General features: G+C 42.5%; 3 protein-coding genes across 3 annotated transcripts; 2 read left to right on the top strand and 1 right to left on the bottom strand.

Moving 5' to 3' along the window:
- Positions 1 to 578: 578 nt before the first annotated feature.
- On the top strand, positions 579 to 28100 carry LOC129821469 (uncharacterized). Its single transcript, XM_055879156.1, has 24 exons — positions 579 to 904; positions 1448 to 1528; positions 1884 to 1977; positions 2669 to 2828; positions 4425 to 4549; positions 4933 to 5006; positions 5810 to 5989; positions 6159 to 6364; positions 7655 to 7776; positions 8631 to 8734; positions 9703 to 9846; positions 10871 to 11040; positions 11338 to 11468; positions 11616 to 11746; positions 16005 to 16175; positions 16623 to 16834; positions 20933 to 21063; positions 22785 to 22905; positions 23475 to 23805; positions 24070 to 24729; positions 24832 to 26649; positions 26982 to 27361; positions 27704 to 27822; positions 28090 to 28100. Exons 2-24 carry the CDS (start codon positions 1460 to 1462, stop codon positions 28098 to 28100), a joined length of 5664 nt encoding a protein of 1887 aa, XP_055735131.1. The 5' UTR covers positions 579 to 904; positions 1448 to 1459.
- Positions 28101 to 28311: 211 nt separating this feature from the next.
- abca12 (ATP-binding cassette, sub-family A (ABC1), member 12) lies at positions 28312 to 93529 on the top strand. Its single transcript, XM_055878343.1, has 59 exons — positions 28312 to 28399; positions 29065 to 29216; positions 29727 to 29857; positions 30111 to 30253; positions 31797 to 31973; positions 32114 to 32337; positions 34237 to 34366; positions 34440 to 34595; positions 34913 to 35009; positions 35136 to 35488; positions 35615 to 37063; positions 37285 to 37579; positions 37842 to 38067; positions 38520 to 38623; positions 42402 to 42508; positions 42852 to 43060; positions 43197 to 43273; positions 46614 to 46744; positions 47065 to 47235; positions 48875 to 49039; positions 50343 to 50538; positions 51031 to 51170; positions 51400 to 51519; positions 51801 to 51891; positions 52305 to 52484; positions 52661 to 52912; positions 53665 to 53743; positions 54734 to 54848; positions 55062 to 55237; positions 55360 to 55513; positions 55661 to 55730; positions 55990 to 56124; positions 56411 to 56578; positions 56732 to 56915; positions 57169 to 57387; positions 57623 to 57819; positions 58373 to 58530; positions 58763 to 58999; positions 59170 to 59314; positions 59674 to 59920; positions 69750 to 69839; positions 72231 to 72324; positions 72427 to 72554; positions 73151 to 73238; positions 73950 to 74058; positions 75248 to 75302; positions 77437 to 77614; positions 77953 to 78068; positions 79553 to 79712; positions 80077 to 80330; positions 80715 to 80919; positions 81134 to 81243; positions 82711 to 82861; positions 86189 to 86323; positions 86890 to 86993; positions 87694 to 87786; positions 90848 to 90953; positions 91376 to 91513; positions 91968 to 93529. The coding sequence occupies exons 1-59, from the start codon at positions 28316 to 28318 to the stop codon at positions 92082 to 92084; spliced, it is 10275 nt and encodes a 3424-aa protein (XP_055734318.1). The 5' UTR covers positions 28312 to 28315; the 3' UTR covers positions 92085 to 93529.
- Positions 64910 to 66441, bottom strand: LOC129821080 (uncharacterized). Its single transcript, XM_055878344.1, has 2 exons — positions 65886 to 66441; positions 64910 to 65478 (listed from the first exon to the last, which is right to left on the bottom strand). Exons 1-2 carry the CDS (start codon positions 66116 to 66118, stop codon positions 65067 to 65069), a joined length of 645 nt encoding a protein of 214 aa, XP_055734319.1. The 5' UTR covers positions 66119 to 66441; the 3' UTR covers positions 64910 to 65066.
- Positions 93530 to 108708: the final 15179 nt, after the last annotated feature.

Here is a 108708-nt window from a genome sequence, read left to right as displayed (position 1 = left end):
TTTATGTCAACACTACTGTAGGAAGTGCAGCCCAGCCTAGTGTTACTTGTTTTGATGGTGGATATAAAGTTGAAAATCTGACATCGTTTCAAAGGCACATATTCAACATATTTTATACAAGATTTGTCTATGTTGAAAGTGGGTTACAATAATGAAATAATCCTGTGGTTAAAATGTCAATCTCAAAATAACAGTTTGTTGATTACTTTTTACAACTCCAGTGTATTTTAAACAGATCCACGTCACAATATGTTGACAAATTACGTTGACACAACTCTGATTCAACCAGTTTGTGCCGGGTGGGAAGTTGTGGTTTGCAATATGTAACGTGTTTGGTAACGTAGGCTACCTATTTCTTGCCGCTCACTAATAAGACCACAATTAGCCATTGGGGATCCGCATTTACAACACAACTCGAAGGCAAATTAACTTCATAGACAACATTTTGTAACCTGCATTAAACTAGTTATAACATTTTATAATATTAGCGTGGGAGCGAATTTTACGTACGCACGCATGCACAGACACACACAGACACACACACACAAACACACACACTCAAATAAACAGGACAGGCAAGTTACAACACCCGCCCCTTAGGCTGCATTATTAGTCCATGACTGTCTTTGAAGCACCTGCAGAAGCCAAGAATCACGGCAAACTAAATTGGATTCAGACAACCACTCTGGACTGTAACTGCTGGCTGGGCCCACAAGATATTCCGCATATTATAATAAGTCACTAAACGCTGTGGATTGAAGTAGCCTGTTTTCTTTCTTTTCTTCAAGTTGTTCCGACTGACGGAGAGCGGCTGCTAGGATTTACTTTTACGATGTCCCAGTTGGAGTCTGTCGATAATATCCGATAAGGACTTTAGGCTACCCGGGAAAAACCAAGAGAAAATGTAACCTATTTGAAATTGAAATGTTATTTTCGTGTTATATGTGTTGTGTTCATTTGAATATGTTCTAAAGATGATGATAACCATGCTAATGTGGGGAGAATCTGTAACATGATCGAATTGATATAAAAATAAATAATGTTGGCCTAGATCTGGCCAAATTATATTAGGAAATTCAGGTCATGGTCTAGTTTCTCTCTATCTTTAAAAAAAAAAATCGAAATATTTACAACCAATGTTATATTCACAGAGACACGAGGTAGATAGACCACATTAAAGCCAGTTGCTCAGATTATAATGCATTCAATAACACGATTAAACTCCACACTTTTCCAATCTTAGAATTCAGGATAAAGGAATACATAACGAAACCCTATAGGTTTTTTCCATAGTGTCTGTTAAATGCAATGATTTGATGACTTTATATAATAATACAAATAGTACTGATTATATTATAGTACTGAGCATATTATAATGATTAGTATTCAACATTGACAAATACATAATTTGACAAGTCCTTTTCCCCCCCATCGTTTTCTCCTCCAGCTTCCTTTACTGATGGCCGGATTTTTCCAACAGCTGCGACTTTTACTTTGGAAAAATGCCCTTGGTGTCATTAGACAACCGGTATGTAAAAAAACAAGCATTTCATTGGTTTATTGTGAAAGCTATTCCTTCAATAATTATATGAGGAGCATGAGTGACATCTTGAAAGAAAATAATTATGTCATACCAAACGAATTTTCTCATGTTCTAAGTCTCTGATGATCTATTACACATTAAGACACACATTTTAGATCAACATTACATGTTTTGTAATTTCAATGCACTTATACAAATGTATACAAAACTATGAACAAATGAAAGCAACATTGACTGTCTTCAGAAATTGTCTGTGTTTTTATCTAGTCTAAACAATGTAAGGTGTTGTGTGTGTTAGGGCTGGACTATCTGATCTGAAACTTTGTATTCTGTCCATCAGGGCTGGACTGTGGCCCTCCTGGTTTGGCCACTGGTCATCTTCATCATCCTGGCCATCACCCGCTCCCAGTTCCCCCCTAAGTTGAAAGACTCATGTAAGTAAAGGACCGTTTCTAGAGAGGTGCACTGATTTATGACATTGCGTAATAACTTGTTGGTGAATCTATGACACATTTAAAAAAAAAAAAATCCCCTTGAGATTAGAGAATACATCAGTCAATACTAAACTAAAGTGTTGAGTTAATCATATACCATTTTTTTTACAGGTGTATGTGGTCATTATACTACTGCGTTAAATTACAATTCCATTAGTGACAGAGTTTAACTACTGTGTTTGCTTCATCTTCAGTCACAATGTTTTGTTCTGGAGATCTTTTCCAAAGCTTGAAAACAACAGATGAAAAGATGTGTGTGTATGTTTCCCTCCCTGACGTAAAACTCTAAAGAGTTAGTTAAGACGGCCAATGTAACGTGGGAGATCTCGTGACCCTGGGGTCCTCACCTCTCACAAAGCTCCTCATCACGTGATTCAGCAAATAAAAGAAAACTAACAACACAAATAGGAGTGACCAAATTGTGTTAGAGTTGAGATGCCATCATGATTGGTCTATGGGCTTTCGTATAGCAATACCAGTAAATTGTGTTGTTTCTGCCCAGTTTTAAGTCAACAAAGCATGACCAAAATAACTCACATTCAAGATGCATAATCGGTAGGGCTGGGAATTGCCATTGAACTCACGATACAATATTGGGGTGTCTGTTTGTCTATCTATCTTTTTTTCCCAGGCTATGTGGCCCCTAGGAACCTCCCCAGTACAGGTTTCTTCCCCTTTCTCCAGACCCTCATGTGTAACACAGACAGCTCCTGCCACAACACAACTCGTCTGTTCGCCAAGAGGTCAACTAAAAACACCAGGGCATCGTGGACAGAACACGATGCAAAGAGGTACTCTGTCTTCACATAACTTTGTGGTTTTATATAGTGCTTTTCCAGATGCTCAAAGCACTTTGCGTAGTAAGGGGGGACATTCAACTCATCCATCATTGTTCTCATACAACATTCTCCTGAACCTGAACTACTGTGCTTCTGTGGTCAAGTTATCTATCAGAATTGGATGATGCTGTGGTTTTGATTTTGCAATTCCATTGCCTAGAAGGATAGAGTCAGGGAATAGTGTGAGGAAACAGGCTGTCTGATTTCAGAGCAGAAAGGCCTCATAGGTCATAATATAAGTTAAAAAAGTCAAACCTCAACATCCACCAGAACTGAACAAATGAATATAATGATAACCCAAAAGGATTTGTTTTTACATTAAGTCGTTTGTGGATGTGTCACATCAATTATTCCTTTCAGATTCATCAATATTGTGATACCACTGAGGAATAAATATATTTTTGTTTTGCGTTGAGGCTCATTTTATCATCTGGTATAGTTTTAGTGAGTAGAGAGACAAAGAGACAGGCTGGAGATCAGCAACCCCACAGCACAGAGGAGGGAGACACCTTGATGGTACTGCGTCACATCACAAGGGAGGGGATTAGTGTTTTCATGGAAAACTTCCTTGGGGGGGGGGGGGGGGGTAAGCCACAGACAATAGACACAATCTCTGGAATGCTTTCTAACTCTGTTTTTTTCTGCTGACTGATAATGGCCTGTCGTCCACAGCAATGACAATGTTGTTCATTAGACGTTTTTTGTAGTACAGTTTTGAATTTGTATTGGTCAACAATATAATTTAAAATAATATGTTTAAGGTAAGATGGATGTGAGTCCTTTTCTGAACATTTGACCATGGAAAAGTCTTGCTTTGTAGAGTTAGGTGTGTTGCATATTTCAAGTTCCTCTGTGGAATCAACTGTGACTTCATCATTATGTTTAGTCCATGCTGTCGTTGTCACTTAATTCTACTTATTGTTGTTGAGCATAAGAACATTCCATGAGGGTGCCAATGTTAGGAGAACCTGTTTGGTTTCCCCTTTCGTTGGTGTAATACGTAACTGACTGCATGGCTGACTGACAGATTGCTTTCACAATGCCTCACCCTTCATAGCTTCTATTTTCTACCTTTTTGTTTGGACACATCTTCAGCCTTTTATAAATAGTCATTATCATCGCCATTCTAGTGTAGTAAGTGTTTCTTTGTGTTAAAAACAACAGCTATTACATAAGTAACTGATGGGTGTTTGTTGTCAAAGTGTAGGGTTGTGTGAAAAGATTGTGAAGAGGCTATGTATGATGGTTGGCATTTGTAAAGGTCATTGGTTGTCATTGTACTCTACTGGGTGGTACATTTATATTTTCTCATACTGATGCCTTTTATTTTAATAGCCTAGGTGGTTGTTTGTTTCTGCTCTCTCATTATTGAATTGTCATGCTTGACAATGAACGCAATGGAGTTGGAAAGAGCACAAACAGATCTGAGACCAGTCTAAGTGGTCCCCTCTCTTACCTTACCCTCTCTCTCCACCCCTTCTCTCATTGCATAACCACTCTCACCGTACTTTCTCTCTCCTCTCCTCTCCCTCTCTCCATATATAACAGGGTATCCCTGCTGCCCCATGGCACCCCCATGCTAATGGGCATTGGGATGGGTGGTAGAGTCCGTGCTGTGCTGCACGAGACATCTGACCAGCCTCAGATCATGGAGCTCTGGGACAACTTTCTGAGTAGGTCCACTTCCTCAGTAACAGAAAACCATGGTCTGGTCCCAGATCTGTTTGTGCTCTTGCCAAATCTATTGCTGTCATTGTCAAGCCAAGCGTTTTTGTCAATGTTTGGCATGACAATAAGTAACAAGAAGTTGACATGATAGCACAAACAGACTGGCTAGAGAAACCACAGGAAAGTCTAAAAACATATAGGTGAACTGCTAATAAATACTACACTCAATATAACTATGTTGATTTGTTTCCCTTGTAGCCTATGTTAACAATCTTTGTGGCAATGTCTCTTGTTTATATTTGTTACAATTTATACAATGACATAAGGATGGTGTAATGAATGGTACCATGCTGGCCTATAATTTAATTATATCCTTCATATTTTCCAGATGCCAGCCACCAAGATAAATCAAAGTACAACTCTCCCATGGAGGGATTGAACAACACCCTACTGGGAGACAAGGTGCGTCTGATGGAAATCATCAATATGTACAGTACCAGTCAAAAGTTTGTACATTGTAGAATAATAGTGAAGACATCAAAACTATGAAAAAACACATATGGAATCATGTAGTAACCAAAAAAGTGTTAAACAAATCAAAATCGATTTTATATTTGAGAGTCTTCAAAGTAGCCACCCTTTGCCTTCATGACAGCTTTGCCCACTCTTGGCATTCTCTCAACCAGCTTCATGAGGTACTCCCCTGGAATGCTTTTCCAACAGTATTGAAGGAGTTCCCACATATGCTGAGCACTTGTTGGCTGCTTTTCCTTCACTCTGCGATCCAACTCATCCCAAACCATCTCAATTGGGTTGAGGTCGGGTGATTGTGGAGGCCAGGTCATCTGATGCAGCACTCCATCACTTTCCTTGTTTGTCAAATAGCCCTTACACAGCCTGGAGGTGTGTTGGGTCATTGTCCTGTTGAAAAACATATGATAGCCCCCTAAGCGCAAACTAGATGGGAGTGCGTATCGCTGCAGAATGTTGTGGTAGCCATGCTGGTTAAGTGTGCCTTGAATTCTAAATAAATCACTGACAGTGTCACCAGCAAAGCACGCCCAAATTATCACACATCCTCCTCCATGCTTCATGGTGGGAGCCACACATGTGGAGATCATCCGTTCACCTACTCTGCGTCACACATAAACACGGCGGTTGGAACCAGAAATCTCAGAAAGTGGTTTGTATTGAGATGATGTACTGTATATATAACTCATTACAAATACCTATGTGCCATCCTTCTACCCTGTGCGAGCGAGCAGGAAGCGCTGGATGCGATGCTGGATTCCGTGAATCTGTTGAAGAGGTCTCTGTGCTCCTTCTCCCTGACGGTCCTTAACGTGTCCTCCATGTCCTCCATCGATCCCCTCACCTACGGACTGGTCACCTTCTGCAAGTCCAACAACACCCTGCTGGAGGTTTCACTGCTCACCATCAACCAGGTGTGTGTATGTGTGTGTGCTCTCAAATTTCCTCTTCCTCACTGTTCCAACAGTGACAAACAAGACTTGGAAGGATGGCAACACAATACTAATATTATGCAAATTCAGACATAAGATAGATGGATCATGTTTGATTTTTAATGTTGAAGCATGCTGCTGGTTCCCTCAGGTCCTGACGGAGCTTTTGCTGAAAGACCCAGCGCAGGCCCTAACCACAATGGGCACGGCAGTTGTGGTGTTTGAGAGGCTGCAGAGGGAGACTTCGCTGTGGGAGGGGCTACTGGGCCTGCCACGTCTCCTCATGCCCACCACCCCCGATAAGATCCTGGATCAGGTGCTGGATGAGGGGGAGAGTCTTCTGCAAAACATCAAGAGGTAATGTATTAATCAAATGTATTTTACATCAACAGTTGGTCATGTGTGGCTCAGTTGGTAGAGAATGCCTCTTAGAAGTCTTGCAATGCCAGGGCCATGGGTTTGATTCCCGCTAAGGCCATCCATATGAAAATGCATGCATGCATGATTGTAAGTCGCTTTGGATTAAGCCTCTGCTCAATGGCATTTACTATTATTAGTTGTCACAATGTACCTAACAAAGTGCTTAACAAAGTGCCTAACAAAGTGCCTAACAAAGTGCTTAAAAGTAACCCGGCCTAGAGCACAAAGAGCAAGCAGAAGCACACCGACAAGGAAACAACTAACTCCAAGGAAGGAGCCTAGAAAGGAACCAGGCTCCGAGGAGAGTATTGTTGAGGAAGCGGGCAGAGTTTGGGAGGAGAGAGATAGTTGTAGTATGGAGGGGATACTGTTGATGGCGCTTTAAACTGTACTGACCCTAGCTTACAACCTTGGTTGGTTCTGGGGGTAGGGTATAGTTGCCCCCAGATGTTGATTTGGGGTCGGTTTTGCATTTCCCCCACCAATGGTTTAGGTTAGGATTGGGAGAGGGGAAGCTGATCCTAGATCTGTGCCTAGGGGAAACTTCAGCCTGTAGCGTGGTTCTGTGAGTTTAGCAAGAGATAGATAGTTGTAGAGTACAGGATGAACTATAGAGGGAGTTTCGACAAACACTGCTGAACTTTACCATTCCTTTTTATCTCAACAATCTGGTTTGTCAGCCGCACCATGGTGGAAAAATGCATACCTCCTAAGCTGTGTTTTAATCATAATAAATGACAGGCTCTTTTTTCTCCGTGACAAAAGTCATGTCGAAACTTGTTTCTTCAAGGTATTACATAAGCATAATGAACTCATCTTGCTGCAGGTGTCTGGAATGTGTGTGTGTGTGTGTTTCAAGTTTTATTTGTCGTATGTACGGCATACACATGTTATACACCATCCAACGAAAGGCTTACTTCCAGGTTCCTTCTAGACAATGCAACGACAATAAGAAATAAGATACGATAAGAATACAAACATAAAGTAAACTGCTCAGTAGAATAGAATAAACATTGTAGCATAAGTATAATACAGGAAGGCACAATTTATGATCCAATATTGTACGTGTGTGTGTGCTACGTGCATGCGTACATCCATATGTGCGTGTGTGTGCTTCCGTGCATGTGTGCACATTCAGATATTTCTATGTCTGCTCACCATAGCCTACATTAGGTGAGTAAATCATTATCAGGCATATGTTTTCTCCTCCTCCCCTCTCCTGTGTAGGACTATGGCTGCCATCGAGAGCAACTTCCCAGCGGCTAATCTTTCAGCTGTCTCCATGGTGAACCCTGCTATTGTCGGAAGCATCAACTTGCTCCAGTACGTCAGGAACTGGCATGGCAAAGGTACGGCACCTATGCCAAGAACAAAGCAATCAACAAAATCAGATCTGTTTATTAGACAATTAGAGTAGAAAAAGACAACATGCATGTATACAATTATTGAGGATTAAATCACTTCCAACCTTTTTCTTACATCACGTTTGATCTCCATGTCTACTGACTATCTCTATTGGTTTCTGATGACTCTCTTACTAACATCCTTATTCTTTCTCTAATTACTACTTTACCTCAAGCACCAAATGTTCATCTGCACTCATTTATATGTTTTTGATTTGTCAATGTATTTATTCAGTTGGGAAGACATAAATATCATCTGATGCTCGGAATCAGATGCATTTTACATTTTTGAATTCAGACTCCACAATTCAGGCCCACAACAATAAACCTTTATCCTAAGGGGAAACCCCCTAACAAAGCACAATACTGTTTCGCCATGTTATGGCGTTATCATCTGGGTTAATACAAGATGCAATGGCTTTAATAACTATTAAATAAAGTATCAGGAATTTCTGACCTGTTGCTTTTGGATAAACAATTTGTGATAGAATAAATCCTGGCAACTACCAAACTAGCTCATTTCAGTTCAGCTATGTGAGTCAGCCAGGTTAATTGGAAGAGGACAGAGGTAGTGTTTTTATTTGTCATGACTTACAGAATCAAACAACATTCTTTTGATTTAGAAGGGAACACTATGAAAGAAATTAGAATGTGAACGTACATCCAACATTTATACTAGGCCAAAATACAAACCCCTCAGAGGAATGTTGACTGTCATGTTTTCACCTCTCACTTGTCAGTAACCTCTTTAGATAGGCCACTTTTATCTGACATTTCTCAAAAAATATGATTTTACACAGATGTCTACATCACTCTTGGTGATGTTATCATGGTGCCACCCAATACCTCAGCACCAGCAGCTGTCAACACCCTCATGCAGCAGGTCAGGATACCACTAGACCAGGTAAACCTCCCTTCCCTGGCCAAAGGCCCTGTTAGAATGCTTCAGAAATGTGAGTTAAGCTTCCCTAGCCTGGTCCAGATCTGTTTGTGCTGTCTAGCCAACTCCTGTGTTCATTGTCGTGTCACATTGGCAAGACAGCACAAACATATCTGGGACCTGGCTAAAGATTCCATTCCCTGGGCTAAATCTGTTCTTAGTACAGCACAGTATGTGTTTGAATATCCTCCAGTAAATAAATATTTAGCCGGTATGACGGGCATACTAAATAATATAATCTGATAAGTCTAGGTCCCAGGAAGTGACTAGGAATGCTTCTATCTGATATCAGGATGGATGTAAAACCTGTTCTTACTCAACAGTGATACTCATCACCACTTTTCTAAAAGGGACAATATAGCTTCGTCTATGAATTTGAATTCTTCAGCACCATCCCTAAGCTATTTACCCCAAAAAGTGGCGGGGTGGCTGTTTTGTTGTTATTTGAATGCCTGATTGTCCCTTTAAAGGAATACTTCAGGATTTTGGCAATGCTGCCCTTTATCTACTTGCCCAGAGTTAGATGAACTGGTGGATACCATTTTTAGGTCTCTGTGTCCAGTATGAATGAAGTTAGAGGTAGTTTCGCGAGCCAAAGCTAACTATTATTAGTGCAATGACTGGAAGTCTATGGGTATCTGCTAGCATGCTAGTAGATACCCATAGACTTCCAGACATTGCGCTAACGCTAGTTAGCATTGTCTCGAGAAACGACCTCTAACTTCCTTCATACTGGACACAGCGACATATAAATTGTCTGGAGAAGTAGATAAAGGACCTCATTGCCAAAATCCCGAAGTATCCCTTGAAGGAGATATGTACAATTACTCCTAAAAAATTATGTTAGTTCAAAGTAATTATGGGATTATTAAAGTATAAATTAGTTTGCTGATGCATCCCCAAACATGAACCTCTTCAACCCCAACCTTTAGGCTGTGGCGCTTACAATGGACAAGGCACTCCTGCATTCCTACATATGTTCAGGAAACCTCAGTGTTGAGCTCCAAGCAGCTTGTACTGGAGGGACAATGGATATTCTGCTGGGGTGGATCAGTGCCGACAAGGTGGCCCAACAGGTATGTGTGTGTGGTAGGTGGCGATGTGTTATGGCATCAGCGCAGAGAACAGAGGAAAACAGACAGTGAAGGTGATGTCTGGGGTAGGACCGTTGCTGTCTTTCATTTCCTATCTGAATAGCATTACAAACCTTTTTTCCCCTTATTCTTTTCTCTGTTGTTCAAATGTAAGACATGAATACATTATATAATTCCACTTTCTCTCTATCTCTCTTCCTCCTCCTCTCTCTCTTTCTCCCTCCCTTCCTCGCTCTACCCCCTTCTCAATACAAACACTCAATCAGAGACACAGGGGCAAACCAAACAAAGGGTTACCTTGGTAACATCCTAGCTTCAACAACATAACAGAGCAGTGGGGACTGATGGGGGAACTCACAGGGCCACCTGTATAACAGGACCCCAGAGATTAACAATTACACCTTTCTGCCAGGCTGCCACGAGGCTAGGGGTAGAGCTTTAAACTTATTACCAGTCAGAGGCAGAGGCAGTGAGCTAAGCCGCCTCTCATCTGTGTGCTCACTCACTGGTTCAGAAATAATATATTTTTTTTATGATAGCCTGACTGTTTTTTCATTAATGGACTGATCTTGTGATCAGTGGTTATTGTACATAGGTACAGTAGGCTGACATCAATCTCTTAAAAGCAAAGGGAAACACGATGTCAATGGAGATTCATTGATTAGAGGTCTATTCCATGTTAATGCAGTCAATTTAGGAAGTAAGCAGGAATTCCAATGAAACATTTCCTCATTAAATAGCAATGAGGAAAAATGGTTAAAAAATGTCAGCTTTCTTCCTGAAATGAAATTGACGCCAACCCTGGTTCCTTATCTCTTCCCTCTCTCCTTCCCTTTATCTTCCCATCTTGACACACTTCAGGCTGACTGTTTGATCCCTAATGGGCTTATATGATGATCAGTGGTAACTGTATTAAACATACTGTGCATACAGGGTCGCAAAGGATATTGTGATTCAATGGGGTTTATTGGTCCTCTGTGTGGCTTGCTGTGTTTCCCCTCTTCAGAGCCTTCTGACCTCGAGTAAAGACACTGCTCTGGGGGATGTGACCTTTGCCAAAGGCCTCGTCCACAGCCTGATGGGACTGTTTGAGGCCCCCGGGGGCCACGGCTTCTCCAACAACACCAGGTCCCAGCATAGCAGTGACACGCAGCCTCAGACCATAGAGGAAGAGCTGTGAGTGAATATTGTTTTGTTTCTCTCATTGTGTAGTGTTGGTGCTAGATACATGTAAAATACTGCACATTTAAAATTGTCAGTTCAATAGTTTTGGAAATAGACTTAAAGTAGTCGTCGGTGATGATAGGACTTTCACTTGAATCTACCTGAAATAGGTGTAACTGATCTTAGTACCTGGAAGCTTCAGAATAGTCTATAAACTCCATAAGAAAGTATATTGCCAAGCAAAGAAGCCCAAAGTCTATCCATAGTGTCCATTCTCCCATGGGTGACATCTAAACTCTGTGTTGGCAGGTTCCTGGGTGTGTCCTCAGTAGCAGTGGAGCTTCTGAAGGGCATTCCTGGCTGGAACTACGTTCAGATGGCCCTCACCACCGGCCATGCCTCCATGCAGCTGGCTACGACAGGCTTGGATACTGTAGTGGGTATGTACTGTGTGTATAGTACTGTATGAGTGCTGCATATACTGTATCCAATGAAGATGAACTGCAACTGTAGACTTCTGTTGTGCCAATAAAGCATTTTGAATTGAATTGACCATGGTCACCTTGTGTTTTATTTCTGACACACAGAGATGATGGGGAAGGTGTCGACGGATGCCCATACCTACCAGGATACCTTCCTCTCCCTGATGTCCAACCAGGCTGCTGCTGACAACTTTGCTGGACAGGTCATGGACTCAATAGTGAAGACAATCATGAAGGTGAGTGGACTGGCTTTAATTAGGAAAAGCAGGCAAAGCTGGTTGAAATTACATCATAAAAATAACTTAAGCACTTATAACCTGCTTACAACCAGAAGTATGCTGAACAAAAATGTAAAGTGTTGGTCCCATGTTTCATGAGCTGAAATAAAAGATCCCAGAAATGTTCCATACCCACAAAAAGCTTCTTTCTCTCAAATTTGTTAACACCCCTGTTAGTGAGCATTCCTCTTTTGCCAAGATAATCCATCCACCTGACAGGTGTAGCATATCAAGAATCTGATTAAACAGCATGATCATTACACAGGTGCTTGTGCTGGGGACATTCAAAGGCCACTCTAAATGTGCATTTTTGTCACACCACACAATGCCACAGATGTATCTCAAGTGCAATTGACATGCTGGCTGCAGGAATGTCTACCAGAGCTGTTGCCAGAGAATTGAATGGTAATTTCTCTACCATAAGTGCCTCCAACGTTGTTTTAGTGCCTCCAACCGTCCTCATAAACGCAGACCACGTGTAACCATGAAAGCCCAGGACCTTCACATCTGACTTCTTCACATGCGGGATCGTCTGAGACCAGCCACTCGGACAGCTGATGAAACTGAGGAGTATTTCAGTCTGTAATAAATAGGTGGGCTTATGCACTCCCAGGCCCACCCATGTCTGCGCCCCTGCCCAGTCATGTGAAATCAAAATATTAGAGCCTAATATTTATTTAACATTTATTTAAATCCAATGATTGAGAGAGTAGTATCATTGTCTTGGTGTTTTTTTTTTGTGTTAAGCATTTACAGTTGAAGTCGGAAGTTTACATACACTTAGGCTGGAGTCATTAAAACTAATTTTTCAACCACAGTTTTGGCAAGTCAGTTAGGACATCTACTTTGTGCATGACACAAGTAAATTTTCCAACAATTGTTTGCAGACAGATTATTTCACTTATAATTCACTGTATCACAATTCCAGTGGGTCAGAAGTTTACATACACTAAGTTGACTGTGCCTTTAAACAGCTTGGAAAATTCCAGAAAATGATGTCATGGCTTTAGAAGCTTCTGATAGGCTAATTGACAACGTTTGAGTCAATTGGAGGTGTACCTGTGGATGTATTTCAAGGCCTACCTTCAAACTCAGTGCCTCCTTGCTTGACATCATGGGAAAATCAAAAGAAATCAGCGAAAAGACCTCAGAATTTTTTTTGTAGACTTCCACAAGTCTGGTTCATTCTTGGGAGCAATTTCCAAACGCCTGAAGGTACCACGTTCATCTGTACAAACAATAGTACGCAAGTTTAAACACCATGGGACCACGCAGCCGTCATACCGCTCAGGAAGGAGACACGTTCTGTCTCCTAGAGATGCAAATCAATCACAGAACAACAGCGAAGAACCTTGTGAAGATGCTGGAGGAAACGGGTACAAAAGTATCTATATTCACAGTAAAACGGGTCCTATATTGACATAACCGGAGAGGCCGCTCAGCAAGGAAGAAGCCACTGCTCCAAAACCGTCATAAAAACGCCAGACTATGGTTTGCAACTGCACATGGGGACAAAGATCATACTTTTTGGAGAAATGTCCTCTGGTCTGATGAAACAGAAATAGAACTGTTTGGCCATAATGACCATCGTTATGTTTGGAGGAAAAAGGGGAGACTTGCAAGCCGAAGAACACCATCCCAACCATGAAGCACGGGGGTGGCAGCATCATGTTGTGAGGGTGCTTTGCTGCAGGAGGAACTGGTGCACTTCATAAAATAGATGGCATCATGAGGTAGGAAAATGATGTGGATATATTGAAGCAACATCTCAAGACATCAGTCAGGAAGTTAAAGCTTAGTTGCAAATAGGTCTTCCAAATGGACAATGACCCCAAGCATACTTCCAAAGTTGTGGTAAAATGACTTAAGGACAACAAAGTCAAGGTATTTGAGTGTCCATCACAAAGCCCAATCCTATAGAACATTTGTGAGCAGAACTGAAAAAGTGTGTGCGAGCAAGGAGGCCTACAAACCTGACTCAGTTACTCCAGCTCTGTCAGGAGGAATGGGCCATAATTCACCCAACTTGTTGTGGGAAGCTTGTGGAAGGCTACCCTAAACGTTTGACCCAAGTTAAACAATTGAAAAGCAATGCCCGCAAATACTAATTGAGTGCATGTAAACTTCTGATCCACTGGGAATGTGATGAAAGAAATAAAAGCTGAAATAAATCATTCTCTCTACTATTATTCTGACATTTCACATTCTTAAAATAAAGTGGTGATCCTAACTGACCTAAAACAGGGAATTTGTACTAGGATTAAATGTCAGGAATTATGAAAAACTGAGTTTAAATGTATCTGGCTAAGGTGTATGTAAACAACTGACTTAAACTGTACATTTACATTGTCATAAGTTAGATTTTATGAAAGGACATTGTGAGTGATATGGCGATATTGTGTATGGGCTTACAGTGCATTCGGAAAGTTGTCAGACCCCTTGACTTTTTCCACATTTTGTTACATTACAGCCTTATTCAAAAAAAGATTTTTTTTTAAATATCCTCAGCAATCCACACATAATACCCTATAATAACAAAGTAAATAATAATACAAATAATAAACTGAAATACCTTATTTACATAAGTATTCAAGCACCTTGCTATGAGACTCGAAATTGAGCTCAAGTGCGTCCTGTTTCCGTTGGTCATCCTTGAGATGTTTCTACAACTTGGTTGTAGTCCACCTGTGGTAAATTCAATTGATTGGACATGATTTAGAAAGACACACACCAGTCTATATAAGGTCCCACAGTTGACAGTGCATGTCAGAGTAAAAACCAAGCCTTGAGGTCGAAGGAATTGTCCGCAGAGCTACGAGACAGGATTGTGTCGAGTTACAGATTTGTGGAAGGGTACCAAAAAATGTTTGCAGCATCGAAGGTTACCAAGAACACAGTTGCCTCCATCATGCTTAAATGGAAGAAGTTTGGAACCACCAATACTCTTTCTTGAGCTGGACGTTTGGCCAAACTGAGCAATCGGTGGAGAAGGGCCTTGGTCAGGGAGGTGACCAAGAACCTGATGGTCACTCAGACAGAGCTCTAGAGTTCCTTTGTGGAGATGGGAGAACCTTCCAGTAGACAACCATCTCTGCAGCACTCCACCAATCAGGCTCTTACAGTAGAGTGGCCAGACGGAAGCCACTCCTTAGTAAAAGGCACATGACAGCCCGCTTGGAGTTTGCCAAAAGGCACCTAAATTCTCTCAGAAAATGAGAAACAAGATTCCCTGGTCTGATGAAACCAATATTGGACTCTTTGGCCTGAATGCCAAGTGTCACGTCTGGAGGAAGCCTGACACCATCCCTACGTTGAAGCATGGGGTTGGCAGCATCATGCTGTGGATATCTATTAGAGGCAGGGACTGGAAGACTAGTCAGGATCGAGGCAAAGACGAACGGAGCAAAGTACAGAGAGATCCTTGATGAAAACCTGCTCCGGAGCACTCAGGACCTCAGACTGGGGCAAAGATTCACCTTCCAACAGGACAACGACCCTAAGCACACAGCCAAGACAACGCAGGAGTGGCTTCGGGTCTCTGAAGTCTCTGAATATCCTTGAGTGGCCCAGTCAGAGCCCGGACTTGAACCCAATCAAACATCTCTGGAGAGACCTGGAAATAACTGTGCAACAACGCTCCCCATCCATTCTGACAGTGCCCCATCCATTCTGACAGGATCTGCAGAGAAGAATGGGAGAAACTCCCCAAATACAGGTGTGCCAAGTTTGTGAGGTCTTACCCAAGAAGACTCGCGGGTGTAATCGCTTCCAAAAGTGCTTCAACAAAGTACTGAGTAAAGGGTCTAAATACTTATGTAAATGTAATGTTTCAGGTTTTTATTTCTAATAAATTTTCAAACATTTCTAAAATGATGATGAATTCTTTCTCAAGGCACTGTCTATGGGTTATATGAGTGGTATTTTCAGTGATATGGTGTTCTTGTTGGTTTCCAATAGATCCTAATGACTCAGGGACATTCATTCATTCAATCATCAATTCATTAATTAATAAATAGATTAATTCAATCATTATTGAATAAATAAATACTTGTATTCATTCATTCATTACTTGTTGGTTTCCAGTAGGTTCTATTTGCTCAGTGACATTCATTCATCCTTCCATTCATTCCTTCCTTGTTGGTTTCCAATAGATTATAATGGCTCAGTGACATTCATTCATTCATTAATTTATTCATTGCTTATTGGTTTCCAATAGGTCCTAATATCTCAGGGACCAGTAAGGTGTGAAGATCTGCTGGGCCAGTGGTCCTGGCTCTCCTCTCTGAGCTCCATGGACCCCAGCCTGTGGAACGCCCTCTTCTGCCCAGGGAACAACTCTCGTCTCCCAGATGCTCTGCTGGCTGAGTGGATGCCTGTGGTTGACAAGGTAAGTCACGTGTACCTGGACAGCTCTCACAGGTTTTGTCTTATTGGCTAGGGCTCCCTAGAAAATGAGGTTCTGATTAAATAACTGAAGATTAAAAGGTTATCACAAAAGCAGAATACAAACAACACAAACCTCCCTCCGAGCCAATACTGGTTTAGACCATGTAGGTAATTTCCATGAGAAACATTGATGAATGGTCTAGTGAGAATATCGTTGGTAGTAAACAGTAAACAGAAACTGTGTCATATATGAGCCTATGGATTTTCTTTCTATATTTTTTTTCTTACAGAAACCATTTTGTCATTTTGAGAAGTTACTTTAAGTACATTTTTGGGGATATTAAGACATTTTAGAATAAGCCAGCAATTGTTGTTATGTTATATCATAAAACATGTACAGTATATTCAACTTTCTTTGATCATTTTATAATTTCCTTCTATATCCAAGGCGACTCAGCTTATGAACATAGTACAGGGCACTACCAACGCCAATGTCACCCTTCCCATGATCCTCACTGAGTGGCATGCACTGGCTGGCTCCTTTGTCAGCGGTGAAGTGGCCTTGAGGAACTTCAGTAATCTGTTGGATGCTGCCTACCTGGTGGGCTGGGTCCCTGAGAACATCACTGCAGTGGACTGGACACAGATTCTCATGACAAGGTTAGTGTGTACACACACTAATGAAGGCCCTTTGGCCGAAACGTTGGTCAAATAAATCGACCAAGTAGTGATGAGTGTGTACTTTCTTTTTCATTTGTCATGGTTAGTGTACCTTTAGTAACCACAGGATGACCATGCTGTCTTGAGATAATATAATCAAGGTTTGTGTATAAATGAGTATACAATATCCTTGCATCCACAAGCGGAGTTATCAGTATGTACAGTACCAGTCAAAAGTTTGGACTCACCTACTCATTCAAGGGTTTTTATTTATGTTTACTATTTTCTACATTGTAGAATAATAGTGACGACATCACAACTATGAAATAACACATACAGAATCATGTAGTAACCAAATATATTTTATATTTGAGATTCTTTGCCTTGATGACAGCTTTGCACACTCTTGGCATTCTCTCAACCAGCTTCATGAGGTAGTCACCTGGAATGGATTTCAATTAACAGGTGTGCCTTGGTAAAAGTAAATGTGTGGAATTTCTTTCCTTCTTAATGCATCTGAGCCAATCGGTTGTGTTGTGACAAGGTAGGGGTGATGTACAGAAGATGGCCCTATTTGGTAAAAGACCAAGTCCATATTATGGCAAGAACAGCTCAAATAAGCAAAGAAAAACAACAGTCCATCAAAACTTAAAGACATGAAGGTCAGTCAATATGGAAAATTTCAAGGACTTTGAAAGTTTCTTCAAATGCAGTCGCAAGAACCATCAAGCGCTATGATGAAACTGGCTCTGATGAGGACTGACAAAGAAAAGGAAGACCCAGAGGTACCTCTGCTGCAGAGGATAAGTTCATTAGAGTTAACTGCACGTCAGATTGCAGCCCAAATAAATGCTTCACAGAGTTGAAGTGACAGACACATCTCAACATCAACTGTTCAGAGGAGACTACGTGAATCAGGCCTACGTGGTCGAATTGCTGCAAAGATACAACTACTAAAGGACACCAATAATAAGAAGAGACTTGCTTGGGCCAAGAAACACAAACAATGGAAATTAGACCGGTGGAAATGTGTCCAAATTTGATGAGCACAAATTTACGCCGCCGTGTCTTTGTGAGACGCAGAGTAGGTGAACGGATGATCTCTGCATGTTTTGTTCCCACCATGAAGCATGGAGGAGGAGGTGTGATGGTGTGGGAGTGCTTTGCTGGTGACAGGGTTAGTGATTTATTTAGAAATCAAGGCCCATTTATCCAGCACGGCTACCTGTAACAAGTGCGCTGAGAGTCGGGAAGCAAGTTCAGTGAGTGAATGTTTTAATAAATAAACGTAACATAATACAAAACAAGGAAACGCGAACAATGCGCAGACATGAAACAGAAACAATGACACCTGGGAAGGAACCAAAGGGAGTGACATACATAGGGAAGGTAATCAAGGAGGTGATGGAGTCCTGGTGAGTCTGATGACGAGCAGGTGTACGTAACGATGGTGACAGGTGTGCGCCATAACAAGCAGCCTGGTGACCTAGAGGCCGGAGAGGGAGCACACGTGACACTACCACAGCATTCTGCAGCAATACGCAATTCCATCTGGTTTGTGCTTAGTGGGACTATCATTCGTTTTGCAACAGTACAATGACCCAAAACACACCTCCGTTCTGTGTAAGGCCTATTTGACCAAGGAGAGTTACAGAGTGCTGCATCAGACGACCTGGCCTCCACAATAACCAGACCTCAACCGAATTGTGATGGTTTGGGATGAGTTGGACCGCGAGTGATGGAAAAGCAGTCAACAAGAGCTCAGCTCATGTGGGAACTCCTTCAAGACTGTTGGAAAAGCATTCCTCATGAAGGTGGTTAAGAGAATGCCAAGAGTGTGCAAAGCTGTCATCAAGGCAAAGAGTGGCTACTTTGAAGAATATTAAATGTAAAATATATTTTTTGGTTACTACATGATGTCTTCACTGTTATTCTACAATGTAGAAAATAGTACAAATAAAGAAAATCCCTTGAATGAGTAGGTGTGTCCAAACTTTTGACTGGTACTGTAGGCGAGCCGACATCATGAAAATATTGAGTCTATCAACATGCGTTAGCAAATACAACATGCAGAAATGATACTGAATAGACATTGATGTAAAGTGAGATTCCACTTGACCGTTGAGACACAGTAATCTCCTTTTATGCGCTCTGGACATACTTTGGTAGTTCCCAACTTGCTAACGACCATCAGGTCCTAACAACCTGGTACTCGGGGCTCTATTGTCCCTCTAACCACTCTGATGTCAATGCAAAATAATTCAAAAATCACATCCAACACTTACCATCAAAACAGTATGTGCTTTTAAATCTCACCTCACTGTGATGATCAATTTGAAAAAAGAAGTTCAAAAACAGGTTGAAACTGAGTGGAAAACATGGTTGTTTTGGATGTTGTTTCAAAGCCTTAACACAACAAAATGGATACCACTTTCTAAGGTGATGATTAATTCAAAGCACCCGTATGCATATTAGAATGATCCATTAAAACTAAATTGTACAATACATAGCCTACCGCTTATTACGCATTGCAGAAAAACATCAAATAAAACTGATTTAAGATGTCCTTGCTACATCATTGGTCTAGCCTATACTCCAAAATTAAACAAATTGGAGTAGGCCTAATCACCTTTGAGTGTGTACTGTATTATTATGCATACTGGATGGACTGGTTAACTTATGCTGTGCTCCAAATGTCTATTCATGAGTCTGGGAGAGAATGAATAGCCCTAGGCGTTGCTGTAGGTACATTGATTGTGTAGGGGAGCTTACAGGTAGCCTACAATTATAGTGCATTTGTATTTGATTTTGAATAGCCTAGTAATAGGGTATTTTTTAAATTTTCCTAATTAATCGGGTGGCACATTACCTTTAGCTATACAGAATATCTCACCACCAAGTGTTTCCATCTCCTACTCTCTCCTTTATTCCTTTCAGGAGCATTCAGAGAAGCTGAATTTCATTGTGAAAACATGTTACTATATTTGTTCCCAAACAGATTTCACTTGGTTTCCCAAATTAAGCACTGGGTAGCTGCAGAAACAGCGGTGGTTGATGCATGAAGTGAAATAAGTGTTGTTGTATTTATTTTCCAGCTGCTCATATTAAGCACAGCTCTGCTATAAAACCCAAGTAGGCTACCAGGAATAATTGAAAAACGGACCGGTGGGAAGTTTGCGGCCTCCATTCACTGTCTTTTCCCCCGCCCCCTGTTCCTGCCCATTTGATAATGGGCCGTTCTAAATCGAAACCAATTTGACATATTTGTGAAGACAAGATTAAATTGAGAATAATCTGATGGGTGAAAATATGATCACTTGATGAGAGAACAGCTGTGCATCCTGAGGTAATGAACAGAACGCATGCTTTTTTGCAACTTTCTCAAATCATCAATAGCCTACATTCTCGTCATGCAGCCCATATATCTTTTGATTTCTAAGACATTCTAAGGTTGATCATTCACAACAACATTTTCCAAATAAATCTAAATCTATTTTATAGTACCTGTTTCAAATGATCACTTTTACGCTCAGCATAGCCATTTCATATGTGCACTCGCTCCGGACTGGTAAAAAATCCTTTCTATTTTATTCAGCTATATTTAATTATATTCTTCTTACCATAAAGTTATATATGGCACGGGACTTTTAAACATATCTTGTCAGCTAAATGAACAAGCCTACAGCCTATGGCATGGAGCATAGCCAGATAACATACAGTAGGCCAACTCAAATACATTCTCTTCATATCATAATGTTTCTTTAGACCTGACTAAAATAAATAATAGATTTATTGTGATGGTGTATATTAAATTGAATTATTAGACTTTTTGAAATGTAGATGTTCCAAAGGCGCATCAGCTGCTTGTATGTTTGGAGGCCTGGAGATGCTAAACACATTTATGTTCATTAACGGTCAATTACCTTGAGACCAGCAGTCTTTTGCATGACAATAACCGGTTGACAAAATTTCATGACCGCCACAACCCTAGCTGAGATAAGGTATTGCTATCCAATATGTTAGTGGGATATGTAAGTATGTATATGTTATGAGTTGGTTGTCATGTATAAACTCAACATCCATTTCTCTGTCTCTCAGGGGTTTGGGGGCATTCGTCACTGTGGGCTCTCACCTTCAGAACAGCTCAATGTGGCCGTCTATAGAGTCATACTTCCACATCGCCTACTGGATAATGAACTACCAGCCCAACGTCACCGCTTCACCAAATTGTGAGTCAGGCACGCATACACCAATCCAACAAACACATTAAGAACACATAAGAAAAGGTACGTACAGTGCATTTGGAAAGTATTCAGACCCCTTGACTATTTCCACATTTTGTTACTTTACAGCCTTATTCTATTATTTCCCTCATCTATCTACACACAATACCCCATAATGACAAAGCAAAAACGTTTTTTTTTGCAAATTTTGCAAATACATTAGCAATAAAAACTGAAAATAACATTTACTTAATTATTCAGACCCTTTACTCAGTACTTTGTTGAAGCACCTTTGGCAGTGATTACAGCCTTGTGTCTTCTTGGGTATGACGCTACAAGCTTGGCACACCTGTATTTGGGGAGTTTCTCCCATTCTTCTCTGCAGATCCTGTCAAGCTCTGTCAGGTTGGATGGGGAGTGTTGCTGCACAGCTATTTTCAGGTCTCTCCAGAGATGTTTGATGGGGTTTAAGTCCGGGCTCTGGCTGTGCGACTCAAGGACATTCAGAGACTTGTACCGAAGCCACTCCTGCATTGTCTTGGGTTGTGTGCTTAGGGTCGTTGTCCTTTTGGAAGGTGAACCTTCGCCCCCAGTCTGAGGTCCTGAGCTTTCTGGAGCAAGTTTTCATCAAGGTTCTCTCTGTACTTTTCTCTGTTCATCTTTGCCTTCAATCCTGACTAGTCTCCTAGTTCCTGCTGCTGAAAAACATCCCCACAGCATGCTTCACCGTAGGGATGGTGCCAGGTTTCCTCAAGACTTGACATTCAGGCCAAAGAGTTCAATCTGGGTTTCATCAGACCAGAGAATCTTGTTTCTCATACTCTGAATGTCTTTAGGGGCCTTTCGGCAAACTCCAGTGGGCTGTCATGTGCCTTTTACTGAGGAGTGGCTTCCATCTGGCTACTCTACCTTAAAGGCCTGATAGGTAGAGTGCTGCAGAGATGGTTGTCCTTCTGGAAGTTTCTCCCATTTCCACAGAGGAACTCTCTTCCCCAGATCTGTGCCTCGACGCAATCCTGTCTTAGCGCTCTACTGACAATTCCTTCGACCTCATGGCTTGGTTTTTGCTCTGACATGCACTGTCAACTGTGGGACCTTATATAGACAAGTGTGTGCCTTTCCAAATCACGTCCAATCAATTGAATTTACTACAGGCGGATCAATCAAGTTGTAGAAACATCTCAAGGATGATCAACAGAAGCAGGATTCCCCTGAGCTCAATGTTAAGTCTCAAAGCAAAGGGTCTGAATACTTATGTAAATAAGGTATTTCTGTTTTTGATTTTTATAAATTATAAATAGATTTTTATAAATGGATTTTTATAAATTAACTAGCAATTTGATTACTCATTATAATGAGGAATAAACAAACATTTATAGTCAGCAATATCCAGTATCCATATCCAATGCTCAAAGCTACATGCATTTTTGGCAATATGGCCGCCATTGCACGTGTGTACATTTCTATAACGTGACTACTCATTGCCCTGGTTGTCTTGGTGTTGTTATCAACGCTGAGCAGTAGCTCTGTGACAAAGATACATAATGACAAGATACTCTGTTTGTCCCAAATGGCACCCTATTCGCTATAGAGTGCACTTCTTTTGACCAGAGCCCCCTGGTCAGAAGTAATGCACTACATAGGGTGCTATTTTGGACGCAGGCTCTGTCTGTTCCACTCATGATCTCTATCTGTTTTAAAACAATATATGTGAACTGTCATAACAGGTACTGTTGATTCTACCACATACGCCTATATCTGCAATACTGGGTTTACCTGGCAGCAGTTTATCCCAACCACCGCTGCTCTGGTGCAGGAGTTTTCTGCTAATCCTGCTGTATTACTTCGGTAAGTAATCTCATAGGGCAGAGAAGGATAGTGCCTGGCCATAGGTGTGGAGTCTATGGTATAGGCTGTGTCCAGAATGGCAACATTTTCCCTACTTAGTGCACTACCTTTGACCAGGGCCAATTGGGCTCTTTTCAAAAGCAGTGCGCTATATAGGGATAGGGAATAGGGTGCCTTTTGGGATTTATCCCATGCCTCTAAGTAAAGTGTTATCTAACTACTGTAACTTCACTTCTGCCACAGACTTCTGCCATCTCCCCTGGTGTCTTTCCTTCTCCTGCTCACATTGTGTCTGACTGTTCCTCATATTGTAGTGACTCCGATTCACACTTACTTCTTAGTGATGCGCTCTCATTGATCTGTTTTGTTGTTGTCAATTGATCATATATTTTATGACTAGATTATTATTATAACATATAGACTAGTAGATTATTACTAAAACAAATGATTTGTTATTGATTTTGATTATTGGTTTATTAAATGTCAATGTACCTTTTCTTGTTGATTATGAGGCATGTGTTTGGTGCCAAGTGAGAAGATAACAAACATTTTTGTTCTCTTTTCCACAGGCATGTCCAGGGCTCCTTGTCTTTCCTCCAGGCTGTCTATGGAAACATTGCCACGGGCCTGGTCACCCAGCTCCTCAGCGCCGACCTAGTCCTAGGGGACGGCTCCATCCCAGCCCTCCTGGAGAACCTGATCACCATCCTGAACAAGGACATCACGCTGGTCTCCAACCTCATGTCCCTGGAGCAGTTTAGCACCAACTCTGAGCTGCCCCTCTCTCTCCTGGGGGAGATGTTAGAGGCCCTGGGCCTGAAGCCTCTGGAAGCCCTGTGGATCCAGGGAGGTGGATCCCAGGCCCCCAACACCTCATCTGTGATGGCCATTGCCCTGAAGGTAGCCAAAAACATTAGACAGAGATTAAGCCTAATTCTTGACTAGAAAGCATTTTCAAAGGAGATTCTTTATTGAGCATGATTTTTAATCCAGGACTAAATTTAATCTGTGTCCGGGAAACCACACCGTATAGTATTTTGTAATTGTATTATTTATTCAAGATCAATGTTTTTAAGAAACTGTAGATTTGATTAAGCTTCAGAACATCATTAAAACACCCCAAAATATCATATGTAATAATAATAAAGTCAATGAACTTCTCAGGTGGCCAAGAACACCCGGCATCTAGTTACCGGGCTCCCTGTCGAGAACGCCAACATGCCAGACCTGACCGGGGTGGAGTCTCTGCTGATGCAGTGGCTCTCAGTAGCTCAGGGAAACCTGACCCTGCCTCTGTCTCTCAGTATGGGAGATGCTCTGATCACCTACTCTGGCTCTTTCAACTCTACCTCCCTGGCCTTCCTCAGACAGCTGCTCAATCCTCTCACCAACCAGAGCTCAGCGGGCATAGCAGACAACATCCTGTGGGCCATGGAGCGGCTGAAGACTGTGCTGGATGCTCCTAACGGTGACTCAACACCCATTCTCCTGGGGTATGTGATCCAACTACAGGAGTTGCTGGTCTCGACTCTACAGCTACGCAGATATGAGCAGCTCTTGCTTCCAGATGGGAACCTCGCCACAGCTCAGGTGACAGACCTCCATTTGGCTGTGGTGGACCTCTTCCAGCTCCTGTACGTCCAGCAGCTCAGCCAGGCTGGGGATCAGGCTGCCCTACAGACCCTGCTACAGAGACTCTCAACCCTACTACCTCTACAGCTCCAACAGCAGTACCTTGGGATGGTCAGTCACTTCCAGGCTGTGATGGAGAGCTTGGTGTCTTGTACAGCGGCAGGTCAGGACTGCACGGCTACGGTCCCACAGGTTGGTTTTGTATTTGTTTTGCCATCCATTGTCCTTCATTTTTTTTAAAGGCATTTTAAATCCAATGTATTATTATTTGAATTATTATTGTTATTATTACAGGTGCTCCAGATCCTGGCTGCTAGTGGGGACCACATGTTCAGTGGGGGCCAAGCTAAACCCAGCATGCCAAGCCAGGAGTCCATGAAAGTGACTGTCAACCTGCTTACTCTCCTCTTCGCCTGGCACGATACCGACATGTCTAACAATATGTCCGTCACGCCAGAGTCTGTCCTCAAGACCGTGGACCAGACTGCCTTCTTCCTCCAGCAGATTACATCGACTCCCAACATCAGCGTATCCTCTCTCCAGCAAGCTATGCTACAATCCAACCTTACCCTGGGGGAGCTGGAGAAGATGGCTGCCCTGGCCGGCGCAACCAACGCACCAGCTCTCCTGGCTAGCATCATGGGTGTCATCAATGTGCAACAATGCCTGGAGCCCCAGCCCAACAATCCCATCAGCCTGGCCCAGTGTGCACTGGAGCTGAGTGAGAGAGTCACTGGTTTTATCCTTGCGCTGCCTATACCTCCGGGATGCCAGTCCAACTGCACAGCGCTAATCTCCCTCCTCCCCATCCTGGTCAACCACTCTGTGAGTATCGGCCTTGCCGCCGGGTCTGGCCCAACCCCACTCATACCAACAACTGAGGCTATTACAGCTACCATAGCCAGCATCAGAGAGAATCTACAGCATCTCAACCTGGAGTCTGTGGAGCTGATCAGTAACGAGCTCCATGTCCTTGAGGGTTTAATCAAACTGTCCGCCTCTGGACAGTCTCCAGTCTACTCACACAATTCCACGGATCCACTGATGCAGGACTCGGGTAATGTACAGAAGGTGTATTTGGAGATGGCACAGTGGTATCTGAGGAAGCTAGAGAATGTGACCAGAACCAGTACCTTCTCAGAACTCCTGGACCCTTTCTTCCATATGGCAGAGATGCAGCTGGCTCTCCAACTCTCTCAGACAGAATTTACCATCTTTGTTAGTAAAGAGGTTGAGTATTTGATGAGAAGTATCCAATACCCCATCAATGGAACAGATGTGAGTAAAATCGGCCAATCGGTCATCAGGATACTCAAGGGTAACCTGGACCTGTTCAAGTTAAACATTGCTTACCAAGCGGTTTTGGGGAACAATTGGCTAAACTACAGCTTGATTAATGAGGCCGAAACCCTGATCAATAATGAACTCCCTGTGCTTGAGGGTTTGATCGAACTGTCCGCCTCTGGACATTCTCCAGTCTACTCACTCAATTCCACTGATCCACTTATGCAGGATCCAAATTACGCACAGAAAGTGTATTTGGAGATAGCACAGTGGTACCTGAGGAAGCTAGAGAATGAAACCAGCACCAGTGCCTTCTCAGAAATCCTGGACCCTTTCTTCCATATGGCAGAGATGCAGCTGGCTCTTCAACTCTCTCAGACAGAATTTACCATCTTTGTTAGTAAAGAGGTTCAGTATTTGATGAGAAGTATCCAATACCCCATCAATGGAACAGATGTGAGTAAAATCGGCCAATCGGTCATCAGGATACTCAATGAAAACCTGAACCTGTTAAAGTTAAACATTGCTTACCAAGAAGTTTTGCAGAACTCTTTCGGGAACTTAAACTGGCTAAACCACAGCTTGTTAAGCGAGGTCGAAACCCAGATCAGGGAGTACCTCAACCTGACACAGGATTGGCTGAGACAGCCCCGTGTGACCCAGGTCCTGACCAATATGCTGCATTGGAACATAAGCGGTGGGATGATGAACGTGACTACTCCTGGGATGGACCTCCAGCAACTTCTCAGGACACTTGGCTCTTTCCTCACCCCAGAGCAACAGGCCTACCTCACAGCCATCCAACACAACAGCCAGACTCTCAGCCAGGTAATTTCATTTTACACAGGTAGTCCCATTGAGGTCAGAAGACTTATTTTGCAATTTTACAATGTTGACAGTATTTGTAAATATTTTACTATGGGGTGAATTTTAACTGTCAATGGGATACAAAGTGAAAATGGATACTTTTAAATTAGGATTACAGCCCCTATGGCTGTAGTATGACAGACAAACTAATTTCCACTTGGGGATTTAAAACACAAAATCTTGTATCTTCTATTTTCTTCTCTTCTCTTATCTTCTCCCTTTTCTTCTATTCTATTCTATTTTGTTTTCTCCTCTCCGTTCCTCTCCTCTCCTTTCCTCTCCTATCCTTTCAGGTTCTGTTGGTGGCCAGTCAGGAAGGAGGTCTGGGTAGTGACCAGTTCATCCAGGCGATCATGGATGCTGCAAGCTCTGTCCTGAGTGGCTTCACCATGGACCTCACACCACAGAACGGCACTGCAGAGATCCAGGGTATTCTACAGGGTGAAGAGGTCCAGATTATTCTTCAGGATGCCCTCCAGCTGGCATTCAGACCTAACATGAGCAACGCCCAGTCACTCAACATCACCATGGAGATTGTCAGGAGGGCGGAGGGTGTGGTTAGATTGCTGGTCCCCCAGGAGGCTGTTGGGTATCTGTTGCCAGGGTTCAGGTTCATTAGCACCTACCTTGAGACAGTCTCCAGACCTGGCGGGCCTGATAAGTGGAATGAGATGTGAGTTGTACTGTGTGTGGACTGTCAATATTAATGTATTTTAGGTTACGTCCCAAATGGCAGTAGTGCTGTGCGTGGATCCTGGTCAAAAGAAGTTCCTGAGATAATAGGGTGCTATTTGGGATGTAACCTTACTGATTCTAAATGCTCACTGAAAATCAGAAGACGTCAGTGTTTTTTAGGATGATGCTGTTGATGATGACAAAAAATATTATCATCAGATTGTTTTGTTACTCCCTCCCCTCACAGTGAAGATGATGACAATGATACTGCTACTTTTGCTGCTTCTGATGACGATATACGATAACATAACGATAACAATTACATTTTCTTTCCTCTCAGCATTGTGAACGAGCTGAAGATGGTCCAGGGCCTCCTGGCCCCTGACAGCAGTGCCCAGGTCTATCTCTCTGTCATCATCAACATCACTCATGTCATCCTGGACTCCAGCCAAAGCCAAGGCAAGTTGCCTATAACAGCTCCTCAATATCACTGTAGGACTATGTCCCAAATGGCACCCTATTCCCTACATACAGTAGTGCGCTACATTTGACCAGGGACCATAGAGTAGTGCACTACTATACAGGGAAAGGTGGCAATTTGGGACAGTGCGTCTACTGTCCTAATTGCCTGTGATATAGTTCTGCTGGCACCATACACTTCATTATTAAATAACCCTACCAGGATCTCAGCCAGACACTTTAAGCACAGTTTATTGTGTCCTCTAGGAAAACAATGACTGTATCTGTATATTAACAGTGGCCAGAAATCAACATGGCAAAATACTGTACATCTATCTGTCTCACTGTCAGAATCTGTGTCTTCTTGGAAACAATTAAGTTAGCTAACAGAAGCTATCGATTTGTTTGATTGTTGGCTACAGTTATGTTAATAGCTAACGATATGCTGTCATTTTTCATAATTGTAACATTATTATTGTCAACAGTTAGCAACATGGGCCCTTGGAGCAACATGAGTCTATGGGCTAACATTGGTAATGATATGACTGCTGAAAACCTTGCAGAAATTGCTGGTCAGGTAAGGCATTATATATTATACCTTTGCGTTTATTATCAGTGAAAAGGGGCGGCAGGGTAGCCTCGTGGTTAGAGCGTTGGGCTAGTAACCGAAAGGTTGCAAGTTCGAATGCCCGAGCTGACAAGGTACAAATCTGTTGTTCTGTCCATGACCACTGTTCCTAGACCGTCATTGAAAATAAGAATTTGTTCTTAATTGACTTGCCTAGTTAATTAAAGGTAATTTTTAAAAATAATAATCAAATTCCTTCTACGACAGTGGCAGTTCTGCAAAGTCATCTTTATACATGTGCTGTAGGCTTGTCAGTTGTATGACATATACCTCAGGCAGTCAACAACATGCCAAAGCACAAAATGCTATCCGATGCAGATATCAAGATTGTATATTTTGTGGTTTGTCCAGTTTACATCTTATAATATGTGTCAGTGTTTTCCCTCAGTGGGTTACTGACTTGCCTAGTTAAATGAAGGTTTAATACAAAATGTAAAAATACAAAGATTGAGCTGTCACTGACATTCAAGAGTCACAGTAGCTCATGGTGTGGACAATTCCAATAATAATTTCAGTTAGTCAATCTTTCCTTCTGTCTAATAACCATGCCTTAATAAATGGTGCTGTTTTCCAATGGAGAACACTAGCAACATTATATTTTTGTATCCTTTCAGATGACTGGTCTCCTAAACTCTGTGCTACCCCTCATCCTTGGGCAGCAGGGTATCATGCCTTTCCCTCTGCCTTCTCCTGAGATGCTCCCTGACATACTCCCTGTGCTGATACAGATCCTCACTCAGCAGGCTAACCAAAGCAGCTGGGATAAGTACGTTCAGGGGTCAGGGGTCATCGGTACGAGGAAGAAAGTGGTATCTGGTTAGATGAGGAGAGAATTACCATGGTGTTTTAACTATAGTAAGGTAGTATAGTATAGCATGCTTGGGCTACCGAGTGGCGCAGTGGTCTAAGGCACTGCATCTCAGTGCAAGAGGTGTCACTACATTCCTTGGTTTGAATCCAGGCTGTTTCACATCCGGCCGTGATTGTGAGTCCCATAGCGCGGTGCACAACTGGCTCAGCGTCGTCTGGGTTTGGCTGGGGTAGGCTGTCATTGTGAATAATAATTGACTTGCCTAGTTAAATAAAATATAGTATTATATTTTAGTCAGTGGGGAGAACATTATCATGTTTGTTTTGGTAGTATAGTATTATATTTTATTGTATAGTATTGAGGGCCACAACATAACCACCTGTTGTGTATATAGTGATAGTTTTAAGTTAGCTATATTATGTTGGTTGTAAAGTTTCTAAACCAAGTGCTTCCCTGTGTTGTCAGGTTGGAGGGGATGATTGGGGCCCTCCTGTCGACCCTCAGGGACACCCCGGTGTGGGACTCTGTTCCCCCTGCTGTTTCTGTCATGAGCCAAGTCATGGGAGCCTTGGTCAACAATATGCAGGCTGAGACAGGTGAGACTGAGAGGCAGCTTTCCATACACCCTCGACAGCACTGTTGTTTCCTTTGTACCACAGATTGCTAGTAATTCTGTACATTAGACATACAGTACATGAGATACACAAGTTAGGGATTTGGTGAACTGTAGCCTAGCATTGAAATTTATTTATGCAAATACTTATCTTAGTGTCCCATTGTAAAACTCTCTCTCTCTCTCTCTCTCTCATTATCTCTCTCTGCCCCCCCCCTTTTCTCTCTCTTTCCCAGCATTCATCTTGAGTTTCCAGAAGCCACTGGCTGTCCTGATGTCAGAGTTGGTACAAGCTGTGAATGGCAGTGATTTCAATATGGCTGGCGTGTCTGAGGGAATGATCCCTGCCATCGAGCTCACTGTGGAAGCTGCCATACAGGTTTGGTCAGAGCACTGGCTGCAGTCTTTCTGTTTTCTTCTTTCTGCCTTACTGCTGAGAACTGCTGGTTCTGCTGGTGAGAACTGCTGGTTCTCACCCTCTTCGTGACATTTACTAGGTTACGTGGTTGGTAACACAATGTCCTCAGTGCTCACTAGGAATGTCATGCTCTTCACAATAAATAACACATGGGCCAATTTCATGAATTCATGTTCAATTGTTAAAGAATTTACCGGTTTGATGGCTTCAGTGGAAGGGAAACTAAATACCTCAAGCTATGCTGCTGTTGAAAGACAATTGGCTCCTCATGTTTTGAACGTTCATCCTGACTTGGGTAGGCTATTGTTTGTCTGTTTAGCTATCTGTCACTGAGAGAACAGTCTCAGGAATGGTCACAAATATCAAATATACTTTTTAAAATCTGGTTCAGAGATGTTCTTAACGACAACACAATGAGCATAGACTCACCTTTGCACTCTAAACGGTGGCCCAAGATCATTGTTTTCAGTAAAAAATATATATATATATTCAGTTGACCGTTGCCAAAACTGATTGCCCTAGTATCTCATACCCCATCTCGTTGTAAGCCACATTACCTGTCAATATTGCCTAAAAAAGTTGTCTAGAACAGTTTCACAACCTTAAGAATCAGGAGGGAGATGTATCACAATAGGTATTTTCACATTACCTAGCCAAACCAAACTAAGCAGTACTGAGCTGGCCAGGTTACACATCCACCATAGATGCTGGAACCATGCTGAAAAGAACAAATTGAAATAAAATATCAGAGCCAGCACAGTTTAGTTTGAGTTGGTATGACAGTGTGAAAAGGGTTCATGTGGATCAGGACAAAGTTCTCCCCTGAGATTCCAGCCCACGCCCAAGCTTGGACAATGAGGTACAATAAAAGATGAATAGAAAGAGAATAGGTCACAGCTTCCCCAACTTCCTTTCAAGCTGTGGGTGATCCAACAAGGAAAAGAGACAAGGAAAAACTACACCATTGAGTTTAGTTTTAGTAAGTTTTAGGATTCATTCTCAATAGATCACCTTTCATGTGACCAAACTCTTAGTCATGCCATACATATTTATGCAATAAAAGGAAGTGTTTCTACATAAATATGGAGTCTATACAAGTTTTATTGACACACTTGACCGGCTTACTTAATCGTCTGTTCTATTACCCTTCATATGATATACTGTATTGTTGTGTGTTCACCCTAGAGAGAATCTGATGACTGTCCAGAATAAAGAAGTCAAATAAGGCCGATATTTTATCCCCCATTGTATGTATGAGACAGTATGCAGTCTTCAAGATTATCACTGATAACGGTGTGAATCTTCTGCCCTTCTCTTTACTGGAACTGCTTGTGGAGAAGAATGAGTCCATTTCCCCACGTTTGTCTTGATGTCAATTAGTTTATTATTATTATTATTATTATTATTTAATCCCATTCTTCTGTTAAGCTGTTTTGTTTTTTAAATAATTAAGTAGAAATCACAGTTCACTGTCCCTCCTTGTTGCTGTTTTTCACCATCATAGGCTGCTAATAGGAGTAAGACCTTGGAGTGCAGGCAGGTCCTGAAAGCCTGGGAGCCAGTTAGAGAGGCGGCTGGGCTGAGTGAGGCCAGCCTGGGTTTGTGGTGTAACATCAGCCTGCTACCAGTCATGGAGGCCGATGCTGCGTCCAACTATGTCTATGCCAATCCAAACATGACCGTGAGTAGTAGTAATCACTAGGATTTCAGTTTGTTAAACTTCCCCACTAGAGGGCACTGTGGTAGCACCTAGTAAACTCTGCTGCTACGTTACTGACACAGCTCCTTTGCCTGTTGTCTTCTGTTGTGTTCTCTTCCCAGGGCATGGGGATGGGGCATGGGCCAGTGTCAGTGGACACTACAGCAGCTATGATGGTGGCAGCTCTGAGTTCGTTCTACTGGGTCCAGGTTAACCGCACCATAGTTACTGAGCAGCTTGGTGCAATGCTGTTCAACACATTGTACCAGCTACAGGGACTTAATATGACCACCGAGGACCAGGCTCACTGGAACGCACAGTTTCTCCAACTACAACTGAGCCAGAGGTGAGTACTGTGTGGCTCAGTTGGTATAGCATGGCACTTGCAATCCCAAGTTCTGCAGGTTCAATTCCCCCTGGGGACACCCAAAAGTGTCTACTAAATATTATTATTATATATTAGTTAACAACCAAAACACTAATGCCCCTTTCACATGACTGATCCGAGCTGAGCTGTACTGCATTGGCCTGGTTACGTATCCACCATATGGTAGTGGCTGGAAAGGACAATGTGAAATGAAAATATCAGTATAGGACGGTTTGGGTCAGAACAATAGTGTAAAAAGGGTATAACAGTGACAAATACTTACCTGACCAGACCTTCGCATGACTTTGTTTCTATGTGCCACTAATGGTTGTTTTGAGTCACCACAAGGTAAACTTTGACAGTCAGAGGAAGAGTGCAAGTCATCTCCGGTTTTGCTTTGTGTTTTTGTTTATTCTGCCTTTCTCAGTATACCCGATTGACACACCCTGTTTACTTTATAAGCTGTTTATAAGCTGTTTCTCTGACTGTATTCAAAAAGCATCCCAGAGTAGGAGTGCTGAGCTAGGATCAGGTTCGCCCTGTCCATATAATCATATTCATTATGATCTGGAAGGCAAAACTGATCCTAGAACGGCCCTTCTTCTCTGACACACTTTGTGAATATGGGCCCTGGGAGTGCTCAAATACAAGACATCGAGAAGGACGAGGAGAAAAGCATTAGGCAGAATAAAATGTTTATCTCAGAGGGTTAGAGAGAGAATTGAATGACCAATAAAGACACAAATCACAGTCATTTTATCACCTACACGCACAAACCAGAGGCAAACCAATTTAGATTCCTTCCTAAATTACATTAGAGAATTTGGAACAATCAAATGTGCATTAGTTTAGTTTAACTCTTTACCTGAACACAGATCCTGTGACTCATCTCTGTGTGTGTGTGTGTGTGTGTGTGTGTGTGTGTGTGTGTGTGTGTGTGTGTGTGTGTGTGTGTGTGTGTGTGTGTGTGTGTGTGTGTGTGTGTGTGTGTGTGTGTGTGTGTGTGTGTGTGTGTGTGTGTGTGTGTGCAGATAGTGATGTCTAACTATTATTCAGTTATCTGAGTCTCTTTTCCTCTTTAATTGATTTCCTTCTCTGTAATAATGAACTCAGTGCTGATAAGAATCACATTATACATATCTCATGGAATCAATCACGATTGCATCCCAAATGGCACCCTATTCCCTATATAATGTACTACTTTTGACCAGGGCCCAATGTGATAGCGCTCTATGAAGGGAATAGGGTGCCATTTGGGATGTAGACCAAGTTTGACGGCGAGAGTCGTAGATCACTGACCACTGTAATGGAAATATCCCAAAGAAACAAACAATCTTATACCACGGCCTAAATTATATCCCAAAATTATGAATAAGTACCCCCCAAAAAATACATGCTGAATTATGATTATATTCAATCCAGATGAATGAAATAATGGTATTACTGAGTCATTATTATTTTATGTAGGGGAAAAGTGTAGCAGTTGCAGTACATGAAAGCATACAGTAAATACATTCTCTGTTTCAATTTAACCACAGGCTATCCAACTTTAGCTATATGCTATTATATTCTTTGTTTCTGACACCAACATATCTCTTGCTGCTATTTCACTAATGGGAGAGTAGTTTCACTGACACATAAGTAGCATTTCTGTCCTGCATGTATGAAATTATAATATATGTGAAAGCATTCAATTTATCTATGTCTTTAAGACATAGGGCCTGTTTCCCGGACACATATTCTCCATTGAGCTTGGAAACCGCTCCCTATTGTCCTCACTCACAGTCATAACCTTAAACATACAGATCTGTATATTCTTGTTGTAAATGATTCGTTGTACAGTCATTGGTCCTAATCCATGACTTTTGTCCTCCCCAGTACTCAGGATCTTAGGATGGCCTTGGAGCAGCTGGATGCCCTGGCCATGGACAACCCCTGGATGAGACCCTACCTTCTGGCTGTAGAGATGACCCTAAACTACACTCTGGAGAATAGACATCTACTCCAGGTATCTTACAATCTCCCCTCAATGTTTGTGTGCGTGTGTGTGTGTGTGCGTAAACTATTCTATTCTATTTCAGAACTCCACCTCCGCCCAGCATGTGTTCATGGAAGCCATGGAGATCCTCCTGACAGGCATGAACTTCACCGAGGACCTGGACCTGTGGATGCGTCCCTACCTCCAAGCCATGGAGATGACTATCAACTACACCATGGTCTACAGCCAGCTCCTCCAGGTGCTGTGCCATCTTCTTCCTTTGTGCCATTGATCAAGGCAATCACTTAACCCTAAAGTGCTCTCCATGCACCCGGTGGTTTCTGACCCCTGTGCCTCTCAACATTTGTGTGTGTGTGTGTGTGTGTGTGTGTGTGTGTGTGTGTGTGTGTGTGTGTGTGTGTGTGTGTGTGTGTGTGTGTGTGTGTGTGTGTGTGTGTGTGTGTGTGTGTGTGTGTGAGAGAGAGTGTGTGTGTCTGTCTGGGGGTGTTGGGAAAAGGCAGAAGCGGAATTTCAGTTTTCACCAAATGGACAATAAACGATTCTATTCTATTGTAGAATGCCACATCTGCCCAGCACCTCCTGATGGAAGCGCTGGAGATGCTCCTCACCGGGTCTAATCTCACCCAGGACTCCATCCAGGCCACACTCACAGGTACAACTTTGCACTGTTATGTCATTTAAAATTGTGTCTAATTATCACATAAATGATTGGTCACATGAATGTTACAAGACAGAAATTGAAACTCATTCATCCATTCTTTCATTCATCCATTCACAGAGAACATCTTCTCCAGGCCAGACGGAGGGTGGATCAACAAGCTGCTGAAAGATATGATCAGGGAGCTGGTCCGTGTACAGTTTCTGGGAGACTGGCCTATTGTCTACGGCGTCATGGAACAGTTCCTATCTGCCAACGCCACAAACCTCATCCTGGAGAAGGCTATTGAGTTCAGCGGCTGGTGGGGCTCCTCTACCGCCACCGGGTTGGATCTGGTAACCCAGGCTCTGCCCAGGATGTACGAGGTGGTGAAAGCCTTCTTATCCACTTTGAGACAGATGAGTGTCCCCGTCCCTCCCATCTCTGAGATGTTTGTGGAGCTAGCAGAGCACGTCATCACCATGCTCAGACAGGTATCCCAGACACATGCATGTGGTTAATGAAGATATGATGTTATTATAAGTTAAAGAAAATAAACACAAAGCTTCAATTGCAAATCATATTCAAGTAGGTGCTGGCCTTTTTTTCTGCATTTTTAGGTATCTCAGACCAGTGATCTCTTCGCCCCGCTGGACTACTACCTGAGCCAATTACAAGACGAGATGACCGGGCGGAGCAGGAGTCCCTTCCCCCACCACAATGAGGGTGTGTCCAGGAGGGTCCGCCGCGAATTGATGAGGGAGGAGCCAATGAAAGAGCCAATGGATGACTTCCTTGATTTGTTCTACTTGGACTACCCTGTCTTGTTCCAGGCCCTGGCAATGCCACCCACCATGCCAGACATCATGGAGACTGCCCATATTTTCTTCGGCAACCCTGACTTGTCTGTAGTGCTCAAAGGGGTCTCTAGGGACATGGGCATGGTACCACCATCACTACCACCCATGGGGAACGTCTCCAGGTCCATGTCCAGGGCCGGAGCCGTGACATGGGGCCCCTCAGTCCCCCCTCCTCTGGACGACCCCATCGACGTGGCCCTGGGCATCCTCTCCTACCTCACCCTCCCCAAACAGTGGCAGGCATACAGCCAGCTATTCGTGGAGATAGCACATGAAGACTGGATCATGGAGGACTTGGCCAAGATACAGAAGTTGTCAGCAGGCCTGGGCAAGATGGCGGACCTGGCCATGGTGCTGTCCAAGCATCCCCCACTACAGGTCGCCCAGAGGGTGGAGCATATGGTTAGGCAGCTGAGTGCTGAGGTGGCAAGGATCATCTACAGTGGCCCCAACAATGGATCCAACATGGCCGTTCAGTTTCTCACCGCCTTCAACGACATCCTGGCGGATAACCTTGAAGAGGTCTCTGATATTACATCTCAGATCAATGCTATTATTCAGAACATCCTCAGCTCTCTGTCCAGACCAGAAGCTTACATGAGTCTGGCTCCGTACATGATGGCTCTAGACCAGACCATTGCTGTGTTCACCTCTTACCTACCCACGGACAGCCTGATGTACCTCAACACCTCTGGCCAGATGGTGAAAGGCTTTGCACGGCTGGTTTCACACCCACGGGACATGAAGAAGATGATGAAGGCTACAAGCATGCTCTCTGCCTCACTGGATCATCTCCTGGCCTCTGATAGGGAGACAACCCTTCCGGACAGGAAGCCGATCCAGTCCATCACTCACCCTCTCTTCCTGAACAGTGCCTTAGCCACTCATACCCTGTTCAACCTCTCCGCTGAAAGTCACAACTTCAGCAGCCCTCACGAGAAAGAGGCAATGATCAATCAGACTTTCCTTGCCCTGGTGGCCTTTCTGCCTGAGGACCAGAGAATATACGTTCTCCCTCTGGAGCCGGTCCTTCTCGCTGCCCTCTCTGGGGTCTCCAACACGGCCCAGATCCCTCCGTCCTTCCTGGGGATCTCCAAGCAGGTCACCATGTCTATCCTTACCATGCTCAACCTAACCAACACCCCAACAGGGTACCAGGGGGACAGTGCTGTTGCCACGGTCCAGGTCCTGTTTAGAGTGTCACAACAGGTAATGTTTGTGACTGCCTTTGACAGATATTATAATGTCTTATGTAACTGTTATAAGTGCTTTATGAATGCATACATAAGGGGGTCAACAGTAAATATGTTAGTCATATTTGTAATGTTTCATATTGAATCATTACGTTGTAAATTGTTCTTGCAATTGAGCTTGTGGCTGGCTATTTGTACAATGATTTTTGAACAATTAAAAAACATCATCATCACCAGGTGTCTACCAGCCTGTGGCAAGGTTTATCAATGCCCCAATCAGCCGTCCACGTACCCTCCATGTTGGCATCCCTCAACCGGGCTGCCATGGCTGTGGCACCCCTGATGCCCGATGGCAGTGAACACTACTTCAACGTCTCCCTCCATATCTTGCACATCACCACCATGGCTATCAACTACACCGCCACCACTGGGGACATAGCCGGCGCTATGGCTGTCATCTCTAGCTCGGTTCAGAGTCTCCTGGTCTCTCTGTCTTCATACCCCAGCCTGCAGACAACAGGCAGTATCATAGGTAATTCTTTCTCCATCTTTTTTTGTACCAGGGAACTATGATACAAGGTAATGGTCCCTCTTGTGTCAGGGACTGGCAAGCTATAATTATCTGCTCCATGGATGAGCACTTACAATTAAGATCAAGCAAAACATTTGCTAAACATTTTTAATGTATTGATTCAAACAAATTAACCAATATATACTTGTTCCTCCTTGAAGGAATGCTTACATTAAAACTAGCACTGTAGAAAGGACTATATTTGTGTCTGTTAACCATTTAGGCGACCTGGAACATGCCATCCAGAAGATGTTGCAGGTGTTACGGTCAGGCCGAGGTCCCCTGGCCCAGACTGCTGATATCACCCAGCTGCTTCTCCATAACGTTCAGGGTCTCCTGGGCCTGGCAAACACTAGCATGGAGGCCAGCGTGGCTCGTCTGGTACTGGCTGCAGCCAAAATGAACACTGGACATCTGCTAATGATGAACGAGACCAACTGGACACACAAGTTCGTTTTCTGTTTTTAGACTGATTGCATATCTGTTTGTCCTGTCCTGCCAACTTCTATGGTCGTTGGCATGAAAATGATCATAGACGTTGGCTATCAAGCACAAACAGGTCTGGGACCAGGCTAAGTTTTTCTGTTGCTTTGGAGATAAATGATTAATGAAGCTGAATAAGTGTCCCATCTGTCCCATGACAATAGCTTGTGCTCACAGATGTAGCATACAGAGATCTCAGCTTGGATGACTTATTCTTTTATCTCAGAAGCAGTATTTTCCAGTTACTTGGTGTTTACTTTAATACTATAATCTACTAATATTATCATCTAGTCTGTTAGGATCATGTGCATAACAACCATGATAAAATATGTAACTAATTGTAGTTTACAGTACTACATGCAGAAATGAGAGGAGCAGGTGATGATGATGGTTTTTCGTCTTCCGCACACTCCCACAGGTTGACGATGGTTCTGACAGACATATCTAACAGGGTTCCCGAGGACCTTCCCTATGCTCCCCTTATTAAGAATATCACAATGGGCCTGGCCACTGAATCACAAGGTAAGCCTAGTTACTTTACTCTTCATTTACAAATCAATCAATTCTTGACTCCATCGCCCTCCTCTCTTAGTGGTTCAGAGGCTCATGGCTCAGTCAGGACTCCCTTGAAATTAAATGTATTGCTCAATAGGACTCACGTTGTTTAAATGGTTGATAAATAAAGGAGACAGGAGTCTCACTATAGACCTGACCGATTGGCTCCAGAAAGACATTACAAAGACAAAAAAATCCCATTTAGTTTCCATCGTTAGTTTGATGGAGGGGAATCCGCTGAGTGGGCAAGATTACTTTTCTTCATTCTTCCATTATCCTAGCCTCTAACCCTAGAATATCTCTAACTAGGCCTACATCCCAAATGGCACCCCATTCCCTATTTTAGTGTAGTACTTCTGACCAAGGGCCATAGGGCTCTGGTCAAATGTAGTGGGGTCGTTCTTGAGTTGCGGTAGCATTTGCCCTTGCCTTTGCAACCATGAAAACACTTTAAAATGACAAATAGTTACACATCATACATGTTTTTGATTATATTGAGATGTTTATCAATTATAAAACATAATGCAAGTCCTTTATACAATGTTTATGCATTGTTCAAAGTACTTACAGTAGGGTAAGCAAACTGGCTTGTCCCCAGTAGTGATGTGTAGAGTTAATAGTGACATATTTTGGGGATTTAGAGATATCTATCTATTATGAATGCTAGAAAATGAACAAAAGTATTTATCATATTGTATAGATTATTATAAACAAACAAAGCTATCCAAATACCTATTTTATTTACTAGTATAATTTCTGTCCCTCAGTTATGCCATATGTCATTAATGTTAGCGCCTTGAAAATCACTCTTTACGAAGACATACAAGGACCTTGAGCATTCCCTCCAGTGGCAAACTGTTATCAGGGGAGGTGTCTATATTAAAGAAAATGATTCGCTTATCACACCCTTTTAGAATGTCATCAATTTGAGGATTCCATTGATAATTTGGTGTGTCTAAATCCAAAGTGTCACTTGTTGTTACTAAATGTAAATGAAGGGAAATAACATTGTGAGCAACATTTTTAATCATATCACTTTAGTCAATTATTTTTAAAGGGTTAATAACCTTGATTTGAGCATAACCTTGATTTGAGCGTCTTTGGCCTCCGTTTAAGAAAATATCTTCAACAACCTAAAATGTCTTATTAGTGTTACCATCATTGGTGTTACTACTGGTGGCACAATGTTATCATAATATCCAAAATGTGTAAAATCATTAAGCTGCCATATTAGTTGATTTAGAGTGGGAAGATGTACTTAAATACATTTAAATAAGAACATTCTAGAATAAATAATTTATTTCCAAAACGCCTCTAACTATATGTTCTCCTACTAACTCCACTTCTCTCACAGACAATCTCCCCTGCTGTCTTTCCTCCTCCTACTCACATTGTGTCTAATTGCGTAGCGGCGACTCTAGACTCCTACAGACCTAACCCTCACAGACAACCACATGCAGTCTTCACACTGTTAAATGTTCATATGCATTATTTGATTTCTACAGCTCCACGTGTCAGGTGTCCTCTGATACAGAAGTCAGAAAAAGTCAGAAGTCAGACCTTCCCTCCACCTCTCTATTTGACCTTTATATAACTCCTACTAGGAACTCCTACTTGAGGAATCCCACGCAATCAATTATTTATATACACTAGATGACTGACAGGGGAGCTGTTTTGAAGCCATCGTGCCTCGTGCCTCTATCTTGGCACTACCCCACAATTGTAAAAAATATTTTGGAAGCTATAGAAATGCTTTTTTTAATGTCTACATTTGTTTTTGCCAATTTTATGATACTATCAACATCTTAATGCATACTTCAAAGTTATATTATAAAACTGGTTGTTTGGATCCTGGATACTGATTGGACGAGCAGCTTTCCAAGCTATGATGTATTCGCCGTCATAGACACACGAACGCCTGCTAACAGTTCCATATGAAAATGATCACTCCATAAGAATATCATGCTCATGTTGCTGTCCGAATCAGCGCTTGTATTTATCTCTACTCGCACATTATTTCTCCTTGCTTCCAGCCTGGCATTTAGTTTCGTACAGCAGGGGTTAATATACGTCTCTCTGTCTGCCTGTCTGACCTTGGAAACAATGTTTCACTTTTGAATTCTGATCTCTGTAGTACCATACATACTGTAGAGCTAGTTGAATCACACATCAACGTCTTTATCATGGACATATCCAAGTAATTGCCAATAGAACATAACTCAAACAAACAAAAATGCAGCTAGTGGACTGTCATTCCAGTTTCAATGTTTGACATGACTGAGTCATCTGAAGTCGGTGACAAGTGACAAGAACATTATCCAGCCTGCATAGCAACCATTCTGTTTAGAACGGACGACCAGTCCTTTTGCATAGCAAATTTGTGAAAAATAATTAACAACTGGGTCGCGTTTGTAGCAACATGACCAAAAGAACTAACGACCACATTTTTGTCCAGACAATATCTTGAGGTGGAAGAATGAAATTTGATGAAAGTTTTGATGAAAATGTGTAATTCATTGTCATTTTAATGTTGGTATCGTGTCGGTCCAAACAACACCATTTACATGTGACTGTATTCATGATACAGCACTGCCTCTTGTGCCTTATTGGTATATTATGTGAGCGAAACATACAAAAAATATCTACATTTTCCTTAAAGTATAATTTTTTGAAAGTACTAATGTTACTGTCCCCACTACAACAAAAAAATATATGCTTAAATACGTGTCATGTTTTCCTATTCAATTAAAATACTGTAGGATTCCATCCATTCCTATGGAGGACTGCTCCTTCTGGGGAGTGCCAATATAGCTGACCGGTGGCTTCAAAGCCTCTCATTCTCTCATTGGCCAATACATAGCATCAGCAATCCAGAGTTTATATACATCATTGCGCACAATCTGTTTTTAATGTAGCCATATTCCAAACACCATTATTATATAATGGACATATTTCATATTGAAACCAGGCAGTGCAATAGGATAGGCTTAATAATGTGAGCTTTGTTAGAACTCCAGATAAGCCAGGAGGCATATGGCACATCTCCAAGAGAAAGACACTCTGCACCTTATTAAACATTATTAAATCGCATTAGCCAAGTAAGAATTCAATCACTAAATACCCCCCCCCCCCCACGCACAAATATAATAGCTTTGTGACCACATTTTAATTGGCTACTGTACTTGTTTTATAATGCCACGTAACAAGGTTATATCTCTGTATATGCAATATAGTCACTTGTAAAACTGCACCACAGCTACTTCAGCTACAACCCTTTCATTTCCCAGAGGTATGATCCTAGCTTGAGGATCATACCCTTTTTATTATTTTCTCCACTGCAGTACCCCTGAGATCCTAAATGATTCAAAGAGTATGTTAAGTCACTCGCTTTTCTTCTGGGTTTTCAATGCAATGCACCAATATTTACCATTCACCGTAGTTCGTGTCTCGTTTTAATTAGATGTTTTTCCTTGAGGTCTCACTGCTTTGACCAGAGACCTAAGTAGTGCACTATGTGAGGAATAGGGTGCCATTTGGGATGCAAGGGTTGGTCCCTTTGCCTTGTCAGTAGTATGCAGGGTCCCAAATAATTTGGTGCTTGCTGTTCAGAGAAGCCACCCTGAAATAGAGGTGGTAATGATGCCCTGTGGGACACTGTGTTACCATGTCACCTTAACACATCTCTACTGCCCTCCCTTTCCCTCCCACGCTCTCTCACTCCCTCCTTCTCTCCCTCCCTCCAAAGTGAACCTACACCTCCTACTCCAGACCATCCAGTTAGGGTCTGAACTCTTCAGCAGCAGCTGGTCAGATGGAAACTTCAGCAACAGACTGGTCTCCCTGACCTCTACGGTTAGAACACAGTACTTCTCATGAAACTTTCATCTGTAGGGCGAGAGGGATATAGAGGCTATTCTCTCTGGAATAATGTCTAGACTACCATAACATCACCAAGACTAGGGTAGGCACAGACATTTGTTGCAACAGCGAGGAGCTACATGTGTTCTACAACAAGACACACACACATACAGTAACATGTTTTATTTACAGTGTTTTGACTGCTACCATTGGCCTTCTATACGGACAAAATTCACAGTCCATATGACTCATCTTGCACGTTCTGCTTCGTGAGTGAGATTTTCAATGTAGGCTTATTCATTACACATTGCAAATAAACTTGTAACTTGTGTTGCAGGTGTGTGCGCTGGAGGATATGGACTCCATCCAACAGGTGATGCAGGCTCTGTCTCTTGGCCCAGGGTTCCTGTGTGAGACTGCCATGCCCATTCTCCAGGCCTTCCACATAATGACCCGGAGTCTGGTCCAGGACAGCTCTGACCTGTTTGAAGCTCTGTTCGAAACCTTCATAGGAGACCCCAACACCTACAATGTCAACATAAACTGGTATGGAGACATTGTAGGACATGTAGACTTAAAAATAAATGAAGAACTAAATGGTATATTGTGTAAATGGAAGTTATCGTTGACAAATGTTTGTGTGTGCATGTGTGTGATATGCCTGTGCATGTTTGTGACACAGGACCTCTGCACTCACCCAGACGCTTGGCCTGAACATCAGCAGCCTGAAAACCCTCAACATCAACATGACCTCTCCAGGTATACCAATTACTTTTCAACATTTATTTATTAGGATTTTATTGTTGTTTTTGACGGTGACAGGCATGGATGAAGGGGAGATAGATAGATAGATTCATTAAAGGGAGATACAGAGGTGAGAAGGATGGTGAGGCCCGGGATTCAATCTCGTGCAGGCAGGGGGACAATATGTGCTGGAGGCAGTGGCCTTAACCACTAGACTAGATCAACTCCAGGCACCACTGCCCCATTACTTCAATTACTCTACTCGATAAGCTAAGTCATTAATGAGCTAATTGCTTATTAATTCAGGGTTAATTAGCTAATCACTTAGATAATTTGTTAGCTAATTGCCTAATTATACTATGAAGCGTAAAGCTCATGTAATGTATTTTGCTCTTCTGAACATGCAGCCCGTACTGCTTTTAGAATTACTTATAATATACCACCTTTAAATATAATTATAACCTGGGTGGTTCGAGCTCTGAATGATGATTGGCTGACAGCAGTGGTATATTAGACCATATACCACACGTATGACAAAACGACAAAAATTACGAGGGAAACCAGTTTATAATCCCAATAAGGTACCTCGGGGGTTTGCATTGTGCATAAGAACAGCCCTTAGCCCTGGTATATTGGCCATATACCACGCCCTCTTGGACCTTATTGCCTAAATATACACTACAGTTTAAACGTTTGGGGTCACTTAGCAATGTCCTTGTTTTTGAAAGAAAATTACATTTTTTTGTGCATTAAAATAACATAAAATTGATCAGAAATACAGTGTAGACTTTGTTGATGTTGTAAATGACTATCGTAGCTGGAAACGGCTTATTTTTTATGGAATATCTACATGCGTACAGAGGCCCATTATCAGCAACCATCACACCTGTGTTCCAATGGCACGTTGTGTTAGCTAATCCAAGTTTATCATTTTAAAAGGCTAATTGATCATTAGAAAACCTTTTTGCAATTACGTTAGCACAGCTGAAAACTTTTGTCTGATTAAAGAAGCAATAAAACTGGCCTTCTTTACACTAGTTGAGTATCTGGAGCATCACACAGAGTTCCTCTGTCCAGTGTCTGTGTTCTTTTGCCCATCTTAATCTTTTATTTTTATTGGCCAGTCTGAGATTTGGCGTTTTCTTTGCAACTCAGCCTAGAAGGCCAGCATCCCAGAGTCGCCTCTTCACTGTTGACGTTGAGACTGATGTTTTGCGGGCACTATTTATTTAAAGCTGTCAGTTGAGGACTTGTGAGGTGTCTGTTTCTCAAACTAGACAATCTAATGTACTTGTCCTCTTGCTCAGTTGTGAACCGGGGCCTCCCACTCCTCTTTCTATTCTGGTTAGAGCCAGTTTACGCTGTTCTGTGAAGGGAGTAGTACACAGCGTTGTACGAGATCTTCAGTTTCTTGGCAAATTCTCGCATGGAATAGCCTTCATTTCTCAGAACAAGAATAGACTGATGAGTTACAGAAGAAAGTTCTTTGTTTCTAGCCATTTTGAGCCTGTATTCGAACCCACAAATGCTGATGCTCCAGACACTCAACTAGTCTAAAGAAGGCCAGTTTTGTTGCTTCTTTAATCAGAACAACAGTTTTCAGCTGTGCTAACATAATTGCAAAAGGGTTTTCTAATAATCAATTAGCCTTTTAAAATGATAAACTTGGATTAGCTAACACAACATGCCATTGGAACACAGGAGTGATGGTTGCTGATAATTGGCCTCTGTACACCTGTGTAGATATTCCATTAAAAACAGCCGTTTCCAGCTACAATAGTCATTCATTTACAACATTAACAATGTCTACACTGTATTTCTGATCATTTTGATGTTATTTTAAATCTCAAATTTGGACTCATCAGACCAAAGGACAGATTTCCACCGGTTTAATGTCCATTGCTCAGGTTTCTTGGACCAAGAAAGTATTTTCTTCTTATTGGTGCCCTTTAGTATTGGTTTCTTTGTAGCAATTCGACCACGAAGGCCTGATTCACATAGTCTCCTCTGAACAGTTGATGTTGTGATGTGTCTGCTGCTTGAACTCTGTGGAGCATTTATTTGGGCTGCAGTTTCTGAGGCTGGTAACTCTAATGAACTTATCCTCTGCAGCAGAGGTAACTCTGGGTCTTCCTTTCCTGTGGCGGTCCTCATGAGAGCCAGTTTCATCATAGCACTTGATTGTTTTTGCGACTGCACTTGAAGAAAGTTCTTGAAATGCTCCATATTGACTGACCTTCATGTCTTAAAGTAATGATGGACTGTCACTTCTCTTTGCTTATTTGAGCTGTTCTTGCCATAATATGGACTTGGTCTTTTACCAAATAGGGCTATCTTCTGTATACCAACCCTACCATGTCACAACACAACTGATTTGCTCAAACACATTAAGAAGGAAATAAATTCCACATATTACATTTTAACAAGGCACACCTGTTAATTGAAATGCATTCCAACCTCATGAAGCTGATTGAGAGAATGCCAAGATTGTGCAAAGCTGTCATCAAGGCAAAGGGTGGCTACTTTGAGGAATCTCAGATATAAAATATATTTTGATTTGTTCAACACTTTTTTGGTTACTACATGATTCCATATGTGTCATTTCATAGTTTTGATATCTTCACTATTATTCTGCAATGTAGAAACTAGTAAAAATAGAGAAAAACCCTTGAATGAGTTGATGTGTCCAAACTTTTGACTGGTACTGTATATATATTTATATATATTGTACTTTTTACCCTTTTTTCTCCCCAATTGGTAGTTACAGTCTTGTCCCATCGCTGCAACTCCTGTACGGACTTGGTAGAGGCATAGGTCGAGAGCCATGCGTCCTCTGAAACACGACCCGGCCAAGCCTCGCTGCTTCTTGACACAATGCTCGCTTAACCCAGAAGCCAGCCGCACCAATGTGTTGGAGGAAACACCGTGCAACTGGCAACCGTGTCTGTGTGCATGTGGCCGGCCAAACCCTCCCCTAACCCAGACAACGCTGGGCCATACCCTCCCCTAACCCAGACAACGCTGGGCCAAACCCTCCCCTAACCCAGACAACACTGGGCCAATTGTGCGCCGACTCATGGGTCTCCCGGTCGCAGCCGGCTGCGACACAGCCCGGGATCGAACCCTAATCTTTAGTGACGCTTCAAGCACTGCGATGCAGTGTCTTAGACCGCTGCGCCACTCGGGAGGCCAACGTATAAATATATCATGTAAAATATATATTTTATGTTTCCCAGGTGTGGTCAAGATCCTGTTTTTTTCTTCAGTCACTTGTTACATTTTTTCTACAGGTGTGGTCAAGGTGTTGAACCTCCTGTATTTTCTCTGCAGTCACCTATTGTATTGTATTTCCTAGGTGTGGTGAAAATGTCGGAGCTCTTGAGGAACAAGACAGCATTTGCTCTGGAGGTCCAGCGTTACACTGACATCCCACCTGAGATCCTCCACCTGCTGATGGAGACCACCATGCCTAACAGCAACTTCCAGGTGAGCTCACCTCAGCTTATTCTAAGCCACAGATCAGCTGTGATGCCCATAGGATGTGTAACAATAACACCAAATACAATTATCTCAAAAAGAGAGAGAAATCATATAATCATCAGTTTTAGAAGTTGTCATGAAAGTCAGACCAGTCTTCAACCTCTCTATGTCTACTGTAGATCCTAGCCTGGCTGGCTAACATGCACCACTGCAGTGAAACATCTCTCTCTCTTCTCTCCACCATATTTTCTTACTCTTCTAATTTGCTACTAGCTAGTACTATATCTAGTGATCTGACCCATACACAATCTCTATCTCCCGTCTAGATCCTAGCGTGGCTGGCTAACATGCACCACTGCAGGGACCCAACCAGCCTGCAGATGAATAGCACAGAGCAGCTCATCTTCCAGGTCTTCTGCAACCTGCCTATAAACCAGTGGTACAACTTTGTAGTCATCGTGGCTCGCTACGTCCACATGGAGAACGTGATATACAGGGTATGTGTGTGTGTAACCTGGAATCTCAGCAGTTTTAGAGTACAACTTCATAGTGCTGTTGGCTTGCTACATCCACATGGAGAGTGTCGTCGACAGGGTAAGGAATGTGCCAGGGCAGGTCGTGTAAAGGTTACACATCGGAATTCTCTGTGACTATATGTGCATCTGGGGACCCAAACTAGTACACATTTTTGTTTTATCACTAGCGCTACACGTCCGATTCCATTAATCAAAGGTTTGATGATGCGTTGATTGGTGGAATCAGGTGTGTAGTGCTAGGTGTGTAGTGCTAGGTGTGTAGTGCTAGGGCAAAAACAAAAATGTGCACCCCTTTGGATCACCAGGACCGGGATTAAGAAACCCTGAGATAGGTAGACATGTAATGTAATTAAGGACAGTAAGGCCAAAGGTTGATTCTGTCCACAGGCTCTCAGACGACAGGGGGTTCAGCTGTCACAGCCTAGTCCTAATGACAGAGGGTTCAGCTGTCTACAGCCTAGTCCTAATGACAGAGGGTTCAGCTGTCACAGCCTAGTCCTAATGACAGAGGGTTCAGCTGTCTACAGCCTAGTCCTAATGACAGAGGGTTCAGCTGTCTACAGCCTAGTCCTAATGACAGAGGGTTCAGCTGTCACAGCCTAGTCCTAATGGCAGAGGGTTCAGCTGTCTACAGCCTAGTCCTAATGACAGAGGGTTCAGCTGTCACAGCCTAGTCCTAATGACAGAGGGTTCAGCTGTCTACAGCCTAGTCCTAATGACAGAGGGTTCAGCTGTCACAGCCTAGTCCTAATGACAGAGGGTTCAGCTGTCTACAGCCTAGTCCTAATGACAGAGGGTTCAGCTGTCTACAGCCTAGTCCTAATGACAGAGGGTTCAGCTGTCTACAGCCTAGTCCTAATGACAGAGGGTTCAGCTGTCACAGCCTAGTCCTAATGACAGAGGGTTCAGCTGTCTACAGCCTAGTCCTAATGACAGAGGGTTCAGCTGTCTACAGCCTAGTCCTAATGACAGAGGGTTCAGCTGTCTACAGCCTAGTCCTAATGACAGAGGGTTCAGCTGTCTACAGCCTAGTCCTAATGACAGAGGGTTCAGCTGTCTACAGCCTAGTCCTAATGACAGAGGGTTCAGCTGTCTACAGCCTAGTCCTAATGACAGAGGGTTCAGCTGTCTACAGCCTAGTCCTAATGACAGAGGGTTCAGCTGTCTACAGCCTAGTCCTAATGACAGAGGGTTCAGCTGTCTACAGCCTAGTCCTAATGACAGAGGGTTCAGCTGTCACAGCCTAGTCCTAATGACAGAGGGTTCAGCTGTCTACAGCCTAGTCCTAATGACAGAGGGTTCAGCTGTCTACAGCCTAGTCCTAATGACAGAGGGTTCAGCTGTCTACAGCCTAGTCCTAATGACAGAGGGTTCAGCTGTCACAGCCTAGTCCTAATGACAGAGGGTTCAGCTGTCTACAGCCTAGTCCTAATGACAGAGGGTTCAGCTGTCACAGCCTAGTCCTAATGACAGAGGGTTCAGCTGTCTACAGCCAGGTCCTAATGACAAAGGGTTCAGCTGTCTACAGCCTAGTCCTAATGACAAAGGGTTCCGCTGTCTACTGTGTGATACTAATGTCCCTCCATATGTCTCTCCACAGCTGATTCTGTCCAGTGAGATGCAGAGCATAGTGGGGTTCATGCTGCAGATGGTCAAGTTCCTGACGGACATGATGGGCAAGCTGCTTCCTGCCATCGCCCACCTGCAGGACTACATGTTCTCCATACGAGACCTCAACCTGGTCTCTGACCCAGAGTTCCGCAGTGTGAGTATTAAAGCATGATGCTGTGACAATCTGGGAGGATTGTAGCTAGCAGTCTGTCTCCCTGTCTCTGTCTTCCCGTTTCTTTCTCTCCTTCTGCTCATACTGAGACAAACACACATAATTAGATAGAACAGTAGTATTGTGTTTCTTTATGGAGACTCTATGGAGTATTACATAGAGCTCTACTCATACTGAGATAGTAGTGAATGGCTGAGTCTGATATAGAGCTCTACTCATACTGAGATAGTAGTGAATGGCTGAGTCTGATATAGAGCTCTACACATACTGAGATAGTGAATGGCTGATTCTGATATAGAGCTCTACACATACTGAGATAGTGAATGGCTGATTCTGATATAGAGCTCTACACATACTGAGATAGTAGTGAATGGCTGAGTTTGATATAGAGCTCTACACATACTGAGATAGTAGTGAATGGCTGAGTCTGATATAGAGCTCTACTCATACTGAGATAGTGAATGGCTGATTCTGATATAGAGCTCTACACATACTGAGATAGTAGTGAATGGCTGAGTCTGATATAGAGCTCTACTCATACTGAGATACTAGTGAATGGCTGAGTCTGATATAGAGCTCTACACATACTGAGATAGTGAATGGCTGATTCTGATATAGAGCTCTACACATACTGAGATAGTAGTGAATGGCTGAGTTTGATATAGAGCTCTACACATACTGAGATAGTAGTGAATGGCTGAGTCTGATATAGAGCTCTACTCATACTGAGATAGTAGTGAATGGCTGAGTCTGATATAGAGCTCTACTCATACTGAGATGCTAGTGAATGACTGAGTCTGATATAGAGCTCTACTCATACTGAGATAGTAGTGAATGGCTGAGTCTGATATAGAGCTCTACTCATACTGAGATACTAGTGAATGGCTGAGTCTGATATAGAGCTCTACACATACTGAGATAGTAGTGAATGGCTGAGTCTGATATAGAGCTCTACTCATACTGAGATAGTAGTGAATGGCTGAGTCTGATATAGAGCTCTACTCATACTGAGATAGTAGTGAATGGCTGAGTCTGATATAGAGCTCTACACATACTGAGATAGTAGTGAATGGCTGAGTCTGCTATAGAGCTCTACACATACTGAGATAGTAGTGAATGGCTGAGTCTGATATAGAGCTCTACTCATACTGAGATAGTAGTGAATGGCTGAGTCTGAGAGGATTGCTGCTATCAGTCTGTGTTCTGGCTGCGGGTCTGTCTGGCTGTGGGTCTCTCTCTCTCTCTCGCTCTCTCTCATTCATCCCTCTTCTTTTCCCACCCCCAGATGGTGCATGGTAAAACCAGAACAATGTCCAGCAGAGCTACATTCACCACTGTGTCCAGAGCCATGTGTAACCATGGCATCATGTCCCTGTTTGGCATCTCCAAGCTGCCCATCATGACTGAGACAGACCCCTCCACACAGCAGGAGCACAGGATGGAGGAGCTGGTCAACAAGTTCAAGATCCCTCGCAATGCCAGTATGGAACCCACTTTGCAGAGGGTTGATTAGTTGATTGTTTTGTTGATTGATATCATTTATTAGATCATTAAAAGTAGCAGGCTTTTATGCTACCGAAAGGTTGCTAGATTGAATCCCTGAGCTGACAAGGTAAAAATCTGTCGTTCCGCCCCTGGACAAGGCAGTTAACCCACTGTTCCTAGGCCGTCATTGTAAATAAGATTTGTTCTTAATTGACTTGCCGAGTTAAATGAAGAATAAATAAAATAGGCTGCTCTAGCCGGAGACAACATTACATACATTTTACATACATAAGCACACATTGCTTATTTGATTTAAGCATAGACCCAGTGTTCAAAGCTGATTGAAATTACATCATTACAACAAGATTATGAGTATCTTTATTTATGATTAATTATGATTTAATATGAGTTTGAAAATTGTGACATTTTTCTATAAGAATGTAGGACTGACACATCTTATAACCTGCTCCTTCTCTTCCCCTGGCCAGCTCCTTTCTGTATGAACTTCTACCTAGACATGGTGAACACCACTGGAGGAGCCATAGCCTGGGCCTTCCTCAAGCCTATGCTGCTGGGACAGGTCCTGTACAGCCCAGACACACCACTCACTAGGACCATCATAGAAAAGGTACAATCACACACACAAACACACACAACCATGAACACACACAAACACCTATGAACACACACACACACACACACACACACACACACACACACACACACACACACACACACACACACACACACACACACACACACACACACACACACACACACACACACACACACACACACACACACACACACACACACTACACTACACTGTATCACCATCTGTATGTATTGTCTTCCAGTCCAATGCCACATTGCAGCAGTTTGCAAACCTGAAGATGTACTCCCAGGATTGGCTCCAGTCCTCTTCCTACATTATGGACTCAGTCAAGATACTGAATCAAACCCTGCCAATGCTCCAGGTATGAACCAGCTATTCTCAAAGCTACAATGGATTTATATAAGCTACAATCTGCTTTTTTCTGGAATCCATGATGGTGTCCCAAATGGCACCCTATTCTCTATATAGTGCACTACTTTTGACAAGGGTTCTGCTCAAAAGTAGTGCACTCTCTAGCAAATAGGGTGAACATTCCATCTATCTAGGAAAGTAGAGGAAAATACTAGAACGTTTTTTCAGCAACTGAAAGTTTCAGCAACTGTATCTTGATGTTATTTTACTCAACTTCTTTCTCCCTCCTAGAATTCCCTTGGCAATTCTTTTGTTCAGAATTTCATTGAGATGCAGACAGACATTGATGTGAGCAAGATGAAGGATACTCTCAAGAACTTCTGTGAGTTTTGTATTTGAAGGTCTTACTTTGGAAAATGGGTACATACAAGACAACCCTTATCCCTTCTTTAGTTATCTCCATGTAAAATATAAAACATATCAAGGCCTTCAATTAAGACACATTCCAATAAAATGCGTCTTAACATATCTTCTACATTCAAATTCCCTTCGGGGCAATACATGTTTTCATTAATTCATACATTCTTTCTAATGTGGCTCTTTTTTTCTTTAGTTTTATATTATCTTTGAATTTAATATACATCTTCCCCCTGACTCCTGACCCCCTGACCACTTCTCACCACTTAAATATCTTAATCCGTCTTAAGATATTTATCCCCTTTATTAGCTATAGATCTTCTTTATCTTTCTCGTTTTATTTGTATTTGATCTAATAGACTCTTGTTCTCCCCCTAGCTAACACAACGACCCTCCTGGAGAAAAACAAGGACATTGTGACCCAGATCACCACTCTGTCCAACCTGATGATGAACCTGTCCTCCTGTATTAATTTTGACCGTTTCCACGGCATCAACTCTACTGACAACCTCAACACCATGGCCGAACACCTCACCCAGACCAGAGACCTCTACGCCAGTTAGTCTATCCTTTATATTTCAAAATAAGCCTTGTGTTTTGACATTTTGCCCTACAGCCTTCTTGATTCCTATATTAAATCATTTCTCTGTAACAATACAGTTACTTAATATAATATTCAAGTAGTCAAAAATAAAATAGCAATTTGTGTTCTGTTCCTGTGTCTCATTCTGCAGGTATCATCTTCAAGCTGCCCAAGGATGATGACGACTCACATAGGAAGCGGCGAGACGCCTCACGCTCCTCCTCCTCCACGCTGCCTCCCAAAGTGGACTACACCATCCGCATGTCCATCGAGAACTCCATGCGGACCGACCGCTCCCGCAACCCTTTCTGGGTGAAGGACCCCTACATCTCCTCATTGAAGACCCAGCGCTACAACCGAGGCTTTGTATACCTGCAGGAGAGCATCGACAGGGCCATCATAGGTAACGTTATGTTGTTGATGATATGTTTACATTTACATTTTGGGGATTTAGCAGATGCTCTTATCCAGAGTGACTTACAGTACAGTCAGTACTTTTACCTAAGGTAAACTCTTTTTAAAAAATGGTGCTATCTAGAACCTAAAAGGATTCTTTGGCTGTCCCCATAGGAGAACCCTTTGAAGAACGCTTTTTGGTTCTAGGTAGAACCATGTACTGTAGAACCCTTTCCACAGAAGGATTTACGTGGAACTCAAAAGGGTTCTACAGGGAACCAAAAAATGGTTCTATCTGGAACTAAAAAGAGTCCTATGGGGACAGCCAAAGAACCCTTTTGGAACCCTTTTTTCCTAAGGGTTCTAAAGGGTAGGTAAGGTAGGTAAGACACAACCCATATCATAGTCATAGTAAAAACATTCCTGAAAAAAGCAGCTGTCAGCTAAATCAGTGCTGTTAAGAAAAGAGGAAAACACTGTTCTGTGTTATGTGATGATGTGTTATGTGATGATGTGTTATGTGATGATGTGTTATGTGATGCTGTGTTATGTGATGATGTGTTATGTGATGATGTGTTATGTGATGATGTGTTATGTGATGATGTGTTATGTGATGATGTGTTATGTGATGATGTGTTATGTGATGATGTGTTATGTGATGATGTGTTATGTGATGATGTGTTATGTGATGATGTGTTATGTGATGATGTGTTATGTGATGATGTGTTATGTTTTACTGTCTCTCTCATCATCTCTCAGAGACCCAGACAGGACAGCAGGTCACTGAGCCAGCCGTCCAGCTACAGGCCTTCCCTTACCCCTGCTTCCTCAAGGACGAGTGAGTAGGCCCAACACACACACATGAATGCAGGCACACACACACACACACACACACACACACACACACACACACACACACACACACACACACACACACACACACACACACACACACACACACACACACACACACACACACACACACACACACACAGAGACACACAGGCATGCTTATGCACACACACACACACATTATCTCCCCTCCTGTTGATGAGCAGACCCACAATAAAAAACGCTCTCATCCAGCTTCCGATCAGTTACACATAAACTACTAGCTATGTCCCCTGCATCAATACAGTACACGCTTCGCCATAAATCATGGCTGAGCATAATGTCTATGTTTACATCTTACTGAGAGTGCTTCTGAAGCCAACATGGATATCTCATCTCGCAAACGCAGCGTAGCTGCTCTCTGTGCCTGGCTGCCTCCCATTCATGTGTGAGATATATCTGCGCCTCAAATGGCACCCTATTTCCTATATAGTGCACAAATTTTGACTCAATGGACCTATGGGCCCTGGTTAAAAGTAGTGTACTATAAAGGAAATAGGGTGCCATTTGGGACGCACACATGGTGATCCCTGCAGCTCTGGTGCATTGATTTATTAGGGAACAACACATTATTCCCGATACGATCACTTTGAAATATTACTTGTATTATAATAAACATTGACACGGTCCATGTATCAGGGTATACCCTCTCTGATTATGGAAAAAAAGCTTTGAGTGAATTACATGAGGTTAGGACATTGTCGTTGTTGTTTTTTCTAGGGCACTGTTTTTGTTTGTGTGTGTGTTATATACATGCTCATCATGATCTGTTCATCTGAGAGTGATTGTATGAGTGTGTGTATGCATGACTATGCAATACATATTTTTAGCAAGTGAGTGAAAATGTTGTTGTTTTTCTTTCTCAGTCCCAGTGCTGATAGCTAGGCTGTGACATTGATTGATTGATTGATTGACAGCTGTCATGTCTCTTCCTAAGGTACCTGAACAGCATCGCATTTGCATTCCCTCTGGTCTTGATGATTGCCTGGGTTCTGTTCATCGCCAACTTTGTGAAGAAGCTGGTTCATGAGAGAGAGCTCAGACTTCATGAGGTATAGTAGCCGCCAACCATCTCCCCTGGCAATTATTTCATTTCCTGTAGATGTCTCTTTCAAACAAACACATATTTTGCAAATCACAAGGGTGGCAAGCCATTAAAATGTATTCATTAATTATTCTATTCATTCATTAAATTTTAAATACTGTATTTGAGTCATGAGTTCTGATTGTTTGATTTCCTAACCCCTCCCATTTGACCTCCACAGTACATGAAGATGATGGGGGTCAATCCCATCAGTCACTTCTTCGCCTGGTTCATAGAGAGTGCATGCTTCCTTATCATTACCATAATCATCCTCACCATCATCCTGAAGGCTGGGCGCGTCCTGCCCCACAGTGACGGCTTCCTGCTCTTCCTCTACCTCAGTGACTACGGACTCAGGTAGGCTGCCTAAGGGTGGCAGGGTAACCTGGGGGTGTGTGTATATGTCTGTATGTGAATGGGCATTTTTAAATTTCTTTTGAAAAATGTGACATAGTATTCTCCTCCCTTATATTCTACAGCATCCTGGCCATCAGTTACCTGGTGAGCTCATTCTTTGACAAGACCAACATCGCTGGGTTGAGCGGCGCCCTCATCTACGTCATCAGCTTCTTCCCATTCATCGTAGTGATGTCACTAGAGAGCTCGCTATCGTTCTCCACCAAGAGCGCCCTGGTGAGGGGAAGGGAGGAGAGGGAGAAAGAGAGAGATCTAGAGACAGAGAGGAAAAGGGAGTAACAGAGAGAGATAGAGGGGTTGATACAGACATTTTTTATTGATGTCCCTTTGTTATGCCTTATCTGTGCCTCTTGTTTCCCTCAGAGTTTGTTTGCCCCCACCTGTTTCAGCTACGCCAGTCAATACATCTCTCGCTATGAGAGCCAGGGAGAAGGTACGACATGCTGGGAAGATGGCTGTCTGTGTCTGCGTGTCTGCGTGTGCGTGTGCGTGTGTGTGTGTGTGTGTGTGTGTACGTGCGTGCATGCGTACGTTCGTAAATGTGTGGGGTGTTTGTGTGTCACAAAGCCATCAAAGGTGCTTAAAAAAAAACTCATGAGGAGAAAGCAGCCTCTATACTAGCCACGAAGATAGAGAGCGATCTAACAAATTAACTGAAACCTTTTTATGTTCCTACTTTCTACTTTCTCTAGGGATCCAGTGGAGCAACCAATATATCTCACCCATGGCCGGTGACACGTCATCCTTCGGCTGGCTATGTTGGCTTCTCCTCATCGACTCAGTTTGCTACTTCATCATTGGAGCCTACATTCGCATAGTCTTCCCGGGTAATCACACAACACAGCGTCAAGTAATAAAAACACACAGCAAGCCAGACTAGACTGGAGACAGAGTCAAATACTGTTCAACAGTTGGGGTCAATTCCATTTCCATTCAGTCAATTCAGGAAGTGAAATGAAATTCCAATTGCCAATGTAACCCACTGCAATGAGGAATTGCATGGCATGTCAGTTCACTTCCTAAATTGACTGAATTGAAATGGAATTGACCCCAACCCTATGGCAAATGATGTATTGCTTTTCCTCTATTGATCATATACTTTGTGCCCATCAGGAAAGTATGGCATTGCTAAACCCTGGTACTTCCCTGTGATGCCCTCATTCTGGACTGGTCTCTTCTGCTGCTGCAGCAAGGGCCCTAAGAATGTCAACAGGGGACTGCTCTTCTCCAACATCATGAAGAATAGCATCTCTGTCTTTCCCAATGAGAAGGACAGCAAAGGTACAGTACTGCAACACAACAGCCTTCCTAAAGCAGCTTGCTGCAGCTAACAGATCAAGAGATGTGACTGTTGTAATATGTTTTGATCTCTCTCTCTCTCTCTCTCTCTCTCTCTGTCCCCCTGCTCCCCCTCCATCCTCCTCTCTCTCTCAGTTGAGGGTGGCTTCCCCTCTCATATGAAAGAGGAGATCACAGGTCTTCCTGTGGGCGTGGCTCTCCATGGACTGACTAAGACCTATGGGAACAGAGCAGCCATAGAGAACCTCAATGTCAAATTCTATGAGGGACAAGTCACTGCACTGCTGGGACACAACGGAGCTGGCAAGACCACTACCATGTGAGTTCTGACAATAATCTATCTGTTCTCTACCTCTCTTTAATCAGATAGAATCTATTAGGCACACTAGTTTATAATAGCTTATATACTGGTTTATACAATAGTCTATAATACCCGCTATTAGGCACATTGTAATATGTCATTGGGGTTAGGGATTTAGGCCTGCTGAATATATTTATTCATTGCTTTTTCACAATGTCTTCTCTATTGAAAAACATGAGTTTATGTGATGTATTATTGTCTCTGTTTCCAGGTCTCTGCTCACCGGTTTGTTCGCCCCCTCCTCTGGTACCATTGAGGTGTATGGGAAGGACATGGAGACTAACATTGATGACGTTCGCCAGGAGCTGGGTGTGTGCATGCAGTATGATGTCCACTTTGACCACCTGACCACCAAGGAGCATCTGCTACTGTACGGACAGATCAAGGCACCACACTGGTCACAGAATGACCTGAAGGCGCAAGTCCGCAAGTGAGTAGTCACTTACCGCACTGCTGTTGTGTCTAACAGCAAGTCAACCTAAAGTACAATCTGAACCAAGATCACATCCATATCCGCCCCAAAAATCTAACCATGTAAGATGAACTGCCTTAGCAGATAGATTTGTTTTTAGATTGTAGTGACTAAATATGACTGAAACGCTCTGAGTCAAATTAACGTTTCCCACATACAGTAACACGTCTTTTCCTTCTACTGTCTTTCCCAGAATCCTGGAGGAGACTGGCATGTATGCCCACCGACACAAGAGAGTGGGGACACTGTCTGGAGGAATGAAGAGGAAACTGTCCATCTCCATCGCCTTTATCGGGGGCTCTCGTCTCGTGGTCCTGGATGAGCCCACCACCGGGGTCGACCCCTGCTCCCGACGTGCCATCTGGGACATCGTCATCAAGCACAAGAAGGGTGAGTCTCACAGCCCAAATACCCCCACCCCTTCTTTCTCTCTCTCTCTCTCTACATTTAATGAAGCAGAAATAGATTTTCTTCAAGTGCACATAGCAGTATAGAGTGTGTTGTGTGTGTGTGTGTGTGTGTAGCTGTGGAGAAAAAGAGATCCCACAGCATCTGTAGTGGGGGAGCAGAGGGATCGGTATCCGTCATGTGGCTGTGGAATCTGCTATTTAACACACACACAGACATGCCTGCTACTTGATTGGGTTTGTCTCAGTCGATGTGACTGACAGTTGCTGCTCAGGGAGGGAAAGGAAAACTGAAAAGGTTCAGAATGGGATTGCTCATACTTTTTGTCTCTGTGTTGTTTGTCACATGTCTCTGTGTGTGGGTTATCTCTGTCTGTATGTTGGTGTTCCTATGTCCTTTTCTTTTCCTGTTGTGTGTGTGTGTGCATGCATACATCTGTATGTTCGGGTGTGTGTGTGCGTCCTTGCATCCTTGCCTGTGTGTGCCTGTGTGTGTGTGTGTCCGTGTGTGTGTCTCTCTCTTTACCTTCTCTCAGACCGTACCATCATCCTGTCTACCCACCACCTGGACGAAGCAGAGGTGTTGAGCGACCGTATAGCCTTCCTGGAGAGAGGAGGCCTCAAGTGCTGCGGCTCCCCCTTCTACCTCAAAGATAAGCTGGCCCAGGGATACAACCTCACACTCACCAAGAAGGTACTTATGAGCCTTATTATAAGACATTCCAAAAAATACTTCTACTGTACATGCTTATATCAAGTTTTAAAACTAACACAGGGACTACAGATGAAAACATTTATAGAAATGTTAATTGATGTGTATTGTCCCTGTCAAATAAATAACGTAATAACCTTGGTAAATAAAATGGCCTGACGTAGGCCATACTGTATGAGCACTCCTCTTCTCCCTCACCCTGGTCTCTTGTTAGGTCCAGGCCCCAGACTCCCAGGCCAGGTTTGACGGTGTCGAGGTCAAGACGTTCATCCAGTCCTACATGCCAGATGCTCGTCTGAAGGAGGCTGAGATGGGAGACCTGGTCTACTCCCTTCCCCCGTTCAGCTCCTCCAATGCTGAGGCCTACCGCTCCCTGCTCTCCAGCCTGGACTCTAACCTGGACCTTCTACAGCTGGGCTGCTACGGCATCTCTGACACTACCTTGGAGGAGGTTAGAGATACATAGATGCTTTTCAATGTGGTGTGCACTCACAGAGTACACCAGCACTCATGCATATACAGTGTACTTCATATACAGAGATACACACTCAGATAATGTACATGACATGCAATTACAGTTCACACCGATTGACACACTAATGCTTTTTGTGGTCTGTGCAGGTGTTCCTCCAGCTGACCCAAGATGATACAGAGCCTGCAGAAGATAAGCCATATTCTGTGTCTGAATCCATGCCAGACCTGTCTGCCTCCAGAGACAGCTTACCAGAGGACCTCCAGAACAACTCCATCTTCGGAGACAAAGCCAGTGAGTCACATCCACTTCACTGCTCTTTGACATCCTAGACTAGACTGACCAGCTAGTATAGTGGTACCTTACCCAGGAGGAAGAATTATGGGTCCTTGATACAGGCCAGTTATTCCCATTCCGTTAACGAAAAACTCAGGAAAAACTCCTGGTCCTAGGAATAAAACATACTTACTTAGACCTTATTGTGCGAAGTGGCACAGCAGGCCTCCACAAACTCCCTCAATCTCTTCCTGTCCTCTTGGCTATTTTAGATGCCCCTTTCCCGTTGGGCCCTAGTCTGGTCTGGTAATAGCATCCCACCAGCCTTGGTACAGATGCTAATTCTACTAATAACACAAACCCTTGTTGTCCTGTAGGTCTGACGGGCTCGTCTACGGTGCACGGCCTGGCCCTGACCTGGCAGCAGGTGACTGCTATGTTGATGAAGAGGGTTCACCACTCCAGACGGGACTGGAAGGGTCTCTTCTCCCAGGTGGTTCTACCTGTCGTGTTCATCATCCTGGCCATGGGTCTGGGCTCCATCAAGAGTGACCTGCAACACTTCCCAGAGATGGAACTGTCACCTGCCCTCTACCAGCTCGGACCACAGTACTCCTTCTTCAGGTCAGAGACACTGATAGACACATATTACTTACTTACACACACAAACACACACACCCTCTACCACCTCGGACCTCCTTCTTCAGGTCAGGTACAGGACACACTGCACTGCTGCATTATGGGATAGGAGATCAGGGGCAGATTAAGTGCTGATTAAGGTTTTAGATCATAATGAACTGGGTGAACCTGATCCTAGATCAGCACTCTTTGAGACATCTGATATACAGAGCATTCGGAAAGCATTCAGACCCCTTCACTTTTTCCACATTTTGTTACGTTACAGCCTTATTTGAAAATAGATTACATACATTTTTTTCTCATCAATCTACACACAATACCCCATATTGACAAAATGATAACAGGTTTTTAGAATTTTTTGAACATTTATATAAAAGTAAATACAGAAATACCTTATTTACATAAGTATTCAGACCCTTGGCTACGAGACTCCAAGTGGAGCTCAGGTGCATCCTGTTGCCATTGATCATCCTTGAGATGTTTCTACAACTTGATTTGAGTCCACCTGTGGTAAATTCAATTAATTGGACATGATTTGGAAAGGCACATTCCTGCAGCAGTGAAGGTCCCCAAGAATACAGTGGCCTCCATCATACTTAAATGGAAGAAGTTTGGAACCACCACGACTCTTCCTAGAGCTGGCCGCCCGGCAAAACTGAGCAATCGGGGGAGAAGGGCCTTGGTCAGGGAGGGGACCAAGAAGCTGATGGTCACTCTGACATAGCTCCAGAGTTCCTCTGTGGAGATGGGAGAACCTTCCAGAAGGACAACCATCTCTGAGGCACTCCACCAATCACCAATCAGTGACAAAAAATATTAGATTTGATTTGAATGTCATTGAGTGGCCCAGCCAGAGCCCAGACTTGAACCCGATCTAACATCTCTGGAGAGACCTGAAAATCAAATCAAATTTATTTGTCACATGCGCCAAATACGACAAGTCTTGACCTTACTGTGAAATGCTTACTTACCAACTGTGCAGTTCAAGAAGAGTTAAGAAAATATTTATGAAATAATAAAAAATAAAATAAAAAATTATAAAAAGTAACACAATAACATAACAATAACGAGGTTATATACAGGGCGTACCGGTACCGAGTCAGTGTGCCGGGGTACAGGTTAGTTGAGGTAATTTGTACATGTAGGTAGGGGTGAAGTGACTATGCATACATAATAAACAGTGAGTAGCAGCAGTGTACAAAACAAATGGGGGTGGGGGTCAATGTAATAGTCCGGTGGCCATTTGATTAATTTTTCAGCAGTCTTATGGCCTGGAGGTAGAAGCTGTTAAGGAGCCTCTTGGTTCTAGACTTAGTGCTCCGGTACCGCTTGCTGTGCGGTAGCAGATAAAACAGTCTATGACTAGGGTAGCTGGAGTCTCTGACAATTTTATGGGCTTTCCTCTGACACCGCCTATTATATAGGTTCTGGATGGCAGGAAGCTTGGCCCCAGTGATGTACTGGGCCTTGCGCAGTACCCTCTGTAGTGCCTTACGATCAGATGCCGAGCAGTTGCCATACCAGGCGGTGATGAACCAGTCAGGATGCTCTCAATGGTGCAGCTGTAGAACTTTTTGAGTATCTGGGGACCCATGATAAATCTTTTCAGTCTCCTGAGGGGGAAAAGGTTTTGTTGTGCCCTCTTCACGAGTGTCTTGGTATGTTGGACCATGTTAGCTTGTTGGTGATGTGGACAACAAGGAACTTGAAGCTCTCGACCCGCTCCACTACAGTCCCGTTGATGTTAATGGGGGTCTGTTCGACCCGCCTTTTCCTGTATTCCACGATCAGCTCTTTTACCTTGCTCCCTTTGAGAGAGAGGCTGTTGTCCTAGCAGTGTCTCTGACCTCCTCCCTATAGGCTGTCTCGTCATTGTCTGTGATCAGGCCTACCACTGTTGCATCGTCAGAAAATGTAATGATAGTGTTGGAGTCGTGTTTGGCCACGCAGACGTAAGTACACACCCCTGAGGGGCCCCAGTGTTGAGGATCAGTGTGGCAGATGTGTTGTTGCCTACCACCTGGGGGCGGCCCGTCAGGATGTCCAGGATCCAGTTGCAGAGGGAGGTGTTTATTCCCAGGGTCCTTATCTTAGTGATGAGCTTCGTGGGCACTATGGAGTTGAATCCTGAGCTGTAGTCAATGAACAGCATTCTCACATAGGTGTTCCTTACGTCCAGGTGGGAAAGGGCAGTGTGGAGTGCGATTTAGATTGCGTCATCTGTGAATCTGTTGGGGCGGTATGCGAATTGGAGTGAGTCTAGGGTATTCGGGAGGATGCTGTTGTGAGCCATGACCAGCTTTTCAAAGCACTTTATGGCTACCGACATGAGTGCTACGGGGCGGTAATCATTTAGACAGGTTACCTTTGCTTTCTTGGGCACAGGGACCATGGTAGTCTGCTTGAAACATAGGTATTACAGACTCAGGGAGAGGTTGAAAATGTCAGTGAAGACACTTGCCAGCTGGTCCGTGCATGCTTTGAATACATGTCCTGGTAATCCATCTGGCCCCGCGGCTTTGTGAATGTTGACTTGTTTAAAGGTCTTGATCACATCGGCTACCGAGAGAGTTATCACACAGTCATCCAATACAGCTGGTGCACTCGTGCATGCTTCAGTGTTGCTTGCCTCAAAAGCGGGCATAAAAGGCATTTAGCTCATCTGGTAGGGTCGTGTCACTGGGCAGCTCGCGTCTGGGTTTCCCTTTGTAGTCCGTAATAGTTTCCAAGCCCTGCCACATCCGACGAGCTCTGATGCTCGTAGTAGGATTCAATCTTAATCCTGTATTGACCCTTTGCTTGTTTGATGTTTCGTCTGAGGGCATAGCGGTATTTCTTATAAGCGTCCGGATTAGTGTCCAGCTCTAGCCTTTAGCTCAGTGCGGATGATGCCTGTAATGCCTGTAATCCCGGAACATATTCCAGTCTGTGCTAGCCAAACAGTCCTGTAGCGTAGCATCCGCGTCATCTTACCACTTCCGTATTGAGCGAGTCACTGGTACTTCCAGCTTGAGTATTTGCCTGTAAGTAGGAATCAGGAGGATAGAATTATGGTCATATTTGCCAAATGGAGGGCGGGGAGAGCTTTGTATGCATCTCTGTGTGTGGAGTAAAGGTGGTCTCGAATTTCTTTTCCCCTGTTTGGACATGTGACATGCTGGGAAAAATTTGGTAAAACTGATTTAAGTTTGCCTGCATTAAAGTCCCCGGCCACTAGGAGCGCCACTTCTGGATGAGCAATTTCTTGTTTGCTTATGGCCTTATAGAGTTGGTTGAGTGCGGTCTTAGTGCCAGCATCGGTCTGTGGTGATAAATAGACGGCTACGAATAATATAGATGAGAACTCTCTTGGTAGATAGTGTGGTCTCCAGCTGATCATAAGGTACTCTACCTCAGGCGAGCAATACATCGAGGCTTCTTTAATATTAGACATCGCGCACCAGCTGTTATTGACAAATACACACACACACACACCCACCCCTCATCTTACCAGATGTAGCTTCTCTGTTCTGCCGGTGCATGGATTATTCCGCCAGCTCTATATTATCTGTGTCGTCGTTCAGCCACGACTCAGTGAAACTTAAGATGTTACAGTTCTTAGTGTTCCGTTGGTAAAAATAATCGTAATCGTAGGTCATCAATTTAATTTTCCAATGATTGCATGTTAGCAAGTAGAACGGAAGGCAGTGGGAGTTTATTCGCTCGCCGGCTGATTCTCAGAAGCCCAATCTGCGTCCTCTTTTCCTTCGTCTTTTCTTCATGCAAATGACTGGGATCTGGGCCTGTTCCCAGGAGAGCACTATATCCTTCTCATCGGACTCTTTAAACGAAAAAGCTCCTTCCAGTTTGTGGTGAGTAATCGCTGTTCTGATGTCCAGAAGTTATTTTCGGTCATAAGAGACGGTAGCAGCAACATTATGTACAAAATAAGTTTAAAAATAACTTACAAACAACGATTTAAAAAAAAAAAATAGCACAACTGTTCAGGAGCATGTAAAATGCCAGCCATCCTCTTCAGCAGCATCTTTCACAAAATAGCTGTGCAGTGCAGTGTTGCCAACTACTTTTCAGGGGAAGTTGCTAGAGGCAGGTCGATTTGTTGCTTAAAGTTGCTAAATGACGTTGTGATGTCATTGCGTGATGACGTCATTACCTAATAACGTAAAACTGCGTCATTACTTAGAATACTGTCACGTCGTGTATGTAGGTGACAGGGAAGTCAAGCACAGGAGAATTAAACTTGGTATAAATTGAGTATTTTAATAACTTAAAACATAAACTCCAAAACCAAAGTCCAAAATAAAATAAATGTGGGTACAAGAACCCGTCGCACACCAATCCATAGAACATGAACATAACAATAAACAATCTCTGACAAGGACATGAGGGGAAACAGAGGGTTAAATACACAACGATTAATGAATGGGATTGGAACCAGGTGTTGTAAGAAGACCAGACAAAACCAATGGAAAATGAAACATGGATCAATGATGGCTAGAAGACCGGTGACGTCGATCGCCGAGCACCGCCCGAACAAGGAGAGGCATCGACTTCGGAAGAAGTCGTGACAAATACACAATAACGTTACTCAAATTGACTGGCCATCTCGGCGAAAAATATGATTTTACATTTGTTAGTTTAGATTTGTTTGTTTATTATCATATTTTTATTTGTAAACGTAATATAAACAACACATTTTATATGATCACATATTTATTTTTAAACACAACACATTGAATTATTGAGCAATTACACATTATTGAACAATTACATTTTATTTATTTTCTTTTTAACTAGTAAACCTCCACATTCTTAACAATTATAGTTTTAAGCAGTGCATTGGTAGTTAGTTAACATGCTACAAAACTGATCAATAATTATAGGTACAAGCTAATAACAAGGTGAAATATGCTATCTTATTGAACAAGCAACTTATCTCAAATAATGGTGTCTGTTCAAGGCATCTCTCTCCAGGTTGTTGTGCTGCTTGGCTGGCTAGCTGCTCAATGGTTTCCTCCAGATATTGCCACTGTTCTCGCACACACTGCAGTACACACTGCCACCATCAGCTGTGTGTCTCCACCAGTTCCAGAAAGTCCACTCCTTGCATACGTACTGTAAATATGATGAATCATAGATTGGCAAGGAAATCCTCTTCATCTTCACTGTCCAACTGCATTGTCACGGAGCTGGAACCAGCAGTAGAGGATGGAGTGGCCTTAAAGCTGTATGCTGCTGTGGTGCCAAACTGCTGCAGAACTTCACTTCGTAGTTTATGCTGGTAACAGGTATCACCAGCCAGCTTCAGTCCATACCGCACCAGGAGTATGGAGTTGAGATTGTACAGTGACATTCTATTTCTTAACTTTGACTTGACCACAATCATTTGGCTGAACAGCCATTGAACCTCCGCATTTGAGTGTGGCAAGGAGAGGGCAGCGAGTGCAGCTTTGAACAGTTCTTCAAATGGATTTGACCCGGAAGAGTCCGTGTAGTTATTGACTTCACTCCAAAACTCGACTGTATTTTCAGTTGAGTCCCACCTTGCAACGGTTTTCGTTGGTGGAAGGAGAGGAGGACCAAGGTGCAGCGTGGAACTGTTTCGGTTGTTCTTTTTTTGTTTACTTTGTATTGTAGTGTTCAGTTTATTAAAATGACGAACACTACAATACAAAGTAAACAAAAAAAGAACAACCGAAACAGTTCCGTCTGGAAACTAATACTAAGACAGAAAACAATCACCCACAACACACAATGAAAAACAGGCTACCTAAATATGGCTCCCAATCAGAGACAACGATAGACAGCTGCCTCTGATTGGGAACCACACCAGGCCAATCACAGAAATAGACAACCTAGACATACAACATAGAATGCCCACCCACATCACACCCTGACCAAACAAAACATAGAAACATACAAAGCAATCTATGGTCAGGGCGTGACACACCTAAACAGATGGATGTTTCTCCATTGGGAAACAATTTTATCAATTGTTTGGAGCTGGTATCCCAGTAGCTCAGCTACTTTAATAATTTCAGTGGTGCCTTTATTGTGCTTTAGCGTTTCCTTAACACTGAACAAGGCCAGGTGTCGCAAGGCTTCAAGGTTGTCTGGGAGCCTTGCTTGCAGCTCCTTGCTTAAAGCAACAATGTAGTTGATGCACTGTCTCCGAATGATCATTTTGTCCTCTGGCGCAAGACTGAGTTGGTACACCGTGCTCTCTAAACGGTACTTAAGGTATGGTGATGGATTGAGATGTCCATCAATACCATCCTTCAGGACATCAATTTTTGCCTTCGGGTTGACTACTCTGCTGCAAATTGATGTTAAGAGATGTACCAGATTGTCCAAAAGCTTGACAGGATCTGTTTGCTCTCCCTCAAATGACTTCACTGCAACTTGTACGTCAGACAGGATTGATTTGAAGAATGAAGAATGTCAGGTAGACATAGTTGGTCTTGTCCATGTACATGGCGTGTTTCACATCTGCCATGTAGCAACGCTCACTGGCCTTGGTCACCTCAAAGTGGAGTTTCAGTTCTTCCTACTGGCTAAATATACGAGTTACCGCAGGCTCAATCAATAGCCAACGTGTGGCACACACTTTGGTGATCTGCAGGGGTTTCTGGCCACAATTATTGGTGGCATACACTGCTTTGTACGCCTCGCAACGTTTTGGGGAAATCGAAAACCAGTTGTAGGTTTCCCTGATTAAGTACTCAACACTCCTAGGGATGGTTTCTTTGGATGCTGCACTGACAGCCAATTGTAAAGAATGGCACATACAGCGGATGAGTACCAAATTGGGCAATGCACATTCTTCCTTTAAAATCTTGTGCACCCCAGTCATCACGGACACATTATCAGTGCCAATACCCTGAAGATTCTCTTTTTTAAGGTTACACTTCTCAAGAAACTCAACTACCGCCTTTACTATTGATCTGGCATCGCCCCCCTCCAATTCAACCAGCCCGAGAAATATGGACACAACGGTTCTTTTTTTAGCACTGAAATACCGAATCACCACACCCAGGTATTTCGAGACACCGACATCAGTGGACTCATCCAAAAGGAGACTGAACTTCTCATCCCCCACATCTGATGTTACCCTTCTGAGAAAATAAGGAGCCAGTACTCCCATAATCAGTTCTGTGCACTTGGTGCGGTGCATTTGGAAGTTTGTTGCTGCCACAGAATCTGAAAAGGCAGCTATACAAGCCATACCTAAATGGTCGCATGCTAGCAGCGAACAATGCTCCGCAATGGCCATTGCCATAGTAGCTTCTGCACTTTTGCAGTTATCCACTTTCTTAACCAACTGTGGTAATGTAGACTGCGTTGTGGGGTTGTACGGTTTTGATTTATTTATATGCTTTGCTGTAGCACAATGTTTTTTGATGTCATACATTTTTGCAAGCATACCTGATTTTTCAGTACGCACAGTATGCCCTACAAACATCCCCGATTACTGGCTTCAGTCACCCTTTAAATTCAGGTACAGACTCCCACTCTTTTTTGTACTTCTGGCTGTACAATTTTGATTGAGACATGTTGATTGATGTTGTAAGTTCTGTTCAAGATCAAACATTTGTGACCAACTATATTCATTGGGTTTGTCTCGTCGAACGCATACTACTGCTGCTGCAGTTAGCCAACAATGATTTGCAATTTGCTGAAATTGCTGCTGGCCTGCTACTGCCTGTGCACGAGCTGAGCGCCTGCTGCTGACGTCTCTCGCAATGAACTTTTGCAGCCAGGCACGCATGTTGTGACTGACACCTTGCCCAAACCGGCTGCGCGCGTGCACCATCGTGCGCTATCGTGCATAAATTAATTTTGCCCCCCCACACCAAACGCGATCACGACACGCAGGTTAAAATATCAAAACAAACTCTGAACCAATGACATTAATTTGGGGACAGGTCGAAAAGCATTAAACATGTATGGTATTTTAGCTAGTTAGCTTGCACTTGCTAGCTAACGTTAATTTGTCCTGTTTAGCTAGCTTGCTGTTGCTAGCTAATTTGTCCTGGGATATAAACATTGAGTTGTTATTTTACCTGAAATGGACAAGGATACTCCGACAATTAATCCACATATAAAACGGCCAACCGAATCGTTTCTAGTCATCTCTCCTCCTTCCAGGCTTTTTCATCGTTTAAATTATATGGTGATCGCATCTAAACTTTCATTGTATTACCACGACTACCGGCAAAACCGTTTTCGTCTTTCTATCACCCACGTGGGTATAACCAATGAGGAGATGGCACGTGGGTACCTGCTTCTATAAACCAATGAGGAGATGGGAGAGGCAGGACTTGCAGTGCGATCTGCGTCAGAAATAGGAACGACATCTATTTTAGCCCTTGGTGTCGCAGACACTCGTTGGCGCTCGCAAGCAGTGTGGTTGCAATAATGAATAACAAGGATTTCTAAATGTATTTTGCGACGCTCGCGCACGCGACGTGTTCAGTCTGGTCAGCATGTAAGTGTGTGACAGAGAAAATCGGTTGTGTGTCATTTAGAGGGAAAATGCATTTTAGCGTTTGAGTCACTTTTCAAAAGTTGCTAAAAGTTCCAAATACATTTTAAAAAATAGCAAAATTTGTTGCTAGGTGCTGTTTGAAAAAAAGGTTGCTAGGGTACTCTGAAAAGTTGCTAAATCTAGCACCAAAATTGCTAAATTGGCATCACTGGTGCAGTGACGCTCCCCATCCAACCTGACAGTGCTTGAGAGGATCTGCCGAGAAGAATGTGAGAAACTCCCTAAATACAGGTGTGCCAAGCTTGTAGCGTTATACCCAAGAATACTTGAGGCTGTATTCACTGCATCTTCAACAAAGTCCTGAGTAGAGGATCTGAATACTTCTGTAAATGTAATATTTCCATTTTTTGTTTTTTTTAATTTGCAAAAAAAATGTTTTTGCTTTGTCATTATGGGGTATTGTGTATAAATTGATGAGGGGGAAAAAATACATTTTTAGAATGCTGTAATGTAACAAAATGTGGAACAAATGAAGGGGTCTGAATACTTTCAGAATGTACTGTACAGTCCCAGATCAGTCCCGTCCAGTCACTGTTTGTCTATTGCTGTGCCATCTTTCTCATTTTCAGGTTGTAAGTTAGGTTTTTTGGGTAAGAGCGTAGAAGTTTCTTGAAGGGTGACTCAGATAAATGGTAGAGGGGGGAGGCAGTGAGAGGTAGAGAGAGCGAGTGAGATTTAGAGATAGAGGGAGTGAGATGTTGAGAGAGAGAGATGATTATGATGATGTGATCTGAGGTGTGAGATGAAAGTATAGAGAGAAGGAAGGAGAGAGTCGAAATGACGAAGTCTTGATTGTGAAGAGCAGTTCTTTGATCTGAGGGAAGGTAGAGAGGAGAGGAGAGATAGAGAGAGATATAAAGGAGAGGATATGCTGAGGTAGGAACACATCAAACACTGTGTGCCCTCTCACTGTCCTTGGTTGACGGTTAAATGAGATTGAATTAGCCTTTTTTGATGTTGGGCTCATATTACCGTCCAAACCACTGTCCTAATTGGATCATTTACTAATACTGTACTGAAGGATTTGCTCAAAGTCACTAGAAAGTATAGCCTGGTCCCAGATCTGTTTGTGCTGTATAACCATCTGTCATGGTCAGTGGCATGACACATTTCGAAAACATGGCATGACAATGATCATAGGACTTGGCAAACTAGACAGCACAAACAGATCTGGGACCAGGCTAACTAGAAAGTATTAGACGAGACATAATGTTGCGTTCTGTTATAAGTTTGTCCTGAAACTTTTTGTTTTTACGTCGTCAACAGCAACCAGAATCCAAACTCCAGCAACCTGGTCAACTCTATGATGTCATTCCCTGGGATGGATAATGGGTGTCTGAACAGCCCTGATAAACCGTATGTACCTGACCAACTTCTACATAATCACTGTGTTGAAGATAGATCTCTTACTTGTCTGGCTACTTTCTCTCCACCACATCTTCTCCTACTTTGTCTATATTTAGCACTTCCAAATTATCTTCCCCTATTTTCCTTCATATGCCATTGTCAATCTTTTCCCTTTTAGTATCTATCTTTGTTCCACTTCTCCCGCTCTCCACTATCCTCTCGCCATACTCTGTACTCTTCAGCATTAATACATGGTGCATGTCTCTAAACGCCTGGAGCAGCTCTGCTTTGCCGTCTGTGTGTGTATGTATGTGTGCGTGTATTTGGACATGCGCGAGTGTGTGGGTCAGTGGCGGTCAGTGCCGTTTAAGATGAGGGAGGAGGTTTTTATTTTTTCATGAGCATGGCCTTATTTCTATTACAGCATATTGGATGACTGTCATTCATATTCCATTCACCCAGCTCAATGTAACATCGAAAAGGTTTAGGCTACTATGTGATACTCTAATTTTCCCTATACCCATCATGAGGTTGCTACAACCTAGCCAATGAATTAAAGTTTACAACGTAGGTGTATGTAACGGATGTGAAATGGCTAGCTAGTTAGCGGGTACGCGCTAGTAGCATTTCAATCAGTTACGTCACTTGCTCTGAGACTTAAGTAGTGTTGCCCCTTGCTTTGCAAGGGCCGTGGCTTTTGTGGAGCGATGGGTAACGCTGCTTCGTGGGTGACTGTTGTCGATGTGTGCAGAGGGTCCCTGGTTCGCGCCCGTGTCGGGGCGAGGGGACGGTTTAAAGTTATACTGTTACATTGATGCTGTTGACCCGGATCACTGGTAGCTGCGGAAAAGGAGGAGGTTGAAAGGGGGGTGAGTGTAACGGATGTGAAATGGCTAGCTAGTTAGCGGGTACGCGCTAGTAGCATTTCAATCAGTTACGTCACTTGCTCTGAGACTTAAGTAGTGTTGCCCCTTGCTTTGCAAGGGCCGTGGCTTTTGTGGAGCGATGGGTAACGCTGCTTCGTGGGTGACTGTTGTCGATGTGTGCAGAGGGTCCCTGGTTCGCGCCCGGGTCGGGGCGAGGGGACGGTTTAAAGTTATACTGTTACATGTACACAGGTCGAGATACAAATTTGAGGTGACAGACAGTGACACATGGACAGACAGTGACACATTCAATACTGCCTTGCACAATACTGCCTTGCACAATACTGCCTTGCATCCTGCCTTGCCTGCATCTAGCTGATATGGGGTGTAATCATTAGTCCAGCAGTTAGCTAGCTGTAGCTTTAACTTTCAGTACGAGAGTCATTCTCTGAATCTTTGATTGGGTGGACAACATGTCAGTTCATGCTGCAAGAGCTCTGATAGGTTGGAGGACCTCCACTGGAAATTGTCATAATTACTTGTACGTCTATAGAAGGGGGTGTGAACCATGAGCCTCCAAGGTTTTGTACTGAAGTTAATGAACCCAGAGGAGGATGGAAGCTTGCTGTCCTCTGGCTACACCACGGTGCTACTCTACAGAGTGCTGTGAGGCTACTGTAGACTTTCAATGCAAAACAGTGTGTTAATCAATTATTTGGTGACGTGATTATATTTAGTATAGTTTTATCTAAAAAGGATAACTTTTTAAATGTTTTTTTTTTTTATTCCGAAATTCACTGAAGAGGATGGTCCTCCCCTTCCTCCTCTGGGGAGCCTCCACTGGTGTGTGGGTGCGTGTGTGTCTGAACGTGCATGTGTTTGAGGAATCATTGGTATTCCATAAACACTCTGTGTTTATAGGATAGATTTCCCCTCGCAGGCACTCAAATCAATGTTGGCACTCATGAACCAGACCTCAGAGGCACTATAAAATTGTCAGCCAAAAAAAAAGACATTTAGCTAGACGTGCAGCTAGGCAGCAGGGCGTGTGTGTGTGTGTGTGTGTGTGTGTGTGTGTGTGTGTGTGTGTGTGTGTGTGTGTGTGTGTGTGTGTGTGTGTGTGTGTGTGTGTGTGTGTGTGTGTGTGTGTGTGTGTGTGTGTGTGTGTGTGTGTGTGTGTGTGTGTGTGTGTGTGTGTGTGTGTTAGAGATAGAGATGCCCTGTGGACAATCACTGAAGAGCGCTGAGTGCCATGGCACTTCCTGACTACTGATTATATCTCTCCACCACTCTGTGATGTCATGCCTGTTTATACCTCGAGAATAAATACTGATTTACTGTCCATATGAATGGAACACTGGTATTGGTGTGTTACTGTGGTGGTGTTTATGCATGTGTGTGAGTGTATGTACAAATGTAAGTGGAGTGGGTTAGCTAGTGTCATTGTGAATCAGTACATGTATGCATTGTAGTCATCTTACCATTTAAAACGGGCCTGTGGTTTACCTTGTGAATGTCTTTTGTCTTTTTGAAGGGTCTGCACCAGAAGCACCAAGTCTGCCAGCTGGGAAACTAAAGGAAACAGTTCAGTGCCGTTTGAGTCCTGCAAATGCAACAAATATCAACAGGTGGGTTAGAGTTCATTAAAGGACATACCAGTAAAAAATTTGCAGATGTTCTGTGTGTGTGTCCTACACCCACTCTACTCTCCTTTCTGCTCCTCCAATCAGGTGTGTCAGTATAACCAATACCAGCCTCCCCATAAGATGAACCCCTCCTCCCAGATCGTCTATAACCTGACTGGCATCAACGTTGAAAACTATCTCCTGGCTACAGCCAACAACTACATCAGGAACAGGTAAACAGTATGTTTCAATGCAACCTGCATACACTAATGTGTCTGTTTCTAGATATGCTCTATACTGTATATCCCTCTTTCTCTATCATAACAAATCATAGGAAAAAACTGTTTTCAATGACATGAAATGTAAAGGATCACTGGCTGGATAGTAAATGAATGGAACTGGGGAATCGGATATCCTGAACTATGCGTCTTCTTCCAGCTCAGTTATGTTCAGTTCACCTTATTGGTCTCATTCAGGAATGAGTCTCATGCCTTGATCACGGAGTTAAAAAGACAATAACATTGGGTAATGACTTATTACTAATGAATAACCGATACCTATATGAACAATTTATGATAGGTACGGAGGCTATGATTTCTCTCTCTCCCCACTGTCCTCTTTCCATATTCGTTATTATCCAGCTTTACTAAGTGGTGCATGTATCTAAACACGTGGTGTAGCTCTTGTGTGTGTGTGTGTGTGTGTGTGTGTGTGTGTGTGTGTGTGTGTGTGTGTGTGTGTGTGTGTGTGTGTGTGTGTGTGTGTGTGTGTGCAAACGTGTACATTATGTAAATAATAATCAATTATATATATGAACAAATCATCATAGGTATGGCGGCTTTGATTTCGGGGGGGCACTCCCAACTAGTCTCCTGATGGACCTCTTGGAGGTGCCCGCAAACCGAACCCTCTCCAAGGTAACTATATACATACTGAATATGTATGAATATATATGTTTATGGGTTATTATAGTGTAACTGCCCTCTGTACCTATATCAGCCTCCTGCTGTTATGTACAGAATAAAAAACCCTGTGTCCTTACCCCCACCAAGAAAACAACAGTCTTAACTGCTCTTCTGTCCTAGTACCGGTATATCTCTTGTTGGTAGCCTGGTCCCAGATCTGTTTGTGCTGTCTTGCTTGGCTTGATAATGACTGTAGCAGTTGGCTATACAGCACATACAGATCTAGAACCAGGCTATCTTGTTGTGATGTATAGTGGTTAAATTAGCCATGATTTCCTAATTGGAGCCGTTATGATACAGAAGCACTAACCACTGTACCAAGATGGAACGGGATTATTACACCATCAATGTCATCGTTAACATTGTTAATCGCAGCTACTCGCAGCAATTATGTTTTTGGCTGAATCTGAAATGGCCCCTGAGGGATAATGATGCTAGCGATTTAGACTTAGACACCTCCTCAAGATAAGTGTATTATTAGAGATAAGAGAATTAGAAGTAGAAATGTCGAGAAGCATGTGCTGCAATCCTGGGATATTCATGAATGTGTGTGTCTTCAAACTTTAAGTTCTACTTGAACTTGAACTTTTGTGTGTGTGTTTGTGTGTGTGTGTGTGTGTGTGTGTATGTGTGTGTGTGTGTGTGTGTTTTCTGGTCTTCTAGGTCTGGTACAACCCTGAGGGTCACCATACCATGCCTGCATACCTAAACAGCCTCAACAACTTCATCCTACGTACCAGCCTTCCAGCCGGCAAGGACCCACAGAATTATGGTGAGCAGCGCAAGAAGACTATTTTTGTGAAAGAAAACAACAGCAACTTTATCTCTAAAGACACCAGGAGCCTGTTTCACGCTCCGCTAATTCATCAAATCAGAGCTTGGAAATGCACCTTGAATAATTGTGATGCACCAGCTCTAGGGATAGCATAACAATTGTAATTTGATAAACAGTATTAAAAACTTGGTGTGTTGAAGCTAGCTTCTCAGGGGGTTCACACTGATCAGCCACACTACCTGGAATCACTTTCACTTTCAAATCCAATTGTATGTATCAGAGCCAAGTTTTAAAACCAAGCTAATCTGCTGAAAGGCATTTAGGCACACACACACATCCAGGCTGTATCACAACCGGCCGTGATTGAGAGTCCCATAGGGCGGCGCAGAATTGGCCCAGCATCGTCCCGGTTTGGTCGGTGTAGGCCGTCATTGTAAATAAGAATTTGTTATTAGCTGACTTGCCTCGTTATATAAAGGTTAAATAAAAGAATAATAATAAAACGCACACACACAAACGTACACACACCCTCTGAAAATAGTTTTCAGAGAGAGACCCCTTTTGGATCCTAAAGGCTGAAAGGCTCAATTTGGCACCCTTTTCCAGAAGTATGCATTTGCACACTTCCTGCCATAGATTTAAAAGCAGTGGATTGTGTAAACGTTGGCTGAAGGGTTTCCACCATTGTTAAATCCATGCACGAAAGTGTTCACAGTTGGGTCATAGTAAGGTCAGTTCCATTGTTTAGAGCCAGGGGGCAGTAGTGTGTTCTCCTCAGTCTTCAACCACTATGCAGGCTGAATAGCAATCAGGGAGTGTTGAGAGGTGTACTCAGGGACTGAGGCAGGCAGACTGGCGTTTCAACCTTATTTCAGCACCACCTGAAATGTACTGTCTGCCCAGTCAATAAGCGAGCCGAGGGGAGGGTAGAGGAGGAGGGGAGGAAGGAATGCAATCATTCAAATGTAACCTGTAGACTCACACAGGCCAAGGAGGAGGAAGGAGAGGAAGGAGGAGGAAGGAGAGGAAGGAGGAGGAGGGAGAGGGAGGAGAAATCTAGGGATTGTGTCTAGCGCTACTCTGGCTGACTCTTTTGTTTTATCCTTGGTTCAGTATATCTGTGCAGTGTCATGGTTTTATCTTATGAATGTGGCTAAATTGATTGTCTGTTTTTGTGTCTATACAGCCATCTCTGTGTCCAGTCATCCCTATCCTGGTGAAGTACAAGAAGAAGATGCCATGTAAGAACACAGTACACACACTCCCTCGTCCTCTTCTCTCTCTTTCTCTTTCTCTCTCTTTCTTGCTCTTGGTTCACTCTGCATAGTATGTCACTTGTCGCTAAACGGAGTTACCACGTCTTTCATTGGTCCTCGTGAGATTGTTTCAATATTGGTTGGCGAGCCAAAGCCTGATGATCCGGTGTCTGCCTGACATACCTAAAGATACTTCAATGTTTATTACTATCATTAACCTGTGTTGATATCTCCAAAAGGAAACCAGTCTAGTGCTAGACTGAGATAACAAGGATTATATGGAGACTAACTCTGACATTTAAATTAAAGTCCTAATGTAATCTGACTTGCTGTATTTACCCATATCTGATTTGATAAATGGATTTTCCTGAGCTGGCATTATTGATTATGGACAGACAGCAGGCCCAATATAATGTGTATGTGTGCAAAATGGCACCCTATTCCCTATATAGTACAATACTTTTGAAAAGGGTCCATAGGGCTCTGGTCAAAAATATTGCACTTTGTAGGGAATAGGGTGCAATTTGGGACTACGACTATGTGTGTTTACTATTCAGGGTGGTGCAGAGGTTGAGTAATTCACAGAGCATCCCACTTCTCCGACCGTGGCTGTTTTTAACACTGACTGCAGGCTATTTTAGTGACCTGGGATTGCTCTTCTCAGTCGTAGGCTATGCATCGCGACAGTATTTCCCCACCCACAACCTGGGTTAGCTTTGTTTTTTTCAGACTAAGAGGAATTGACAGAGCAGAGGACAGAACCCTGCTTTCAGACAGATGTTCCCCAATACTTTCATCATCATTATCAAAGATCTCTGGAAGTTTTGTGACCTCTTAACTTTTGCTCTTCCATCAGATGAAAAATCACATTCAATAGCTGATATTTGTTGTCTACAGTTACTAATTGACCTAATTGTCTAGGCTATACAGTGTGGCAGTCCCCCCGACTAAACACACACACACTGGTCCAATTTTAGCCCAAAGCCTGTCATTTTGTTCTGAGGGAGAAGGTCACTGCTTTGATCAAGGGGTTCCCTTAAGACATTCATTAGTATCAAAGATCTGTTGAGTTGAGTCTCAACTGCTGTATTTCTTTTAACTTCAATCTTAACATTTCCTTCAGATGAGAAATCAAAAATCACTAGCTAAAATTTGTGGTGTCGAATATCATTTTTGGCCTCACTCGTGTTGAAGATGACCCCAAATGATGTCTCGTCCTCACTATGGTGTGCATGCATCTGCCTTAGTGGGGTTCGGTATGGCCATACTGATAATAAGACTGTCTTTGCTTCTGGTTACAGGACACACTACAGCCTGTCTCTTTGTTCCTCTGCCAGTGATTCTCTTTCATTTTTCAGCTATCCTCGTCCAACATATTCTCTTTGTCCATGGTCCTCTGTCTGTGGTCCTCCTGCCTCCTGCAGCCTAGCCAAATGAAATGAAGAGGGAGGCAGAACACCAATCATGTAGGGTAGCTCGATCAAAAACAAAAGAAGTAAAGGGGAGGCATGAATCTAGCTGAGTGAATTTGAATGGGGAGGCATCAAAGACAACGACACAGTAGGTAATATCTTAAAGAGCTCCAGCCAGTTGCTATGAATCTGACAACCATGACGCTTCTCAACAATGCCTCTTAAAATATCTTTATCACATAGATGTCGCAATAGCAGGAAGCAGCTGGTTCGATTCATAAATTGTAGGAGAGCTCTGGCAGGTGGTGTTGGTAAAACAGTAATTTCTTCTTCGTGGCTATTATCTTGTCACTGCTGGAGTTGGAACATCTCTCTTAGCGAGAGACCATTTATTATTAATGAAATCCTGTTTGTTGTGAGTTTCTCCAATGAACCCTTCAAATGAATTACTGGCTCAGCTGGCATGGAAACCTACTAACAATGTTTCCAGGCCTGTAAAATAAGGGCAGGACAGTTCATAGGAGGACTAATAAACATAGGACACTTGGCTCTGGTGATCAATCAATCAAATGCATTTATAAAGCCCTTTTTACATCAGCAGTTCTCCATCCTCTTCTGGCTATAAGAGGACACTTGGCTGTGTGATCCCCCAGCTTAGTGACCTCTCTCTTTTTCTCTTCTCTTTCTCCCTCTCTCCCTCTCCCCAGAGTGCAAGGTCTGGTCCATATCCTGGTGGCTATGTGTGCCCTGACTGGCTACTCCATTATGACGGCTAGCTTCGCGATCTACGAGGTCCAGGAGCACCACAGCGGCTCCAAGACACTGCAGCACATCTCTGGGATTGGAGAACCCTTCTACTGGGCTATCAACTTCTTCTATGACATGGTAGGACTATGTCAACACATCATGCACGGCTAACTGATACAATACATTTCCACTAGCATTGCTGCATTGTCCAAAAATGCTAGCCAGGAGATTCTTGATGTTGCTCATCCTGCACTTCCTTCATACAGTCAATTATGGCCCACACCTTTTCTTTATTTGTTTTGGGATTGTAGACTACAAGAATATGATGTTTAGCTGTTAAATGAATATGACTGGTATGAACTTGATTGATTTCCACTATTGAAAGAGGCAGTTGCCATTGATTCTACAGTTTGATGTATGTGATGTATTTAAGCGACCAGTGTACTACGGTGTGTTAAGCGTTCCTGTTTCTCCAGGCCTTATACATGGTCCCAGTCGCTCTCTCAATTGCCACGATAGCAGCCTTTCAGCTCCCAGCCTTTACTGACAGGCAGAACCTCGCTGCTGTGAGTCTGCTGCTGGTCATGTTTGGGTAAGTACACACACACACACACACAGATAGACGGACAAACACATGCAGGCACACACACACACACACACACACACACACACACACACACACACACACACACACACACACACACACACACACACACACACACACACACACACACACTCAGATGGACAGACACACACACACACACACACACACACACACACACACACACACACACACACACACACACACACACACACACACACACACACACACACACACACACACACACACTTTGGGTGGGTGGGTATCACCAAAGTGACTGCACACACACACACACAGTACAGGTTCCCTTATCCATGTCAGAGGTGAAGGATCTCAGTTGCTGGAAGATCACACCTTCCTTTCCTTGAGTACCATATACACAGTAGCTCCCCAGTACTATCAACTCAAGCAGGTGGGGAGGTTTCATCAAAGGATGAAACCATTTCTTGTCACTAAGTGATGGGTGGTTGCTTGCTACTGAACATGTTTTCTTAAGACCTCAGTCTATTTCACGCAAGGTGGATTGTGAAGCAGAATTCCATCAATTCAGAGCCTACTTCAGTGTGATTCCCCTTTCACAGCAGCCTGTCTGTCTGCCTGCCTGCCGGTCTGTCTGCCTATACATACTCTGGACTGGTTTCTCTGCTTCTGTGTGGCAGCTTGGCTTGGAGCAGATGGTCTCTCCTATTTAGTCAGTCTGACTGCCCCACAGCCTCCTCCACCACCCTCTCATCTCTCTCTTCTCCCCCCCTCTCTCTATTTCTCTCTCCCCCTCTCCTCTCTTCCACTCACTTCCCTCTGCACACACTTTCCCTTGACCCAGGCACCCCAATCAAAAGAAAAAGGCAGATCATTTAGAGTAAGAGGAGAGAGGATAGGGTCTCACCATGGGGGAATATATAAAGGAACTCATTTATCTTCTTCTCTTTTAGCTTTTGTGGTTTAAGTGTTTACTCTCCTTGAAAATGGAGTTAAAGTTTCTTTAATTTTTTCTTTATTTTTCAAAGTTCTCTGGCTTGGTCTCTTGTTTCATATAGTCATGCCACGGAGTCAATTACAATGAGATGAAGCAAATCATGCATTCATCATCTGTTGCAAGTGAATCTCAGAACCCAGAAAATGAAATCGTACGTGCGCTAGCTCTATTCCATCTAGTTGTGGGGGCAAAAGTGTTGAAGCCTGAGCTAGTGGAAACATCAGATTCAGCTGCTCCCCAATACAGAACCACCCACATGTTCTGGTAAAAATCCTTGCCTTCACATCAAGCACCACCTCCACAGAGTCTTTCACGAGAGATTAGTTGCAAGTTAAAGGCTGAAAGTTGTAATCATAATATCATAACCCAGAACCAAATATCACGTGTGCTAGCTTGCTATGTTTAACAGTCTGTCATTAGAGAGACTAAATGTCTCATGCATTGAACATTAAATAACATGTTACAATGTAAAGACTGACAAGTGTCATGTTGTTTTCAGGTTTGCCACATTCCCGTGGATGTACCTGCTGTCAGGGGTCTTTAAGGATGCAGAGATGGCCTTCATCAGCTACGTGTGCATCAACCTCTTCATCAGCACCAACACCATCATCTCCACCTCCATCGTCTTCTTCCTGGGACAACTCAATGAGAACGATGAAGTGAGCAGCACAATGTAGAGATGACTGAAGGAGCCATTTTATGACTGGAGCCATGTTGAAAAGATCTTTCCCTGAACGGATGTGTAGTTCAGACTTTTGTTCTGATTGCCTTTTTATATCGAAGGGGTTTCTGAGTCCATTACTCTTTAGGTTTGATAAAGAATTGTTCTTCTTAGGTAAACAAAGAGGGGTTTTGAACTTCCTTTCAATATTGTTAAATAATTGAACTCATTCTTTGTTTACCTAGTTGACATCCCATGGAATGAGCACCCCTTCTGCGGGTTATTAGATATTCCAGCTCCTGGATGAAGTGCTGACACCTCTCTCTCCCTATCTATTTTTCCTTCTCTTTCTCTCTCCACAGAGGATACACGAGGTGTACAGCATCCTGTCCTATGTGTTCCTGATCTTCCCCCAGTTTAGTTTTGGGAACGGCCTGATGGAGCTGGCCAGGGTTGAGATGCAGGTCCAGATCCTCAGTGTGTATGGAGTGGACGCCTATAAGAACCCCTTCGCCATGGACATGCTGGGCTGGATGTTCGTCTCCCTCTTCCTCCAAGGCTTCATTGGCTTCACCCTGCGTCTGCTGCTCAACAAGTGGCTCATACGTAAAGTCAGGTGAGTCTGCTGTGGTGATAGGGAACTATAGCAGATTGGAATGGGCAATGATGATATATGGATGTGGGAGGCATGGTGGGCATGTAGGGCACAATTAAACTGGTCCCAGATCTGTTTTTGCTGTCTTACCAACTCCTATGGTATGGCAACGACCCCACATGTTGCTGAGTTCTTCTGTTACTGTTATCCTCATATGCATCTTTTCTCACAATCTTTCTCCCTTTCTCCCTCTTCGAGCAAGCCACTTAAACCTAATTTGCTCCAGGGGCACGTTACTACTATGGCTGACCCTGTAAAACATTTAATTGCACCTATCCGTTGTATGGGACAATAAAACATATTTTTTTTATCCCTTCCTCATCCCTCCATCCCTCTCCTCCATAGGAACCTGATCTTCCCCAAGAAGGCAGTGCCTCAGACAGGTAGCCAGGACGAGGATGAGGATGTTGTGGCAGAGTGCCAACGTGTGACCAGCGGAGCGGCTGTTACTGACCTGCTGCAGGTCAACCAGCTGACCAAGGTCTACCATCACCTGGCCAAGAAGGTCCAGGCCGTCAAGAGGCTGTCTGTGGGCATTCCTGCTGGGGAGGTAAACTCAGGCTCCGTCTGATTCTACAACAATCACACCCTTTACAAAGTTTATGAAATCACTATAAGATTTGCCAATAGGTCACTTTAGGCAAGTCTAAGGCAAGTCCAAGTCTTAAGTTAAGTCTTTGAGGATGAGTCCAAATTAAGTCTCATTCTGAGTTTGGTACAGCGGCTGCTTTGGTCCTTGACATGAGTGTGGTTGTGCTGTGCAGTGCTTTGGTCTACTGGGGGTGAACGGTGCAGGGAAGACCACCACTTTTAAGATGCTGACTGGAGACATCAGCCCTACTGAAGGGACAGCACAGATCAAGGACTGGGATGGGTAAGGCTATGGTGTAATATGTGTTACATTACCTTATACAGTGCATTCGGAAAGTATTCAGAACGTTTCCCTTTTGCCACATTTTGTTACGTTACAGTCTTATTCTAAAATGTATGAAATAATTGTTTTTACTCACCAACCTACACACCCATAATGACAAAGTAAAAACAGGTTTTAAGAAAATTTAGTAAATGTATTAAAAATAGAAAACAGAAATACCTCATTTATATAAGGTCCCACAGTTGACAGTGCATGTCAGAGCAAAAACCAAGCCATGAGGTCAAAGGAATTGTCCGTAGAGCTCCGAGATGGGATTGTGTCGAGGCACAGATCTGAGGAAGGGTACCAAAACATTTCTGCAGCATTAAAGGTCCCCAAGAACACAGTAGCCCCATCACTCTTAAATGGAAGGAGTTTGGAACCACCAAGACTCTTCCTTGACCTAGCCGCTGGCCAAACTGAGCAATCGGTGGAGAAGGGCCTTGGTCAGGGAGGTGACCAAGAACCCTATGGTCACTCTGACAGATCTCCAGAGTTCCTCTGTGGCGATGGAAGAACCTTCTCTAAAGTACAACCATCTCTAAAGCACTCCACCAATCAGGCCTTTATGGTAGAGTGGCCAGACGGAAGCCCCTCCTCAATAAAAGGCACATGACAGCCCGCTTGGAGTTTGCCAAAAGGCACCTAAAGGACTCAGACCATGAGAAACAAGATTAACTGGTCTGATGAAACCAAGATGGAACTACTTGGCCTTAATGCCAAGCGTCACATATGGAGGAAACCTGGCACCATCCCTACGGTGAAGCATGGTGGTGGCAGCATCATGCTGTGGGGATGTTTTTCAGAGGCTGGGACTGGAAGACTAGTCAGGATCGAGGGAAAAATGAACGGAGCAAAGTACAGAGAGATCCTTGATGAAAACCTGCTCCAGAGTGCTCAGGACCTCATACTGAGGCATAGGTTCACCTTCCAACAGGACAATGACCCTAAGCACACAGCCAAGACAACGCAGGGGTGGCTTCGGGGACAAGTCTCTGAATGTCCTTGAGTGGCCCAGCCAGAGCCCAGACTTGAACCTGAAAGAGACCTGAAAATAGCTGTGCAGCGATGCTCCCATCTAACCTGACAGAGCTTGAGATGATATGCAGAGAAGAATGGGAGAAACTTCCCGAATACAGGTGTGCCAAGCTTGTCGCATCATACCCAAGAAGACACAAGGCTGTAATCGCTGCTGAATACTTTCCTGAATGCACTGTATTTTACAAATATTCATTCATTAATGGATTTGAACATATGATCCATTTGATTATCCCCTGCAATTATGCTCTTGTGAGATACATTTTTTAAAAGTGAAATATACTTTTCTCACGTCGCCTGCCTGTATTATTCAGAACCATATCCTGAGAGCCTAGAAACCATTTCACCTCTTACACTCTTTTAAATCTCTATCTGCGTACGTGCTTTCAGGAGGATGGTTGACATCATTGACTGCCGTAACGAGGGCATCAACATTGGCTACTGTCCCCAAGTGGACGCTTTGGATGACCTGCTGACAGGGGAGGAGCACATGTACTTCTATGCCCGCATCCGAGGCATCTCCAAGAGAGAGATAGACCGGGTAAGACATCCCACAACCATAGAGGACTTGTGTTTTCTTTGTGACCGTGTAGAGGGTGGATTGTGTCACCCAGGATCTGGGTAACTGTGTTTCTCCCCATTGAGATATGGCCCTCCCTTACACCCACAACAATACACTTATCTTTCATCAAAGCACAGAGAACAACATCACCATTGCAGAACAATGTTAAAATCTGAAAATAAAAGACCCATATCTAGCTAGGTGCTGTAATCCTTTCTTCTTTGCTTTACATCAAAGCACAGAGAACAACATCAACAGAAGAACTTCAGAATCTGAAAATAAAATACTGAAATCTAGCTAGGTACTGAGGTACTCTTTCCTACTTTGCTCTCATCAAAGCATGGAGAACATCAACATAACAGAATAACAAAATTAAAAAAGTTAAGATTGACATCTAGCATGACACTGTACTCATTTTGTCCTTTGCTGTCCATCAAAACACAGAGAACAACATCAACAGATCGACTTTTGAATCAGAAAGGATAAAAGTTCCATCACTAGCTATTGTAGTACTAAATGCTGGAACACTCACTATGAGTAAGACCGAGAAACCTAGTGAAGAACCCTTAAAGATACAGTACACCGGGCTGGTATAAAGTTGAATGTAGTTTAGACAGAGCTGTGCTTGGTTACCTCTGTTTTCCAATTAAGGCAGACTGTAGTGGATGTATCAATGGATCCAGATGGATTTTTCTTCCTAGCAGAGAGATCATGCTATGATGAGAGGATCATGTTTGACAGTTCACCGCAGGCACTGCTCCACCTAATTCATCACTCAGAAAGGTAATCAATCTGTGCATTCATTCTCCCAGGATTATTATGGAGAGTGAGTGTTTCTGATGTTTCTCTCTCGCTGTAATACTGATGAAGTCTGCACGGAGAACAGTCAAAGATAATGAGATAATTAGAATCTTTTTCTATCTGACAAGTCACAAGAGGTCACAAGTCACATGTGAATCATATTTAGAGAGAATAATACATATACATGATGACCCAGATCTGCTTACAAAGGGGGAAAGCTAGCCTCCTTTGACTGTGTGGGTTTTTGAGGATGTATAGCATATATCAAGGGCTCCCTCTACCACCCTCTCTTTCCCCTTCCTCCCCACCCTCTCTCTCTCTTAACCTCCCTCTCCTCTCCCCTCCTCCCTCTCTATCCTTTCATTTTGGACAGATCAGCCCCGTTACACTGATAGGCTCTGACAACCTCAATGATGTCACCAATAGATACAAACAGCCAATCAGACACAGAAATGATGCGGATGACTCGCCATAATCTCCATTATACCAGAGCCTTACAAGGGCTCTGGCCATTATTGCTGTCGTTACGATTCTCTGTTCCGTTCAGGGTGATGACAAAAATGGCTTTAATGTCCACAACAACAGTGGCTGCTAGTCTTAGGTAATTCACACAGATAGGTAGAGGGGGGAGGGAGAGAAAGAGAGAGAGACAACAATGGCTTTAATACCATAACAACAGTGGTTATAGTCTTAAAATAATTCACAGGGATAGGTTGGTTTATATATAGCCTCCCTCCTCTGTAATGCTCTTCATCAGACAGTCATAACTTGAGGTAGTTAGACCAAGGCCTAATGCCTTAATGGGGTTGGTTCATATTTACATGGTTTAGCCACTATTTATTCAGGGGAAACATTATAGCTCGGTTGTAAAGGCCACCTGAAGAGAGAATAAAATAGCACTTTTAAACTAAATGTTAGTACACTTACTGTTAGTACAATCTAGGAGACCGAACATACTTTTGAACTAACTGTTAGATATTTTCTTATCAACGTTTTAGCTAGATAATCATTCAAAATTCACATTTGATTGATGTTGTGTCTTTATCCATGGAACACATATGTTATAAAGCTGTTTATTATACAAAGTTAATCGAAGTGTACCTGGGGCGGACCAGAGAGATTTTTCAGGACTTAAAGGGTGTGGACTTTGAAAGGCGTTCTATATCTTTGCTCAGGACTATTAACCAGGAATACAAAAGACAATCATGTGTAAATGTTGTCGACCTATGGGAAAATAGCTCATGCTTAAGATTGCTGTAAAGGAGCCTTAGTGTAGAATGAATATAAAACAGTTGCATTTAGAGCAGCTCCACTGTCTAGGGTTTTTATGGTGCATGTAATATGGATTATTTTAAATGCAACAAAAAGTCTAGCATACTGTTAATGTCTTTGATGCACACATAGACAATTCAATGTGTTGTTGCTCTCAGTCAATGTCAATTGCTTATTAGTCAACTCGAGCTTATAGCTTTTTTGGTTTAAATTGATAGATTGCAAGCAGACTATGTTCTTCCTCAGACTGGTTTAAGCTTGCAAATGTACATAGGTAGTGAAGACAGGTAATATAGCACACAAAACAACCAAGCCCACCCTTGATTGCCAAATGTCATTAAAAATGCATGGCGGAAAAGTCAAACTAGATATTCATCTGGGTAATAGGTATATAACTGCTGGACCCCGGTGCTTTTTAACCCAAAATGGTCTCTTTAACTAGACAGAAGACACGTTTACATTTCTAAACAAAAAGTAAAGTATCCTATTCTTCTTAACATTCCTCCATAATAGGTTTTACAGTATATCTGTAAGTCTTCGAGTAATAGCCCAGGAGTTTATTTGCTTCAATCACTGAAAACAACCAGTGCTTAGTAGAAAGAGGCTTCTATTTGAGCCAGGCATTTATTTCCTCAATGCAGACAGGTTTTGCTCAATAAAATGTTGAAAAGAATACCACACTGTTAATTGTGACCAGTATGGCCAGTATAAACATTATACTAACAAATCAATTGCAGATCAGACTTGCAAAGACTAGGCTGCCTATCATACACCCCCCTGATTTTGCACTTAAGCATCATTCTCTGACTCGTTGAGCCTTGTATCCCACGTAGTTGAGCCGACCATGCCAAACCACACTGCTGTGTCATCCATGGCAATGATGTTGCTTTCCTTTATCTTCTTTTGCACAATATTTACAGTACTCACTGAAGTTCACTCCTAAACAATTCATTTAGGCACAGGTTTATTTGAAACATTTATTTGCTGAAATGTGTGCTGATGCTCGGCTTGAAAAAAAGGGACAGGAGGCTATTTGAGATTGCATTTGAAGTTTTACAGTAGGTAACAGGTCTCTGTTTTTTTACCCAAAATAATCTTTAGAAAGATTTCAGTTTCTCACAAAATGGAAAATAAAGTATGTATTCTTCTTTTCTCCATAATAGGTATATACGTAACTGGATTTATTTATTTTTTTAACCCAAACTGGTTTCTCTTGTCCTTTCTCCCTCCCAGGTGGTCAATTACCTACTGAAGAAGCTGGAGCTGGGGTACCATAGACACACCATCAGTGACAGTTACAGCTGTGGAACCCGTAGGAAGCTCTCCACTGCCCTGGCACTCATAGGACACCCGAATATACTGCTGCTGGTGAGGACACACACACACACACACACACACACACACACACACACACACACACACACACACACACACACACACACACACACACACACACACACACACACACACACAGATAAGGACCCATCCGAGAGCAACACCCATTCATCAATCTGTCAAATTAACAGTGTGACATCATCATACCTACTGCTAACACAATGTTGCAGATACTCATCTCATCACTGTACTGTATGGTGTCCATTTTAGGAAATCCTCAGAAATGTGTTTATTACATTTTTATTCATATTTTTTATTTCAGTGGGTGCTGCAGCACCCTCAGCACCCCTATTTCCTGTGGCTTAGGCCTCATACTGAAGCAAACATATTGCTGCTGCTCCTCCGGTGAAAGCCTTATCTCAGTCCTAAATATGGTGTCCATATTAGGACATCTTCAGACAGACATCAGTGTCTTACCTCACCTTTACATAAGTCAAGTTTGACCACTACACAGGTCAAGCACCAGGCATTCACTCCTCCCTATTCCATCTCACTTGAACTCACCTCTCTCCTCTTTTCCTCTGTCCCTCTCTCCTCAGGACGAGCCTACCTCAGGTATGGACCCTCGCTCCAAACGTCACCTGTGGAAGATCATCTCAGAGGAAATCAAGGGGAAGTGTGCTGTAGTTCTCACCTCTCACAGGTAAACGTCCCTACCTCTCCAACGCCTCTACAATCCGATGACCTTTAAAAAAAAAAAAAGATACTGTACTATATAGCCTGTCTTTTACACAACATTTTTTAGAAAGTATCTTTAATAAAGATATTGAGTGATCATAAAATTAGGGAAGGTACTGGGTTTCTGTGAAGCTACGCAGTATACTGTATGAGTTATATAATTAAGCAGTAAGGCCCCGGGGGGTGTGGTATATGGTCAATATACCACAGCAAAGGGCTGTTCTTATGCACGACACAATGCAGAGTTCCTGGATATAACCCTTAGCCGTGGTATATTTGCCATATACCACAAACCCCCGAGGTGACATATTGCTATTATAAACTGGTTACCATTGTAATTAGAAGATGTTGTTTTGTCATACCCGTGGTATATGGTCTGATATACCACAGCTTTCAGCCAATCGGCATTCAGGGTTTGAACCACCCAGTTTATAATAATAAGAATTAATCTCCCATCATAAGGACAACAATGGAAATACGTCTCTGACTTCCTTGTCTCATCCTCAGTGATTTTACGTGTTTTTTTATGTGTCTTTTAAAATTGTCAACTAAACTCAAATGTGTGTGTGCTTGTTGCAGTATATGTTGTATATTCTGATAGATAATGGTTCATTTTCCCTCTATAACTTCTACTGTGTGTGTGTGTGTGTGTGTGTGTGTTCCAGTATGGAGGAGTGCGAGGCTCTTTGCACCCGTCTGGCCATCATGGTGAAGGGTCAGTTCAGGTGTCTGGGCTCCCTGCAGCACATCAAGAACAGGTCAGTGGCCTCTCGTCCTCCCCTCTCCTCCACCTCTCCTTCCTCTCTCATCCCCTCTCAGCTAGTCATTAGTCACCTCTGGTCCTCTGCTGCTCTCCTCCTATTGTTTTCTCACTGATCTGTTGTTCTCTGTACCAGAGCCTATGCTGGGCTGGTTGCAGTTTTTTTTTGTGTTGCCTTGCAAACTCCTATAACAGTAATTGTTTGGCATTACAACAGCCGAAAGAGATTTGGGACCCACATATTCCTATTGTTCTCTGACTCATCATTTGTTCCCTGTATCGTACACCTAGCCTGGTCCCAGATCTGCTTGTGCTGCCTTGCCAACTCATATGATCATTGTTTGGCATGAAAACGGCCATAGGAGTTGGCAAGACAGTACAAACAGATCTAGGACCAGGCTATTCCTATTGTTCTCTGACTGATCTGACGTTTGTTTCCTGTACTCTAGGCTAGCTTGTTCCCAGATCTCTTTATGTTGTATAGCCAACTACTGCACAATGACAACTTAAACAGATCTGGGACCAGGCTAACTGTATGCTAGGCTGTAGCTTGTAGACAAATATTAGTGTCAAACCGTGACTATTGGACCTAGGCCTTCGGTGGAGGTAAAACATCTTCCAACACATTGTACCAAACTCAAAAAATCAAGGAAAATAACAGAAACATAGCATCACTTAATGCACCCAACTGAATCAAACAGGCCTGAGGCTGAGCCACGCTTCGGGATGCCACTCACACAGACAGCCCCAGCACGGATAATGCTACTAGCAACAACAACCTAACTGCTTACACAACCTATGGTAGCCTAACGCCATCGCTATCATACTATCACCAAAAGCGACAACAGTGACATATCAAAGAATGTGAGTGTGACAGGTTGGTGATGCTGTAAGGACAGTGACTGTACTTTTTGTAAAAGACATAGCTAAGGCTTATAGAAAGACAGCAGTCACACATAGCATGATGTTATAGAATAAGCAGTACATTCACTCAGACATAATAAGCCAGTAGGTCTCAATCATAAAACAAAAACCCAACCATTAGGCTAAGCATTTCCCAATCAAAATGTACAAGTCTTATTTCTCATTAAAACAAAATGTTCACATTCAGTACACAAAGTAACCAGTTATCTTAAAGAATCATGAAGGAGCCCACCCACATCAGGCAGACGGTATCAGAACATGAGGTCTGATACCAACAAGCTCTGAGACAGTTTTCTGACATCACAGACTCTCATCAGACTAACTCCTTGAATACTCTACTCCTTGAAGTTTGCAGTTGTGTCTGAACACTATTTAGCAAAATATATATTTTTTTTACCCTTTAGTGTATGTACTTTACTGCATTTATAATTTGGATATAGATTTTCAACAGTAAAAGTTCAAAAATCTCTGGAGGACGTCTTTAACTTCTTGCTGAAAGTTAATCTTGAAAAGGGCGAAGCTAACAAATTAGCAACAACATCCTCTTCAATAACACCTGCTGCAGCTGCTGCACACTAGCCTACAACAAAAAAGCTAAAGCTAAACTCAGCAAAAAAAGAAACGTCCCTTTTTCAGGACCCTGTCTTTAAAAGATAATTTGTAAAAATCCAAATAACTTCACAGATCTTTATTGTAAAGGTTTTAAACACTGTTTCCCATGCTTGTTCAATGAACCATAAGCAATTAATGAACATGCACTTGTGGAACGGTCATTAAGACACTAACAGATTACAGACGGTAGGCAATTAAGGTCACAGTTATGAAAACTTAGGACACTAAAAAGGCCTTTCTACTGACTCTGAAAAACACCCAAAGAAAGATGCCCAGGGTCCCTGCTCATCTGCGTGAATTTGCCTTAGGCATGCTGCAAGGAGGCATGAGGACTGCAGATGTGGCCAGGGCAATAAATTGCAATGTCCATACTGTGAGACGCCTAAGACAGTGCTACAGGGAGACAGGACGGACAGCTGATCGTCCTCGCAGTGGCAGACCACGTGTAATAACACCTGCACAGGATCGGTACATCCAAACATCACACCTGCGGGACAGGTACAGGATGGCAACATTAACTGCCCGAGTTACACCAGGAACGCACAATCCCTCCATCAGTGCTCAGACTGTCCGCAATAGGCTGAGAGAGGCTGGACTGAGGGCTTGTAGGTCTGTTGTAAGGCAGGTCCTCACCAGACATCACCGGCAACAACATCGCCTATGGATACAAACCCATCGTCACTGGACCAGACAGGACTGGTAAAAGGTGCTCTTCACTGACGAGTCGTGGTATTGTCTCACCAGGGGTGATGGTCGGATTCGCGTTTATCGTCAAAGGAATGAGCGTTACACCAAGGCCTGTACTCTGGAGCGGGATCAATTTGGAAGTGGAGAGTCCGTCATGGTCTGTGTCACAGCATCATCGGACTGAGCTTGTTGTCGCAAGCAATCTCAATGCTGTGCGTTACAGAGAAGACATCCTCCTCCCTCATGTGGTACCCTTCCTGCAGGCTCATCCTGACATGACCCTCCAGCATGACAATGCCACCAGCCAAACTGCTTGTTCTGTGCGTGATTTCCTGCAAGACAGGAATGTCAGTGTTCTGCCATGGCGAAGAGCCCGGATCTCAATCCCATTGTGCAGGTCTGGGACCTATTGGATCGGAGGGTGAGGGCTAGGGCCATTCCCCCCAGAAATGTCCATGAACCTGCAGATGCCTTGGTGGAAGAGTGGGGTAACATCTCACAGCAAGAACTGGTCAATCTGGTGCAGTCCATGAGGAGGAGATGCACTGCAGTACTTAATGCAGCTGGTGGCCACACCAGATACTGACTGTTACTCTGATTTTGCTATAGTTAGAATATAATTGAAATATTATTGAAAAGATTAAATAGAAATTAAAAGTAAATGTATATTTTAAAACTACAACAAATATTTTATAAATCCTTAGGCCTTTTCTGAAGTCGTAGAAGGCCCTCATGCCGGTTCCCTACTGCCTAATATCCCCCCTTCCAACAGACATTAACTCTGATTGGTAATAAAATAGTCAACATTCCTTCGTGATGATATGTGTTTCTCTCAGGTTTGGCAGCGGCTTCACGGTGAAGATGTACCTGGCTGTGTCTTCCTGTGACGTAGAGGTCATCACCAATTTCATGCAGTGCCACTTCCCCAGCACGTACCTCAAGGTAAGATACCTGGGACAGTCTGGTCTGGGGTACTGAATGAATGAACTGTACTGATCCCCAGAGGGAAATCCGATTTGTGCCAGTATAAAATACATTTCTATAAAATTCCCACAAAGCACATTCACACACACTGCACTATAATGGCAAAACGCAGTAACTACAAATTTGGTCAAACATCTTTGATCTGTTACGGTCAGGTATATTATCTGATTAATGTTGTATTTAATTTCCTGACACAAGAACAAGCCAGTTGATCAGAAATGGTTGCCTGTCAAGATAGAAAAATACTTTGAAGTCAGATTTAGCAGTAAATAAAAAATGTAGTTCATGCGGTTTGCCTTTGTACTGTAGAACGGCACAGTTTATGACATGTGGCACCTGATTGATTGATTGAGATGTGCCCTAATGTCTCCTCCTCCCAGGACCAGCACTCTTCCATGGTGGAGTATCATGTGCCTGTGGCACCTGGAGGTGTGGCGGACATCTTTGACCAGCTGGAGTCTAACAAGGCCGCTCTGCAGATCAAGCACTTCTCTGTCAGCCAGACTACCCTGGATGAGGTGAGAGAGAGAGGGATGGTCCGAAAGAGGGAGGGAAGGATGGTGGAGGGTGGAAGGGAGAGAGAGTGACACGGAGAGAAAGGCAGACGGAGAGAGTGAGTGATGGGGTGTCAGAATAAGAGAGAGAAAGAAAGAGAGAGAAACCGAGGCGGGGAGTCTGTTGGAGGGAGAGAGAGACCTAACAGACTTAAAATGCCATTATGTCTTCACACTTCAGAAATCAAGGTACAAAAAGAGGTTTTGAATCGTAATCAGAGTAACTGAGAGAGGGCATGAACCTACAACCAACACTCTTAGAAAAATAGGTTCCAAAAGGGTTCTTTGGTTGTCCCCTTTTTGGATCCAGGTAGAATAATTTTGGGTTCCATGTAGAACCCTCTGTGAGAAGTATGTAAATCAGTCAGAAACAACCAACCCAGTCACTGATCCTGTTGAATCATTCATTCCCCTCCAGGTCTTCATCAACTTTGCAATGGGGAAGGTTGGCATCGAGACGATCCCAATCCACAGCGACGAATATTCCGAAGCAGACAGCATCAGCCTCGACTCCATCGCGGCTTCAGATACATAGCTTTGGCGGCAATCTTGTTCACAATGCATCTGTTTGAAGACACAAACTGTGAAGGAAGAAGAGCAATATTCGCACTAGATAGAAATTAATAAACTGATCTAAGTTTTAATAATAATGGAAAATGTTAAATATGAATCAACCTGCAATCACTTTACTTAATGTTAATTTTGTAATTTTGCTTTGGTAGTCTTCTCAGTTTCACTTTTATACCTTGTGAAGGAGAACTTATGAAGTCACTTTGTTGCCACTTTGGACTGTTAAATTGAACAGGGTGTGTCTCTTTTTGTTTCATCAGGTAATGAGATTTATAGAGATGTGAACATGCTTCTATCATGTTTCTTCACTAATGTGTCAAAATCCTATAAATGTAATGGCCTTCCTTCCTCACTTGTAGGTTATAACCAATGAACAAAAGTGCAATTATCTGTTTACATGTCATGAACAAAATATATATTAATGGAAATCGTGCCTAAGATCAAATACGTTGTATTGTCATGTTATTATCATTGCAAATCTGAGTACTGTGGTGGAGTCACTGCTCTTTAACAATAGTTGTAACCTTAGAGAGATAAGCATTCTCCACTTTTATCACTCTGTATTCCATTGGTGAAACTCATCTTTTGTTGATTCAATTCTATTGATTTGGCCCATTGGTTAGAATTATATATATATTTTATGTAGCCTACTACCTAGTATATCTGCAGAGATTCTCATACTTATGGGGACAATATTATAATCACAGCTATTGAGGTAAAAGTCAATACCAAACTTTTTGGCATCCTTAACACTTCCTCTAATGGCATATCTCAATATTTTATTGTTCACTTTCCTCCTAATGCACAGATCCACATGAATATGAATGTACTGAACTTATTTTTTTTTACATTTAATAAAGCTATTATATGATAGCACACACAGTGTTGCTTGTTATAACAGTGCGTCATGAAACATTACTTTATCCATTAGGCCCTATCTATTGAATTTCACCATGTGCAGGAAAATGACCTTCCTCCTAAAGATTGTTGTTAGCTACCTTCATCTTCATCATAATTCATTGTCTATTCATTCTATGAATAACAAATTACTGAATAGAAATACAGTTTAGCTGGCCGCCTGGCAGATGTTTCCCCATATAGACGGGTTAGCTGACAATGTCACAAAAACAATGTGCACGCTTCAATGTGGCGGAAGTCTGTGTGTTGTGATTCTAGATAGACAGATAGCTAGCAACAATGACAAGAAGCTAGCATTTGGGGAATTCTAGGTTGCTCGTTTCAGCTCTCATCTTGTTATTGATATATCTTGAGGTGTTTTGACTGATGTCACGTATATGCTAATATGGCTCATTCGTTAGCTAACCAACAACTGTAACAATGTATTTGAGAGACAAGTGCTCATTGTGCAAATGTATTTATGTTTTCAATAAACATTGGAGAGGAAATATGGTTTGCGTGTTGTCAACAATCTAAGCCAGCCTCGCACTTGTCTGTTTTGTTGCTAAACAACAAACCTGTCTATAGGCGTGCATAGGCCTAGCTTACATTTGCTTTCTATGGGGACAGGCTATGCTGTGTTGCCAACAATTTTTCAGTGAGATCCGCAATTGGCTCCTTGATTTGTCACTAGACGTCACATGACCAAATTGCCTTGCTGCAGCACGGTTGCAATCCCCACGTAGCTTTATCACCCTTTTCACCCTTCCCATCCCCTCCCCTTTTCCTTCTCTGCCTGTGTGTGCGCCTCTGCTGTGACTTATGTTATACAGCTTCTCCCACTCTCTTTGCAGCAGAATTGAGTGGGAAAAGTTGCTAAATGCAGGGGCAGACTGGGACAAAAATGAAGCCCTGGCATTTCAGCCACAGCAGCTCACATCATCATAATTAACAGTAAGGGTTGATTACTATTAAATATATAATATAAATATCAACAAACTGCCAGTACAGTTGAAGTCTGAGGTTTACATACACTTATGTTGGAGTCATTAATATGGCTGCAAGCCCGAAGCCGGGCACAATATGACAACAGCCACTTCAAGTGCAGGGCGCGAAATTCTAAATATATTTTTTAGAAATATTTAACTTTCACACATTAACAAGTCCAATACAGCATTTGAAAGATAAACATCTTGTGAATCCAGCCAACATGTCCGATTTTTAAAATGTTTTACAGCGAAAACACCACGTATATTTATGTTAGCTCACCACCAAATAAAAATAAGTACAGACATTTTTCACAGCACAGGTAGCATGCACAAAGCCAACCTAACTAACCAAGAACCAACCAAACTAACCAAGAAACAACTTCATCAGATGATAGTCTTATAACATGTTATTCAATAAATCTGTTTTGTTCGAAAAATTTGCAGATTTGAGCTATAAATCAGTTTTACATTGCAGCTACCATCACAGCTACCGTCAGAAATGGCACCGAAGCAGCCAGAGTAATTACAGACACCAACGTCAAATACCTAAATACTCATCATAAAATATTTCTGAAAAATACATGGTGTACAGCAAATGAAAGACAGGCATCTTGTGATTCCAGCCAATATTTCCGATTTCTTAAGTGGTTTACAGCGAAAACACAATATAGCATTATATTAGCTTACCACAATAGACAGAAACACAAGCCATTCCCCAGCAGCAAAAGTTAGCGATCGTAACAAACCAGCAAAAGATATATAATTTTTGACTAACCTTGATAAGCTTCATCAGATGACAGTCCTATAACATCAGGTTATACATACACTTATGTTTTGTTCTAAAATGTGCATATTTAGAGCTGAAATCAGTGGTTATACATTGTGCTAACGTAGCATCTTTTTCCCAGAATGTGCGGATATTTTTATGGCACTCAACTATTCTGACCAAATAACTATACATAAACGTTACTAAAAAATACATGTTGTATAGGAAATGATAGATACACTAGTTCTTAATGCAATCGCCGTGTTAGAATTCTAAAATAACTTAATTACGACATCCAGCTTAGGTATAGCAAGAGAGTACCCAAAATCTGGGCGCAAACAACTATTTCACATGTTCGACAGATATATGAAATAGCATCATAAAATGATTCCTACTTTTAATGATCTTTCATCAGAATGTTGTACAAGGGGTCCTTTGTCGGGAACAATCGTTGTTTGGATTTAGAATGTCCTCTTCTCCAGTCAATTAGCACGGAAAGCTAGCAAAGTAGCCCGAAGCTCTCCTTCCTGAACAAAGGCACACAACGCAACACGCCTAACGTCCCGAATAAATTTCAAGAATCTAATAAAACTATATTGAAAAAACATACTTTACGATGATATTGTCACATGTATCAAATAAAATCAAAGCCGGAGATATTAGTCGTCCATAAAGACAGCTTATCAGAAGGCAAATCCAGGTCCCTTCACGCGCTCTCCAGAAAACAGGATACTGGTGACACGTAATGCCGAGAGCTATTATTCGACCCCAGATCAAGTTACACACTCCATTTCTTCTCTCACTGCTTGTCGACATCTAGTGGAAGACGTATGAAGTGCATGTATACTGATATATATCAAGGACATTTATAGGCAGGGCCTAGTACAGAGCATCGATTTCAGATTTTCCACTTCCTGTCAGGAAGTTTGTTGCAAAATTAGTTCTGTTTTACTCACAGATATAATTCAAACGGTTTTAGAAACTAGCGAGTGTTTTCTATCCAATAGCAATAATAATATGCATATTGTACGAGCAAGAATTGAGTACGAGGCTGTTTGAAATGGGCACCTTTTATCCGGCTACTCAATACTGCCCCTGCAGCCCAAACAGGTTAAAACCCGTTTTTCAACCACTCCACAAATTTCTTGTTAACAAACTTTAGTTTTGACAAGTCGGTTAGGACATCTACTTTGTACATGACACAAGTAATTTTTCCAACAGTTGTTTACAGACAGATTATTTCACTTATGATTCACTGTATAACATTCCAGTGGGTCAGGAGTTTACATGCACTAAGTTTACTGTGCCTTTAAACAGCTTGATTTTTTTTTTAAATGATGTCATTGCTTTAGAAGCTTCTGATAGGCTATTTGACATCATTTGAGTCAATTGGAGGTGTACCTGTGGATGTATTTCATGGCCTACCTTCAAACAGTGCCTCTTTGCTTAACATCCTGGGAAAATCAAAAGAAATCATCCAAGACCTCAGAAAATAAATTGTAGATCTCCACAAGTGTGGTTCATCCTTGGGAGCAATTTCCAAACGCCTGAAGGTACCACGTTCATCTGTACAAACAATAGTATGCAAGTATAAACACCATGGAACCACACAGCCGTCATATCGCTCAGGAAGGAGACGCGTTCTGTCACCTAGAGATGAACATATTTTGGTGCGAAAAGTGGAAATAAATCCCAGAACAACAGCAAAGGACCTTGTGAAGATGCTGGAGGAAACAGGTACAGAAGTATCTATATCCACAGTAAAACAAGTCCTATATCGACTTAACCTGAAAGACCGCTCAGCAAGGAAGAAGCCACTAATCCAAAACCGCCATAAAAAAGACAGACTTTGGTTTGCAACTGCACATGGGGACAAAGATCATACTTTTTGGAGAAATGTCCTCTGGTCTGATGAAACAAAAATAGAACTGTTTGGCCATAATGACCATTGTTACGTTTGGATGAAAAAGGGGGAGGCTTGCAAGCCGAAGAACAGCATCCCAACTGTGAAGCACGGGGGTGGCAGCATCATGTTGTGTTGGTGCTTTTCTGCAGGAGGGACTGGTGCACTTCACAAAATAGATGGCATCATGAGGTAGGAAAATTATGTGGATATGTTGATGCAACATCTCAAGACATTAGTCAGGAAGTTAAAGCTTGGTCGCAATTGGGTCTTCCAAGTGGACAATGACCCCAAGCATACTTCCAACGTTGTGGAAAATGGCTTAAGGACAACAAAGTCAACGTATTGGAGTGGCCATCACAAAGCCCTGACCTCATCCTATAGAACATTTGTGGGTAGAACTGAAAAAACGTGTGCGAGTAAGGAGGCCTACAAACCTGACTCGGATACACCAGCTCTGTTAGGAGGAATGGGCCAAAATGCACCCAACTTATTGTGGGAAGCTTGTCGAAGGCTACCTCAAACATTTGACCCAAGTTAAACAATTTGACGGCAATGCTACCGAATACTAATTGAGTGTATGTAAACTTCTGACACACTGGGAATGTGATGAAAGAAATAAAAGCTGAAATAAATAATTCTCTCTACTATTAATCTGACATTTCACATTCTTAAAATAAAGTGGTGATCCTGACTGACCTAAAACAGGGACTTTTTACTCTGATTACATGTCAGAAATTGTACAAAGCTGAGTTTAAATGTATTTGGCTGTGTATGTAAACTTCCGACTTCAGCTGTACATGTGTCATTGTCTCTCTGTTTTCTCCCTACATCCACTACACAGCTGAGATGTCTGCCACTAAGCCTGGCAAGGTACAGCAGGAAAGGCTACCAATGGCATGCCCTTCTTTTTGTGAGAAATTACATTGGTCACTCAAAACCTTTATGAAGTGTTTATAAAGATTAAATAGCACTCACTTTAGATTAGGGACTGAAAAATACTTTACTAATGACTAATAAATGGTTTATTAATGTGAGGGGGCTTCGAGAAGACGGACATTTCTATACGTTTTTGTAAAACGGGTCCCACCCGTTAATGTGATTAGTTGATTCCACTTTTACTCCAAAATTCTGCCCTAATACAGTTGTATGGCAGGTTTCTGAGGGCCTAGCCAATGGCTGACTTAACGAATGGCTGATTTATGTCCCTAGAGACCACCAAAGAAAAATTCTGATTGGATTTTTTTTCTCTTCGGTGTTAACCCTTTCCTTTCCAACACAAACTGAAGAGATTAAATCAAAATATAATTGAAAATAGGAATATAGTTAGGATATAATTGAAATATTATTGAAAAGATTAAATAGAAATGAAAAGTAAATGTATATTTTAAAACTACAACAAATATTTTAGAAATCCTTAGGCCTTCTCTGAAGTCGTAGCCTAATAGCCTAATATCCCCCCTTCCAACAGACATTAACTCTGATTGGTAATAAAATAGTCAACATTCCTTCGTGATGATGTGTGTTTCTCTCAGGTTTGGCAGCAGCTTCATGGTGAAAATATACCTGGCTGTGTCTTCCTGTGACGTAGAGGTCAACACTAATTTCATGCAGTGCCACTTCCCCAGCACATACCTCAAGGTAAGATACCTGGGACAGTCTGGTCTGGGGGACTGAATGAATGAACTGTACTGATCCCCAGAGGGGAAATCTGATTTGTGCCCGTATAAAATACATTTCTATAAAATTCCCACAAAGCACATTCACACACACTGCACTATAATGGCAAAACGAGTATCTACGAATTTGGTCAAACATCTTTGATCTGTTGTTACGGGCAGGTTGTAACGATTGTCGTGGGGAGAAGGAGAAGAGGACCAAAGTGCAGCGTGATAAATATTCATAATACTTTTAATAAATATGAACACTCGAACAAAAACAACAAAACGACAAAACGAACAGTTCTGAAAGGTGCAACAAAAACACTAACCAGAAAATAACCACCCACAACTCAAAGTGGGAAAACAGGATACCTAAGTATGGTTCTTATTCAGAGATAACGATTGACAGCTGCCTCTGATTGGGAACCATACCAGGCCAAACACAATAGAAATAGAAAACATAGACATACAAACATAGAATGCCCACCCACATCATACCCTGACCAAACAAAAAATAGAAACATACAAAGCAATCTATGGTCAGGGCGTGAACCAGGTATATTATCTGATTAATGTTGTATTTAATTTCCTAACACAAGAACAAGCCAGTTGATCAGAAATGGTTGTCTGTCAAGATAGAAAAATACTTTGAAGTCAGATTTAGCAGTAAAAAGAAATGTGGTTCATGCGTTTTGCCTTTGTACTGTTGAGCAGCACAGTTTATGACATGTGGCACCTGATTGATTGATTGAGTTGTTCCCTAGCTAACCAACAACTGTAATAATGTATTTGAGAGACAAGTGCTCATTGTCCAAATGTATTTATGTTTTCAATAAACATTGGAGAGGAAATATGGTTTGCGTGTTGTCAACAATCTAAGCCAACCCGTCTGTTTTGCCCTATTGTTGCGCACTTGTCTGTTTTGTTGCTAAACAACAAACCTGTCTATAGGCGTGCATAGGCCTAGCCTACATTTGCTTTCTATGGGGACAGGCTATGCTGTGTTGCAAACAATTTTTCAGTGAGATCCGCAATTGGCTCCTTGATTCGTCGCTAGACATCACATCACCAAATTGCCTTGCTGCAGCACGGCTGCGATCCCCACGTAGCTTTATCACCCTTTTCCCCCTTCACATCCCCTCCCCTTTTGCTTCTCTGCCTGTGTGTGCGCCTCTGCTGTGACTTATGTTAAAGAGCTTCTCCCACTCTTGTTTGCAGCAGAATTGAGTGGGAAAAGTTGCTAAATGCAGGGGCAGGCTGGGACAAAAAGCCCTGGCATCTCAGCCACAGTAGCCCACATCATCATAATTAACAGTAAGGTTTGATTACTATTAAATATATAATATTAATATCAACAAACTGATACATGTGTCAGTGTCTCTATGTTTTCTCCCTACATCCACTACGCAGCTGAGATGTCTGCCACTAAGCCTGGCATCATTGAGACCAGAGGACCACACTGGTCCCAGCAACCTCCTAGGGTAACACTCCGTAATAAAACATTTAAAATGCATTTATAAGGCATTTACAAACTGTTTGCTCACCATTTATTAATCATTACTCACACATTTGTAAATGTTACTTAGCTAATTATTCACACGTATAAATATTTCCCTAAACATCCTGTGTTGTGTGCTTGTTCTTTTACAAGGTACAGCAGGAATGGCTACCAATGGCATGCCCTTCTTTTTGTGAGAAATTACATTTATAAAACATTTATAAAGTGTTTATAAAGAATAAATAGCACTCACTTTAGATTAGGGACTGAAAAAATACTTTACCAATGACTAATAAATGGTTTATTAATGTGGGAGTAATGATTAATAAATGGTGAACACACGATTTATAAACGCCTAATAAATGATTTATGACGGACCCTTAAAATAAAGTGTAACTCCAAAGTTATTATTTAATGGCATTTATTAAGTGATTTTCTTGGTCTAATATATGTGTTTATTCATTAACAACTATACCCGATGGGTGGTACTACATATGTCAAATTAGTGCATTTCAAGTTTTCCCCCTGCCCACTTTAGATAAGTGATTAAATAATAGTCTACATATAATTAAATTGAGGAATACAGATAGATAGAAGGAGAGAGAGAGACTGTCAGTTCCTTAATGTTTTGGCTGTAGCCAATGGCTACATTAAAGACGTCTCTGTTTTCTTCTATTGAATTCAATATACAACATTATGTGTTGGTCAAAGGAAGATGCTGGGACTAGTTTATGTGGATGTGGGTAGATTTCCAGCATTGTGCTTCGTCTGGGCATGCGTATCTTTCTGCCAAGAAGTGACGGGACTATCAGCGAATGAAATAAGCGGGATAGGCAGGACTTTCCTAATCCACCACCAGAGTCACTTGTTACTACAGCTCATAAACTCACTCACTGGGTTGAAGAGATTCAGAAGCGAATAAACATTGATTAAACAATTAAAATACACAGAGAGTCCCCGAATTGACCTTTATTGTAATATATGATGATTGTGTTTAGTAAAAAGCACTGTATAAATGTCTAGTAGATGGCTATTGCCTTACCTATGTGTTATAAAAGCCAATCTAACGGCTTGTTAGGCTATATTGCAAGTAGCCTAGTGTCTAAATGTTCTCCCGAATCCCCCCTTCCTTAATTAGCCTACTATATTAGGTATTAAACACATATTTCATACAATATAGCCTACAGCCAAAATATTAAGCCTAACTGGCAGTAGTAGTAAGCTACATCAGTGGTTCTCAACTGGTTTTGCCTTGGGACCCAAATTGAACCAGGTTGTCTCAGTCGCGACTACAATTTTGGGGGGTCAATTTCGTCCAGCCCATCCTAATAAAAGATGGTCCGGGCCTTCTGGCATTTGCCAGACAGACAATCCGCCCATGGCTAAATGCTATCAAAACCATAGAAACCATTGATGTCAAAACTGCCCAAAGGCAATCTTTTACCAATAAGTCGCTGGAAGTGTCTGAAACTCGCTAAATATAGAAACAAAGTTATGTTAATGTTTTGCATGTTACTGTTTAATAAAAAATCATTACAAAAATCGCTAAATTGGCAACACTAGGCAGGTTTCCATTGATCCAGGGATGCGATTAGTACTTTTTTACTTTCTGAAACGCTCAATTGAATGGAAACAGTGCTGTACTGAACAAGTTGAAGACGGGGAGAGGTTGGGTTGTGGGTTGGGAAACTGAGGTATAATAACAACTGAAGACTGAGTGTCAGACCATTGTTTTCAAGGTATTGTAATGAAACAGCTGGGAGCAGGTCTTGAACCATCGACCTTCGAGCCCGAGGTCCGGCGCGCTATCGGCTGTGCCGCAAAAGCATGCTCGTGCGGTAAAGTCGATTTCCGCGGTTATAAACCCAGGGTTGTTACACTAGTCCCTCCTTTCAAAGAGCGCGTCCTCGCGCTAGCTTGCGACTCTACGTCTTACAGGAATGCATGTGGCATGCTTTTTTTTTTTTTTACCGTATTGTAAAAGGGACTAGGCTAGTCTGGAAACACGCTTTCCACTGTGTTCAGAGGGTATTTTCGGTATTGCAGTTTAGCTGCAGTACGGACTATAAAGACAATTCCCATTGACGGACATATAGAGAACTCACATTTTTAAATTTCAGACAAGACACTTTAGTCATCAACTTTGTAAACAAAACGTCAATTGAATTATTCAATTAATTGTCTTAGAGACCTATTCCCCTCCCCAATCAGTCACAGTTATTAACATTTCATGTTGTGACGTGGGCGAGCTTATGCCACATGCACACGCTGAAGGTAAAACTCACTCGCTCTCGACCTGGACCTGCTTGTAGCTCAAGGAGCCAAGTGAATGCTTTGCACCAGACAGAATCAGGAAAAAGAGACGCAGCAAGAACCTGAATATGCTGTTGTGTTCAGCTTTCAACTGCATCAAACATGCGAAGCAGTCTAAACTATTTTTTTGTTATTATGATTTTGTTATTATGATTTTGTTTTTATGGCTGTTGTCATGATGAATGTAGATCGGTTAACGATTTGTGTTGTACTGGAATCTAACACATAGCTAACTAACATCAGCTAACGGCATCTTGACAGGGTTGTTTGCTAGTTGCTATTATAGCTTTAAACACAATGTCTGAAAATATAATTGTGAGGATAATATTTATTGAGTGACATCAATTCAAATGCTGTCAATACGGCAACATAGTAGGTGGCACGACTCTGGCGGGGCTTAGTTAGTTAGCTATCTAACGTTAAGAGTTCACGTGAATCAACGTTCTAGCTAGCATGGTAACTATCTAGCTAAAATAAGCTATCTAACTAGAATCCACGTAGATCCATTTCAAGATCGCAAGCTCACTAACAAGCTAAATGTGACAGACCTAGTATGTCTCTAAGTCAGCCTGGCTATAACTAATGTTAGCTAGCTACTTTAACCCCCCAAATAAAATGTATTTTCAAACTATGCCGTTTGCCTAGCTAGTGATTCTCAATAGCTAGTAGCTATCTTGGTTAGCCCCCATTTGAATAACATTAATTGAGGATAGCAAGCTAGTGTGCGTCAAATCGCATTAAATAACTTCCACAAACACTTGTTTCTATAGCTGACTAGGTAAACACCAATACTATCCTGCTATCTAGCTCATACATGCTAAGTAAAACTTGGGCCAGGTGTAATTACATTGATCATTGTGTCTACATTGCTTGACAGCAAAGTTATTTTAGAAGATTCAGATGAAAAGGTGGTCTTCAAAAGCGGTCACAATGCCCCAGGGAAAGATGAAGAAATACAGTAAGTACAGAGGTAAGTGGCAATGTTGATGATGCTGCACATGATCACACTGTGTAAGTAACATCGTTGAGGCACTTCATGATGCGGATCTTGATCAGTGATATCACTGTGGTGCTGGATATGCATGATGACACCAGTTGTATGTCAGATGTAGCCCTACATCACAATGATATAGCTGTGATAGTGAATGAAATGTTTATGTCGTTGAGGACACCCCTTGTGTTCCTGAACACAACTACAGGAGGCTGCTTATGTCACCAGGTGATGTTTCCACACCTCAGCTGAGCAGAGAGGATCCAAATCCAATACCCACAAACCTACACTATCCCAGTTTGCCCGCAAATGTTTTCCATACTTCTTTATTGGCGTGAGTGCCATTTACCATTTGTTTTCACGTGCCACTTACCTGAAGTCCTCTGTGTGTTCCAGCTAACGTTGTTAATCGCATTTTATCCAATTTCACTTGTGTGTTCCAAGCCAGCCGCTGTTGATTCCTTGCCTCTACCAGAGAGCTACCTGACTGACTACAATGGAGCTGGAGGCTGCTGACATCACCAGGCAATGTTCCCACCCCTCAGCTTAGCAGTTTAGCCAATTTGACAAACCATGCAGTAGATCCTTAATGGTACAGTAGTTCAGCATTTTGGGTGAATACAACGATTCTCTTTTATATTCTACTCTACATTTGGATTGACAATGGTGCTTGTGTGCATCTAATATTTTTTTATGAGCTTTGATGAGAGGCATAACCATATGGCTTTAGAAGTATAACACAGATACTATTGAAAATGCTATCCATAAATCTTACAAACTAGTTTGTTGGTCTCTTTCCTACAGAAAATAATCGTACTCGTAACTCTGATTTGGACTGCCGGTTTCTGTCAAAACACCCACACAGTGATGAAAGTGACCTTGTGGAAAGCCTAGATATCATCAGTCTTTGGGCAAATCCTGATGAGGTTAAATCATGTCCTCTGTCACTTCCTTCCTTTGTCTCTACTCTACAGCACGTGGAAATTGCAGCCTTCCTGATCAAGTTCAAAAGCAAGAGAGCTCTCATAGTTTTTTTAATGGTAGACATGGTGGATGTATGCATGTGTTATATATTTCTAGTTGCACAAATAAGTATCTGCTTTACAATGATGTAGTCTGCTCACTATAATTCCCATTCAATATATTGTGTCACCCAGTAACGCCTCCTCCATCAGGCGGATGATATCCGTGCCCTGTTGATGGACAATATGCCCCCAGATGCAGAAAAGAGGGATCACCAGCTCGGCTCATCAAAGTGTCCAATCTCTGGAGGTGACAACAGACATTGCTCAATCAGCGCTTGATTTGGCTCATTTGCTAGCCAGCTGAACGGAGTAACGTGTTAATACACAAATCCTTTAGCTATTTTATTTTAACACTTTGTGTGTATTTCTTAGAAGCTGGCAGGATATTGGGGGGCTGTTCTGAGGTTCAAACAGTTTCATTGTTTAATATCTGCTCATAATTATACTGAGCAATTACAATTACAAAATATAAACTATACATGGAACAATTTCAAAGATTTTACTGAGTTACAGTTCATAGAAGGAAATCAGTCAATTGAAATAAAGAAATTAGGCCCTAACCTTTGGACTTCACATGACTGGGCAGGGGCGCAGCCATGGGTGGGCCTGGGAGGGCATAGGCCCACCCACCGAGGAGCCAGTTCCAGCCAATCAGAATTTGTTTTTCCTCACAAAAGAGCTTTATTATTACAGACAGAAAGTCTTGATGGTATTTGTGAAAGAAAACAAGTAGGTGGCCAGTAGAAGAAGACCAATTTATTTTACTATTTACAGATAACATTTAAGTGATAATGCCCAAGAAGCCGGGGTTTGGAGGATATTTTGGCACGGGTGTTGTTATATCCTATATATCCTCAAAATACCGGCTTCGAGGCCATTATCACTTTTATACAACGGGTTACTAACATATTAAAATAATGATTGACATATTTTCATGAAAAAAAAATATTGTCCCGATACAAATCTAGGGTTGCTACCCAAGCCATTTGGCCGTTCGTTCTATTGGTTAAGTTGCCAGAGACGCGACCCAGTCGTTCAGTCTTTTTGTTCTGTATCTACATACAGGCTGGCAACGTTCTTATCCGTTGCTTGTTAGCTAACCAACTATGGCTAACTTAGTCACATCCAACAGTGCAGCCATAATAACAGCAGAGTAGCTTATTTAAGCTGTTTGCTAGTGACATTTATTTGGATACATCCATAACAGTGAGCTAATGTGCGATTTTGCCTGGCGTAGAAACTGCTCTCTCGTCAGGACACTTGTTCAGAGGAGCTAGCTAACACAATCACTTCAGACTAAAGCTGGAAAGACGGCAAACTAGCTGCACTTTGTTTTGTTTTACCTGTTTTCTATTGATAGTTCTTTGTATATATCCATAAGCATGATGCTGATTCATAATTTCGACAGGCTGACAAAAGCTGCCTGCCTGTCTGTCTCATCCCGACTCGTTCATTACTATGGGATATTTGGAGATTGAATTTGAATATTGAAAGTGTTGCAAAAGTCGGAGAGACAGACAGCAAGGTTTATACAAATCTGCTGTTGAAAACTGAATGTTTGTCTAAAAGAAAATGTTAGATAATGTCTAAATGCTTTTTTAGTGGAGATCAAGTTTATAAATGCCTTGGCTGGGCTGATAGGACAGTGGATTGCGCAATCAGATGGAACAGAGTAAGTAGGTATTTTAATGTCATGATTTAGCCGGTGTTAACTTGTGGAATAGACACCAGCTGGAATGCGGTTTTAACCAATCAGCATTCAAGATTAGATCCACATGTTGTATAAATTCAACATATTACACATAAATAGGAGCAAATTAACATTGTTCATCCTGATGTAAACTATCTTCCACTTCTGTAAGGGGTTCTTATCTTGTCATTCTTACTCTGATGCAGCACTTGATTGTTTTTGAATAGCAGGACAGACTTAAAGTACTTTACCACTCATGTTGAAAAGACAGGTCAAAGAGATCTCTTGGCAGGGGTTAAAGGGTGGACCCCCTAATGTCACAGCAAATAGTACAGTGCATTCAGAAAGCATTCAGACCCTTTGACTTTTTCTACATCTTGTTCCGTTACAGGCTTATTCTAAAATGTATGAAATAGTTATTTTTCCTCATCAATCTACACACAATACCACATAATGACAAAGCAAAAACAGTTACATTTCTTTTGCAAATGTATATAAAAAAAAAAAGTAAGTATTCAGACCCTTTACTCGTGTTGAAGCACCTTTGCGATTGAGCGATTACAGCCTCAAGTCTTCTTGGGTATGACGCTACAAGTTTGGCACACCTGTATTTGGGGAGTTTCTCACATTCTTCTCTGGAGATCCTCCTGAGAAGAATGCACCTGAGCTCAATTTCGAGTCTCATAGCAAAGGGTCTGAATACTGATGTAAATAATTTGTTTTCTTTTTAATATATTTGGAAAAAAAAGTTTATAAACCTGTTTTCACATTGTCATTTGAGGTATTGTGTGTCGATTGATGGGGGAAACATTTATTTAATCCATTTTAGAACAAGGCTGTAACGTAACAAAATGTGTTTAAAAAGTCTTTGTCATCACTCCTAATATTGGCTCACAATGTCAGTGCCTCTGTACATACATAATGTTGTGAGGGTCTTATAGAATCCTGGAGTTGGTATATTAGATTACTTGTACATAAAGCTTTTGTTAAATAATACAAGGCCATTTTACTGATGAATTGACTGAATAATTGGGACACAGGTTGAATTATTAACAGGCAAATCATAACTATAACTTTTGCAGAAACTTCTTTCACCAACTTTTCATTTTGTAACAAGTGGTATGTATTGTTGTGTTGAATATAAAATATACAACTGCTATGTCTCCAGAGATGCACATGTAGAGCTAGCAAGAGCATGTATGATTTAGTCCTCGATAAATTACTTGCATACACACAATTGCCTTTCATGTTTAGAGTGGTTGTGGGAACTGGTGCCTGCAGATTTCCCCTCCACCCAACTTGTCGCAGCCATGCTGATCGATGTCCCAAGCTACACTGGCAGAATGCCCAAAAGCTTCCAGAGTTTATGCTTGTGATGACATTCCTGCTCGTGCTCATTCTCGCGCTGCTCTGGTGGAGTAGTCCCAAAATGGCAGCAGCCATGATATACCGTTTGCGAACGTGAGTAGATTACAGTATGTAGAAAACAATGGTCGGCCTTCTCCAGTTCTATATACCTCAGTTGGCCAATGTTCCGGTTTAGAAAAATGGTTTCGACTGCTACAGTTTTGATTTGGTAGTGCAGTTTAACTAATGCCCGGCCCAGAAAGACAATTTCCATAGACGGCCACATAGAGAAGTCAGATTTGAAAATTCTTAATAAGATACTTTAGCCATCACCTTTGTGTACAAAACATCCGTTGAATTATTCAAACAATTGTCGCTGAGATGGATTCTTTTCCATCACTCACAGGCAAAGATATTAACATTTATAAAGGACCAACATCGCATGCGCACTAGCACGCAGTGCGAGCAGCGATGACGTTACGACGTCATCCAAAACATGGCAGACAACCCATTACATTAGGAAAACTTGTATGGTGGGCTGAATTTTCTGGACTTTACTACCTTAACTTCTTGCGACTACAGAGGGTGCTGTTTTCTCATTAGCATAATTGCATCACAGACTAAACGGCTTCCTACTAAATTCTTGCTCGTACAATATGCATATTATTACTATTATTGGATAGAAAACACTATAGTTTCTATAGGCGTTGGAATTTTGTCTCTGAGTGGAACAGAACTCATTCTACAGCAATTTCCCTGACATGGAGTCAGATTTCACACATTTTGGCCCCTGATCTGGAGTCAGTTTAAAGGCGACTGTGAACGCTATCAGGATACGGACACTGCTTACGTCTTCCCCTGGATGCCTTTACGTGATGACGATTTGAATGGTATCGATTGCGCAATCACAGCCACTATAAATGAAAAAATCCTGTAGGTAGGAACTCTTTTCCAGCTGCACCGGATGCGCGTTGGACACCGCGCTGCTCTTTTTCCAAACATTAGTGTAGGCAGTAATATTTCTCCTGTCATGTTTTTACCCGTTATAGGTGTTAACAGCATCATAAGGTAGTCAATTTGAACCGTTGTATAGCAATTCATATCCTTTTAGTGCGATTTTGAGGCATTGCTTTGTTGTGCACTTTGACGCCCTGGGCACATTTCGGGGTCCCGGTCGTACGTTAGTGGGCATTTCGACGGACAAGTGGACATCTTTCGACCAAAAGAAGATTAGACCCAAGAAAGGATTCTTTGCACAAGATTCTGATGGAAGAACAGCTCAAAGTAGGAACAATTTATTATGATAAATCGTGTTTCTGTCGAAAAATGTTAATGGCTTATGACGCCATCTTTTTAGACGTAGCTTCGCTTGGCGCAAACTGTATTGAAAAGTAAGGATAATTAAAAAAATGTAAATCAGCGATTGTATTAAGAATTAAATTGTCTATCAATCGCTGTCCACCCTATATTTTTTAGTCACGTTTATGAGTATTTATGTATACGACTAGA

The sequence above is a fragment of the Salvelinus fontinalis genome, chromosome 23 (genome assembly GCF_029448725.1).
Source record: "Salvelinus fontinalis isolate EN_2023a chromosome 23, ASM2944872v1, whole genome shotgun sequence".
Lineage (NCBI taxonomy): Eukaryota > Metazoa > Chordata > Actinopteri > Salmoniformes > Salmonidae > Salvelinus > Salvelinus fontinalis.
This window is presented reverse-complemented; position numbering and strand designations above follow the sequence as displayed.

Excerpts from the sequence above, each read along its gene's own strand:
- LOC129821469 (XM_055879156.1), top strand. The coding sequence starts at position 1,460 with ATGGCCGGATTTTTCCAACAGCTGCGACTTTTACTTTGGAAAAATGCC. Across the intron at positions 11,747-16,004 it reads TAGTGAAGACAATCATGAAG|GTCCTAATATCTCAGGGACC; the intron begins GTGAGTGGACTG and ends GGTTTCCAATAG. Across the intron at positions 26,650-26,981 it reads ACAGCCAGACTCTCAGCCAG|GTTCTGTTGGTGGCCAGTCA; the intron begins GTAATTTCATTT and ends CTATCCTTTCAG.
- abca12 (XM_055878343.1), top strand. The coding sequence starts at position 28,316 with ATGGGCCCTTGGAGCAACATGAGTCTATGGGCTAACATTGGTAATGAT. Across the intron at positions 52,485-52,660 it reads GACCAGAGACCTCTACGCCA|GTATCATCTTCAAGCTGCCC; the intron begins GTTAGTCTATCC and ends CTCATTCTGCAG. Across the intron at positions 81,244-82,710 it reads CAGATCAAGGACTGGGATGG|GAGGATGGTTGACATCATTG; the intron begins GTAAGGCTATGG and ends ACGTGCTTTCAG.
- LOC129821080 (XM_055878344.1), bottom strand. The coding sequence starts at position 66,118 with ATGATCATTCGGAGACAGTGCATCAACTACATTGTTGCTTTAAGCAAG. Across the intron at positions 65,479-65,885 it reads AGAAACATCCATCTGTTTAG|GTGGGACTCAACTGAAAATA; the intron begins GTGTGTCACGCC and ends AACCGTTGCAAG.